Source organism: Marmota flaviventris, chromosome 13 (genome assembly GCF_047511675.1).
Source record: "Marmota flaviventris isolate mMarFla1 chromosome 13, mMarFla1.hap1, whole genome shotgun sequence".
NCBI lineage: Eukaryota > Metazoa > Chordata > Mammalia > Rodentia > Sciuridae > Marmota > Marmota flaviventris.
In genome coordinates this window covers 67276739-67416608 of record NC_092510.1, presented here as the reverse complement: position 1 = coordinate 67416608, position 139870 = coordinate 67276739, and the positions used below count along the sequence as shown (strand labels likewise).

Sequence of the window (139870 nt, the reverse complement as noted above, 5' to 3'; positions counted from 1 at the left end):
TTTGTAGAAAAGTAGTAATGTACTTTTGTGTTTTGCAATAAAACCTTCACACAGATTAGGCTCTCATTAACTTAAAAATACATTTAAATTGTATCTCAGTGTAAAAGGTAACATAGAACTTTACATAACTTATGGATAACAAGTCCAGTTATAGAACACAAATGATATAAATAAATCAACATGTTTTTCTTTTTAAATCTAAAATTACCATACAATTTTAGAACACCAGCTTGATATAATGCTCTTTCTAAAGCTTCTACCTTACAGACTTGTATACCTGGAAGATATGGACACATTAACACCACAATTACATTGATGTTTTTATATTAATCAAGTTTAGCTTTTTAAAGAAATAACATGGCACAATTCTCTAAAAACAGTACTTGTTTAACCAGCTGTTTAATTTCTTTAAGATTACTTGCTCAAAAACTTACACTTATAAGCAACTTACACAGACCTTTTTTATATCATTTACTTAAACCCTCTTAATTACTTAATCATATAGACTCTTATCCAGAAACACATTTTCCCTCTATTAAATCCATACCTAGAACCTTCTAATTTTTCTTTTTCATCTGTTAACCTCCTTCTGTTCACATTTTGAAACAATATTTGTAAATTTTATAGACATATTTTTTCATCTATTTACCAAATTTAAATTGAGCCATTTGAATCACGTGAATCAAAGATATTTGGATCCATTTTTTAAAAATTTTCCATGAGCGCTCCTCATCTGTCAATTGTCATATCCCTGCATGATATATGGACATACACACAGACATACCGACATACAACACGTAACACAAGTGTAACACAACACAATAGTAAAGGCCTTGTAGCTTTTTCAGGTGAAATCTCATTGCAATGTTTAAAAAAAAAAAAAAAAACTCCAGTTGATCAAAAATAGAACTTATCAGAAAAACATTAACTTGTCTGTAGGATCAAAATCATGAACTCAAAAAAAATACAGAATCTAAGAAAAAGCAAAAGTCCTAGAAAAAATTGACCGGCCAGTAATTAGTAAATGCCATACAATTTACTCTTTGGTTTAATCTAGTTTGAGTTCCCATAAAAAGACAGTTTACTCTTTTTTTTTCTTGGGCCTCAGATCTGTCTCATACTGAGTGCTCTAGGCTTCTTCTATTTGCATATCAACTTAAGTCCTGGCTGAGGTCTGGAAGGAACTGGGAAAACTGGAATTCTGAGCAGAAACCTCATGCCTAAGGCATTTTAACCATAAGTCACAATTTTCAGGTTTGGATGTTGAAAATTATGATACAAGTTTAAGATATAATTTACAAAATTTCATACCTTTACATTTTCCTACACTAGAAAAACTTGCTCACACAAAACTGAAAATAGGATCTTTCTTGATAATATAAAAGCCACCATCAGAAGAAATTCCTTCAGGATCATTAAGCTACTTCCTTTGTTCTGAAGTTCCTAAAGTAGTATTAAGTTACATTAAATCACCTGAAAAAAAAATCTTAAAAGAGAACCACACTACCATGTATATCCAAAATTAAGCTTTAAAAATTTAAGACTGTTGCTATTCAATGTTATTTCAATAAGCCAGACCAACATTTTTTTCCTAAATCTTACACACTGAGGGGAAAGATACCATATCATAATTTACTATCCTTGCCCAAGTTAATGCACTGGTACACCTAGTGAAATCTTCTCAGGCTACCCAGTTCAAAATAAAACTAAATGATTGGGAGTTACTTGCCAACTTGGAAGTAGAATTCTTTTAATTTTCTATCCTAAGTATTTAAGTTCTCCAGCATGAATTATCTGAAATCACAAACTAAACAATTACCTAACCCCAACTTTTAACTGCAAGATTATGCAATGCTTCAAACTCATTTAGATACCAGATTGTTACAATAAAAAAATCTTTTAGATACACATTCAGCCAAGATCATCCCCAAGAAACAATCTATAATAACCTTTAAAATAGAGAGACCAGATAAGAGAAAAATCTCTCCAGGTTTTTAACTTCCATTTAATTATGACTCCTATCAGTGGCACCATAGATTTCCCCATGAGTGGACCAGATGTTTTCACAGAGGGGCAACTATAGGTGTAAAATCAAGGGTCTCAGTGTGACTGACTTTACTGCATTCAGTGTCCCTTCTTTTTAAGTGGACAGAGATGGAGCAATCCTTACAGTGCAGGGAAGAATGAGGAAATTCCCCAAAGCGAAAATGGCTCTGGCAGCTGCTGGGAATCCTCAGTTTCCCTTTTACTTACAGGATTAGCTCCTTTGGATAGATCCAATCCCAGGCAATCTGGCATATCTCTTAACTTTCCAGTAGAGTCAGTTTTTATCTGCCTTAGGTCTTGAAGGGGGAAGGGGGTATGTACTTTGATCGGCCCAAATTTTTCTCTTGATTCTTTTTCCTCAGTGAGTCCCCAAGATTTTTTCTCTTCATGGCAGATATCATAGCTAAGTCTACTTTACACTGTTGGCATAATTTAGGATTTTCCCTTAGAGCAAAGAAAATCTGAACATACAGCACCTCACACATTTCCTTTTTTGTAAATTTTATCAAACTGTAAAATTGTATTAAATTGATATTTCCCTCTGGTGGCCAGGTTTCTCCATCAGAGAGTTTGTATTGAGGCCAGGCCAAGAAAATGAGGCACTTTTTCTTGAGCGTCTGAGGTTCAAATTTATCCCAATTTTTCAATACGCAGGCTAGTGGTGCACCTGGTGTATTGGAGAGAGAGAAGCTCCCGTCTGAGTGAGAAGAAAACAGGACTCAGGCGCCTGCGCCACGCCAGAGAAAACTGTTCTCATTGGGGACGTCTCCCTAAGCTTGAGCTTCCTAAACGGTCCAGAAAACCCGTCTCTCACCTTGCTTTGCCAAGGGGTTTCTGGTCCCCTTTAGCAAAGTGCTAGGGTCTCAGTTTGCCCTGTGCCAGAGACCCTGGGAGGATTCAGACTTAAGGGCATTACTGCTTATCCTCCCGGCCACTAAAAACCCATTGCAAAAGAGAATCGTGTGCTCTTTCATTGCCTTTGCTCTGTAGACTAAAGGAACCGCCTGAGTGTTAAGGGATATCTACTGGTTGTAAGGTAGCAGATTACCAGAGGAGTTGATTCTAAAAATGCCTCTCTAGCAGCTTAGGGAACACAACACATTTTAAACATTGGGGCAGTAAAACAGACTAGTGAAAGTTACCTATGCATCTTAGGGAACCTGGGCAGATTTTGCTAATTATCCCATGCCTTTCTCTCAGTCCTACAACCTGAATTGCTAACATTTCTGACCTGCGAAGGAAGGGGAGCATCCAGGAGGGAATGGATGCGGGGTTGGGAGTGTTGCATGGCCCATACGGAGGCAAATGTGATTGGGGCTTTCCCTCAGTGCCATTCATCTACCGATCACCCTAGATACCCCTGAGGGCTGTCGGGAGGGGGCTCAAGAGAAAGGAACCTTAGGAATCATCTGAGTGTAGCCCAGAACGGAATTCCGCAGTTGTTCCAAACTCCTTCCTCCACCTCCACGCATCCAAGGCAGATCGGGATTCAGGACACTGTGTACTCACACCAATTGCTCTCCAGGCCCAGACAGAAAAGTTGGAAGCGGCTTTGGCAGAACCCAACATGCCTGCTCTGTATTGAACAGGTGATTGAGAGCTGCCTAGGCCGGGAAACCTCTCACCCGAGTCTTGAAGAGTGGCGGCTGCACTAATTGCGTTTAAGTAGCCGTCCGGTGCCCACCTTACCCTCCAGAAAGAAAGAAAAAGATGCACCTCAAACAGACATGGGGTGCATGCACTTACCTCGGTGTAGAATCTCGGTATGGGACCTCCAATATGTTACCTCTGTTGACCGGTGACGAGTTCTTGCTTCCCCAATGTTGAAGAATAACACCAAAGAAGCACGCCGAGGCAAGGTCAGAGTAGAAATTAGAAGTTTATTAAAGGACAGCAGAAAAGACTTCTCCCGGAGGAAGAAGGGGACCCAAGAGGTGGAATCCCCATCTAATGCTTTTAAAAGAAAAATTTCCTTTATGATTAGTGCTTTTCATGTTTTTTAAGGATTTTTTCCTATCCTCAAAAATATTCTAATGAAAATATTCTACGTGATAGTCTAAAAACTATGATTTATTGTGACCAGCCTAATACAACATGATCAATCTTAGTCAGTTTTCTATTGCTATAGACTGAATAATTTATAAAGAAAATAGGCATATTTAGCTCACAGTCCTGGAAGTCCAAGAGTATGACACTGGCATCTGCTTGGCATGTGCTCCTGCCAATTCAATGACACAGTAGAGGTCAATATATGGTAAGACAGCACAGGCCAACCAGAGGGGGTTCACTTTTATAACAAAACCACTCAGATGATAACTCATCAATTCATGAATTAATTAAACCAGGAAGAGCCCTCATGACTCTATTGCCTCTTCATTGTCCCACCTGGTCCCACCCCTTAGCACCTCACAATGAAAACTGAATTCAACATGAGATTTGATGGAGAAATTGAAACCCTAGTAGATCTCCCCCGAAACTTGGTTTAAATGTCAAGACTGATGACACAGCACACACAATTAGAGGCTATGAAATGTTTTTTTTACTTAAATAACTAGGCCTCCAGAGATAGCAGAGTGTGCCTCCCAAGCTGATCCAAAACAGCTTGAGCAAGCCAGAAAAGGAGACTGGCTCTGTTTTTCTTGTCAATTTGGTGTTGGGGTCAGTGTAATGAATTCTCATGCCTGGGTGAGGGCTTGTATGGTTTGAATCCCCCACCAATGCCAAAAGAGAGAACACCTTGGCTTTCTTATCAGATGGCTTGCCCAGATGTGGAGCACAAGCAAAAGAGAAAAATGAGGGGCTAGGGATGTGGCTCAAGCTTGCCTGGCATGAGCGGGGCACTGGGTTCGATCCTCAGCACCACATAAAAATAAAAAATAAAGATGTTGTGTCCACCGAAAACTAAAAAATAAATATTAAAAAAATTCTCTCTCTCTCTCTCTCTCTCTCTCTCTCTCTCTCTCTCTCTCTCTCTCTTCTCTCCCCCTCCTCTCTTTAAAAAAGAGAGAGAGAGAAATGAGGCTTTAAAAGCTGTCAATAGCCAAACATCAAAAAACGAGTCAGGCTTTTTATTACATGATTTCACTTTTGTTGTATAAATACACTGCCCATCTCTGGATATCCAGATGACCTAACTGCATTACCTTTGAAGTAAGGTTGAGACACACTCTTGATATTCAATATATATTATGGGGTTTCTAATCAGTGTAACAAATCATGAAAAAGAAGGAAGGATTAAGGATTGTCTATTCTCCCACCAGTATCATGTTGTCAATTTACTGTCACCTCACAGTAAGTTTCAAATCTGTTAGATTGCTAAGAGCCACAGCCAAGTAATATGATGCATGGCATTTTTGGTTGAAAGGTGATGCCAGCAAGCCATTGAGATGATATGATTATGTTAAGATTTGCATTCATATGGATATTGGATTCCTGCTGTTCACCTTGGCCTGCTATGGGACTCCTGGAGAGTTCCCATTGGTTGGGGAAGTGCGGTAGGAGGGAATTCCGGAGGAGGAGGAGGAGGAGGAGGGAATTACGGAGGAGGAACTTCCTCTTGGGATCCGGGAGTACTCCTCGTGGGTCGGTCGGTATGGGGCATTGGCGGCAGTTTCAAAAATAAAGTTTGTTCCTGCTTAAGTGGCTCGTGATTTTGCGTGCCCAGCCAGACTGCGGCTGTGGTGAGCCGCTTCTGCCATTTCTGCAGACTATGGTCTCCATTACGAGATGGCGCTGGCTCCCCTGTGGTATGTGACAAACAACTCCTTATCTGAGAGAGTTGGCACATGATCTTTCACCACCCTGTATACCACCCTGTGAGAAAGCTCCACGCGGCAGCTTTGCATTGGGGCTTGGGATGCTTTATTAAGGCTGGGAGGGGCATCCGGAAAGGAGAAGAGAAGAAGAAGAAAGAATAAGAAATATCAAGGGACCTGAATAAACTGCTGAGAGAAGATTCCCGAGTGTTGCGTCTTCCTTGCGGGCAAGGGGTCGCGACAAGTGGTGCCGAGACCCGGGAACCAGAACTCTCAGTAGTCAGGGGTGGTGCACCGGTTAGTCCCAGGTAAGTGGGATCCGCGATCAAAGCGGGGTTAGTCCCTAGTAAGTGGGATCCGCGACTAAAGCGGGGCAGTTCCTCTGTAATGAAAGAGGAAGCCTTGCATTTTATTGCAGCTGCACCGTGTACTTTCGCTTTCGTTTTCTGTGTTTCTTTCGCTGTGTCAGTGTGCTTCTGCTGTCTGTATTTTTTTTGTCGTTGTGTCATGGGTGCCGCATCTTCAAGTCCGCTTCTTCTGGCCCTAGATGGCCTGTTACGTTCCAAGGGACTGGAAGTGAAACATAGTACTTTACAGAGATTTTTACAGAAGGTAGATATCGCTGCACCGTGGTTTGCATTTTCGGGCAGCCTTACTGTACCTAGTTGGGATAAATTAGGCAAAGATCTTGACTTTGCATCTGAGCAGGGCATGTTAGAGGGTGGGGTGATACCCCTTTGGAAAATGGTCCGTGGTTGCCTTACGGATGGCAGATGTCAGGAAGCACTTGCTAAAGGACAGGAGGTTTTAGAGCGATTACATGAGGAAAAGTCGGAGACGGCAGAAAGCGAAGTGACTCGGGAGGATGGGAGTGTGCGGAGCATGAAACGGGGGAGGAGACGGTTGTATCCAGATCTCAGTACGCTGCGTACACCCCCATGCGAAAGTGGGTCAGAGGAGGAGGAGGATGAGGAGGAAGAGCTCGGGAGGCTGTCTTGTCAGCTAGGGAGTTTAGCTATAGGAGAAGGGAACAAAAAGAAACAAGGGCTTAGTAAGAACGATCCCCCGGATCCACCGCCGTATGGTGGGGGCACTACGGGGAGAGCTTTCCATGCCCAAACATGGAGGGCTGTTCACACTGAGATGGGTCTTGCTTATCCAGTTTTTCAGGATGACAACAGGGGAAGAGTCCATGAACCCTTAGATTTTAAAATTGTAAAGACCCTGGCGGAGTCTGTACGCACTTATGGGGTGGATGCCGCCTTCACACTGACTCAGGTGGAGAATCTATCTAGATACTGTATGACTCCCTCTGATTGGGCTAGCCTTGTTCGGGCTTGCGTTTCCCCGGGTAAATATTTGGACTGGAGAGCATTCGTGCTAGAGGGCGCAATAGAGCAGGCCGCCCAAAACCATGCAGCGGGACATCCCCATTGGGACAAAGATATGCTCTTGGGGCAGGGTAGATTTGCAAATCAACAGACAGGATTTCCTCTTGAGGCATATGATCAAATTAACAACATTTGCATTCGGGCATGGAAGTCGCTTCCAAATAGAGGAGAGGTGTCTGGTAATTTGACCAAGATTCTACAAGGCCCTACAGAACCCTTTTCAGATTTTGTAGCAAGGATGGTGGATGCCGCTGGAAAGATTTTTGGGGATCCTGATAGAGCCATGCCCCTTATCAAGCAATTGGTCTTTGAGCAGTGCACCAAGGAATGTAAAGCAGCAATCACTCCTTATAAAAATAAGGGCATAGAAGCATGGATGAATGCCGGAGTCCGGCTGCAGCAGAATAATCAGGGGGGTGACGAACAACTTGTGTAGATTGATACAGCAGGAGTGGGAGCCGTTTATTGCAGGACAGGAGCAGTATTTATACATTCCACACAGCTTATCTAATTAGCATAAACTAGATACATCAGTCAACCAATAAGGAATCTCCACACTTAATGGCTCGCTTTTGTTACTTCTCAAACCACTCCCTCTGGCATTTTGCCAGGCACCATCCAGACTTGTTTACGAACTCCAACATTCCCCTGGCTAAATGCCAGGTGTTATTTTGACTTGTTTACAGACTCTAACAGATGAAAGTGTGTAGAGAGATTGGAGGACCTTTAACTAATGCAGGTCTTGCAGCTGCTGTCCTTCGGATGGCAAAAGGGGGCAGTCCTGGTGCCGGAACATGCTTCCATTGTGGTCAACCCGGTCATTTCAGACGTGAATGTCCTAAAAAAGATAATTTTACTGGACCCCCTCACAGTGGCCCTTCCAATGGCCTTCGTCAACCGGGGCTGTGTCCAAAATGTAAAAAGGGGAAGCATTGGGCAAAAGAGTGTAGATCAGTGAGGGACATCTATGGACAGCCTGTTTCAGCTGGGCCAAAAAACGGCCGAAGGGGCCCCCAACCCCAGGGCCCACAAATATATGGGGCAATGGAGAATGTCACACCCAAACCCGAGACATGGCCATCTCTACGCCATCCCATGAGACGCGGAGAGCCACTACAGGTGCCGCGGGATTGGACCTCTGTTCCACCTCCAGACTCGTATTAACACCTAAGATGGGAGTCCAGTTGGTGGATACTAAATTCAAAGGGCCTTTACCACCTGGCACTGTAGGTTTGCTAATTGGACGTGCATCCTCTATATTACAAGGTCTTCATGTCTTTCCTGGAGTCATTAGCCCTGATACTGTAGGATCAGTAAAGGTTATGGTGGAAGCTCCAAGGGGTATTGTGTCTATTTCCCCAGGAGACCGGATTGCCCAATTGCTAATTCTACCCAGTCTGCATACCCGCTTTCCTGCTGATTCCTTTTCAAGGACAAGTGATGAGATTGGAGTCACTGGAGGGAATTCTGTTTATTTGTCCTTAGATATGAATGACCGTCCTACTTTAAACTTAACCATAGAAGGCAAATCAATTTTGGGGTTGCTAGATACTGGAGCAGATCGTAGTATAATAGCACAAAAGGACTGGTCAAAGGGGTGGCCGGTGCAGCTCTCAGATCAATCACTAAGAGGTTTGGGATATGCTCAAGCCCCTCAAATCAGCTGTAGACATCTATCTTGGAAGGACCCAGAAGGACACAATGGCACCTTTCAGCCTTATGTACTTGATTTACCTATCTCTTTATGGGGTCGTGATCTGATGAAAGACATGGGGTTCACTCTTAGTAATGACTATTCTCCGGTGTCTCAACAGATTATGCAAAATATGGGGTATAGGCCAGGTCTAGGATTAGGAAAACACCTACAGGGGTGTAGGCATCCTGTGCAAGGTCATCAAAAGCTTAACAGATTTGGTCTGGGTTTTTCCTAGGGGCCACTGGGGCTCAAATACCCATAACATGGCTCACCGAGGAGCCTGTTTGGGTGCCTCAGTGGCCTCTTCCCTCGGTTAAATTGGCAGCGGCCCATAATTTAATCAAAGAACAACTAAACTTGGGTCACATCCAACCTTCTACTTCTCCATGGAATACTCCCATATTTGTTATTAGGAAAAAACCAGGAAAGTGGCGCCTACTACATGATTTACGAGCAGTTAATGCTCAAATGCAACTTATGGGGCCCATTCAAAGAGGGCTACCTCTGCTCTCCTCTATTCCTCAGGGCTGGCATATTATTGCTATTGACATTAAAGACTGTTTCTTTTCTATTCCTTTGCATCCTAAAGACTCACAACGTTTTGCTTTCACCCTTCCCTCGTGTAACCACGAGGAGCCAGATCTTAGGTTTGAGTGGGTAGTGTTGCCGCAGGGAATGGCTAATAGTCCCACGATGTGCCAGATGTATGTGGGGAAGGCACTCGCACCTCTCAGACATAAGTATTCCTCCATCAAGATTATTCATTATATGGATGATGTGTTATTGGCCGCTAAGTTAGAGCAGATAGTTAATGAGGCCTATAAAGACTTAGTAAAGCTGTTAGCTCAATATGGGCTACATATTGCACCTGAAAAGGTTCAAACGGGGAATTCTATTGAGTATTTGGGAGCAATAATTGGGTATGATAAACTGAAACCACAAAAAATCACCATAAGAACTCAGGATCTCCAAACTCTGAATGATTTTCAAAAACTGCTGGGAGATATTAATTGGATAAGGGGATATTTACATATTCCTAATGGTGTGCTCCAGCCTTTGTATGCTACCCTTAAGGGTGATCCAGATCTTGCTTCTCCTCGTAGCCTCACCAAAGAGGCTAGAGCGGCCCTTATAACAGTAGAAGAAGCTATACAACATGCTACTCTATGCAGGCTCCAAAGTGATAAATCTTTCCAGTTATGTGTGCTTGCCACTACGCGGCAGCCTACTGGAGTACTGTGGCAAGATGGGCCTTTACTATGGATCCACCCACATATATCCCCAGGAAAATCTTTAGAATACTATCCTGATGCTGTTGCAGCGTTAGCACTTAAAGGGATTCACCAAAGCATTCAATTTTTCGGACAATCACCTTCTTCTCTTATTATACCCTATACTAAGGCTCAACTTAATGTTTTGTGTGCTACTCTAGACAACTGGGCTATTCTATGTTGCTCGTTTCAAGGGAATATTGATAATCATTACCCTTCCCATCCATTACTCCATTTTGTTAAAGAACATCCCATCATTTTCCCTAAGGTAACTTCACCCAATCCAATTCCGGGGGCTGTTAATATTTTCACTGATGGTTCCAAGTCTGGAATGGGAGCTTATGTAATTAATGATTCTCCCCCTGTTCAGCATCAATTTGCTCCTGGTAATCCACAATGGGTTGAACTACAAATTGTTATTGAGGTTTTTAAACAGTGTTCTTTTCCTTTTAATCTTATCTCGGACTCCATTTATGTGGTACAAGCACTCAAAGTCCTGGAGGCCGTGGGAGCTATTAGTAATGCCCATAATGTATCTGCTTACTTTAATCAGCTTCAACAACTTATCTGTAGCCGCACTGCTCCCTTTTATCCAATGCACATACGGGCTCACACTTCTCTTCCTGGTCCGTTATCACAGGGTAATGCCTGTGCGGACTCAGCCACTAGAGGCCAGTTGATATGCTTGGCTTCCTCCTTAGAGGGGGCTAAATTATTTCACCAAAATTTCCATGTTAATGCTTTAACGCTGCGCAGGCGTTTTTCCATTTCAAGAGCGGATGCTCGTCAGATAGTATTACAATGTCCCCATTGTGTCACATTTCTTCATCCCCCTACTTATGGAGTGAACCCACGGGGATTAAAACCATTGGTTGTCTGGCAAATGGATGTGATGCACATACCTGACTTTGGTAACCTCAAGTATGTACATGTTTCTGTTGATACGTGCTCTGGAGTTATTCATGCCTCTGCTTTATCGGGAGAGAAGGCACGTAATGTTATCACTCATTGCCTAGAAGCATGGGCAGCATGGGGTGCTCCTGCATCCCTTAAGACTGATAATGGACCTGCTTATACTGGCAGACAATTTACATCCTTTTGTTCTACCATGGGAGTGCAACTTACTCATGGTCTGCCTTACAATCCTCAAGGACAAGGCATTGTTGAGCGTGCTCATCGCACCTTAAAAGAAACTTTACAAAAACAAAAAGGGGGAATAGGAGCTGAACACACTCCTAAAGAACGCCTGTCCTTAGCTCTCTTTACCATTAATTTTTTAAATTTGGATATTCATGGTCGCTCTGTGGCTGATAGACATGTGTCCCCTCAGCCCTCTGTGATTGGTTATGTTAAGTGGAAGGATGTTCTTACAGGCCAATGGAACGGCCCCGACCCCGTGCTGACATGGGCACGAGGATCTGTATGTGTTTTTCCCCAGGATCGCACGGAGCCGTTGTGGGTCCCTGAACGCCTGACAAGAAGAGTCTTGACATCAACCGACCAGCAACAAGAGATACCACAGCAACCCTGTGATGAGGATCTTCACTCTGCTACGTGCTCTGGTTCTGGTGCTGGTGCCGATGGCACAGACGACACCAATGCAGTGGTGGGCAATGGCACGGGCTTGGCCAATGCCGATGCCGGTTCATGGTAGTTCTAGTGTCCTCCCCACTCTTTTCTCTACCTCATGTGAGATGTCTGCTCCCTGTGCCTCTCCTAGAGGAGACGTGGAGAGCATTTTTAATCAATCTCAGGTTAATCTCACAGGAGTTTTTTGTTTCAGCCTTGGAAACACTAATTGCATTAGCCTTAAGACCAAAAATTTGACTAACTGGGAGGACCCATTGCGGTCCAATCAGGTCTCAGGGAGTATTATTAATGCTGTACTGAGCCAAGTAGTTTCGGGGAAGCAATCAGGTTCAGGGACCCCTGTAAATAGCTCTGCTTTAAACATAACTACCTTGGCTATGATCTCCAAGGTACTAATCCCAGTGCCTCCTTCTTCTAATAGTACTTACAATGCCACTCATTTCAAGGCCTCTCCTTACTGTACCCCTAATCTTGGTTTCCCCCCAACATTTACGCCTTGTCAGGATCATTCTTGGGAGAAACTTCAAGTTGCTAAGGGCTTCTCCTTTTCCCCCTCTCTTAAGAGGTATGTTTATAATTTTAACCATAGTGCCAACTCCTCTACAGGAGTAGGTTGGTCCTGGTTTCAATGGCTGATTTCCAATGAGAAGGGGGCTTCAGCTGATATTTCTGCATTGGCTCAATTGCTGGGAGCCAAAAGCTGGCTGGCTAATGTTTCTGGCACTGTTAGGGAAAGTGAACGAGGTAATAGGCTCACATCTGTTTCGCTCAACTCTTTGCTATATAATGCCACATTGCCTCCTGCAATGGTCTGCGTCCAATCCCCGTTCTTGCTCCTTTTGGCTAATAATACCTCGTCGGGGATGCTGGATTGTTCTAGTGTTACCTGTCTCTTATCTGAGTGTTGGAATGGTTCTTGGACTGTAGCAGTGGTTATGAAAATTCCAACCTTTGTCCCAATCCCAGTCACTGCGGACCCAGATAAATTCCCCATTGTTGAGCTACTTAGAGTCCGCAGAGATTTTGGAATTACGGCAGCTATAGTGACAGCTGTGGCAGTGTCTGCTGCTGCAGCAGTTACAGCTGGAGTAGCCATGGCCAGTCAAGTACAAACTGCTGCCACCATTAATCAAGTTGTTCAACAAACTTCCACCATACTTGAATCCCAAAATTCAATTAATCAACATATTTTGTCAGGGATTTTAGCTGCCAACCAAAGGATAGATTTACTCCAAGCTCAGGTAGAAGAATTGGCTGACTTAGTGCTTTTGGGTTGTGTTGACCAACGTGCACATTTATGCATAACCTCTGTCAGATTTAATGATTCCAGGAATGCCTCCCGCATCATTGGCGAATATTTGGCTGGAAATTGGTCCATGGCAGCGGAAGACATGATCCAGTCTCAACTAACTCAGATTGCTGTTTTGAATAGTACCCGTGTTGAACCAGTGACTTTGGGTCAATTCACCGATTGGATATCTTCTGCTTTTTCCTTCTTCAAAGAGTGGGTGGGAGTAGGCATTTTTGGTGCAATGTGTTGCTTCAGTGTTATACTTTGTTTGTGGCTTCTCTGTCGCCTTAAAACTCGCCATGCACAAGAAAAGGCTATGATCATACAAGCTCTTGCAGCTTTAGAAAATGGCAACTCACCTCAAGTCTGGCTTGTGCATCTTAAACAGTAAACCTTTGTCATGGTCGTTGCACCCCAAGTTATTATAACATTGCACTGGGATCGACATGACTTTCCTTGTTATTCTCTTAGTGTTGGAAAGCCCTTGCACTCTGCCGGTCTTACTGCCATTGCACGCAGATGGGTTTCCACACTAGTGCTTTACTATCGCTTTAAAGTCCGTGCCTTTCTTTCAGGGTGCTGTCAACTTGTTTGTCGTTATAACAGCCACAGTTCAGCCTCAGCTATCCCCCTTCGTCCACCATCGTCACGATACAGGATGCGAGGCAAGGCACTGCACTTGAGTGATCCTTGACGTGGACCTCAAGGAGAGCATGTCCTATTGCATGCGGGTTAGACGCGTCCACGCCCCGCCCCACGAAAAAAGGCGTCGGCTGATATGGCCTCGGATCTGGGGAAGGGCCCTCCTTAGGACTGAGCCATACTATGCAGCCACTTCTGCACAGTGGGATAGGACCTCTACTCTCGCCTGTATTGTTTTAATAAAACAGAAAGGGGGAACTGTGGTGAGCCGCTTCTGCCATTTCTGCAGACTATGGTCGCCATTACGAGATGGCGCTGGCTCCCCTGTGGTATGTGACAAACAACTCCTTATCTGAGAGAGTTGGCACATGATTTTTCACCACCCTGTATACCACCCTGTGAGAAAGCTCCACGCGGCAGCTTTGCATTGGGGCTTGGGATGCTTTATTAAGGCTGGGAGGGGCATCCGGAAAGGAGAAGAGAAGAAGAAGAAAGAATAAGAAATATCAAGGGACCTGAATAAACTGCTGAGAGAAGATTCCCGAGTGTTGCGTCTTCCTTGCGGGCAAGGGGTCGCGACATGCGGCATTAGATGATATCCTTTCTTCTTCAAGATTGTCTTAGTTATTCTTGGTTCTTTACATCTCCATTCACATTTTGAAATCTAATTGCTAATGTTCATCAAAATATGAATAAATAAAAGAATAACAGTGAGATTGAGATTTCATTGAGATAACAGATCAAAGCAGACCCCAGTAGCACAGGCCCTAATTCCAGCAATTTGAGAGTCTGAAGCAGGAGGATTGAAAGTTCAAGGCCAGCCTCAGGAACTTAGACTCTGTCTCAAAATTTTAAAATGTTTAAAAAGGGATGGGAGCCGGGCTTGATGGCTCACACCTGTAATCCCAGCAGTTCAGGAGGCTGAGGCAAGAGGATCACCACGTTCAACGCTAGCCTCAGCAATTTAACAAGACCCTAAGCAACTTAGCAAGATCATGTATCAAAATAAAAAATAAAAAGGGCAGAGGATGTGGCTCAATGCTTAAGCATCCCTGGGTTCAATCCTGGGTACCAAAAATAATTTAAAATAGAAAAGGATGGAGATGTAGTCAGTGTAAAGTGCCTCTGGGTACAAAATAAAGGAAGGAAGGGAAAGAAATGATGATTAATTTGGGAAAGAAACTTCCAATACATGAACATTGTACATTCTTTAATTTCATTGAGTACTTTGCAAGTTATGCACAGAGCTCTTGTACAATTTTGGTTAGATTATTCTTGGTTGTTGATGATTTTTTGATGATTTGTAAGTCTTATCTTTTTAAGTTTATTCTCTGACAGTATGTTGCAAATATGTAGAAATTCAATTGACTTTTATATACTCATCTTCCATCTGGTAATCTTGCAAAATTCACTTATTTATTCTAATAGTTTTTATCTGTAGATTCTTTTGGATTTTCAATATATAACTCAAGCCACCTGTGAATTATGGCAGCTTTATTTCCTCCTTTTCTATCCTTAACCCTTCTTTCTTTTTCATGATTTATTACATTGGCTTGACTCCCAGTTTAATATATATTGAATATTAAAAAATGTTAGCAAGCATAATTGTCTCATCCTTATCTCAGATGTAAAAACTTTTAACATTTCTCCTTTAAATATAGTCATTCCTTGGTATCTATGAGGGGGTTGGTTCCAAGACCCAGTGCAGATACCAAAATCTGATGATGCTCAAGTCCCTTATATAAAATGGCATGGTATTTATGTATAACCTATGCACAATCCTGTATACTTTTAAACATCTCTAAATTACTTATAATACCTGATATAATACAAATTCTATCTAAATAGTTGTTGTATTATATTTTTTTAGAGAATAATGACAAGAAAACCCACCTGTATATATTCAGTACAGACACATTCTTTTTTCAAATATTTTCACACAGTGCTTGGCTGAATTTGAGGATGCAGAAGCCACAGATAGAGACAACTACACATGGTTTACTTAGTTCATATGCCTTATCAGATTCTTTCTATTCCTTATTTGAGAAAAGTTTTTGTAATGAATAGGTCTTGAATTTTCCAAGTTTTTGTACATTCATTTATATGATCATTTTTCTTCCTAATTATTTTCATGTGAATTGCATTGATTGCTTTTTCAATCTTAAACCTGCCTTATGCTCTTGAAATAAAACCAATCCAGTCTTAATGTGTTGTTTTTATATATCATTGGATTTGACTTAGAAATATTTTGTTTAGGTTTATAATGTCTGTATTCACAAATAAAATCAGCCTTTCTCATACTGTGGTTGTCAGGCTTTGGTACCTTATGACTGTCCCTAAGCTAGAGGCTACCATAGTTCAGTCAGAGTGGATTCCCTCTCTCCGAGGGCTTGTCCATTTCCAGTTCATACTTATTGCCATGGCAGAGCCCCTTAGGATTAAACCAAAAACCACTTTGGTGCTTTCCAGAGCCGCTTCTCCTTGTCAGACCCCGATTTCCAATTTTTGTTCCCTTTATCCTATGAACATGTCAAATTTTCTGCTTTTTAGCCTGTTAATTCTTGTCATCAACAATAGTATTATGGGGAAGGACAGCCCCAAATGTCAAGGTCACCTAAGTAAGCTTCCCTTCTCACCCAAGTCTTGGCCCCATAACTGTTCATCACTTTGGTGGTTATGCAATACTTTCAAACAGATTTTTTTAAAAAAAAAAAAAATATGTTTTGTCAATCTTCTAGTTGTTCTGAGAAGGTGTGGTCTAAATCAACTTCTTTTATCATTGTGTTGAAAGTTCCCCAAGGTTTACTTTTGAAATACTGTCTTAAACTATAGATGTACAATGGCATATTCAGAAAAAATATACACAACTTTTTTCCCCACTAATAAACACTGCCATCAGTCTGGGGTATTTCTTCCTGGTCTTTTCTCATGGGTACATTTTTATATGGTTGCATCCATGGTTCTCAAATAAGTTCACATGCTGGGGTTTTTTGAGGGGGTAGGGGGTGTTTTGTTTTTTTAACCCATAACTTTATTCCAATCAGTATTTTTCACCTACTTACTTCATATTGTAAAAATCACTCCCTCACACCCCCTCCCCCAAAAAACCTTTAAATTCTCTCCCAACCTCTCTCTTTTCTCTTTCTCTCTCTCTATCTCTCTCTCTTTCCCTCCCTCATTTTTTTTCAGTTTTCCCAAGAGAAAAAACTACAGCTACTTCTCGTACTCTAGTGAAACAGTAGCCTGTAAAATGAAGCTGATTGATGGGTGGAAAATGGAGTAGCCCTCTCTGCTGGTCCTCTTGATCATGACTCACAGTCTTGGCTAGCCAAGCTGTGCATCCAAGAAACCAGGTATGGGGGAGCAGGAAGGGGAGGTCTGACCAGAATTAACAATACCCCAGCTGTAAGTTCCCCATACTTAACCTGTTTCAACTCCTTCCTGACCTTTCCACTGCTCTCAATCAGAATGGATAATATGTGAGCTGGTTGCTCTTTGTTCTAATCCCTCTTCTGCTTCTGTGTGCACAGTATCCCCACCATGCTCCATTAGCATCCCTGCCAGCAATAGTACAAGTCTCTGCCCAAGCCTGCTAGTTATGAGATGATGTTCTCTCCTCCCTTGTGCTAATGCATTTCTGTCAAGTTGTAACCCCTGGCTTCCTTTCAACATCTGTCTGGCTGGTGGAGCAGATGATTAATGAGTATGTTGTGAACTTGGATCAAAATAAACCTTGTCAAGACATGACAGATGATAGCCCCTCCTCCATCTACCGGGAATGTGCCTGTGCCAAAGATGACCTGATTTTGGCAAGATCTGTTCTTTAGAGAAGCAGCTCTCAACGTTTTTTCTGCCCTGATACATTTGATAAATGATATTCAAAAGCTCAGTGTACTTCAGTGCACAATTTCCAGCTTACATGTTGTAATTTGAACTCTTTCATAGAGCAAATCATGTGTGGAACGCAAGTGAGTAAAAGTGGCATATTATAAATTTAAGTTGTCTTTATTTTTCATCAGATAAAACATTTAAAGATTTTGGCATGATGTTATTTAGTAGCAAATCACCAAAGCTGAACAGCTTCCCGAATTTCTGATTTGGTGTTTGTCATTAATTTTGAAGAACGCTTGGCCACTATCTTTTCTAATATTTCTTTTGTCCCATTGTCTCTCTCCTCTGCTTCTAGGAGGCCAATGGCTTATATGTTATGTCACAGCTCTTGGATGCTCTATTCTGGTTTTGTTATGGTTTTTTTTTTTTCACTTTTATCTTTGGATGATTTTTATCAAACTATCTTCAGGTTCACTGACTCATTCCTTCCCTGTGTCAAGAGTACTGATGAACCTGACAAAAGTAAACAAAAGTTACTATGTTTTCTACTTCCAGAATTTCCATTTGATTCTTTCTTCCAGTTCCCATTTTCTGTTGAGATTGCCCATCTGATCAGGAAGGTTGCTTCATAATACTATATTGTTGAAAGAAGAAAATCTATTATAAGACTGCAGAGACTGAGCTAGGTTGTTTGCATGCCTGGAAATGGTTACCCTTTTTTTTCTGCTGGGCCGTTAGTGTGGGAGACCGATCCAGCCTCGTCAGGAACTGAGCCGTGTTTGGGTTTTGTTCTTATTCTATTACTGTCGGTGCACTATAGACTCCAGCTCTCTCTAACATTGCCTTGTATTTACATTTGAGGCTAGTTTGCCAGAGGTTTTCTCAGTGTCTGTTCTACTCTTGGTTTACATGTTCTCCTTGGCCTGTTGAAATGTCTTTATGTTCTTCATGACCATTCAGCAGTAGATTGCTGTTTTTATTTATTGCTTATTAGCCTGGCTGGTAGTGGTGATGGTTGTGGTAAAGGGGGTGTTCTCTGCTTTTCTGATTCATTATTAGTTTTAGACCAACACTGTGACCTTGGGTCTCAGGAGTAGAGCCTTTCCATGATCCTACCCCACCGTCAGATGGAAGACTTCTAATTGTCTGGGGCTTACAAGGATAGAAGTGTTTTGTTGTTGTTATTGGGTTTTTTTCCCTTTCTCTGACTGCAATGGGTCTTCACCAATTCATAATTTAATGTCTCATGTTAGGATTTACTGACCTTTAACTCAGCAACTTAAGGATTTGTTCCCACAGGGAAGATAGGGAGAGGATCAGAGAAGGGCTTGGTGTTTTTCTCCAAGCCTATTCCACAAGGGAGACAGACTTCTCAAGATTCACCCACTGCTCACAGTACTTCTTATGAACATACAGTAGAGCATTAAAGTCTGTGGAAAAGAGCCTGGAAGTGAGTCTGAATTCCCCGTGGAGTATTGGGTCCCAATTTTCTGTACTCTCATGCTGGCCTATACTTGGTCTTTAGCAATTCATTAAAACTGTTACCTATTTTATCAATAAGTAGAAGACAGGAATGCAGAGTCTCCAAAGACAAAATAATGATAAGGAGATGCAAACATTAAGTACTTGATTTGATCAGCACATGTGCACATGTCTTGAAATAGTCAACTGGACCCCATAAATATGTAATTAAATTTCTTTTAATTTTTTAGTTATAGATGGACACAATATCTTTATTTTACCTATTTTTTGTCTGTTTGTTTGGAGTACCAGGGATTTAAATCCAGGGCCCTCAACCACTGAATCACATCCCCAGCCCCATTTTCTATTTTATTTAGAGACAGGGTTTCACTGAGTTGTTCAGCACCTCGCCATTGCTGAGGCTGGCTTTGAACTTGCAATCTTCCTGCCTCAGCCTCCTGAGCTGCTGGGATTAAAGGCATGCACCACTGCGCCTGGCTTATTTGTTTATTTTTATTTGGTGCTGAAGATCAAACCCAGTACCTCACACATGTTAGGCAAGCACTCTACCACTGAGCCACAATTGCAGCCCCAATAAAAAATTTTAAAATACTTTAGCTGAATTCTTACCAGCTTGATGGTGGTAGGAAGAGAGTCATCCCCAAATAAGCAAATGCACCTGTACCATGTTTTCCTTGGAAGAATCTGTCTTGGATTAAGTTTAACTTAAGAAAAATTGTAAATTTGCAGTATGTCCTGTGTTTTTTTGTGTTGTTGTTAGAAGAGTGAAAACAATGCTATTTCCAGACTTCTTTTGTCCTAAGGGAAATCCAGAAGCTTCTGAGAAACTCTGTTTGGTAGATAAATTTCTGTCTCATTTTTTAAAAAAAAATATCTTTATTTTATTTGTTTATTTATTTAAATATTTTTTATGTGGTGCTGAGGATCGAACCCAGGGCCTTGCACGTACTGGGCGAGTGCTCTACCGCTGAGCCCCAGCCCCAGCCCCTGTTCCATGTTTTTGAACACAATTTTTTTTTTAGTATTTATTTTTTAGTTTTAGGTGGACACAATATCTTTATTTTACATTTATGTGGTGCTGAGAATTGAACCCAGTGCCTCACGCATGCTAGGCGAGCACACCACCACTTGAGCCACATCCCCAGCCCCTTGAACACAATTCTTAACCAATACATCTAACAACTTCACTCATGACTCAAAAATAAAGTTTAAATGGGCAAAGGTATAAACATTTAAAAATTAAACTATGAGTATATAAAGAATTAGAACTTTTTTTATAACTTCAGAGAAGGAAAAAAAATCTTTCTAAGTGTGACTTGAAACACAGAAAACTAACAAATTAAACTACATAAAATGCAAAATTTTCTGCATTACAAAAACTCATCATAAAGGTTGGGAATATGGCTCAGTTGGTAAAGTGCTTGTCTCACATGCACAAGGCCCTGGGTTCAATCCCCAGCACCACCAAAACAAAAGCAAAACAAAAAAAAACAAAAATAAGAACTCATCATATACATCAAAAGACAAACTGAGGACAAAAAATGTAATACATAAAGAGCTAGTTTTCTTAATATTGAAAAGCATTTATAAATCAATGTGATTTTTTCCCAATAATAAATCTTTTGTCTAATACCTGTGGGCAAAGGATAGGAACAGATATTTCACAGAAAAGAAAATAAATACACTAAAAGGTGATGTGCCTACCTCAAAACAAATTTATAAATGTATAAAATACAATTTTTTACTTCTAAATTGACAAAGATAAAAAATTTTGGTAATATTTAGTGGACAAGTATGGTACAAGAGCCATCTCTATACAATTTTTGGTGAGAGTGAAAATTTGTACAACTGGTGGACAATAGGCAATATCAACATTGAAAATACACACACCCTTTGATCTGTCAGTTCAACCCTTAGGAATTTCTCTTACATTTGTACTCATTGCTGTGACAAGACTTCTTCTACACATGAGGTCAGCATTATTTTGTTGAACAAAAGATTTCAAGTAATGAAATATCCAAGAACACAAAATTGAAGATAAATTGTGTTTTGTTCCACCAAAGAACACTATGTAGGCAGTAAAGAAAATTTAAAAAGAAAATGTGTTCATGTTGCTAAACAAAAAAAGGGAAAAACAATGTCTATGGTATGTTTCCAGGTATGAAGAAAAATATATCAATTTACTCATGCTTCCTAGGCTAAATTAATTCTGGAATTTTTACTGTGTATGTGTATGCCTACTTTAAAAAAATTGATCTTAGTGACTGCATAAAATAAATGTCTAGGCCCTCCTTCAAAAGGCCTCATTCCTGCTCTTTCAGTCTTTCCTCACATTTGTTCTCCCATGTACATAGCTGCACCTCTTCTAGAGACAGACTGCATTTATTACCTCCAAATGAACTCTATGGATCATTCCTTAGTTTCTACATTTGTTGGTAAGTTTCTCTCCCACCATAAACAGTCATTTACTCCACAATTTGCACTTTTAAACCCAACTCCAACTACCCAATAGCTCTCTCTAAAGACCATGATCATTATTATGATTTTCCAGTGACCCAACAGCCTATTGCAATGGATGGTGATTATTGTTAGGATTTCTGTCTTCCAAAATATGATGTTTGTGACTAGAGCCCCACAAATGAGTTTAAATCTACTTATCCTAAAATAATTGTTGACTCTTGCTTTATATGAATTAATCATATTTTTGAAAATGTATGTGTGAGTCTCTTGAGACCAGGCAGGGAGAACACAACTACACAACTACACAACTCAAATGTCTTTGTACCCTTGACACTGCCCAACGTAGGGTTGAACATTACTGAAAGCTCACCATGTGTGCTGGGTGAGCTGGATGCTGTGGGGAAAGACAAAAAAAAAAAAAAAATTAGCTTCTCCAAAGATTTTGAGCCTAAGGATTTCCTGGCTTGGATCACTGTCATTAAGGCAAACCTCTCAATAAAATTCAGAAGTGCTGGGTTATTAGAGGCATATTACACTATCCACAGAGGCCAAAAAGTTAAATACAAATGTCTAAATAAATAGGGCATAGGAGTGATAGGACCTGGGTCTGAATGGAAGACACTTGTCCTCCCTTAAAGATTCCAAAATCAGTTATGGACTCCAGGCAAACAATACATTCAACCATGATCAGCAAGCAGGTTGTGACACATAGATGGAAGTGACCATTAACCCATCCATCTCTGCAGGCTTTCATCTCCCTGAGCAGGGAGGATGCTATAACCTGGGCAAAAACAGCTCTAGAACACCCAGCCATGGACAGAGTTCCAGAAGCAAGCCACATTAATGTGTCTGCATGGAAGGCGATGTTTACAATCCCCCCACCCTACACACACAAACACACACACACACACACACACACACACACACCCAAGGGCCTCCCTTCCTTCCTCCCACAATGTCATTTAAAGATACAGCCAACCCTGCCTTTCATCAGCCATGGTCTCCTCTCCTTGCATTTCTGATTTCTTGTCACCCATTGCCAGAAATATCAAAGCTCTCCATTTGCAAGCCATAACCACTCGCTCACCTCCCTAAACTACTGTGCACTTCTCAGTTATATTTCCAGGCAAGTGGGGAGTTGGTGAAGTTCCTCCATCCCAGCCACTCTTCCTCCACTCTTCCTTCCCTCCCCTGTGTCACAAAAGCACTCAGTTTTCTGAGGACAGGTGACCAAACAGTTGTTGTAAAAGGAGTGAGCCGAGCCAGCAGCCTGGTGTGGGAAATGGAGAATGAAGAGAAAGTGGGAAATAGACATGTGCGTGTGGCACCTCTAGATGCAGGCTCTGCAACCTTCACAGAGGAGCAGACACCTTCTCCTACAGACTGAACCACCACATGAGCCTCCCTTGTGAAACAGGAGGGCTTTGTGATGCAGTCTGCAGCTTGTTCTGTCCTCTGTGAGGTGGATATGACAAGGGTGAAGCACTGGGAGTCATTTGGCACTAAGCCCCTGAATGCCTAGTTGTGGAGATGGTTGGTCTCCTTATGCTAATGAAGTTTAGGCCATGTTGAGCCTTATATCTGTTCTGTGGGACACTGGATATCCCTTATATACCTATGGTTCTCTTTTCATCCTTATCCTAATTATCTGGCAAATTAGACAAAGTTACTATGGATTGAAGAGCAAACCTACAAGGAGCTGCTGCCGGGTAGGGAAACACTGTCACCACAATTGAGCTAGTTTAAGCCTCAGATAAGCTTTCAAGTTTTCAGTGTTTCTCCATATTAAATCTCCCCCCACCCCATTTTTATACCATACTTTCAGTTACCTTTGTATATTGCTTTTGTTTGGAGAACCTATTTAATTCCTCACCAGCTCTCCCTCCAATGCAATGAAAAGCCTCAAGACCCTCCCTATTTGGCTTGAGCTGAGAAATAGATGCTATAAAGTCTACCCCACTATATCTCAAGACTTCCCAATATGGGGGATTTTTCTGATTGATGAGTTTTGTAAAGCAGAAGTCCTTGGGTCATTAGAAATGCTCACCCTTTAATCTATTCCACTTTTCTTCTTGTGTCATCCCAAACTCTCTGTAGAACTTGTCATGAGGACAGGAGGATGAAGAATGCAGAATCTTGAAGTGAATCAGAAGGGTGAAGCAGAAAAGGGAAATGTTGGGGTGGAAAAAGGTGGAATATGGTAAAGGAAATGTAGGAGAGTGTATAAAATGCGATAGCTATGGAGAAAGAGAATGGGAAATATGAGTTTTTGTCTCATTTTGGACATGAAAAAGAAAATGGCATCCTAGTCTCACATTCTCATGTTTTTTTGTCTTCAAGCATCATTGAAAAGTCAGGCAAAGGAAAAAAGATGCAGCGTCAAGAGGTAAAGTCCCAAACTCTCATTTGACTCCCACTGTGGGCTAGCTTCCTATATAGTATCTGTCGCTCTACCCCTGGTACCAGGATCCAGGTGTTCTAATCTCTGAAGGCTCCAATTTCCCCCAAATTGATGACTTTCACAGAGGACTTCCATGGGTGGGAAATCTGAACATGGGAATGTTCCAAAATTCACTACCTTATGACCCTGAGAAAAATCATTGAAGAAGTAAGGCAGATGTCCTTAACTGTCATTTATTAGTTTTATGACCTTATAGGAACCGTTTCATCTCTCAGTCTTATCCATTAAATAGGCTGATGATCCCCTCTCACTCACATTGTGATTGTGAATATCATATGACATTAGGTAAGGGATATCATGTTGTAAATGGTGATTCTGTACATAAACATATCTTGGAGCACTGACCTTGAGTTTTTAGTTTCCTCTTGCTGAGTCAAAGGTCTTAAAATTGAGCTTCCTATAGGAGGCCCCTGAAACAATCCTATACCATATAACACTGTGTCCTGGTTCCTCAGTTAGGAGACCTTCCCAAGAGGAAGCTGAGGAGCTTCAGGAGCTGCTCTCTTTCATGAAAAGGTGATCTCTTGCTCTTTGCAGTCTTTCAACTCCCCATCTGCCCTATGAGTTCTTAGCTAGGCCTGGGGCAGGGATGAGGAGAGGGATAATGGCTGGTTAGGAGACATGCATGGTTGGGACTAGTTTATTGGTTGAGAAAGTTGCTATGGCAGTAAGGAGTCCAGGTATCTCAGGAGGGAAGAGGCAGTCACCTAATTCTTCTCTGTGCTAGGTTCACAGCATGTCTTACTCTCTTACATTTATACCCTTTCAAGGGCGACTCCTGGGTCTTGCTGGACTCTGCTGACATTACCTCCTCTGGTCTGTCTTCAGGGAAGACAGTTCCTGGGATCCCTCATACAGGAGCCTATCATCTTATTTTCTCCTTAAAATTTCAAGAGAATAATATCCAAAGATGCTGGGTATAGCAGCAGGGTATAGCATCCCATAGTTCTCAGAATGACGAGTTCCCATAAGGACCTCATTTTCCACAGTATAGGCCCAGCTCTTGTAGGACTCAGGGATGGGGTAGCAATCCCCAGCCACACTCTTGCAAAGAGGCAGATGTCACTCCATCCTTAACGGTTGCCATGTTTTCCTTCCCAGCCAGGGATGGCTTCCTCAGAAGGAAAGTGTGCGGCAGCTTCTATGTGCAGATCCCTACTGCCAAACCTGCAATGGTGTGGCTCTGGAGATTGACCAATTGCTGGAGGGTGAGAATAACCAGATCCCCTCTACTTTACTGGGATCATCATGGGGCTCTTCTTGCCTAGAGACGTTGTCCATGTCAAGTATGTCTTTTGAGCAGAATCTGGAGCTCCATTCCCAGCACTCCAGAGATTCTTCAGTGGCATCTGTAACTCCAACACTAAGCCAACTAATAGAACACAAATGCTTAACCCAGACAGTTTCCCAGAAAAATGATGGAATCAGAATCCAAGAATACTGGGCCGATCACCTCAAGTTAGAGCAGGAATTTCAACTGGCAGATAGGCCAGTGGGCCCAGAGACTATGGCTTCTTCAAGGCTTGAGGAATCTATAGTTACAGTGAATGAGCAGGAGATTATGCAGAACAACACTTACCTTGACCAGGAGGACCAAGTTCATCACCACTTGAAGCCCAAGGTTTCTTTAGTATCACCAAATTCAGGGATCACTAACCTGGCCCATCCTATGGTCTTAGAAATGGAGTCAGTTCTCCCCGCTCACCTGCCTTTACTCAATCCTAAAACTCTGAGGTTTCTTGAGGTACATGTAAAAAAAATGGATGCATTTCCAGAGGTGGGGGCTCCCCAGGCGTGTCGAAGACTCCCTCAGGCAGCTTATGCCAGACCCAACATTGTTTTACCGATCTGAAAAAAACCCACAGGTTTCTTCCATGACTTCTCAGGTTATTATTGACAAAATTAAAACCATTTCCCACCAGACATGGGGTTCATTTGTGGCAGGACAGCCCATTCAGTCTATCTGGGTTTCGGAATGGTCTGATGTAAATCCAGAACAAAGACGCCACTGTCAGCAAATTCAAAACTATAACGTACTAACCCTACCCTCTCCTGCCCTTAATGTACTAAATGACTTCTATTCACTGCATGGGGAACAGGATAATGACTCACAGTGCAATTTGCAGCAGAAATACAACCAGCTCTTCTGTGGCCTCCCTACTCTGCACAGTGAGTCCCTGATTGCTACTTTCTTGGACTCTAAAAGTCTCTCCAGGAACAAGAATGTGCCCAAGTCTCCCTTGAATGGTCCTCTTCTCTTCAGTGAGCTCCATCCCCTGCTGTCCAATACTCCACCTGAGTCAGCCCCAGCCTCACCCCTAGCCTCACTACCAGCCTCACCCCCAGCCTCACCCCCAACCTCCCCAAATTGGATGTCTCCCTCTGAGAATCAGGTCAGTGTCCCATTTCTGACTACAGCTGAGTGTGAAGCCTTGGAATGGCACTTGCTGCAGAGGCAACTCCAGCTTCAGTGGGGCCTGCCAGCAGTCTTCCAGAGATCTCAGCATGCTCCAGGTCCCAAGCAGTATGAAACATGTGACAAAATCCAACCTCCTGAGACCATGAAGACCTCCTGTCCAGGAAAGTCCTTCTCAGTCCTCACCAGGGAACTGCTCTTCTTCCCAGAGCATGCCCGCAGGCTGCTGGAATTCCATCTCCAGAAGCAGTTGATTCACCATCGCTGGGGCCTGCCCCCAAAGATTCAGCAGTCCATCCAGTTGCTCCTTTCCTCCACTGACCAGCAGACCCTGACCTGGAGCAGTACAGCCCTACCCAGGGTGAGCATGCCCCCGCTTGCAACCCTAGATGACAGTGAAGCTGGTGTCCTATTCTCACCCATGGTAGCCCAAATGCCCACCCCCATGCCACACTTGTTTGCCCAAGCCAAGGAAATATTGCAGAGCCACATCGGCTCCAAATGTGGACAGATCCACCAGGGCCAGGTCCCTGCCTGTGTATTCAGCTCCTGGGAATGCAGAATTCCTGGAGGTCTGGCAGTGGCTCCCTTCCCTTGCATTCCACAAAGCCAGCACCCGGAACTGCAGGCAGCAAGTGAACCTGACCCACAGCCCAAAGTTATGCCCTGGATGCCAGTGGCCCTTGATCAGCAGCAGCAGCAGGCCTTACCAAGTGCTGACACTGAACACCCTAAGCTGCCCCGAGTCCTGTCTGATACAGCCATTGAGAAACTGGAAACCATGCTGCGGCACAAGTATCTGGTCTTCCTGTCAGGCCTGCCTGCTCTGTACTGTGTGGACCTCTCTAGGGCCATGGTTCCAGCAAAATCTAGCCAACCTGTAATCACAGAGATGGTGTCTGGGCCTGTGGAAATCCCAGAGGAGCCTCCGACTCCTCCACTGACTCAGATGATCTCATCTGAAGACCCCTGCAGGAGGCTTGAACCATGCTTTCAAGATGACGATGAGACTTAGGCAGACAACACAAAGGAGTTCCAGCCTGAAGTTCAGGTGGAAGAAATGACAGAGATGGTAACTCCAAGGAGCCAGACTCTTCCTACTATCCCCTTCTCATCCAAGACACACATCTTCCCCAAACTAAATTTCCACCTTAGGAAAAAGGTCATAGAGATGCAATTGGGAATTCCCATAAGGGCAAGAGAGTCCAGGGAACCAACTGCAGGAGTTGCAGACAACAAATCCACACAGGAGTCTCTTGGGAGTCTAAGCACCCCAGAAAGCACAGTAGTCCAGGAACTGTCCATCACACCAGAGTCTCCTCCTGCCCCAGACTCAGAATGGATCCCCCTTAAAAAAACAGCTGGCCACTGAGTTGAAGGCAGTACAGCACAACCTAAAGTCACTTAGTTCCAAACCAGTGCCCCATGGATCACCCGACTGGGCTTCCAAGATCTCACAACTCAGTGCGAACATGACCCAGGCCCAGATACTTTGCGTTCAGGTAGAGGCCAGTGTGAACAACCCCATCCTGGAGGAACCCTGGAGCCCTGAGCTCCAAAGTCCTGACAAGATCAAGGACTCAGCCCAAGTCCTGGCACTGGCAGAAAACAAAGAGGACCCAGGAAAACCCAAGGCAGCAGGGGACCTTGGAGAAGGGGATGCAGGGCTTGGGATCTCCTCAGTCAGTGAAGAAAGACACCCTGCTGAAGATCAGAGGCCAGAAAGGATGAACAGGACATCCCAAGGCTCCTGGCCATGGAACCAGAGCTTTCTTCTTGAGGATCCCTGTCCACCTAGCCACCAGCATCACCCTCAGCTGCAGTCCCCAGAGCCACCCCCAGTAGTCCCTGGAGGGAAAGAATCTGAGCCTGACAGGCAAGACAGTCCAAGCAAGCCACATGTCATCCCTGAGCCCACAAGGAACCCTAAGAATGCCCAGCCCGTGGTGCCTCGCATTTCCCAGGACAAGTCTTTCCTCCCCCAGAAAATTCAGGGTAAACCTCTGCAGGGCCAAACTCTGCACAGTCAGGTCTTGCAGGGGAAGGCAATGCCAGCCCATTCTCACAAGAAGCCCATCGTTCCAGACACTGGCTTGAGAAATAAAATACAATCCTTTCTGCACTGCATTTCCCCTGAGAAGAAAGGCAAAGGGCACGTAGAGTCCATGTTCTCCAAAGCTGGGAAAGTGTCCAAAACCAGAAAAGAAAATGTTGAAAAGAGCCTCATTCCAGCCAAAAGCCCCATGGGGAGAACTAAGACAGAGAAGCCAAGTGGGCACCCCAAGGCCCGTTCAGCCTCCCCTAAGAAGCCAATGGGCCTGACCTTCTTAGATTCCAAGGCCCGTTCAGCCTCCCCTGAGAAGCCAGCAGGCCTGACCTTCTTAGATGCCAAGGCCCGTTCAACCTCCCCTAAGAAGCCAGCAGGCCTGACCTTCTTAGATACCAAGGCCTGTTCAGCCTCCCCTGAGAAGCCAGTAGGCCCAGCTGCCTTAAATGGTCCCCATTCCCCAGACAGTAAGCTCCGGCTACGCTCCCGACAGCATGGCTCTGCCTCAACCCTGGGCCATCCCCGCCACTGCCCTCGGCACTGTCCTCGAGTGGCTTGTGCCTCCCATCCAGGGAGCCTCCCCTAGCTCCCAGCCCTCAGCTCTGAAACATCGTCCTGCTCCAGAGAACTCCCAAAGCAATGAGGAAGTGTTTCGAGGCTCCCCAACCTGGGCATTCCTTGAAGAGCGCTATTTTCATTTCCATTGATGAACAAGTGTAGCAGAGCACCACCTGAAATACACTCTATATCTCTAAGCGGAGTTGTCTGTCTCTTTGTCTCCATTATACTTTGTTAAAAGGTGGCATGAAGAGGGCTAGAAAGTCCTTCCTATGTAGGAAAGGAGTTTTCAGCCACATTTCAGAAGGGACACTATTGCACTGCTCCCTATCAGGGACTTGAGTAAGGCATATTGAAGGTAAACGTTGGGCTATTCCAATAATTTACCATCCACATTTACCTCACTATTTTAGATCAAGGATAGTGGAAAGAATAATTCTGAATTGTCCTAAATTTAATTACAAAGTCCAGAGGGTGGTATGAAGAAGATAGGAGATTAATCAGTTACTAGCTGCAGATGGAATCAACAAAAGGACCATTAGTGTTGACTTAAAATCCCATCGCCACCATGTTCTGTTTACATATAAACTTTCTGAACTTCATCCCCAACCTATCCAGACAATACTTCTTATACATTTTCCTCCTATCCCAAAACATTGCCTAATTCCCATTATTGTGCCCTTATTATCCATAGCAAATGTAGGTTACGGTGCTTTCTTTTCCCACAGTTTATTAAAAATACATTTGGTTTGAGGCTGGGAATGTGGCTCAAGCGGTAGTGCGCTCGCCTGGCAAGCGCAGGGCGCTGGGTTCAATCCTCAGCACCATAAAAAAATAAAATAAAGATGTTGTGTCCACCGAAAACTAAAAAATAAATATTAAAAAATTTTCTCTCTCTCTCTCTCTCTCTCTCTCTCTCTCTCTCTCTCTCTTTAAAAAAAAAAAATATATATATATATATATATATATATATATATATATATATATATATATATATATTTGGCTCCAGTTTAGTGGACATTTTCCAACCTAGTTCTGCTGCTGGAATTTGTGAAAACTTGTCCCAGGAACTCATTCTTTATTTTTCTGGCTAGTATCTGTAATGGCTTGATAAGCCCTTTTATTTCAGAGATCTCTTGGTCTCTCTAGTGTTTTGGTTTAACTGTGTCTAGTGCATAATGATACTTATATTAGTTTCATCCAAGATCTAGACAAAGCACTACATCATGTGATGAATTCTATGAATTATAAAGCCCTGACGCAGGAGGAAGTACTCAGTTGATGAGAAGGAACTGTCACAATAAAATGACCTTAAGAAGTATCTTGTATTCAAAAATTAAATATTTAAGTACTTATTACATGTCAGGTACTACTACAAACACAACGTTGGAAAAGACACAGCCCTGCCATGTGGAGCTCCTGATCTCATATCATGTGATAGACACATGACCAAATTGTTTACTCAGTATATACACTTGGAAACCAAATATTCATCTCAAACTATACAAAAATGAATTCCTGAAATCTGCTCCACACCCACCCACTCACACACATCAAACCCCTCTGATCATATTTCCCACATCAGTTAATGGCAGTTCCATATTTCCAGTTGTCCAGATCATGTACAGTGGAATGTAACATCCATAACTTTTCCCCTTAACAGTCCACATCCAACCCATCAATAAATCCTTGTTGTCCCTACCTTCAAAAATGTATCCAGACTATGACTTACCACATCCTCTAGTGTATCAAAACTGAAGCAGCAGCATCCTGAGACCATACCCTAAACAGTCTATCCTCAACACAGAAACATGATGTCCCCAAAGAGAATCCTGTATTCATGAGAGAAAGAGATATAACCATAATACGAGGTTAGATCACCAAGGCAGTGAATGTAAATGAAGGAGAGATCTAAGGACTGGGTCGTGGGATACTTTTATTTTAAGTTGGAAAACATAGGAAGAACCAGTAAGAAGAAACTGAAAAGCAATAGCCCTTGAGGTAGCAGAAAAACCAAGAGTGTGGTACACTGGAAGCCAAAAGATGACATCTTTCAAAGACAAAGTGATTGACTGCACGGAAAGCCAAAGAAGACGGGGACCATCAGATCTAGCCACAAAGAGATTATGACTTTTGAAGAATAGCCTCATGTACACGATGCAGATGAAGACATGGCTGGAGGGGACTCAAGACAGAATGGAATGAGAGCAACTGGTGACAGCAAACTTAATTCTTTCAAGAGGTTTGGTCAAAATAAGATGCATAAATATGAGGCAATAGCACCAAAAAGATATGCTCCAAAAGTTTGCACAAATTAATAATGAATGTTTATGGAAAAGATGCAATTAAGGGGGATAAATTAATGATGTAGGAGAACAAGGGAAGAGCTGCTGAAACCATGAATGAGTGGGAGAAATGAAGGAATGGGAGCAAGTCCCCAGGGTGAGGGGCCAGCTTTGGCTAAAGTACAGACACTTTGCTTATGTAAACACAAAGAACATAGTATTAATGAGAGAGCAGTTAGTGGATCAGAAGAATAAAGATTTCTTCCACAATTAATTAGAGCATAGACAAAGACCTAGAGGGGTGAATAAGAATCTAGGAAAGGACCACAAGGGTGAGAGCTATACAGAGAGTCAAAGGCAAGAAAATGGAGGTAGAGAGGGATTCTGGAAGTTACCACAGAAAACTTCAATTGGGGTTTAAGTTATTGGTCCCAGTATGAGAGCCCAAGCGGACACCAAAAAGTGGTTGAAGTTTCAGATTATGTGTGTGAAGCAGGTGCTCTTGCAACACTGGAGGAACAGGAAAGACCCCAGAGAAAACACCAAATGCATCAAACCTGCACAACAGCAAGGGGCTAATAAAAAATGAAAAGGGGCATGTGGCATCCTAGTGCTCAGCAAGGGACCAGAGAGGATTGGGTGTGAGAGGAGAAAGCTGGGAAGCAGGAAGACAATAAGCTGCCCTGAGTAGATAAGATAGACCTGTATTAGCCACTTAATGTCCCTCAGAAGGTGGCACCTCTGCATTCTCCTTCCACCTACCACAGAGATGTCAAGAGCTTGAGAAAGAAAAGAAAATGCTGGACTTTCTTATCATGTGGTTTGAGGGATAGGGGATGCCCCTCATTCCTAAGGAAATCCAGAATCATTCAGCATCCTGTCAAACCAGGAGGAAGTTGTGGCAGGACTTGCTTCCTTTAATAGACCACACAGATTAGCACAATGTGTCCACTGTGACAGGATGCAGCACCCCAGATGGGAAGAAGCATGAATGAGTCCCTCCTCTGAATGGTGACTCTGTGCCTAAAAGGATGGAGGCCCAGACCCTAACTGGCCCCCAGGGAAGGAGGCACAAGGCCCAGGCCTGCTGAGCCAATACTCTGCAGGTGTTTTCCTGAAGCATCCCCAGAGATCAAAGAAGGCCTTGGGACAGGCACATCCTCCCTGCCTGGTGGGAGTACAGAGGGACACAGAGATAGGACACTAAGGGAGGCCCAGAATGAATGGAATTCACTCAGAAGGGTCACAGTGGCATCAGGTGGGAAGCTGGGTTAGTGTGCACACATCCTGGCTTAGGGTGGAGAAGGCCCTTCCCAGGGCCCCCCACAGGCTCCTACCTGCCTTATGCCCATGTTGCTGAACAAAGCCCCATAACAAAGAGCTGAAGGAAGAATTGAGCTTCAACTGAGATCCCTGGATCCTGAGTTCTCAACAAAGCCAAGATCTGAGAGAATAGGAGCAGTCTGAGATCCACACAGTATGCTGATGGAGGATGAAGCCTGCTATCCCATAACCCTAGCACAACACCACCCTTTACCTCTCCCTCAACTCAAGAGAGGAGAAATCAGAAGACACATACATTCAAGAATTTGCTACTCCAGAACTAGGGGTAGATGCTAGGAATGCACTAGTGCTTGGGAACTTTGGGGTTCACCTCTACCACATTGTGATATGGTGAATGGCCTGACCTTCTAGAACCCTTTCCTTAGGCTCTCCAGAAGTCATTTCAGAACTGTCTAGAAGGAATCTCGGGCAAGGGGCCACCAACAGAGGGAGGACAGTGGCCTCTCCACAATATCATTTCTGTTCAAGGCTGGGTCAAAAACAACAGGGAGTGTTAAAAAGGCTGCTTGGCTTTTTTGCCAGTCACTGAAGCCCAGGCAGGAAGGGCAAGAACACAGGATGAGCACAAGAATAAACCCCCTGGAGATGCTGCTTCCTGCACCATGGGGAGTTGTTTGGACCTCTGCTTCTCTATCAGCCAACCAAAACTTAATACTTTGCCTGGACTCTGGAACCCATGGCTTAGGCCAGTCCTGTTATAGAAGGAAGGACAAGAATGGTTCCTGTGTCCACTGCAAGAAGAGGAGAGAAGGGGGGACAACCTTGAGTTCAATGAGGACATGAGAAATAAGCATAACACAGGCACGTAGGGTGCTGGGGACACAAAGTGCCAGATCCTCACCAGGTCTAACTGGGTTTGCAGAGGACTGTGCATTCCCAAACCCACAGACAAAGAGGCCAGGACCCTGAATACTTGGTTGGGATAAAAGCATGGGGAGAAGGACTGGCCAGAGAAAGATGCTGTTTTCAGAAGGATGGGTGGGTGCTGCCAACAGGCCCCCTTCCCTTCCACGTGCCCCTCCTTCACTGTAACTTCTCTGGATCCAGGACCAGGCAAGGAGCACATTGGGGGATTTCCAGAGTGTATCACTTCCAAGGTCAGGCCCCCTACAGAGGCCACAGGGGCAGGGCCCCGGGCAGGCAGCCTGACCATGGGAATCCAGACAGCGGGAAGGGAAGCCATTGCTTGCGGTAAATAGTGCTGGCAGCTGGGGTGTGTCAGGCAAAGGGGGGGCTGGAGAGGGGCAGACAGAGAAGTGAGAAGACAGAGGAGATCATACACACACAGAGACGGAGAGACAAAGACAGACACTCAGCCACACAGGTACATACGAGAAAAGACGCAAGGTCACCCTGGCCACTCAGAAAAATTTTCAGAGCACACACAAACACGTGTAGGAAACATACCTACATTAACCCATGAACACCCTGAGTCAGACATGCCCCAGTAGACATACGCCCCAAAACTCACACAGACTCAAAAACACATTTGTACACATAACTGACACAGTCCCTCGCACAAACCCACAGACAAGTGCAATCCAAACCCATTCTTCAGACTCCTCCCTAAGCTTCTAGGCCACTGCTGAGCAGGCCTGTCTCTCCCTCCTCTGACCTCTGGTTTCTATTTCTGTCCTATTTCTTGTCCTTTGATTCACATGCATACCACTGGGCTCAATAGCTGGGCTGTGTGCTCTTAAAGAACTGTCTCCCTCAGGAAGTGTGTCCCCTGCCTTTTTCAGCAGCCCATCCTTCACCTACAGAGGGTTCCCAATGTAATGCTGGATCCATGCCTGCAGGGTCCTGCCCAGATTTGACATGGCAGGCACGAGGGAAAACAAACCAGATAGACACATTCAGTCTAGTTACCCTCAGGGAACTCTCAAGAACCAGGTCCTGGGTACCCAGGAAGACACTCCTGACACAGGGCATGACCAACTGTATATCTCTCCCCCACACTTTAATTAATGTGAGCCACAATCCCACCCTATGCCCCTACCTCTAAATCAACTCCAACTCCATTCCCAGAGACAACTTCAAGAGAGACCATTAATACAACCGACATTAGAAAGGTAATACTACTGGGTGTTAAGTGAACATGTTTACATGGCCAAATGAGTTTGATGTAGAAAACTGTAGTGTTCCCTTTCCCCAGGATCAGGGCACTTATCTGCCCTAGCTGGATAACTGTGGGGACACTGGTTCGCCTAAGTCCCTTTCCAGACTCTCTTAGAAGCTTAAGACTGCTCTCCATCACAAAACTGAACTCCTGGCCAATCTTAATCCCAATCCTAAATGCAAGCAGTGCCCTACTCCAACCCTAACACAATCTTAATCCAAGGCACACTAGCTCTTACCAACCAGAATCACAAACCCAATCCTGAATCCCACTTCCACATCACCAGGCTCCCAGCTCTGTGCTCACCACTATCCAACTCCAGTCTGCAACCACAACATCAGTGCTGTTCTAAGCACAAGCCTAACTCTAGCCCTAACCCTGGGTGGTGACACATTGGGTAATGTATGTCTACACTCTGGGCACATCAATGTCACACCCATAGTAAGGGTTGTGTCATTTGTAACCTCAGGGTCTTGGTGGTTCTTTCAGGACCAACAACCCAGTCCATGGGGCATCTTGTTCCTGGAGGGCTCAGTGCTCTGCTGGGAACCCAAGAGCACCAAAGCACCCAGGCCCTTTGACCCTTGTTGGATACACAGGCTCATGGGGCCCTGCCCACCCCAAATCATGTTCCAAGATTCGCCAAGTCTCTTAGCTGAAATTCCGGCCATAGGCCTCCTTGCTTGCCAAGCTGGGAGCATCTGCTGCCCTGGAAGCCCCCAGCAGGCGGGAGCAGGCTGGCCTGGGGCTGAGGGGAATGTGGCCCTCCCCAATGTGGGAATTTCCAGACTCTTTCAACATTCACACCTAAGCTGTCTACCACAGAAGTGGCCCAGGTGCCTGTCCTAAACAGGTAGAGGGCCTGCTGATACTGAGGCTGAGGGAGGCTCATATAAACACAGTTCCTCTCCCTACTTCCAGGGTCTCAATCTGGTAATAAGGCATATCAGTCCACACTCACTATCAGGGTAGAGCTGACATCATCCCCACGTGCCTCCCCTTTCCTCCACCCCCAGGATTTGGGGTTGGATCTGGAATATCTCCGCAAGACTCATGTATTGAAGTCTTAGTCCCCAATGCAGCAATGTTCAGAGATGACACTTTGGGAAGTGATTGGATCATGAGCTCTAGCCTCACCAGTGGATTAATAATTTGACAGCATGATTGAGAGGTGGTAGAAACTGTAGGAGATAGGATCTAGTTGAAGGCGTGGGTCCTGTGGGTGTGCCCTTGGGAACTACACTTTGTCCCTGTCAACCCTCAATATCTCTCTCTCCATCCCTGCTTTGCTCTCCCTCTTTCTCTCTTGCTTCCTAGCTGCCATTAGGAGAGCAGTTTTCCTCTATCACAGCCTTCCACCTTGATATTTTTTCTCACCTCATGCTAAAGCAATGAAGCCTGCCGATCATAGACTGAAACCTCTGAAACCATGAGCCAAAATACATCTTTCCTCCCCTTAAGTCGTTTTGCTCAGGTTATTTTGCCCCAGCAGTGAAAAGGTGACTAACACCACCAGGGACCAGTCATCAAATAGTATCTGGGTTTGCTTAGGAGCTCATCAAGCCAAAACCTTCACCCTCAGGACTGGAACTCTTGGTGGACATTCACATTTCCCATGTGCAGCCATCCAAGTCTTTGTGTACCTTCCCCTATACCTACATACAGCCCGGCCTGAAGAGAAAAAGAGGCCTGGGTTCTGGGCTATAGACTCCAAACTGCCACACCCAGGATAAGGTTCATGTGGTACTGTAGGGTGGGACAAGCCAGGCCAGCAGCTGCGGGCAGAGGAATGACTGGGTGAGTAGCCAAGGATCCTAGAGAGCACTTTGGGTCCCCCAAAGCCTTGGGGTCCCAAAGAAGGCTCACAACTCCTCTTATCACCTCAGTCCTCCTCCTGGGCACTGTATCTATACCTGGACTCACTCCCCGCCTCTCATGCCCCCAGGTCTTCCACAGACCAGGGAGGGACAGAGACTTACCATCTCCTTGCTCTCAAGGCAGCTATTTTCTGCCCTGGCTTTCTGTCCAGCCAGGTTTCCACCTCCAGCAAAGTCCCTGCTGTTTGCCTCCTTTCTCTTAGGGATCTTAATTTAGGTTCTAAGCCTCAGGAGCAAGAAGGGAGGACCCAATATCTCCAGAATCAATGTCTCTCTGAGGCTGCTCTACCTCTGCAGGCTCAGGTTCAGAGGTGGAGGCTTTGGGTCTATCCTAGGAAGATCTTCCTCTGAATTTAGGAAAGATGGGTGAGTAATGGGACCTGATGGAGCTGTGGATACATCTGACACAAATATGAAGCCCCCCATAATGGCATAAATAAAGACAAGAGGACAACGAGTTTCTTGGGTAAGAGAGACAGACAGAGATCCTGGGGTTTCAGGAAAGGATACAGCACAATTCCCTTCTTTCTTTCCTTCACTCCACTTTTTCTACATACTCAGCCAGGTTAGAAAGTCTCCTTCCTCAAGAGAGGTAGGGGAGACATCTCTCTAGCTTCCTTTTCCCCAAACCAACTCTGTTCCCTCCTACCAGCTCTGTGCCCATCTGGAGTGTGGGCTGGGAGCAGAATTGGCCCAGGTAGCTTTCTCAGCCCCACCCTCACCAAATGCTTGGACAACTTACAGATTCTTTGGCTCCGTTTTTAGATTCTATTTAAGATGGTCTAGGGTACTGACTCTGATTCTGTATTTTTAACTAGCTCCCCAGGTGATTGTGAACTGCAGCCAAATTAGGAAGCACCAATATGATTCTGTTATCATCTATTTGTCTCCCACCCTCATCTAGGCCCATGCTATCCTGACTTTTTAGAAAACTTCACACATAGGCCACTCACTACTACCTAAATTATTTCCACAAAGGCAGTTGGGGGTGGGTGGGAATGAGGAGATGGGAATTTAAAACTTGATGGTGTCAGGATCTGCCTTCAGACCAGGTAAAAGATCCAGGAAACCTTATCTCCTTGTTAACGCCCAGTCATGTTCCAGGAATGCCAGCCTCTTTCCAGCAAGGGCACTTCTGTTACAAAACCTAAGATTCATGGGCTCAATTATTTATCATTTAAGTCATTCAAATCTCATCCCCTCTCGCCTGTGAACCTAAGGTAAACCATGCCCCCTTCACATCCATTCCAAAAGTATCCCCATCTCCAACCTCTCCACATCCCATCCTCCCCCAAAGCAACACCCCTACTGTGGGTCCAATATTTTTGTCACTACTATGTCCCTGACCAACCTCTGTCCTAACTGCATCTGTCCTAGTCCTCATCCCCTCTCCAACACCATATGGTTTCCCTGCCCCTTCATAAGCCATCCTTTCATAAAACTGTTTTTGATAAGACTGGGAATGAAGAAAAAAAAAAAAAAAAGACTGGTGATGAGGAACCTGCTGATAGGTTTAGTGCTCTGGACACCAGATGGGCTTTCCAGTTCTGACTTGGGGGTCACAACTCTGAGGTCTTGATTCATTTTTAAACATAGATTCTAAATTATGACCCAATATTTCTCACATAGTGTACACCCAGATAAATTCCAAGTGGATAAAAGATTTTAAATGTTGAAAACTAAACTACAGGAGCTCGGCATGGTGGCCGAGGCTTGTGAGGCTAAGGCAGGAGGATCAAGAGTTCATAGCCAGCCTCAGCAAAAGCAAGGCACTAAGTAACTCAGTGAGACCCTGTCTCTAAATAAAATACAAAAAAAATTAGGTCTTGGGATGTGGCTCAGTGTCAGAGTGCCAAAAAATAACACTAAACTACAGGAGTGACATGATATAAAACAGCAGAGTAAGAAGCTCCAAGAATTTGTCCCTCCAGGAAAGCAACTTCGGAAGTGGAAAGAGTGATTGACATCAACCATCTCAGAATTCTGGAACCTGATTGGGCATTTGTAATAGCAGCAGGGGTACTTGATAAAGGAAGAAGCTGGTGGTCTTTAATAAGAGAGAATAATGCATGAACTTCCTCCCAGACGACACTGTGGGGATAGCATCCCACACTCCTAGAATGGCTGGCTAGAGGCAGAGAGGGCAATGGGAACCTCATCCCTACCCCAATTTGAGGCAATATATTTTAGTCAATATGGTAGTTCCCAAAGAGACAGTTCTGCCTTGTTTTCAGCCTTTTGAGGTGTAGTAATTTCCCCAACAACATATATCAGAAGATTTAAAACTACAGAAATGTTTTTATATGTGTTGCAAGGGGATGGTGAGAAACCCTTCTTAGGTCACTAACTGATCAGAAATTCAAAACAGAAACTTCAGTGACCCCTCACACCAAATAATGCACATTTTGGCCAGGCACAGTGGCACATGCCTGTAATCCCAGTGGCTTGGGAAGCTGAGACTGGAAGATCGCGAGTTCAAAGCCAGCCTCAGCAAAAGCAAGGTGCTAAGCAACTCAGTGAGACCCAGTCACTAAATAAAATACAAAATAGGACTGGGGATGTGGCTCAGTGGTGGAGTGCCCCTGAGTTCAGTCCCCAGTATTCCATGCCCCCCAAAAAAAGAATGCACATTTTGCAAAATAAGTCATGAAAAGTCACAAATGGATGGCATAGTTCTCAACTGGCAAATATCAGCAACATCTAAGGAATGGTAAAATTATATTTCCAAAGATTGTCCTACATTATAATATTCATATTGTCCAGTTCTCACCAAAACATTACAAAGAAACAAGGAAGTATGGCCCATTCACAGGTAAAAATAATTTGCCAGAAACCATCCCCAAGGAAGCTCAAACACTGGGAATAGTAAATGAAAACTTTAACTGTCTTAAATAAACTCAAATAGCTGAAGGAAACCTTAAGCAAATAACTAAAGGAAATATGGAAAACAGGATGTGAAAAAAAACTTAGACTAATCAATAAATAGATTAAAATTATGAAAAAGAACCCAAATAGAAATTTTAGAGTTGAAAATACAGCTCCAAATTATGAAAAAGAACCCAAATAGAAATTTTGGAGTTGAAAATAAATTTCACTGAAGTGAAAAAGATCACTAGGAGCATTCAACAACAGGTTTGAGCAGGCAAAAGAAAGGATCAGCATACCTGAAGATAAGACAACCGAAATGATCAAGCCTGAGAAATGGAATTTAAAAAGATGAAAAAATATATATATATATCTCATCATCATCATCATAGGAGGCCTAGATGAAAAAAGGAAAAACAGGATGGGAAAAGTTTTTGAAGAAATAATGTCTGAAAACATCCCAAATCTAATGAAAAAAAACAACAACAAATATACATTTCCATGAAGCTCACAAACTCTAAACAGGATAAGCAGGATCTCAATGAGATCCACACAAAGACATACTAGAGTCAAAACTCAAAGCCAAAAAAAAGAATTTCAAAAGCAAGAGAGAAGTGACTCATTATGTACAAGGGATTGTCAATAATTTTGTTTTCAGTGCTGGGGATTGAACCCAGGGATTTCCCACTGGCTAAGCAAGTGCTCTTCCACTGAGTTAAGTCCCCAGCTCATTTTTCAGTAGGATTAACAGCAGATTTTCAGAAATCATGGAGGCCAGAAGACAATAGAATGGTATACAAAGTCCTAAAAGAAAAAAAAATAATTGTTAAATAAGCATTCTATTTCCATCAAAACTATCTTTCAAAAATTAAGGAAAGGGGCTTGGGTTATAGCTCAGTGGTAGAGCATTTGCCTAGCATGTGTGAAGTACTGGGTTTGATCCTCAGCACCACATAAAAATAAATAAAACAAAGGTATTGTGTCCGTCCACAACTAAAAAAAATTAAAATAAAGAATTAAAAAAAAATAAGCAAAATGAGGGAGTTTGTTGCAAGTAGACTTGACTATAAGAAATGCTAAAGGGAGCCAGGCACGGTGGTGCACACCTGTAATCCCAGCAGCTCGGGAGCCTGAGGCAGGAGGATCTAGAGTTCAAAGCCAGCCTCAGCAAAAGCAAGGCGCTAAGCAACTCAGTGAGACCCTGTCTCTAAATAAAATATAAAATAGGGCTGGGATGTGACACAGTGGTTGAGTGCCCCTGAGTTCAATGCCTGGTGTTCCCCCCCGCCTCGCCAAAAAAAAAGCAAAAGAAATGCTAAAGGGAATCCTTCATGGTGAAACAAAAGGGATACTAAAATAGTAATTCACAGGCTTACAAAAAAAAAAAGATCCCTGGTAAAAGCAACTACATAAGGAAATATAAAGTTAGTGTTATTGCAATTTTGGTTTGTGATTCTTTTTTTCCTACATAATTTTAAAAGGAAAATGCATAAAACAATAATTATAAATCTATGTTAGTGGGCAAACAATATATAAAAATGTAATCTATCACAATAACAATATAAAGGAGAATGGACGAAGATGAATAAGAGTAGAGTGCTTATATACAATTGAAACTAAGTTGGTATTATTCAAACTAATCTAGATTTTTTTAGGTTTAAGATGTTAATTGTAATAACCAAGGCAACCACTAAGAAAATAACTACAAAACATACAGAAAAGGAATGCAGAAGATAATCACAATGGTATGCTACAAAAAGATGAACTAAATACCAAAAAAGGCAGTAATAGAGGAATTAAGGAACAAAAAGCATATCAGATGTGCAGAAAACAATATCTAAATGACAGAAATAAAGTCTTCCTTATAAGTAATTAAATCCTCCAATTAAAAGGCATATATTGGCAAAATGTGATTCAGCTGTATGCTACTTACGAGAGACTCACTTTAGATATAAAGACACAAAGACACCTTGAGCAATGACACACACCTGTAATCCCGGCGACTCAGGAGGTTGAGGAAGGAGGACCATAAGTTCAAATCCGCCTCAGCAATTTAGTGAAGTCCTATCTCAAAAATAAAAGAGGCTAGGGATTAGCTCAGTGGTAAAATGTGTCTGGGTTCAATCCCCAGAACAAAGAGAGAGAGAGAGAAAGAGACACAACGTGAAAATAAAAGGATGCAAATAGTGTCCAAAAGAGAGCTGAGGTGGCTATATAATTGACAGACAAAATAGATTTTTAGTTCAAAAATTTTACAAGAGACAAAGATAGACACCATATATTTTTTAAAAAGTCTGATACAGCAAGAAGATACAACAGTTATAAATGCCTAATCACAGAGCTCCACAACACTGCAAGCAAAAGTTGACAGAACTGAAAGGAGAAATTGGCAGTTCTTCAATAATAGCTGTAGAACCCATTTTTAATACTGGATAAAACAACCTGATAAAAGATTAATAAGAGGCCATGCACGGTGGCACACACCTGTAATCCTAGCAGCTTGGGAGACTGGGGCAGGGGGGGTCGAAAATTCAAGGCCAGCCTTAGCAATTTAGTGATGGCCTAAGCAACTTATTGAAACCCTGTCTCAAAAACAAATTTTTAAAAGTGGGGGGGGGGGGTGGCTAGGGATGTGGCTCAGTGATTAAGCACCCTGGGTTCAATCCCCAATACCAAAAAAAAAAAAAAATCAATAAGCAAACAGAAAATTTGAACAACAATATAAACTAATTAGACCTAACAGGCATAATGAGAAGATTCTGCCCAACAACAGAGGAGTACACTTTCTTCTCAAGTGAACATGAAACATTCTACAGAACAGAACACATGTTACGCCAAAAACCAAGTCTTAATGAAGTTTAAGACTGAAATCATACAAAGTTATCTTTTCCAATCACAATGGAAAGAAACTGGAAGTCCTTACAGATGTAAAACTAGAAAGCTCAGATATTCTGAAATTAAACAACATGCTTTTAGACAACCAAAGAATCAATGAAGAAAGCACAAGGGAAATTAGAAAGTAACTTGAGGCAAATAAAAACATAATATACCAAGCCATATATGATGCAGGGAAAGCAATACTAAGAGAGAAACTTATGGTTGTAAGTGCCTGCATTAAAGCAGAAGGATTTCTAGAGGATGTAGCTCAGCAGGCCCTAGGCTCAATACCCAGTATAAAAAAGATTCAAATTACTAAAATCAAAAATAAAAGTAAGACATTACTATCAATTTGTCATAACAAAAAGGATTATAAGAGAATAGTATGAACAACTGTATTCCAACAATTTGGAGACCCTAGATGAAATGAATAAATACCCAAAACACACAAAACTCAAGAAAACATCTGAACAGATCTATAACCAGTAAGAAGATTAAATCGGTAATAAAAAGAATCCTGATAAAGAAAAAACTCAGGAACAATGCTTTCACTCATGAAATCTACCAAAAATGTCAAGAATTAATTAATCAATCAATCAATCAATTTAATTAATTAAATAATTAACTAGTCTTTCTCAAACTCTTCTAAAAAAGTTGAAAAAGAGCTAACATTTCCTAACCCATTCTATGAGGTCAACATTATCTAGACAAAGATATACAAAGACACCACAAGTAAAACTACAGACCAATATTCCTTGCAAATATAAACACAAAAACCCCAATAGAATATTAGAAAAGCAAATTCAGTAACATATTAAAACAATTATATACCATGAGCAGGGGACATCTATTCCCAAAATACAAGTGTAGTTTAACATACAAGAATCAGCCAATTTAATATATCACATTAATAGATCAAAGGATCTATTAATGTGATATTTGATCCTCTCATTTAATGCAGAAAATACATTTGACAAAATCCAATACCCTTTCATGATTTAAAAAATATATATTCAATATACTAGAAATAGAGGGGAACGTTTTCAACATGATGAAGGCAATAATTGAAAAACCCATAGCTAATGTCATACTCAGTGGGGAAATCCAGGTACAGTGAAGCACAGTAATCCCAGCAACTCAGGAGGCTGAGGCAGGAGGATCACAAGTTCAAAGCCAGCCTCAGCAACTTAGTGAAACCCTAAGCAACTTAGTGAGACCCTGTCTCAAAATAAAAAATAAAAGGGCTGGGGATGTGTGGTAAAGCACCTCTAGGTTCAATCCCCAGTACTAAAGAGAAAAAGAAAAAGAATATATATATATATAGATATAGATATAGGTATAGATATAGATATAGATATATACACACACACACACACATATATATATATATGTATATGTACTTATATATATGTACTTACATATATACAAATGTGTATGTGTGTGTGTGTGTATACACATTTCCTTGAAATTCCATATAAATTTTAGGATGGATTTTACTTTTTGATAGAGAATGCATTGAATATGTGAATCACTCTGGAGAGTATTATCATTTTAGTAATATTAAATCTTCTAAGCCATGAATAGGGGTATCTTTTCATTTATTTAGAAAGCCAAATCTTTAAAAAGAACAATGTTTTTGAATTAACATTTCCTGGTTTCAAAACTTCCTACAAAGCTACAATAATTAAAATAGTAATGGCAGTAACATAAGGATAGATATATAGACAGATGCAATGAATAAACCCTCACACATATGGTCAGTTATTTTCAACAAGGGTACCAAAACCACTTAATTGGGAAAGGACAGTCTTTTTCAACAAAAGGTGCTGGAAAAATGGATATCCACATGTTAAAGAAGTTGAATCCTAAGCCAGGAGTGAGGGTACACACCTCTAATCCCATATAATAGGGAGGTTAAAATAGGAGGATTGCAAGTTTGAGGCCAGCATCAGCAACTTAGGAACTAGGAGAGACCCTGTCTCAAAATAAAATTTTAAAAGGGGGACTGGGGCTGTAGCTCCGTGGTAGAGTGCTTGCCTCACAGGTGTGAGGCCGTGGGTTTGATCCTCAGCACAAGAAAGAAAGAAAGAAAGAAAGAAATATTTTAAAATATTTTAAAACAATTTTCAAAAGGGGAGGAGATGCTGGGGATGTAGCTCAGTGGTAATGTTTGCCTAGCCCTGGATTCAATCCCTAGTACACACAAACACATGCATATACCCATGCACAATGAAATTTGATTCTTACCTTATACTATACACAAAAAAAATTCATTCAGTATGGATAAAAGATCTAAATGTAAGAACTGAAACTCTAAAATCTTTAGAATAAAACAGGGAAAATCACCGTGAGCCTTGATTTGGTGATGATTTTTTTTAAACACAACACCAAAAGCACAGGTAATGGCTGGGGTGGATTGGGGGTGGGTGGGGGTACATTAAACTTCATTGAAATTTTTAATTTTCCTGATTCAAAGGACACTAACAACAAAATGAAAGGACAACCCATAGAATGGGAGATTATGTTTGCAAGTCATGTGTCTGATAAAGGCCTATTATCAGATTTGCTTGAAGGAGAGAGAGTGTGGAGTCTAGAGCACAGGAGAGAGCTGTGAGGAAGCCACCAAAGTGCCCAGGGGAGCGGTGGCAAGGCTTGCACCAAGCAGTGTCTGAAAATAAGAGGAGGCCCTCATGGATTCGACCGATATTATGAAGGTCGAGTCAGGCAGCTTGGGAACTGTTTGGCTGTGTGGTTTTAATCCAGGCATACTAGTGAGGCTGAGCGCCAGGAGAGGGCTCAGCCAGCTTTCAGGAAGGAAAAGGAGGGGTGATGAGGGAAGTGAAAGTGTCAGACTGCATAAATAGGCAGAAGGCCAGTCCCAGCCCTCACAGAGACCCCCCAACTTTCAGCTGCCCATCTTGCCTACAGCTCTCGCCTCATATTCATACTCAGCCATAGCCATGGCTCAGACACTGGCTCTGAGCCTCCTTATCCTGGTCCTGGCCCTCTGCGTCCCCTGGACCCAAGGTACCAAGGAGGGAGGAGTCTTAGCTGGGGGAAAGGGGCTGGAGACATGTAGGTAATAGCTTTTAAGCAGCCACTGTGTCCCTGTGAACCCCATTCTGCAGGCAGTGATGGAGGGGCTCAGGACTGCTGCCTAAAGTACAGCCAAAGGAAGATTCCCTACAAGGTTGTTCGCGGCTACCGGAAGCAGGAAGCAAGCTTAGGCTGCCCCATCCCAGCTATCCTGTGAGTGGCACAAGGGGGTGGCTACAGGCTGATGGTTGAGCCGGGCGGTATGGTGGGCAAAGCTAAGAAGGCTTACTAACCTCCAACCCCAAGGTTCTTGCCCCAGAAGCGCTCCCAGCCAGAGCTCTGTGGAGACCCCAAGGAGGCCTGGGTGCAGCAGCTGATGAAGCGTCTAGACAAGCCACCAGCCCCCCGGAAAGAAGGCCAGGGCTGTAGGAAGGACAGGGAGACCCAGAAGCCTGGAAAGAAGAGAAAGGGTTCCAAAGGCTGCAAGAGGTGAGAAAGCAGAAGGGACGAGGGGGGAGGTGAAGGGGAGCCTCGGTCAGCCCCTCACAAGCTTCTTCTGCCCCCCAGGACTGAAGAGCCACAGACCCCCAAAGGGCCTTAGCTCAGTGACCAGCCTGGAGCCCAGGAGGCCCCCACCAGCCTCATCAGGGCTTGAAGCCCCAACCCAAGGGGCAAGAAGGGGACTATAAGAGAGGAAGGACTCAGGAGCCCCAGAGCAGCCACCCCATGCAGCCCTTGTCACACCCCCTTCTGCTGCTTCAGCCAACCCATCTGTATTCCCATCCCTACCTTGCATGGCTGAGTTGCCCATGCTGGGCCAGGCCCAGAGAGACAGAGGAAGGAGACAGCAGGACTGTCCCCTCTGGGAGGTCACCCAGGATCCAAGACCTGACCCTGCTCCCCATTACATCCCACCTGTTCCTTTTAAATGTGATTTATGCTTAACCAAATAAAAAGCTGTTGCAGCCGCCCACCCAAATCCCTGTTCCTGTGTGTATGCGTCACTACAGGGTGGGGTCATCTACTCAATTCTATGTTCCCACTCACCCCAGGTGCCCACACCTCTGGGCAGTTGAAGGGAGGCTAATGGGCCCTGTTTCTGCCAATGAATATTCTGCCAGTGTTCCTGGAACATATGTGCACATGTACACACACACACACACACACACACACACACACAATCAAGGCTCTGCAGGTCTCTGGGACTCTGCAGGGATTTCCTTTCCTGAGTCTGTTCAGCACTCTGTTACTCCAGCAGTGACTTACGGATCTTTTCCCAGATCTACCAAGGACTGCTTCCCCTTTCCTTAGGGCCTACTGAATGAGAACCTCCAAGTACCCAAGAGGTCCTCAAGAGCAACACTGTGGCCTGGGCCCATTGATAACAAAGGTAAATACAAGTTCTACTGAAACCTACCCTATTTATAATTCCAGCCATAGAAGGAACCCCAAGGACACAAGAGGACTCCTTTCTGCCCTGTTCAGTGAAGTTTCCCCACCCTCTCTGGCGTGTCTCTGTGGAATGGAACTTCTGTGATCTCTTTCTACGTCTATCTGAGCTCTTGGTCTTCCTCAGCTTTTTCCCAGTTGGGAGAGCCTCCTTCCCTCTGTTTTTCCTCTTCCTCTTTTGGTTAGGACTCAGGATACCAAAGCTCCTTTAACTTCTTGAAACTAAGGCTGGGCATTTTGGAAGCTCAGGATCAGAGTAAATCTGTCAGAGTCTTTAAGAAGACTCCACCTGGGCCCCCTACCTCTTGGTCCTCAGAGCAGACACCCTCCTATTCCCCACTCATTTCCAGTCAGAGAGAGGAAGGATGGTTGATTGGGGCCTAGAAATGTAAGAATGAAAGGGGACAGATCCTGGGGAAAAGACAAGAAAGGCCGGGACCTAAGAAGCTAGGGGTGGCTGCCCAGCCCCCTTTCTTTCCATGGAGCCTGAGTATGCCACAGCATTCACCATTTACCCCAAAGCCATTACAGTATCTGCCCTCACTCTTCTTGGGGCTGGTAAAGATGGGGCTCCTCTTTACCCATCCTTGTGTATCAGGTGTGATCTTAGCCTTCAAACTCAGATATGGAAGAAATAATATTGTATTTTTATTTTTGTTTTATTTATTTTTATTTTTGTAGTGCTGGGAATTGAACCTAGGGCCTTGCACATGCAAGGCAGGCACTTCTTGACCAACTGAGCTATAATCCCAGCCCTGTATTTTTTAAATATTCTTTAAGTGAACTTAATTGCTACTCCAAGCTCTTGCACTGAAGTGCTGGTGAAAAAAAAATTTGACATTAGGCACACTTAGGGAATCCCATCTGCAAAAGGCTATAGCAAGTTCATAAAAACACCAAGTTCCAGGGGAGACCACCCACCGACTTCGCCTCCAGCCCCATCCCATCACTGGACATCAGCAGTGAATGCTCTGACCCCTGTGGTCTCAGCAATTATGTTTCTTCAGCTCTGTGCCAACTTTGAATGTGGAGATTCAGATTTGAGAGCCTCTGGGCTTGAACCCGGCCTGCCCTCCAAACCCTCCAAAGTCTTCTATTCAGAGTCCCATCACTTGCTCTATCACAGCCAGGGACTAGAGCCCAGTGTTTACACTAGCTGGAACCACAAACCAATCCTCTCCCCAGCTGTAAAGAATTCTCTCTCCCTCTCCCCATTCCTTCTAGGGCACAACCTCTTCTTTGGTTTACTTTAGACTTTTACAAAAGGCAGAAGGGCCTTTGACATAGGATGCCTCTACCCTCAGCCCAGCCAAAATCCTCATCTGCTCTGGAGTGAGGGGAAAAACTTAAGCAGAACAAACAAAACCTTATAGTTCACTGAATTATCCCACCTCGATGACCTGTCTGGACTCGTTCTCGAGCCCTGCGTGCAATATGTTATTGATTTCATCAGAGAACAAATTGTCACTCTCCTTGTCTGCCTTCATCGTTGTCCTTTCTCCTTTCTGTAAAACACATAACTCAAAAAAACATACTTATGGTTTTAAAAACAAATCAAAAAGTACCAGAATCTTATTCTGAACACCACCACTTCCTACAACTTTTAACTCTTGAGCTATTCTTCTAGGACTTACTGCCGTTATCAACAAATACTTTGCTTATACTTTTTGGGAGGTGGGGTGGGGGGTTAGTGGGTATTGAACCCAGGACCTCACACATGAGCACTCTACCACTGAGCTACATTACCAGACTTTTTAATTTTATTTTGAGACAGAGTCTCACTATGTTGCTGAAGCTGTCCTAGAACTTGCCATCTTACTGCCTCAGCCTCCCCAGTAGCTGGAATTATAGGCATGTGCTACCATATCTAGTGCTTATCCCTATTTTTGTGTGTGTGTGTGTGTGTGTGTGTGCGCGCGCACCAGGGATTGAACTCAGGGGCACTTACCCATGAGCCACATCCCCAGCCCTTTTTATATTTTATTTAGAGATAGGGTTCTTCTAAGTCACTCAGGGCCTTGCTAAATTTCTGAGGCTGGCTTTGAACTTGCCATCCTCCTGCCTCAGCCTCCTGAGCTGCTTGGATTACAGGAGTGCACCACTGTGCCCAATAATGATCCCTGTTTCTTGATTTATCTGTTTTAAATATTACCACTTGAATTCCTACTGTAAAAAGTGAATATTTGGCTCTTTTACCAACTCTTCTGTCCTGTCACTCCATCCTCTAAATACAACTATCATGATTAGTACATTTAGATCATGATAGTTTACATTATTGTGACTATTGTAAATATTGTTCAGAGCAGTACACTATGCTTACTTCTTTTCCACTCAGCTTTTTTGCTTTTCTTAAATGTTTTAATTGCTCTTCCCTTTTTAAAAATATCTCCCTTGTTGACATTATCAGAGCTTTTCAAATGGTTCATCACACGAAGTGGATTAAAGACCTAATGTTGGGCTGGGGATGTGGCTCAAGCAGTAGCGCTCTTGCCTGTCATGCACGGGGTGCTGGGTTCGATCCTCAGCACCACATAAAAATAAAATAAAGATGAAGTGTCCACCGAAAACTAAAAAATAAATATTAAAAAATTCTCTCTCTCTCTCTCTAAAAAAAAAAAAAAAAAAAAAAAATCTTTAAAAAAAATAAGACCTAATGTTTAAATATGTGTAACAGGGCTGGGAATGTAGCTCAGTGGTAAAGCATCCCTGAGTTCAATCCCTAATACCAAAAAAAGAAAAAAAAATTGCAAGGGAAAAAGTCGATACAACTTAATTCAAAGACATTGGGAGTTTAGGGACAAGATGACAAATTAAATACATGCCTTTATATTTATTTCTTCCTGAGCCCCTACTAAAACTACAACACAGCAAATATTTTTGATGTGTGTTTGTATGTAAAGGCATAAACACACAAGGACTCGAGTGGAAGGCAACTCTCCAAGAGACTACCGGTTACACAAGTAAATATTTCAGTAAAGATGGGACAAAGTACAAAACAAAATTATAATTTGAAGGATTTCCAATGTCTTGTTCTTGTATACACTAAAAATATATATTTTACTAAATATTAGTATGACCATGGTGAACAGGAAAACAATGATTTCTACTAGAAGTATAAAATGAAAACATAAATTATATCCAAAATTTACAAAATCATCATCCCCTACACATGAAAACACTTTGTCAATTCTTTAAGGGCCTCTTTGATTTGAGCTTATAGAAAGATCTTCACAACCTCAGTCATATAAATCTGAAACCAAATTTCAGGTAAGAAGCCAGGCTTCCTTTTTTCTTTCTTTCTTTCTTTTTAAATTTTGAGACAGGGACTTGCGAAATTGCTGAGGGCCTCGCTAAATTGCTGAGGCTGACTCTGAACTTATGGTCCTCCTACCTCAGCCTCCTGAGCTGCTGGGATTATAGGCATGTACCACCATGCCCAGCCTCCATTTTTTTTTATTTCTTAAAATTTGTTTTAATTAGTTATACATGACAGTAGTTGGTTCATTATAATTATACATAATAGTGGAAATCATTGTTGCATATTCATATAAGAACACAACGTAATTTGGTCAATTTTATTCTTCCGCATCTCCCCTTTGCCTTCCCTCCTTTCTCCCCCTGGACCCCTTCCTCTACTCTATGAGACTCCCTTCTAGTTTCACAAGATTTCCACCATTATCACCCTCTTTTATATATATATTAGTTGTAAATGGACCTTTATTTTATTTATATGTGGTGCTGAGACTCAAACCCAGGGCCTCATACATACTAGGCAAGTGCTCTACCACTGAGCCACAACCCCAGCCCATATCACCCCCTTTTTAAAATCCTTTTTCCTCTCTAACTTGCATATATGAGAGAAAACATATGACCCTTGATTTTTTTAGTTTGGCTTATTTTGCTTAACACAATGCTCTCAAGTTCCATTTTTATTCTTCTATTTTTATGTTCTCTCTCTTTCTTTCTCTCTCTCTAATATATATATATGCACACACACGCACACATGCACACACTCACACACAACTCCATTGTGTATACTACCACATTACCTCTATCCATTCATCTGTTGATGGACACCTAGGTAGTTTCCATAGTTTTGCAAGTCAGGTTTCCTAACAACCCCCTCTGCCCATGATACCTGGACCACACCATGACTAGCCACAATTTCATTCTTTGGTCATTAATCCAATCCTTTAGAGGAATACGATCACCAGCAGTTAGGTGTGTGTGTGTGGGGGGGGTGTTTTTTCTATAAGTGTGTGTGTGTGTTACTGGAGATTGAACTCAGAGCCTCATAAATGCCAGCACTCCACTACTAAGATACATTCCCAGTCTGTTTTTTTTTTTATTAACACCTTAAATTTTTTTAATGAGGCAGCATGAGGCCATCAGAACAACACATGTAATATACCTGGAATTTTCCACCTTGCTGTATGGCCTAGTGAATTTCAGAAGGATGGGGCTTGTCACTTGAAAAGCTCAAAATAACTTGAAAATTTTCACAATAAATGAAATCTCCATGAAACTATATATGAAAGCCTAAAATAACTTGTTTCCCAGCTTTAATCATATATCTGGAAACAACTCTCCAGCGTCAGATGGCCTCTTTCTTTCCCACATCCTGTTGTTGTTTCTTCTTGTATTGGGGGATAAAATGATGCTGCTTTGTTAAAAAATCATCAATGCTTCTATCCTTTGCCATCAGTCTTGACTGATTAATTGCCATTTTTATGAATGCTGAACTTGCCAAGTCTTTTTTTTTCTAACAGCAATATTTGCAATAATTCTAATTGTGTGATGTCTGCTCTACCATTCCCATATTATACAGATTGCTAGCTAAAAACTTTTAGTTGTCCTTAAGATATGTTTCTCTTTGGTGGCAAACTAAAACTCTAATGACATGTTGTTGTAGACTTTTGCTTTAGAGCAATGAATTGTGATAACAATGCAGTCCAATCCAGTATTAAGAGAGTAACAACAGGACACTGCTTTTGAATACCTGAGCGTCTGGCACCTGTTTTGTGTTCTCAATACCCGCTGCACCAGATGCATCACCGCTGGAAACAAACTGACTTTGCCCCTCGTGGCCACCAGAGGGCAGCAATTGATGCTGCCCCCTGGATTTGCCTTTTCCTTCATCTTCCTGGGACTTTTTCAAAATTTGTGTTTTTTTTAATTATTATTTTTTTAAGCCTCCAATGTGTCTCACGCTAGGCCAGAGGTCTTGTGTTTTTCTTCGTCCATTTATGAGCAAGACGAAATCCTTTTCTGCTCGTCGGGTTTAAGCCCTTCGCGCGGCACCGAGCGGGCAGTTAAGCGCTCAGTAAATCTCTGGGGAATAAAGAAATCTTTGCTTGGAGTTGAACCGTAATTAACTGGTTCAGGAATCAGCCGGGTGCGGTTTATTTATGCTGCGAAGGAAGTGCCGGAGGTGATGTGAGCTTCCTTCAGCCTTTAAGCCAAACATTAATTATTTCATGTCTTGGACATTTGACTCCTCGGACTCAGGGTAAATTGGGGACATTCGGGTGGCGACGGAGGAGATGAACGCCTCCTATTCGCGGACAGACGTGGGGCTTCGCCCGCCCACAGGTCTCGGCAGGTTCTTAGAGTACCCACCTAGCTCAGGGACCTGAAAGACGGGGGATGTGGCAAAGGGGCGTGTCCTAGACCCGGGTGGCCGCCAGGGAAGGCAGCACCAGGTGGCACATGTCCCTGGAGGTGCGGGGACCATCTACGGCCACATGCCCCCCGCTCCACATGCCCGGCGCGTGCGCCAGGACACCGGGGCGACCCTTCGCCGGGAGGCTAAAGCCGACAGGGCGCTGGGAGAGCGAGAGGCTTTTTGAGGCTCAAGGGCTTTGGACGCCAAGTTTCCTCCTAGACTAGCTGAGGAATCCGCGGGGCCAGAGCCGCACCCTTGCGTCTCTTTGCCAGAGCCGCGCCCCGCTCCAGAGCTCCCTTCCCAAGCTTGGGGCTCCCTCTGCAGGCCTATGAGCAGAGACACATTAGGCATACAGACAAATGTCACACACACACACACACACACACACACCAGTCGCCCACAATCCCACAGACATAGCTCAGGATGCTCACATTCAATCCATTCAACAAACACTAAGCATCTAGTCTGGATCCTCTATCTACAACCATTCACTCCCCTGCACCCCTGCATCCACAGGACTTGATTGACTTCCCAGGCCCTGGGCCCTCTTCCCTACCCCAAAGGCTAAGGCTTCCTCCATTCCTGTTCTCTGACGCCTGGGGCAGGGATTTGTTCCGAATAGGGTACCTAAAGACTTTGAGAAGCATGAGGCTAGCTAAATTGTGCAGGGATGAATTGCCCTGAGGAAGGGCAAGACTTTCCCAGGGTTCACTCTGAACCAGGGCCCCACAAAGGCAACGTGGCTGGGGAGAGGGCGAACTAGGTGAAGCTTGTAGGCTCTGTGTAGAAACTGTATCAAACCTACTTTCCTGACCACTTAGCCCTAACCCCAGTGGACTGTCTAAACAGATGGCTGGTATCTTAAATGGAACCTCTTAATGGAGCCTCTCCCTTTTTATAGTAAGTACCTTCAGAACGCCCTGATTGCCCTCTCTTTACCTGATTTCTCTTCACCTCCCTGATATGTAAATGTTGGGCAAGGCTTGGAACTTGGAACTTGAGCCTTTTCTATCTACACTCATTCTCTTGGAGACCTCATTGTCTTGCAGCTTTAAATACCATTCATATGCTCCCAAATTTGTATCTTCTGCCAGAAACCCCAAACTCCTGACACAAGCTGTCCAATATACAGCTACAACTTAACAAGTCAAAACCACGCTCCTGATCTCTCCACAAACCCATTCCTCCGCAATCATCCACATTGGTAATTATAATTCCATCTATTGAGTTGTTCAAGCCAAAAAACTTACAATATTCTTGCCTCTTCTTTCTCTTATACACCTATGCAAAGCTCCATTCCCCTCAGCAAAGTCCATTTACTCTACCTTGTTTCCAGAACCAAACACCTCTCAGTAACTCCAAGCACCATCCATCATCTGCCCCTTGGATTATTGCAATAACGTCCAGCCCCACCTCCCTGTTTCCATTTGTGTACCACTTTGGTCTATCCTATACTCAACAGCTAGAGGGAGCCTTTTAAAACATAAATCAGAGCATGTCACACCTCTATTCAAACTCTCCAGTGGCTCCCATCTCTGTAAAATATAAACCCTACAAAGGCTGACAAAGCCCTGAACTGTGTGGCCCTGTTATTATCTGACTGTTTGTCTTACCATTCTCCCCTTTTGGCCTCCTGGTTATTCCTCAAACACACTCTTGCCTCAAGACCTTTGTACCTGTGGCTTTCTCTACATCTTCCTCAGGTCTCTGTATGGCTTTCTGCCCGCCTTCTCCAGATGGGCTTTCTGCTCACATGTTATCAGTCAAGGCTTCCCTGATTGCCTTATTTCAGAAAACACCCTCCCCTTACTCCCTACCCTTCTTACCTTCTTCATTTTCCCCCACAGCACTTATTACAATCTGACATACCATGGAGTTTTCTTGTTTGCTTATTAATTGTCTGTCTCCATTACAATAAAAATCCTGCAAGAGCAGATATGTGTATCTGTTTTGTTGACTGCTATATCCCACTGTCTGACCCTCAATGCATATTTTTGGGGTGAATGTGATTCAAATGTGTTATTTATTATTATTTCATTATTTCACCCTTTTCTTCTGATTATCAGAATCTTTCTCAACAGGCACTCCAAATAGATGGTGTTGAAATTGAATTGAAACTTCTCTGCCAGATTTACATGATACCACTGTGCCATTTAGGGACTTGATAGGAAACATGCATACTCAAAAAGGTTTATTGTAAAAGAATTTAGTGAAGGAATCATTTGCAGAGGGAAAGGCAGGGTAGTTGTTATAGACAAATACCACAAACGAGTTAGTATAGCTCCAGACCTCAAGCCATCTCTTCTTCTAGACAAAGTGTATACTAAATATACTGCCTGAAATTCTGCCCACTGAGAGAACTTTGCTTATTCACCCTGGATAGAGCTCTAAGCAGCTGCCTATTTGTCATGATGCCAGCATACCTTGACCCACCTGGAAATCAAGACCATGAATTTTTCTCCCTCTGTTAACTGTTTGTAGAGAAATCTCCATGAAACGGTAAGTGTGATAAGAGGAAGAGGCAGAAAATAACATGTGTAGGCATCAGCACCATCTTCCTATGCTTTTATCATGTCTTCTGAAACTTCCAAGGTCTGGTTTCTTATATAAAATGTCCATTTAATAGTGAATACTACTGTGCACATTGATAGGGGACAGATAGATCAAGTAGTGGGAACACAAGATTAAGGGAATAATTCTTTAAAATGGGCCCACTGTGCTGACTCCCCACATTCTTTCTTTTTCAACAAGAAATTCACCTGCAGCTCTGCCTCACTGAAGTGGCCAGGACATGTCACATGTCTCAGCAAACTACCATTATCTGCAGGAGACATGCAGGTCCAAAATCATATTGATAAGAGAGGAACACAAGTTACCCTGAAAGATTTGGTGGCCCTTTTCACAGACCAGATCCCAGAACTCAGGGAGATAAGGCTAATTGCTCCTAATCATAAAATCTACAAGAATTTTATAGAACCGGTCAATATAGATCAAAATAATCTAAAAAGGTCATGGCAACCCTGATGGGGAGAATCACAGTCTTTGGGACAAGAGTCCCCTGTGTCCCCTTTGCTAGCAAAGCAATAAAACTTTTTTCTTTCCTTTTTTCAAAAGAAAGAAAGAAAGAGGAAGGTCATGGCAGTGGTGACCTGAAAGTCTGATGTAATCCTGATGTCAGTTAAAAATCAAAATGTGGTGTGGGGCTGGGATTGTGGCTCAGCGGTAGAGCACTCCCCTAGCACGGGCGGGACCTGGGTTCGATCCTCAGCACCACATAAAAATAAAAGGCATTGTGTTGTGTCCATCTACACCTAAAAAATAAATAAATATTTTTTAAAAAATCAAAAGGTGGACTTGGATGGAACTCTCTGGACACTTCTCTGAGATTCCCAATAAAACTGAAGTGCAAGAGAGGCACTGCATGGCAGTCCTCTCCTCTCTGAGAAGACCCATTTTCTCCCTTGAAAATGTCCCCTTTTCCCCTTTTCCATCTCTTCTAGTAAACACTTGCAATTTGCAAGAATCAGGGTTTGAAGGTGGAAAGGTCTTCACACTGCCTCAATTTCCCAGAAGAACCCAACATTGTAACAATTGGTGGCATTGATCATCAACCATAGGTCTGAGGTTCAGAGTGAAGATCAGAGTTACAGGGGGCCTAAGTTTATCCCCAGTCCTCACTGGTGCCTCTCTTTTCTGGTGAGGCCAGTGGTGAAAGCTCCTTGTTGCCCTCAGAACAACAGTGAGAGCCTGGGATGGCACAGTGCCTGTTTAGCCACCATCTGGGAACCAGTCCCTCCCTTGAGACAAGAGGCGTTGAAAGGGACATTTCCTTAGGAGGAGGCCCAGGAACCCCATCCCACATCTCAGGCCTCTGGGATTCCACCTTCTGGCCCCATAAGCACTGCCCCTTCCTCTTTTCACCATTTCCCTAAATCTAACACCTAGGTCAAAAGGACCGCTAGAGGGAGCCTGGCTTGGAACAGCCCCTTCATTTTCCCCTCTCTCAATCCTGGGAACCAAGAGGGGATTTCTAAGGAGAGGGACTGGCCAGCTCATTATCAGACAAATCCCCAAATTTCAAGGAATCAACGGGGGAGAGAATAAGATTTCTCATCCTTATGAGAAAGACCAGAAGAAAAGACTTCGAAAGAGGAATTAATATGTGAGATACTTGCTAAACCATCCCCACTCAAGCTCTAGACTCTTGTATGAAGAGAGAGGAATGTTTCCTTCACAAGTTATTGACATATCTTACTTTTCATCCATTATTATCATTAGTAGTAGTAGTAGCAGCAGCAGCAGCAGCAGCAGTAGCATATTGCAGCACATGGGATTGAACCCAGGGCCTCATGCATGCTCTACACTGATCTGCATCCTCAACTCTCCATCCATTGATTATAATAACAGTATTTCTGATCACTTACTATGTGCTAAGCTCTGTATCAAGCAAGTATTTTACCACTATTTACTTAACTTTCCCAACAACACTATGAATTAGTATTTATTATCTTTATATTATTGTTCCTGTTTTACATATAAGGCTCACACAGCTAGTAAGTGGTGGAGCTGAAACAGATTGAATTTGGGGTCTCCCTCTGAAATTAAGAACCACTGCCTCATGGTGAGAATAGAAGCTGAAGGTCTGTCTCCCCAACACTCCCTTGGTCTAACATCAAGAAAACTGAGAGTGGAAATTGCCCTCTCCCCAGGCCTGTCTAGCTTGAGGCAGGATAGATTAGCAACCCTTGTCCCAGGCCCCACCCCTCCCATATGTCCCATGACAGAGCACTGGCTAATTAAATCTGCATATGTCTGTTTCCTGCCTTTTGCTTCTTCTCCTTTAAAGTTCTGCTAATTTTCAGGAATTTCAGAAATGGAAAATTGAAACAATAAGTTTTTTCCATCTTCCTTCAAAGCTGGCTTTGAATAAAGCCTATTTTCCTCTAATTTGAGTCTGAATATTTCTGGAGTAGTGAGTGATGGAGTCTAGCCTCTTCCTCCCTGAGTGGGATCCTGTGCTGCCCAGTAATATAAGCACTCACTAAATATTAACCACTGTGAGAAACATGCTCACCTGCCCAAACCCAAAGATTGTACTGAAAGAAAAAAAAAAGTATAGAGAAAGCAAGGTTTTTAATGACACTCTTTCAAGATTAGGTGTCTGGGTGAGCAGGTACACCTAGAGTAGTTACAGTCCTCATTTTATTCCCTAGTGTACAAAGGTCCCTCAGCCAGTTTCTCATTGGCTGAATACTGTGGGGTGTACAGTCTTCCCCAACATCGTCTAAGTTTTCCTGTCCCCTATTGAGTTATTTAAAGACATGTACCTTAAATTTCCCCCACCTCCCTTTGCTCTCTTTTGGCAGGAAGGCCTTTTGAGGGGGAATGAGTGCCTCTTGGTGCCTACACAGCTTATCTGGGTTAGACAGGCTAAGGCAGGGGGCTTCCCTCTTACCTCCTATTTGTCAAGGGGCTGTGCACTCTTGTGTTAACTGCTTGTAACTTTTCATTCTGTTTTTTCCTCCTGTGCTTTTCTTATATCCTATTTTATATTTAAGGCTAAATACTGTATTCTGAAAATGGACCACTGGACTTCTTTTACCTTTTTTTTTTTTTTTTTTTGTACTGGGTGTTGAATTCAGGGGCACTTAACCACTGAGCCACATCCCCATCCCTATTTTGGATTTTATTTAGAGACAGGGTCTCACTGAGTTTCTTAGCACCTCACCATTGCTGAAGCTGGCTTTGAACTTGCAATCCTCCCGTCTCAGTCTTTCGAGCCACTGGGATTACAGGCATGCGCCGCCACGCCCAGCTGGACCACCGGACTTTCTATTCGTACAACCATAATTATTATTTCATCCTTTCACTCAGATATCTGTCCATTAACTCATCTATCCATTCATCTTTCCATTGATATATCCATTCTTCTGCCTACAGTGTTTCTGTTTATTCTGGTTACTCCAACCCTAATCATTCTCTATTTTTCTCTGACCTGCTGTGTTCCCTGGAAGGCTGACCTTGACAGATTGCATTATCCAGGATCCCTCACCCTCTGGTTTCTGTTTGGGTTTGGCCAATGGGAAGGAGTAGCAGATCAGTGGATGGAAGGAGAAAGAACTTGGAATATTAATTCCCCACATCCTTCATCTTGTATGTGTCTTGGCAGTGAATAATTTCGTTCATGGCAATTGTTCTCAAAGAAACATTGGGTCCTTGTTCCCCAGTGTTGAAGATCAAACACCCAAGAAAAGCCGAGGCAAGAAAACAAGTTTTATTCAAGGGGTAGAACACACAGAGAGAAATAGAGATATAGAGACAGACAGACAGACAGACTCCTCCGGAGAGAAGGGGGTCTAGAGCCAGCCTGGGGAGGCTGGGGGTGTCTTATAGATTTCAGGTTTCCTTTTTCTTATGTCTACGAGACCAAAGGACAAGAAAAGAGCCTTCCAGAGGATGATTGCTTGTGTTGGAAAGTGCTGTTAGCACTTCCCCTCCCCCTGAGGCTGTTAGCAACACATTCATGAGAAGTGCTATCTGTCCATTTCCTTTTCTTTGGTAATCAACTACCTGTCCTTTGTCCTGGTCTCAGTAGTTTTAGGACAGCAGCATCAATATCACCTAGAATCTTGTTTGAAATGGAAACTCTCAGATCCTACCGAGAGACTTAACTAAATCAGAGACTCCAGAGGAGGGTCCAACAAACTATGATGGACACAGACACACCTTCCAGGTGACTTTAATGCATGCTAAAGTTTGAGACTTACTGATCTAGTGTTACAGATCCTTTCATACCGTCTCCCATTCATGGATCTATCTCAAACAAAAACTTTTGGAATAGTATTCCTTCCCTTTGCCCCTTTAGGTTTTGATATGGTAATGACTTCCTGCCTTGCTAGATCACAGTTCCTCGCCATCCCACAATGTTTCCTTAATCATGACCTTGCTTCTTAAACTGCCATTTTTTTTTCAAAATCCCCAGTTTGATTCAGATGCTTTTTTTTTAAATTTATTTTTTAGTTGTAGTTGGACACAATACTTCGTTTTATTTATTTATTTTTATGTGGTGCTGAGGATGGAACCCAGGGCCTCGCTCGTGTGAGGCAAGCGCTCTACTGCTGAGCCACAACCTCAGCCCTATTAAACTGCCCTTTTATAAAATCTTTCTGGTTAAAACTTTTTTGAAAATGTGTGGTATTGTGCAGTATATATTTGATCTTCCTGCTCCTTTCCTGTCAAATAACTTCTAAAATTCTTGAAATTCCCAGAGTGATAAGAGTGTCTTTTGTATGCTAATGAGATGTCTGGTAGTCTAGCATGCCTAGATAGCCTTAGGGTGGATTTGGTTATCTGGGTGTTGGTTAATCTTGTGGTAAAAAGATTGGAACTTTCAGCCCTACTCCCCACACTGCCTGGGAGGGGTGAGGCTCCCCTCCAAGGTTGAATTAATAAATCAATAGCTAATGATGAAACCAATTATGCTTATATACTAAAGTTTTCATAAAACCCCAGAGAGGATTGAGTTCTGGAGTCTTCTGAAAAGCTGAACAAGTGAAGATTCCTCCAGGGGGCCAAAAAAGGAGTGGAAGCTATTTTCTTTCTCCCATATCTGATGCTATGCTTCTCTTTCATCTACCTGTTCATCAGTATCCTTTATAATATCTTTTATAACAAACCGTAAATGTGCCAGGCGCAGTGACACACGCCTGTAATCCCAGCCATTCAGAGACCGAGGCAGGAAGATCATGAATTCAAAGCCAGCCTCAGCAAAAATGAGGCACTAAGCAACTCAGTGAGACCCTGTCTCTAAATAAAATACAAAAAGAGCTGGGGGTGTGGATCAGTGGTTGAGTACCCCTGAGTTCTATCCCAGATACCCTCCTCCTGCCCCCCGCAAAAAAATTAAAAAAAAAAAAGTAAGTGTGTTTCCCTGAGTTCTGTGAGCTACTTTAGCACGTTAAACCCAAAGAGGGAGTCCTGGGAACCTGTATACATAACTGGTTGGTCAGAAGCACAAGCTGCAACCTGTTCTTGTGACTGGCAACTGAAGTAGGTGCCAGTCTTGTGGGACTGAACCCTCAACCTGTGAGATCTGATGCACTCTCCAGATAGATAGTGTCAGAACTGAATTGAATTAGAGGACACCCAGCTGATGTCTGCTGGAGAGTCATCTGCCAAAGAATTGCTGGGTAGGGGAGAATCCCAAGTATTGAGTAATCAGTAAGACAAGTGTTTGATTTTTCCCATACCCTTACATATGCCATTTATTTCCTGCCAGGATCCTGACTGATAGAGAAAATGGTTGCAGAAGTGATCCCAGGAAACATTGCCAAAATGGAATCCTAGAATTGGGTTGCTCAAGTATTTGATGAGTACAAGGATAATCTCCTTGCATGGGAAAAGAGGACAAAGCAATCTGGGCAATGCAGAAGCCTCAAAATCACTTAGAATATCACCAGTGAGGCATAGGATGGAATACTAAAAGGCAAGAGTTAGAAGTATCGGAGTCACTTAATTGCTATGGCCACAAATGATGACTGCAAATGGTGATTACATATATTTTGGAGGGTTTGCTGTTTCTAATTGTGCTAGCAAAATTACATTTTAAAAAAAAAGATAAGTTCAAGATCATGAACTTCTAACTCAAGGCAGGAATAAAGAGCCAGATAACTTCTATAAAAGTCTATTAAAGTCTTAAGAAATTTATTTTATAAAATAAATTTATGATTTTATTTTAAGCCAGGGTGGTGGCACAAGCCTGTGATAACAAGTAGAAGGATCACAAGTTCAAAGCCAGCCTCAGCAATCGAGGTGCTAAGCAACTCGGTGAGACCCTGTCACTAAATAAAATACAAAATAGGGCTGGGGATGTGGCTCAGTGATTGAGTGCCCCTGAGTTCAATCCCTGGTACTCAAAAAATAAGAAGAAGAAGAAGAAAAATAAATATTTATTTTATGTGATCATGTGGCAGACATGACTGAAAATCAAATCCAAGATTCGATTGTATGAATTATAGAGTTGCAACATCAGACAAACATACAAGCCTACCACATCCCTTATGCTGAAATAGAGGCACTGTGGTGAAGGAGAAGGACTCTGAGACTTAGGATTGGAGATATAAGGGCAGAGATGAACGAAGCTGAGAATTTTGGACCTCCAACCTCCCCATCTCTAAAACTTCCTTGATGGCAGAATATCATTCCCAGTTCCTCTGAAAACTATGAAGAATCCAGTATTCCTACTAGAAAATGTTTTGAAAACTCCTTGGAAGTGGGTGTGCCTTTTTTCTTCAGGACCCACCAGACCACCCCTCATAGTTTCCAGGCCCATATGAAGGTTTGATCCTAACGGTACTATAGATGTGCTCCAAGTACAAGAGCATATATACTGAAGGAGTTGTAGGAACCTGCCAACTTGTGTTGGAAGAATCCTGGGGACAAGTGAGGACAAATTTATCGATGTGTGTTCATCCAGGATTTCTGTAATACATTGGTAAGTAAGGTTCTAGCTTTTCAATCTGATGTTGATCATAGACCACTGTTAGGCTTTCAGTAACCAATCTAACAAAATATTGAGCACATTCCCAGGTGGTCCGCTAATATAATAATATTCAAATCTTGAATGGGCCCCCATGTGTTGAAAGCTTGGTCCCCAATGCAGCAATATTCAGAGATGGGAAATGATTTGTGATACCAGTCTTGGAGATCAGGACTGGATCCTTATTTTCCTGGTGTCAAAGATTAAACACCCAGGAAACACTGGGGCAAGCATGGAAAACAAGTTTTATTTAAGAAAGGGACAGAAGTAGCAGACTTCTCCGAAGAGAAGGGGGCCCAGAGATGGGTGTCCATGGGTGTCCATGGAAGTAGATGTGTCTTGCTCTTTTATAGACCCCAGCACCCCTCACCTTCTCTTTCTTCTCTGTGTACATGCCTAAGGGCAAGGAGGAACAGCACAAAGGGTAATTGTTAGTAACTCCTTGTGCAAGGAATTGTGATCAGAGAGGTTGGCTGTTAGCAAACCTTTGTCTTTTCTTTGATACCCAGCCCTTATGTTCTCAACTCCCATCATTCATTGCCTTCACTGACAGCCAGACCCTTCCCCTCTGCTTCAGTTTGCTGAGGAATGTGACATTCCTGTTCCCTCAGGCCAGGTAGGGATGCAGGCAGATTGCTTTTTGGCAAATAAAGCACCCACAGAAAGTCAGTGCAATAGACTCATTTTATAGACTTATTCTCTTATCTTCATGTTCCCATTATCCTCATATATTTGTCCCCTTACAATTGGATCATGAGGGTTCTAACCTCATCAGTGGATTAATCCATTTGATGGATTAATAATTCAAATGGATTGTTAGGAAAGTGTAGGAGGTAGGTTCTAGTTGAAAGAAGTAGGTCACTGGAGGCATGCCCTGAAGGAGTGTATTTTGTCCCTGGATACTTCCTTTCTCTCTGCTTCCTGGCTACCATGAGCTGAGATTTCCTGTGCCACAACTTTCCGCCATGATGTTCTGCCTCACTTCAGGCCCAAAGGAACCAGCCAACCATGGACTGAAAGTTCTGAAACCATGAACCCAAACAAATCTTTTCTTCTTTTGTGTCAGGTATTTTGGTCACAGGGATGAAAAGTTGATTAACACAGGTGAATGAAATTACTATATAAACTATAGGAATGACTGGTAATCAATGTTTGCCCATGGGATATGTGGTGATAGCAAATTGGTCATGGTCTCCTGAGTAATGAAATAGATGAACAGCTTACTGATATGCTAATTGACACAAAATTTCTAGACCTTATGGGTAGAAAATTTATTCAGGTAATATTGGAATTGACATTTTTTTACGTCTTTTCTAATTTTTTTCTTTTTTCTTTATTTATATATGACAGCAGAAAGCATTACGATTCTTATTACACATATAGAGCACAATTTTTCATATCTCTGGTTGTATACAAAGTATATTCACACCAATTCGTGTCTTCATACATATACTTTGGATAATAATGTCCATCACATTCCACCATCATTTCTAACCCCATACCCCCTCCCTTCCCCTCCTACCCTTCTGCCCTATCTAGAGTTCGTCTATTCCTCCCATGTTCCCCCTCCCTAACCCACTATGAATCAGCCTCCTTATTTTTTTTTTTTTGAGAGAGAGAGAGAGAGAGAATTTTTTTAATATTTATTTTTTAGTTTTTGGTGGACACAACATCTTTATTTTATTTTTATGTGGTGCTGAGGATTGAACCCAGAGCCCCGCACATGCCAGACGAGCGCGCTACCGCTTGAGCCTCATCCCCAGCCTAAATCAGCCTCCTTATATCAGAGAAAACATTCAGCCTTTGGTTTGGGGGGATTGACTAACTTCACTTATAATTTATCTGTTCCTCAAATTAAGTCAGCTCCCCAGACCTGAACCCCCTTGATTGTGTGGAAGGTGGGAGGTCCTGGATCTCTCTCACAGGTGAATTGTATTCTATTCTTCCTCCTAGTCAATGTTTCTCAAAGTGTGGTGAAATTTCTAAGCTTCTAGGGATAGAGGTAAGCTGAAAAATAGTGACCTGGAACATTTTTACACATGAAGAAAGAGGCACAATGTTAAAAGGCAGTTTGGATTTTAGAAGCAACATATACCATAATTAGATGTACTACTTCAAAATATTTACTTGATATTTTGCATAAAGCCAAGAGTTCTGAATGAAGTTCAGGGCAAGAAAGGCCTCTACAGGCTTCAGGGAAAGTTGCTTTGCTGCTTGGGTCTAACAACATGTAAGTCCAATGAACTTTAAGTTGTTTGTGGCACAGAAAGATCCTGTAGGAACCCTAAATAGGAGAATTATAGCAAAAACATAGACAGTGAAAGTTAAGGCCAAAGTTCTCCTGCTAACAATTGTTTTCTTTTTGAAAAGCAATTCCTGATTTGCCACTGGGTCCTGGTTTAAAACTCAGACTATAGTTCACCCAGTGACAATACCACCTAAGTGGGCCTTCTGGGAAACTGAGGCAGCATGAAAATCCCTCTCCTTCAAACTCCAATTCTTGCAAGTCAGAAAGATTTCAGACATGTCGCTCAGAGTGACGGGGATAGGAAAGAGGAAAGAGGACACTCTCAAGAGAGAGAGTAGGTCCTTTCAGAGAAGAGAGGGACTGCTTGCCTCTCCTGCACTCCAGTTTTTATTGGAGGTCCCAGAGAAGTGTCCAGAGAATCCCACCCAAATCCACCTCTTGACTTTCGACTGGCAGCAGGATGACATCAGATTTTGAAGTCGCCACTTCGATAACTCTACATCACTTTGGCCCACACTGATTGGTTCTGATTGGATTCCTAATCATAAATTCTTACAGATTTTATGATTAGAAGCAATTATCCTTATCTCCCTGAGTTCTGGGATCTGATCTGTGAAAAGGGCCACAAAAATCTCCACTTTCAGGGTAAATTGTGTTCTTCTTATCAACATGATTTTGGACTTGCATGTCTCCTGCAGATAACAGGTAGTTTGCCAAGACATGTAACATATCCTGGCCACTTCAGTGAGGCAGAGCTGCAGGTGAATTGCTTGTTGAAAAAGAAAGAATGTGGGGAGTCAGCACAGTGGGCCCATTTTATAGAATAATCCCCTTAATCTTGATCTGTCTGCCCCTACAACAAAGAGATCAGAATGCAAACACTGTCCCTGGAGCTGAAAATAAATAGCTCCCCCTTTTCTTGGCCAGACTGTAGGCTGCTTAGGTTCTCAGAGCTGAAGCCAAACTAAGCAGAAGAGAGAGGAAACCACTAAGGGGGAAGGAGGGAGGGCAGGGCCCTGTTTTGCCAGAAAGAGGGGGGTAAAGGAGAATCCCCAGAACGGGACATAGAGGGGAATTTTGGACAGAGAAAGCGAAAGCTCTGGGCCATAAATAAGAAGCAGCCACAGCCTCACACAGGCTCTCACACACACACTTCTAGATCCCCTCACACCCCAAGGACGCCTGTGCACTGCCACCACTCTCCTGCAAGCCTACCGGAGCCTCAGCTTCACAGACTAATACACACACCCAGAGACTCACTCAGACTTCCACAGTTGCTGCTGCCTGACTCAGTTCACTCTCCATGGCACCCCGTGTGGCCCCACTACTGGCTCTCAGTCTACTAGTTCTCTGGAACTCCCCAGGTAAGGCTGAGGGGATGACTAGGGTGGTGGTAGCAGTGAGTTGGGGGTCAAAATCTGGGTCTCAAATTGCTTGTTGATGGTCATGAGGGATACTCCAAATTCAGGGGAATTCTTGGGTCTGCATGTTTCAATGAACCTAGGGGTTCCCTGTGCCCTGTGTGTATGCCTGTGAGTGTGGGCGCCTCCGTACCCTTAAATTCCAATATGGATCAGCTTTTGGCATATTCTGGGGCCTATGGCTTCCTTCCTTTGCAGTGTCTATTTCTGTGCCTCTGTTTCCCAGGTAGAAAAAAGGAATATATATATTTGTTAAAGGTAGGGAGAAATGGAGACACTGAGGCAAGGCTGACAGTCAAAATATTCAGTGATACATTCTCTTTTTCTCCTCCTCCTCCTTCTCCTCTTCCTCCTCCTTCTTCTTTTTTATTGTTTTTGTTTTTGCTTTTGTTTTGTTTTGTTCTGAGACAGGATCTCACTATGTTGCACAGGCTGGCCTAAAAATGTGGGACAATAGGTCTGTGTCAACATAGCTTAACTATTTACCAATTCATAAGCCTTAACACCAGCTTCTCTGCCCCAGCACTGTGACTAGCATTAACTGTTTTGTTTCCAGAAACACAGACAAGGGTTTACTTAGGAAAATAGAGACATGTTCAAGGGAGAGTATGGGCCATCTCCAGTCAAAGAGACAGCTAGCATTAATTTTTTATTTGTGGAACATGGAGAAGTTGAGAAGACCTGAGAGAAAGAGATATTACGGTGATCAGAGTAGCAGGAAGGCATTTGTGGGGCTCAGGGTAGTGGTTCTTTACCAAACAGTTCAGAAGTATTACAATAGAGTTTGCAACCATATTGGTGCACACTGGCTGAATATCAGCACACAGCTGACCTTAATCCCACTTCAGACTGTGGCCTCCCTTCCTCACCATCCCTATGTCCTAACACCTTCTTCCCCTATCCCAGCCCCAGCTCTGGGTGGTGCCAATGATGCAGAAGACTGCTGCCTGTCTGTGACCCAGCGCCCCATCCCTGGGAACATCGTGAAAGCCTTTCGCTACCTCCTCCTCAAGGATGGCTGCAGGGTGCCTGCTGTTGTGTAAGTTGATGGGAAGGTGTCTAGTCCTATCCTCCCATTGGCTTCTAGTGATACCCCTACCTTTTTATCCCTCTTTTTCTGATCAAGCTAAACTCCTTCAAGGTAGCCCTTGAAAGTTTCCCAGACATGGTCCCCAGCCTCTGCCCCTCACACTACAGCCTTCCAGGAATCTGGGTTCCAGGGATCCCCCCTTTCTCTCTGACCTCTGACTCCAGGTTCACCACACTGAGAGGCCACGAGCTCTGTGCACCCCCAGACCAGCCCTGGGTAGACCGTATCATCCGCAGATTGAAAAAGTCCTCTGCCAAGGCAAGTCTGTCCTCCCAGCCCTACCTCCAACCTCCAAGCCCCTGTTCAAGATTCTGTCCATCCCATGACTCTGCCTATCCTTCCTCCCACAGAGCAAGCGCCACAGCAATTAGACCATAACAGTACCAGAGGGAGCCCTGTGTCTGACTGAAGGGATGGGACTCTCCCTGGCCTGGGGAACCAAAGACCAGAAGGGAAGACCAGGCTTCCAGCTGCTCTGCACCCCACCTGTCCCAACCAAGGCAGGGCCTTCAGTGTCTTTGTGTGAGTGGGTGAGTGAAAGGGTAAATGTAGCAAGAGCACAGCCTCTTCATGCCCAGACTGCAACGCTTTCAATAAAGCCACTTAGCACCCATTGATCTGTTTGTTTGCTTTCTGTTTGCTCTTCATCTAAAAGGACAGGAATAAGAAAGAAAGACATGGAATGTCAGGATCTATTTTCTACCTTAAGTTCCGAGCAATCTCTTCATAAACCTTTACCTAACACCCTGATGATCTCAGGATCAGCCCCCACAATTAGGGCCCCATCTCATGTCTCCTGTCTGTCACACTCATGTTTAGCCACTCTCAACTTGTGCCAGTTCCTGGACAAGCCAAGTGTCTTGGGCCTGCCCATGTTTTCTCTCCAAGGTATGGATCCAAACCCAGGTGTCTCAGGGATCAGGCATTAGTGAAGGAAAGGAGTAGGGCAGAGGGCTTAGCTCTAATGCCTGAGGAAGTGTCTGTCTGCCCATACCATTCCCTCTTGCACGTTCTTCTCTCTCCTCTGTCCTCCGGCTTCCCATCTGGATCCTTATGTTTCTTTCTCCAAGAAGCCTTTCCTGTCCCCAAGCAGGGTTTTATAACTTCACTCCCTCACAACCTCTCTCCCATAGCATTCATCACACTGACCAATATTTTCCATATTTGTCCATCTTCCTGAGCAAGGATCAAGTCTAGTTTGGTTTCCAAAGTGCCACCTGGCACAAGGTAGTTACTCAATAAATATTTGTTTAGAGAATAATAAATACATGATGAAAGACTCAGAAGCTGTGTGTGAAGGCTCCATCTGTACATACAGAATCTGACCTCTAGACCAGCCCTCCTCTCTAACTCAGTCAGTCTAAGCAAGATCTTGTCCATTCTGAGCAATCCAGGGGGCCATACCTCTCAGGGGCACTGACAAACAGACCTGGGAGCCATAGGTCAGAGATGGGAGAAAAACCCTCATGAGGAAAGAAGGAGCAGCCAAAGAAGCTCAGGATAACCAGCAGGCGGCTCCACCCTTACCCTGCAGTACACATGGGTTCTAGGGTTCAGAGGCAACACTGAGACTAGGGGAGTCTCAGGGAAAGAGTCTTAGGTCTGAAGAATAAAAGCCCTGAGGCTCTTAGAGCATCCCATAGAGATGTCTGTGAGGAGTAAACTCCTTGTGCTTCCCTAGTCCCTCAGAGAAGCTTGTTGATTTCCAGAGTTTAGCCTTTAAAGGCCTGTAACAGTCAAGAATGACAAGTCTGCCTGGCATGGGTGGTGCACTATAATCCCAGTGACTCAGGAGGCTGAGGCAGGCAAACCGCAAGTTCAAAGCCAGCCTCAGCAAAAGTGAGGTGCTAAGCAATTCAGCAAGATCTTGTCTCTACATAAAATACAAAATAGGGCTGGGGATGTGGCTCAGTGGTGGAGTTCAATCCCCAGGACCAAAAAAAAAAAAAAAAAATGACAAGTCTGTATGCTGGGTTCCAATGGCAGCTAGGAGGCCAAATTGAATACTCTTACCTGGAAAGACAAGTCATCATTATACAAGATTCAACTCAGCCAGAAACAAAGCCAGGTCTAGGCAGGCTTTGGAAGGAGAACAAAGGGATTGTGCCAGCCCCTATTCACTGGGATGAAAGTATGACAGCATCTTCATCTTCTCTGCTCCCATGGCAGGTGTTATAAACTTCAGGTACCGAAATCTCAGAGTCACAAGGGGTGGGAGGGATGGGAATAGCTTTCAAAAATAGTTGTTATGACTGGAAAGTTTGGCTCTGATGCTGAGGAAAAATTATTCATCCATTCATGCATCCATGCATCCAGTTGTCTCTGCGTCCATTAGATCTCCATCTACACACCTACCCAACTATCCTCTTCCATCAAGCCAGCCAGCCATGGAGCACCCTGCATCCCACAGGCAGAGAATAAACACATATATAAGGGGGGCACATTGCCTCAAATCCTTCTCAGGTACCACTGAAACAAAGAGGAAGTCATCCTACCTCAAAAGCAGACACAAACCCTCCTTCTGGATCCTCACACGAATACAGAGAGGGAAGGTAAGGTAAGAGTTCTGAGGAAGTTGCTACCAGGACCGAGTCCCTAGACACTACCTCCATGGCACTGCTACTAGGAGGTTCAATGTCTAGGCCCATGTCTCATATCTCTGCCCCTGTCACTATGTGACACTAGGCAAGTTTCTTCAACCCTCCATGGGCTTCAGTTCTCCCATCTGTCAGATGACAAAGAGGGGGTTGATTTTTCTTTTCTTTTTTTTTTTTCCAGTACTGAGAATTGAACTGAGTTATATTCTACTATTCTACCACTGAGTTATATTCTACCCTTTTTTAGTTTATTTTGAGACAGGGTCTCACTAAGTTGCCCAGGCTGACCTCAAACTTGTAAACCTCCTATCTTGGGTTCCCAAGTCACTAGGATTACAGGCATGTACCACCATGGCCAGGAAGGAGCTTGATTTTTGAAAGTTGTTCCAAACAAACACTTGTCTCCTGAATCTTTGGATCTCATACTAAGCCCCGAGCATTTACATAGTCTCCCACAAAGTCAGGCATATCCAGAAACTTCCCCACTTCTTGGGTTACCAGGGGCCACCTTCTGGGAACAAAAGGGAAGCTGAGTGTGCTACTCAGGTTTTCATTGCTATGAACAAAATACCTGACAAGAACAACTTAGAGGAGCAAAAGTTTATTTTGGGCTCATGGTTTCAGAGATCTCAGTCCATTGCTCTGGGCCTAAGATGAGGCAGAACATCGTGGCAGAAGGATGTGATGGAGTAAAGCTGTTGGGAAGCAGAGAGAGCAACGGAGGACTCAGGGACTAGATATAGTCCAAGGGCACACCCCCAGTGACCTGCTTACTCCAATCATGCCCCTACAGTTACTACCCAGTGGTCCATTCAAATTATTATTTCATCAAATGGATTAATTCTCTGATGATGTTACAGACTCCATGACCTAATCATTGCCTAAAAGTCTCCTCTGGACTTGCTATGTTAAGGATCATGCTTTCAAAACATGAGCTTTTCAGAGAACATTAAAGGTCCAAACCATAACCCTGAGGCTCAGGAAGAGAGAAAATAATCTAAAGCCAGTGAAATGCCTTAAATTGAACAGTCTCTGCTTGATCCTGGAACCTTTGAAAATAAGGAATTTGGAGGAAATCTGGGAGGGTGGGCACCTCACAATGAACAGGCACATAACTCTTCCCACCCCTTCTCCAATCATTTCAGTCCATCCTAGCCTTCTCCCCGGCTCTATTTCCTACCTTCCAAACATACCAACCCCTCTTGGGTCTTATCCACTTTTCTCCCTGTCAGGTGCACTAATCCAGCAATCTTGACCCATCCTCCTTAAACACTCTCAGTACTGTGATGCCATCTAATCATCATCTGCTTCCTGTTTCACTACCATTTACTGATAGAAGTTATCTTCATTATCACAAGTTTTACATGCTTATCTCTGATAGTGATTAGGATGCTAGCTCTCTGGCAGGCAATGTGGTCTCCTAGCTCTCCAAGCAGACTATAGAGGCCTTGTTGCCTGCCTCTAAATATATCCCTTCCACTCTAGGGCACATGGCACTCACTATAGTTCAAGGCCTGTAGCTGAATGATATCTCCTACCCCAAAGGCCTGTGGTCCCTGCAGCTAATATCTGCCTGAGAATACCTGACATCCCTACTTGGGGAGCTTCCTTTTGGACAAAAACCCACTGTCCTAAATGTTGAGATAGCTACCAGAGAAGAGATTGAATCTTGTTCATCTTCAGTGCTAATATTACTCTGCACAGTGGTTGTCACAAAATAAGCCCCAATACACATTTGATTAGTAAGAAAAAGAATTGAACATGGCCCCTTCCTACTATGCCCACACAGGCCTGGAGCACATCCAGTTCTCAAGACTCTTGGGGCTGTCTGTTGCATGGCTGAGTATTTGGTCAGAGCCAACTCCATACGGTTTTGATCATGTTTTTGATCATCTCATGTTCAACTTCTCGGCAAGCTCCCACCCTGCGTCGCTCGCTTCTTCTAGCCTCCGGGAAATTCAGGAACAGCCAGAAAATCTTGGAAATAACAGTCTCAGAAAGGACCAGATCTTCAAAGTGGGGAGTTTCCTCCAAGAGCCCCTCCAAAGGAATAAGCAGGCATCTCTCTGGTCAGAGAACTTCCTAGATGGCCCCTGAGACTTTGTCCACATGGAAGGACATATCTCTGTAGTACTAGCCAATTCACTAGCACTTCCTAAGTTCTAGGCACTGCTGTAAGTACTACTGCCATTCTTATGTTGCAGATGAGAAAATGGAAGTAGAGAAGTGAAGGAATTGCCAGACTAGAGGGCTAGGAAAATGTCAGAACTGAGGTTCTTTCAGAATACTATTCTTTCAGAATACTATTACTACTCAGGCCACCCCTCTGGGCTGACCCATCTCCTAAATAAAAATGGAGACAGTACAGCACAGCCAGGGCTGAAAAAGACCCTTGGGGAATAGAGAAAACCACTACTTTGGGTTAACTATGTGCCAGTCTTTGAGCTGAGTTCTTCATTTGCACTGTATCATTTCATTCTCAAATGACCTTATGAGTTGGGGACCATTAGTATCATTTTATGTACAAAGCAATTAAAGCAGAGAGGTAGAATGAGCTCCAGATTCACACAACTAGTAAGTGGCAAAGCTGGAGTTGCAGCCTAAGCCTACCTGACTAGTAGTACCTAAAGTGAGAACTGGGGGGCTGGAGTGTCTAGCTGTTTTGCTAGGAAGACTTGGCTTGCTAGAAAGGGCTGGAGAAATTAAAAAAACAAAAAAACAAGAGGGGGAAGCTGGTAGCCCCAAATGGGACTACAGCACTTGAACTGAGACCCAGAGATGTCTCCTGGAGGGCATCCAGCCTTCTGGCCCTCTCCAGTAGAAGGCAAGTGAACTTCTTCAGAGCCTCAAAGAGGAAGTCTGGGGGTTGGCGTTGTGGCTCAGCAGTAGAGCGCTTGCCTAGCATGTGCGAGGCCCTGGGTTTGATCCTCAGCACCACATAAAAATAGATAGATAAAATAAAGATATTGTCTCCATTTACAACTAAGAAATAAATATTTAAAATAAAAATATTTAGATGAGGGGCTGGGGGTGTAGCTCAGTAGTAGAGTGTGTGCTTAGTTTGCACCAAAGAAGCACTAAATAAATAAATAAATAATATTTAGATGGCAGGCTTCCATTTGTACTGTTGCTCCAAGCTCCACAAATGTTAGGTGGTAAGCCTGGCAGATGCCACCTCTGGAATCACAGCTGTAGCTGCCCTTGTAAAATGGACATCATTTCTGCCACTATTCTACTACCACCAAAATGGGTCCTCTGACATCCCAGCCCCTTTACATCATTGCTAGCTTCTGATTCACAGCTTTTGAAAGGAACTTATGATTAGCAAAGCCTAGGTCATGTGTCTGAGTCCTAGCTGCAAAGAGGGCTAGGGAGACTAGTATGTGACCTTTGGGGATTCTATGATGCAAACAAGCTCAAACAGTAATCAAGACTAATATAACAGGAAATTTCTCAAACACAGAAAGGGGTTAAGTTAGAGGGAAGCGAAGGAAAAAAAGAAAGATAAATATTTCTACAGTTTACCCTATAACTGTCCAACATCAATATACACCCTTCTTCTCAAACCCTAGACTTAAAAAATTAAGAGTATCACCTAACATACTCATCTTTGCTTATAAAACCAAAAAACCTCACTTCTCCCCAAAGAGCCTTAGTAATTACCACCCACATCTCTTAATCAGCTCAGGCCACCATAACAAAATACTGGGTGGAAAGACTGGGTGGATCAAACAATAGAAATTTATTTTATCATAGTTCTAGAGACAGGAAGTCCAAGATCAAGGTGCCAGCATGGTCAGTTTCTGGTCAGAGTTCTCTTCCTGGCTTGCAGCCAGCCAGCCACTTTCTCACTATGCAACTGAAAGAGATCTTCCTTTTCTTATAGGATCACACTCCTATTGGATAACAGCCCCAGCCTTATGACCTCCTTTAATCACAATTACCTCTATCTCTAGATGTAGTCACATTGAGGCTTTAATGTATAAATTTGGGGTAGACACAATTTAGTCCAACTCTAATTCCAAGATCACAGAGTGACATTCACACCTCTTTTAGTTTCGTTGTAATTTTCTATCTCTATTCTGCAACACATGATGACCACCAACCACATACCTGATTGGTCAAGATAGGCTAGGTTATGCTGTGATAACAAGTGACACCCAAATGTGAGTAGCTTAACACAACAAAATTATATTCCCTAAGCCTTCTGTGGATCCAGGCAGTCTCTAACACAGCTGTATTCCATGTGGTGGCTCATAATTCCAAGCTGCTTTGATCTTTTGGCACGTTCCTTTTCTTCAACACATACTTCCGTGATTATCCCAGTCAGGGAGGATAGCAAGGGGAACACTTGCTTAAATGTTTTTGTCCATAAGTGACAAATGCCATTTCTGCTCACATTTCTTTAGCTGAAGTTAATCAGCCATGCCCAACTTCATGGGGGTAAACTCCCAGGAGAAGTAAATTAGTATCCCAATGGGGGTAGTAATACCTCCACACAACCTATGTTTGAGAATGGATCAAACGTGAGTGAAAGAAAAGAGAAGTCAGTTAAAGCACACACACATAAAAAAAAAAAAAAACACATTTCACAACAAGGAAGAAAATATGGATAAAATTTTACAGTGCTTAGCACTGAAATGTGTCCTGAGACTTAACTGGCATTTGCTAACTAAACAAATGGGTTGATTTTCTATTGCTGCCTAATAAACCACAAATTTAGTGGCTTAAAATAATTCAAATTTGTTCTCCCTCCTTCTCTGTGGGTCAGGAGTCTGGGTGTAGGCTTCCTGGTTCCTCTGATCAGGGTCTCGCCAGGCTCAATTCAAGATGTCAGCAGGGCTGCAATCTCATTTGAGGCTCAGCTTTCTTTCAAACCCATTGGTTGTTGACATCTGTGGTTGTAGGACTTGAGGTCCTTGATTCCTAGAACTGCCTTCTGGTCCCGTTCACGCAGCCCTCTCCACACATGGCAGTTTGCTTCTTCAAGACCAATGCAAGAGCATCTGCTACCGCTTCCTCTTGCTTCTTTTTTAAAAAGGGATGGGGATGTAGCTCAGTGGTGAAGCACCCTGGGTTCAATCCCCCATACGATTAAAAAAAAATCACCCTGAATGGAGTATTAATGCTATGGTGACCCACTCTAAACTAGTTCCAGATAATTGTGCAAAACCATATATATACTAGAAGGACACACCCAATTAGCTGCTTGTTACTTGATGACTTTGTTCTGTCCTTGTGTTTTTCTATATCCTGTAATGAATGTTAACTTTTAAGAAATAAAAGTTATTTTAAAAACCTGAAAATATGCCAGGCAAGGTGGCTGGCTAGGAAGGCCGAAATAGGAGGATCGCAAGTTCAAAGCCAGCCTCAGCAACTTTGTGAGGCCCTGTCTCTAAATAAAACACAAAATAGGGCTGGGAATGTGGCTCAGTGGTTGAGTGCCCCTGAGTTCAATCCACAGTACCCCCTCAAAAAAAAAAAAAAAAAAAAACCCTGAAAATATACATATAAACTTGGTTCAAAAATTGACTTGTGGCTCAGTGGTAGAGTGCTAGCCTAGCATGCTTGAGGCACTGGGTTCGATCCTCAGTACCACATAAAAATAAAATATTGTATCTTCCTAAAACTAATAAATAAATATTTTTTTACAAATTTACTTGAATTGGTAGTCATAGGGAACTCTCCCTGAGACCACCTATGGTCTGAGGGAAACATGACTATGACCCAGGAACAGTTATGCTGGAAATAGGAGCAACCTGCTCACAGGCTCCAATAGCATAGCAATTGGCCCCAGACTTTTCAAACACTGCTGAGTCAAAGAGCCAAGATGGTGGGGCTGCTGTCACCATCAAAACAGATTTTCCATGGTCCCTGCTCCTTTGCATTGCCAGCTCCAATTCACAGTCCTGAGAAGATAACATCCAGATTGGCTGGACCTCCCTAAATAAAATGAAGTCTGAGAAAATGAGTAACTGTTCTATTTGGCTTCTGTGTGGGAAAGGGGTACAAATGCTGGTCAGTCAGAAATAATAATATTGGGCTACAACATAGAAATAAGATAGTTTCAGGGCGGGCCTGGGGCTCAGTGGTAGAGCCCTTTCCTAGCACATATTTGGTACTGGGTTCGATCCTCAGTATCACATAAATAAATAAAAATAAAAGGTATTGTGCCCATATACAACTAAAAAATAAATTAAAAATAAATAAGACAATTTCAAATTGTGTGTATGCAAAATACAATAAAAAGGGTTGGGCTGGGGCTGGGGCTCAGCGGTGGAATGCTTGCCTAGCATGTGCGGGGCCCTGGGTTCGATCCTCAGCACCACATAAAAATAAATAAATAAAGGTATTATGTCCAACTACAACTAAAAAATAAATATAAAAAAAATAAAAAGGGTTAAGAAAGATATAAGCAGAGGAAATGGCACTGACACCCATACAACAGAATGCTTAGGAAATGTCTCTTTGAGGAGATGGTACATAAGCTAATGCCTAAAGGAGATGACATCAGGCATTCAAGAAGAAAAGGCCAGTGTGATTAGAGCACAGTAGTGGACAAGGAGGGGGAGGTAAAGGTGAGATAGGACAGGCAGGCCTGAGTCACATGATTCAAGTTTTTGCAGCCACAGGAAGGAGTGAAGATTTTATTCTAAGTGCTATGAAAACTTTCAGTCAAGGAGCATTTACAGTTAAAAAGACCCCCTGGGCAGTCTGGAAAATGGATTGTAGAGAAAAGGGAAGGGAAGTCAGGGTCACTCTTCCAATGTCTAGAGGGAGAGAGTTGACACCAGCCAAGCCCAGGTGGTGGCAGTTGGAAGAGAAAGGAGTAAGGATTCTAGATATACTTATAAAATAGAACAACTAACTGAGCTGATAGATTATATTTGAGTCATAAGGGAAAAACCAAGGATGGCACCAGGCTTCAGACCTGAGCAACTGGAGAAATGGTGGTGACATTCTTAAAGATAGGCAGCCAGGGAAGGAGACAAGTTGGGAGGGAGGTGTTGGAAATCAAGAGTGTGAATTTGGAATTAGGTGTCTGAGAGATCCAAGAGGAAATCCCAAATAGGCATTTGGCTCTGCAGCATGGAACCCAGAAGTAGATCTGTACATCATCTCTGGCTCCTCCATCTGCTTCTCCAACTGCTCCCCTCACTCCAGTTGGCTACCAACTCATGGGCTTCCTCCTATTTAATGTCTCTGGTGTCAATGTGGCTTCCTCAGTGCCACTGTTACAGCCCAGCCCTGACTTCAACCTCTCTCCTCAGAGCAATTGCAGCACTGAACCCCCTTCTTACATAAAAACCCAATAGGCTAGGGACTTACCTTCTTAGCCTCCCCGTATCTAGGGGTTCAGTTAATGTGTATATGCCTTCTCAGGACTGAGAACTGGAGTTGGACTGACCATCCCCAAGGCCCTGTTCTCAGGAATCTTTTTAAAAGTAGAGCTGATCTCAAATAACCACCTCCCATTTATTCCACACACACACACATATAGCCTCTCTCACTACTTGCCCTTCTCCCACTCACCCATATTGGGATTAACCACAAACCCCTACATCCCTCTTCTGAGCCTTTGTGCCTGCTGTTCGTTCCCCCTAGAATGTCTACCCATCCTCAAGGTTCTGCAGAGCTCCCTCCATCATGGAACTCCCTGCCTCCCTCTGCTCCAGACCCACCACCAGAATTCTCTATCTCCAGCCACATAGATTACCTTCTGCTTTTTGTTCAGGGGTCCTAGATTCCTGAGCTTCTCCAAGCAAGCTCAGCCCAGGCCTAAGCAACCTGGAGCTCCTAATAGCCCAAATTACAGGGGATTAAGGAGAAAAGTAGTCATCTGGGAGGGCTGAGGCACATCTGTAATGCCAGTGATTTGGGAGGTTGAGTCAGGAGGATTGCAAGTTCAAGGCCAACCTCAGCAACTTAGTGAGGCCTTGTTTCAAATAAAAAAAAGGGGGGGGGGGGCTGGGGAGATAGCTCAATGGTAAGGTACTACTGGGTTAAATCCTCAGTGTGGGGGGTGCGGAGGCGAGGGAGAGAAGTATTCAAGAAATCCTGGCAGTGGCATTGGCTCAAGCTCCAGAGGATAGGAGGTAGGGAAGGGAGGGTGTGCTATTGTTCAAGACTCCCTCCCCCCATCCTAATGTCCCATCATCTCACCTCCGGAAGTTCTGTGCAATGTTCCACCCACACTTAGATTGCAGGGCAAGCTCTGCCCCTCTGGCTAGGCTGAGACCCCCTGAACATGGACAGAAGATTTGGAGAAGGATGGAAAGCGAAACAGACCCCTTCCTAAGATCAGGGACTTTCAAAAGCTGAGTCATTTTGTTTCTTGCTCACTTCCAGCTCCTTTCTGGAACAAGATATCTCAGCCTGTTCCAGAGCCCAGGGCCCCCCTTCCACAGACTAGTAGCTACATACCCATGTGGGCCATACCTAGACTCCCTCTGCAGGCCCCACAAGTCTGAGGTCCCATGCCTGGAGTACCATATCCTATTTTCCCCAGGCAGAGGATGCCCCCTGCAGGTCCTGGTGTAGTTGAGCTCCACAAAGGAATGAACTGAAAACAGCCGGAAAACAAACAGTTACCCAAATTATACAAGTGCCAACGCCCTCAGCCACATGTCCCACACACATACACAGGCACACAATCAATTACAGTCAATTCACTCCCCTACATCAAGAACACACCACAAACATTTAAGCAGATAATCACAATACAGATCTGAGGCACAGACACATATATGATTACACACACAGTCATGAGCACAAGGACAAACCTCTTCTCCTCAAGAGGTGTCTTTGGAAGAAATAGGTTGAGAAGCCACTTGGGAATCAAGGTATACACTGAGTGGTAAACTTGATAAAATGGGGTGGCTAAATTGCTTCTAGGTCTAATGAGGCCCACTGACTGGAGAACCCTTTATTTTGTTAGGCAGTGGAGTGGTTTTAAGTTTAGAATAGTGCAGGTAAGAGTTGGGGTAGGGCTATTTTTAAAGTTTCCAGGAGCTTAATCTATATAACTTATATGAAATCTTATTCTTAGAAATTGGATTCTTGAATTTAACAAGTCTGACTGAGCTCTGTCCTCACTGCTTCCAAAAACCTTAAAAAGAGGTCTCCTGCCGGGCACAGTGGCACACATCTATGATCCCAGTGGCTCAAGAGGCTGAGACAAGAGGACTGTGGGTTCAAAGTCAGCCTCAGCAATGGCGAGGTGCTAAGCAACTCAGTGAAACCCTGTCTCTAAATAAAATACAAAACAGGGTTGGGGATGTGGCTCAGTGGTTGAATGGCCCTGAGTTTAATCCCTGGTACAAAAAAAAAAAAAAGAGGTCTCCTCCTACTGGTAATACATGGAAGGTGGTGAGTAAAGAGAAGAAATGCCCCTACCCTTTCCTGAGTGCCTATTGTGCATCAGGTATATGTACTACCTCACAAGGTACATTTTACAGATGAGGAAACTGACACTTGTTTTTCTTATGTGTCCAAAGCCACAGAGCCAGATTCAATCACAAGAGTTGAGTATAAAAATCCTGTCTTTTCTATTACATTAGTAATGACAAATGCAAGGTTTTTATGTGTTTTCATTCCCTACTCATATTCCCAATTAAAAAAACAAACAAACATATGTCCCTCCCATTGATCCAGACCAGGAACTGGCAAACTATAGCCATGGGCCAAATCCAGCCTTCTACCTCTTTTTGTAAATAGTTTCCCTGGAACACATTCATGCCTATTCATTCACACATTACTTATGGCTGCTTTTGAGCTACAATAGTAAACCTATGCAATTACCACAGAGACCATATTGCCCATAAAACCTTAAACATTAATTTCTGGATCTTTACAGAAAAAGTTTGTCAATCCCTGATCAAGACCCAGTTTCAGATTAGGAGCTGGAGAGTGAGAAAAGAATTCTTTTTTTTTTTTTTTTTTTTTAGGGAACATGAGAGGAAATTTTTATTTTTTTATTTTCTAATTTTTTAATTTTTTTTTTTTATTTTTTATTGTTGGTTGTTCAAAACATTACAAATTTCTTGACATATCATATTCCACACTTTGATTCAAGTGGGTTATGAACTCCCACCTTCACCCCATACACAGATTGCAGAATCACATCAGTTACACATCCATTGATTTACATATTGCCATACTAGTGTCTGTTGTGCTCCACTGCCTTTCCCATCCTCCACCATCCCCCCTCCCCACCTCTCCCCTCCCCTCCTCTCTCTCTACCCCTCCACTGTATAACCCTGAGGGTCTCCTTCCATTTCCAAGCAATTTCCCTTCTCTCTCCCTTTCCCTCCCACCTCTCATCCCTGTTAAATGTTAATCTTCTTCTCATGCTCTTCGTCCCTTCTCTGTTCTTAGTTACTCTCCTTATATCAAAGAAGACATTTGGCATTTGTTTTTTAGGGATTGGCTAGCTTCACTTAGCATAATCTGCTCTAATGCCATCCATTTCCCTGCAAATTCTATGATTTTGTCATTTTTTAATGCAGAGTAATACTCCATTGTGTATAAATGCCACATTTTTTTTATCCATTCGTCTATTGAAGGGCATCTAGGTTGGTTCCACAGTCTTGCTATTGTGAATTGTGCTGCTATGAACATCGATGTAGCAGTGTCCCTGTAGCATGCTCTTTTTAGGTCTTTAGGGAATAGACCAAGAAGGGGAATAGCTGGGTCAAATGGTGGCTCCATTCCCAGCTTTCCAAGAAATCTCCATACTGCTTTCCAAATTGGCTGCACCAATTTGCAGTCCCACCAGCAATGTACAAGTGTACCCTTTTCCCCACATCCTCGCCAGCACTTGTTGTTGTTTGACTTCCTAATGGCTGCCAATCTTACTGGAGTGAGATGGTATCTTAGGGTGGTTTTGATTTGCATTTCTCTGACAGTTAGAGATGGTGAGCATTTTTTCATGTACTTGTTGATTGACTGTATATCCTCCTCTGAGAAGTGTCTGTTCAGGTCCTTGGCCCATTTGTTGATTGGGTTGTTTGTTCTCTTATTGTCTAATTTTTTGAGTTCTTTGTATACTCTGGATATTAGGGCTCTATCTGAAGTGTGAGGAGTAAAGATTTGTTCCCAGGGTATAGGCTCCCTATTTACCTCTCTTATTGTTTCTTTTGCTGAGAAAAAACTTTTTAGTTTGAGTAAGTCCCATTTGTTGATTCTAGTTATTAACTTTTGTGCTATGGGTGTCCTATTGAGGAATTTGGAGCCCGACCCCACCGAATGTAGATCATAGCCAACTTTTTCTTCTATCAGACGGCGTGTCTCTGATTTGATATCAAGCTCCTTGATCCATTTTGAATTCACTTTTGTGCATGGCGAGAGAAAGGGATTCAGTTTCATTTTGTTGCATATGGATTTCCAGTTTTCCCAGCACCATTTGTTGAAGATGCTATCCTTCCTCCATTGCATGCTTTTAGCCCCTTTATCAAATATAAGATAGTTGTAGTTTTGTGGATTGGTTTCTGTGTCCTCTATTCTGTACCAAGAAAAGAATTCTTGACTTCAGTGTCTTAGCACTGAAAGATGGTCAGGTCCATAAATACATGGGATGGATGGATGAAACGAGGGATATATGGATAGATGGATATAGGTAATATAGCACAGAACTACTCCAAAATACTAATGCAATACTCTGCCACTTGTAAACCTTGGGAAATTAAATCTTTCTGGGCCTCTGGTTCCTCATTTGTAAAAAATAATAATAATAATAATAATTTAATAAATAGTATTGAGGGCTCTTTCAATTGCAAAAGTTTAGGCAAAAAGTTAAGCTTATCATGTCACATAACCAGAACTGTTAAAGATATTAAATCTCCAGCTCTGGTTGGATCCAGGGGTTCAAATGTTATCTCCATATATTATCTTACCGATTCTCTGTCATAGATGGATCCTTTTCTAATAGCAAGAAATGTAGCTCTTGTCTAAATTTTTATAATGATTTAGATAAAGCAAAGGCCCTCTGTCTTCTACTTTCCAAATTTAAAATCTTATGAAAAGCTCTGGTTAACTGTATACTTAAAATACATAATTAGTTCTTCAGTCTATCACAGTGTCCAGGGAACGGGGTACTCAGACCAGAGCACTGTGGTTGGTAGCCCTATCAAGTCCACATGAAATGGGAGAGGAGTTCCTTAAGGAATACAAGGAGTAGAAAAGTGGTCTGGGATTGGGGGTGTAGCTCCGTAGTAGATTCTCTAAGTGGACTTGGACTGATCTAGTTCTCCCTGTTTTCTCAATTGTAATTCTCAAGGATAACTGTAGAATGTGCTGGGAATGCAATGTCTTGAGATTAGAGGGAGTTGAAACAGTCTGGGCTGTGTTCTGGTGTACTTCAGAAACAGGATGTCCTTCAGCACTATAGGCTAGCTATAAACTCCAAGGTGGGTATAAACTCCAGGGTCAGATGATTTTCAGGTCTCTCAGCTGCAGCAAAAGTGGAGAACATGGGCTGGGGATATAGTTCAGTTGGTAGAGAGCTTGCCTTGCATGCACAAGGCCCTGGGTTCAATCCCCAGCACCACAAAAGAGAAAAAAACAAGGAAAAGTGGAGAATATGCAGCTCTCCTGAGCCTTAGAGGCCTGGCTCACAACAAACCTAGGTTTCATGTAACTTGTCACGTATGAGTGTGTTGTCTCACAGGACTGAGATACATTGGTTAACAACTGATCCACCTGCTTCACAGGTCTCCCTGATCTCTACTTTCCTCTCCTCAAAAATCCCTTTCAGCAGGGTGGGGGCTTAGCTCAGTGGCACAGCACTTGTTTAGTATGTGTGAGACCCTGGGTTCAGTTCTCCCCACTAAAGGAAAAAAAAAAATCTCTTATCAATTCCCAAGGTAGGGAGAGGTGATAGAGTTGTTTGGAGCCAGATTTCCCTCTAGATATTCCTCTCATGGAGCACAGAAAAATGGGTCAATAGGAAAGAGGGACACTGCTGGCTAAGCCAGGAAGGAGGAATTCTAGAGGTCAACAATGTGAGAGAAGAGAGCTAGATTTGCTTCCAAAGAGCCTTCCTTTAGCTTTGTTTCTCCAAGGGTGGAGTGGATCTCAGATGATGAATGTGTAGCCACTGTGATAGGCTTACGCAGAGCTGGAGAATCTGAGTGGGGGTCTTCTCCAGCCTTACCCTGCTCCTATGATTATGGGAGATGGGCTATGTCCTATCTTTCCAACTTCTACCACCTCCTATATCTTGGGACTAAATCTCTACTCCTGACTTCCAGCCTTGAAACATAGTTCAATACCTCCAAGAGGGCAACTTCACAAAACTTCTAAGGACAACAATGAAACCTCACACACACGGTGTCCAAACTGCTGATTGCTGAGATTGTTAGAGCTGAAAGTAGAGTGAGAAATGGGTGCAGGGAGGCTACTGAGAAGAGTTATAAAAAGGAAAAAAGGCTGAGCACAATGCAAATGCCTGTAATCCCAGCTACTCAGAAGGCTGAGATAGGAGGATCACAAATTCAAGGCCAGCCCCTGCAACTTAGTCTCAAAATTAAAAATAAGAAAGGGATGGTATGTAGCTCAGCAAGCAAGGCCTTGGATTCAATTCTTAATACCTGAAAAAAAAAAAAAGAAAAATAAAATCTTCTGCAAAGAAACCATAGGGAAGCATATCCAGCAAGGTGTTTCGCTATTAACTCATGTTGCGTTTGATTCTGACATTAACCATCCACCAGCAGCATGAGACCCCACAGATTTAGGGGGAAGGTCTCTAACAAGACTGTGGGCATGGTGGTGCATACCTGTAATCCCAGCAACTCAGGAGGCTGAGGTATGAGGATCTTGGGAGGCTGAGGCAGGTGGATCACAAGTTTGAGGCCAGCCTCAGCAAATTAGGGAGACCCTAAGCAACTTAGTGAGAACTTGCCTCAAAATAAAACTTAAATAGGGCTGAGGATGTAACTCAATGGTAAAGCACTCCTGGGTTCAATCCCCAGTATCCAAAAAAAAAAAAAAAAAAAAGTAAACTCACTCAGAAAATTCAAGAAAGTGCTATTTACAATTGTTTATAAAGGGTGTAAGTCAGTAATGTCCAAATGAAAAGACACATAGAATAAAGTCTGGGAGAATGCCAAATGCAGGGCTTTCGTGCTTTCACTGGGGACATAAGATATGTATTGCCCTCCTGACACATCAATATGTTTGTCAACCAAGAAGTTCTGTGAGCTTTGGTGTCCAATTTTTATTGAGATACCATTACATAGCCTTGGTTGAATTTTTGGCCACATACCAAAGTCAATCTCCAGCCTCTCTCTCCTTTCCAAGGTCTGGCTGACTTAAAAGTGCCAACCCTCTAACCATGATTGTTCTTTATGGTGACAAGCTCCCATCCTGAGTCATCTCATCTTTTAGCATAAACTTACCTAAGGGGCTCATGAATACCAAAGGCACTCAATTACATATACTCCTAAACTTCCACTGGGATTATGACCCTAAAAACCTATCATAAGTTGAAAATATCCTAAGTCTAAGCATCATAGTTTATCATAGTGTACTCACTGCAGAGCATCAGTTATGTATCTTCATGATCATATGACTGGGAGCTGGGACTCACTGACACTGCCCAGCATCTCAAGGAGTATGGTAACACATATCACTGGGATAGGAAAAAAAATCAATCTTCAAAATTTGAAATATTGAATGCATGCAGCTTTTGCACCATTATAAAGTCAAAAATTCCTAAGTCAAATCATCATGAGTCAGGGACCATTTGTACTTGAGAAATTCCAGAGTTTTAATCTCCTCAAAAACCAGTGATAAATGCCAGTCTTTGCCCCTCACAAAAAAGCTTTCTAGGAAGCTGGGTCCCAGGGCTCCATTCTCTCTGACTTCTGACTCCAGGTTCACCATAATGAGGGTCCATTAGCTTTGAGCACCCCAGATAAGCCTGGGGTGTGCCACATTATCCAGAAACTGAAGAAGTAGTCCTTTGCCAAGACAAAACCCTCAACCCTGCTTCCAACTTCCAAGGCCCTATTGAAGATTCTACCCAACCCAGGACTTTGCCTCTCCTTCCTTCCCAAGAGCAAGCCCCATGTTAAACAATGACAACACCAGAGGAAGCCCTTGCCTAAGTGAAGGGAATCTCCTTGGCCTGGAGAACCAAGGACCAGAAGAAAAGAACAGGCTGCTCTGCACCAGACCTGACTCAACCAGAGCAGAAGTACCAATGTGTGAACAAGAGTGTGAGTGTGGCAAGATCACAGCCTCTTCATGTCTAAACTGCAGTGCTTCCAATAAAGCCACCTGGCATTCACTGTTGAACCTATCTGTTGTTTGTATGTAGTGCAGGCTCGGGAAGATGGATATGAGAGAGAATAAAGGTGTCAAATGGGTGAAAGGGTAGTGTATCCATTCCTTCCATTTCAGGTGAGGAAACTTTCCTCTTGCTCATTTTGGGTCATTCTCTCCTATACAACCAGTCCAGCCATAAGACTCTTTTTTTGCTTCTCCAAGACAAACTGTAGGAGAGTAGTGGGCCTTGGCTGGAATGTCAGAGATCTGAGGCAGCTATTTCCAAACTGCTACAATGGGTTAATGCCCTTCTTGACTCTGGTGCAGCATCCTCTATCTTCCCTAGCCAGCCTGTTCCATTTATTGTAATGATCTAATTGTCTTCTTTTGACTGTCCCAGCTCTACCCCAGATGATGGCTCTTCGAAGGTACAGACTGCCTGTATTCTTTCACACTATATCTCCGTGTTCAGCACAGTGCCTGCATGAAGTAGACACTCAGTACATAGCTGTTGATTGAATGTCTATAAAAAGAAAAAGAAAAGTACAGGAAGATCAGTCTCAGCTCAAGAGAGGAAGGGGTACATCTATCTGGCCATTAAGTGACTTGGCCAAGACCACTCAGATATGTTTCCACAGCCTAGCCTGCTCTAGACTGGGTTCTATAGGGAACCCATTCCTTCTCAGGCTAGGATCACCCAAGGAAGGGGAACAGGGTAGGCAAGAATGGCAACTGGCATGGCAGAAGCCAGGGAGGGGTAGTGGGGACTGGGAAAACTGTTGGACAGATTCCCAAAGCTGTTTCATTACTGCCAAAAGCTAAAGCCTCAGCCTCCCGGACTGTAACTCCAAAATCTGACGACATCCCTGAAAGAGGATTCTATGCCCCGCATTTAAAAACAAAAAACAAACAAAAAAAAAAACCTCAATTCCTCCCTTTAATGATAGACCCTAACTCCACCTCGGAATGTAACATATTGATTCCGCCTTCTCTGAAAAAATTCTGGCTCCGCCCCTTCCGGGTGATAGGCAAGCCCCACCCCTAGTGTGGAAAAGCGTCCCTGTGACGTAATGGTAACGGTCCGTTTCCGGGGTGGAGCTAGGGAGGGCGGGAGTTTAGGCTGCGCCGACCCCTCAGCCCCCCTCCAGGTGACCCTAGCCTTTGGAAACCCTCACCCAAGGCCCCCAAATCTCCCAGCCCCATAATCGCCAAACCCCTTGCCTTAACCCTCTACATGTCCCAGACCCCCGAGATAATCGTCCTCTTAAAGCCTTAACTTCTGGTGTCTCCCAAATCTTTAATCCCACCCTGTCCCGATGTGGCAATTGTCTTCCGGGGCACCTACTTCAGATTACCTGCGATTTAATCAGACTCATCCCAAGAATGACGGAGAAGGGGACCTGGGGCTAGGGAATATTTGATCCAATCATGCCTCTCCCCAGGAGACGTTCGGAACCCAGGACATGTCGGGATTGAGGAGATACGAGGTGGCGCTGGAGGCGGAGGAGGAGTGAGTGGAGGCGGGGTTCTGCGGAGGAGGAATCAGGCGGCTCCGGGTGGGGGGAGGGTGCGCGTTCTCGGGGGAGGGGGGCGGGACCTTAAGGGGCGTAGGCCACAAATGGAACCGCCTTTGTGGGGGCGGAGCCTCCCTCGAGATCGAGGCGTCCGGGGGCGGAGTCTGAGGGGTCAGCCCCGCCCCGCCCGGCCCGGCCCGGTTCTGCCTTCTTTCTACAGGATCTACTGGGGCTGTTTCTACTTTTTCCCCTGGCTGCGAATGTGGCGCAGGGAGCGGAGGTGAGGGGCTGCGATCCCGAGGGCCCTCCAGGGGCATGGACGAGACTCAGTCTCGGAGGATGGATAGGGGGGTGGGAATCTGGGCGCCCCGCCTCACCTCATGCCAGTATCGGGTTGTCCTACAGCTCTGCGCACCCCCGAGAGCAGAAGCTGGAGTCTCTGCGGGGCCTGATGAGCTGTCTGTCGAGCGGCCTGGGCCCTGCTCCCCATCGCTCAGGTCGTGGCCTCCTCTGCCGCACCCCTGCCACCGCTGCCCAGACAGCCGGTGCATTAAAAATTTAAAGCGAAGCCCACCATACTGCCTTCCTGACTCTGCCGCCGCTGCCACCATTCGATGCCATCATTCGAACTGGGAGCCCCTCTCCACACCTATTTACATACCGACAGGATCTTCCTCCCTGGTGGGGTGCTTTTTCATATCAACCCCCCCCCCCCGCCCCCATGCCTAAGGGGCTCCTATCAAGTCAGGCTTCCTGTTACTATCAAAAGTGACTGCTTTCCTGTGCCCCCACCACCAAAAAAGAAAAAGAAAACAAAAACAAAGAAAAAAAACCTCCCTTCACTGTCAGTAGTCTTATATGGAGAGAAGTAAATAATCCTGGCCTGATCTCCCTGTCCACCTCATCCCCATGCTGATATGTTCCCACAGCTCCATCTCTCGGTTACCACCTTCCCCCTAGCCAGAATTTTGCTGGGTATCTGAAGAATCTTCCCTTCCTGGGAATGAATCTAAAACACTTTAAGCCAGGGTTGTAGGGAGTAGGCTGACAGAGGAGGGGTAGATTCCTAAGAAGCTGTCTCTTCACAAAAGCTGCCTCTTCATGTAACCTGCCTCAGGAGACTGATGTGGGTTGGAGGCCTTTCCTACAGTTAGTACCCCAACCTGGCTTCTCCAGTCTGATCCCAATTTTAGATATTCTTAGCATTAACCCACCTAGCTGTTATTGATACTTCCCTAGTAAAGTCCAAGGGCCACTGCTCCCTGCCATCCCATTTTACTGTGTTGCTCAAATCAACCTGGGATCCACTAACTCCCAAAGTGGTGGGACTACTCCCAAAGCGGAGGTCTACTATGTTAGCCTGCTTTTAGTTAGGGACTAACCTCAGCATTAGAAAGGACACCAGGGTATTAAGTTACAGAGATAGCCCAGTTTCTAGCTGGGACCAATGACTTTCAGCCTGGGCTGCCCCTTCGACAGCAGACTTGGCCTGATCTTTGGAAAAGCCAAAGGGGAGAGATGGGTGTACACCTAGAATTTGTTTTCTGCCTTCCAAAGTTCTCTGGAATTGACGAGTCCAGGAAAGATCACAAAAGTGTATGACAGGCAACCAACTGATGAAGAAGGTTTATGACAAGATGATGGGGATCTTGGGGAAGTTCCTCGGAAGTTCTTCAGTGGCTACACCCAAGCTTTGGGGCACAAGTCCAGACTGGGAGTGAGAGAGGGATCCTAAGGTCTCTGGTACCAAAGATTCAAGATGAGTCACCTCTAGGTTATCTCTTTGAAGAAAGCAACAAAGCTCTTAAGCTATTTCTTAACAATGTCCACATCACAGACCCCTTCAAATGTGGAATGCTCTGTCAAGTCCTGGGCCTACACCTCGCCAAGATACTGTCAGAAGACCTGAAGAGCCCTGAGACAAACTCCAGGGAAGGGCCTTCACACCTCAGCCTGGACAGAAGGAGAGGGTCAGGTTTTCAGTCTGAAGGGGGACTAGTCCCTACTCTGGGAGCTGACATCTTTCCTGTTGAAGCAGTCCTATAACAGAAACAGTGCTCGGAGAAGGTGTGACTCTATCCCAAAAACCTACCCCTTAGAGGATGACTGTCCCCAAATCAGAAGACTAGAAAACACCCTGAAACATCCAGATAAGGACTGGGTTAATGGGTTCTGACTCAGTTTATGTCTCAAATACAGTGCAAGACTTGAGGGTGGAAATCCCAAGATCAGGAGTGAGTGGGACATTTTGCAAGGACCTGGGCCACTAACCCAACAGCCTGTCCCCATCCCTGCCCTACCCTAGGTAGTTGCCAACATTCTGGAAAGCACTAGATGAGGAAGGGTAGGAGTGTTGCTTTGGGGGAGGGAGAAGAGGAGGAAGGCCTAGGTGTGGGATTGGGAAAGAAGGATAGGAAGGAAATACAGTAGGGGCTTCAGTGACAGGATGGGAGGCAGAAGGTGTAGGGGTTGGAAAAGTGTGTATTTACTGAGCCAGGCAGCAAGCGGGTAATGTTTCTCTAGGCCCACAGTGGAAAGAGGCTGGAATTCCAATAGAACAAAAGAGATGTAATTTTGTTTTTGAGTCTGATGTCTCCCAGTAAGCCAGGGGCTGAGTCTGGAAGTCCAGACCCCTACTGACAAGCTGACATTCCTGCAACAGAACTAGGCAAAACCAGGAAGGTAAGATTTCTTGGGCCTTTCACTGTTTTGACATCGGCACCAAAGAGTTTTTATCTCCCCTCCTCATCACCTTACTTTTCCTCCTTGTCTCATCTTCCTGGGGAAAGCATCCCCTATTCAGCATCCCCAGAGCACTCTCAAAACTATCAAAAGGGCCTTCTCCCAGCTTCTCTGAATGTGTCTGGTCCCAGCCAAGATCCCTCCCTCAGCCCGAAGGGCCTTCTTTAGGGACCCATGCCCATCAACTTCTGATAAGACAGACATGCCAGAACAGGAAGTGGGGAGGCAGAGATGAAGGCAAGTTAGTGCTAGCCTGCTTTCTGCTCCCACCCCACCCACAACACCCCCATCGGAATGTGTGTGTGCTAGTATGATTGTGAGTGTGATTGGATGATTATGGAAACACAACTATATGGGAGTGGGAATTTGAGTTTAATTGGGGCTGTATGATTTTGTCTATGACTGTCCAATCATGAGTGTGACTTTGTGAGCTTATTTGAGTGACCAAGGTGTGACTGTGAATGAGGCCATAGATATATGAGTATGAATGTCTCACATTACATGCTACTGTGGACCCTTAGCTGTTGTTAGTCACTGTATGTCAGTCCCCACATCATGCATTATCCCTCTGCCCTACTTCTCTGACCAGGGCTTAGGAGCCCATGGGAAATGGCAGTACTAGAAGACGAAGGGGTCTATGTCTCCAGGCCAAAATTTAAGGCTCTGGAGTGTCACAAGATAAGCACTGCCTCTTCACCTGTCTCTGACTCACCTGGTGCCCCAGGTAAAATACACTCAGATAAAAGGTAGGACAGGAGGAGGAGAGAGAGGAAAGTGTCTAGGCTAGGCTAAACAGCATGAAGTGGCTCTCGCCCACCAGCAGCCTCCTGCTGCTATTGTTGCTCCTAAGCCCAGACCCTGGAGCAGGTAAGTACCTGGGGATAGAAGTCTGGGAATCTAGGTGAAGGGACTGAAGGGAAGGGGCCCAGGAAGTCCATCCTTCAGCTATCTAATGAAGCAGTTCTGGGTCTGGATCCTTCTAAACACACGGACCCATTGTCCCATAGCTTTGCTACTGCCACCCAGCACTACCTGCTGTACTCAGCTCTACAGACAGCCACTCTCCAGCAAGATACTGAGGAAGGTCATTCGGGTGGAACTGCAGGAGGCTGATGGGGACTGTCATCTCCAGGCTTTCGTGTGAGTTCTGACCCCACCCTTGGATACCCCTGATTCTAACCTCAATCCCAACTTTAGCCCCAACTGCTAAATCTGATACCAACTTGGGTTTTCACATCTTACTCTTATCCCTAAGCCCTGGACCCTAACCTCATCCCCAAGCTGTGGACATAGCTTTGGATCTTTTCCTTCCCAGGCTTCACCTGGCTCGACGCAGTGTCTGCATCCATCCCCAGAACCGCAGCCTGGCTCGGTGGTTTGAGCGCCAAGGGAAAAGGTTCCCAGGGAAAAGGCTTCCTGCCTGAATCTGATGCTACAAGGGAAAATGGGCTGGAGTCCCCAACAGCCAAAATAATAAAGCAAGATTAGACAATGATCTGAGTGTGATATAGAACAACCTCCTCGTTCTCTTTATTTTGCATCTTCATAGCCCCTGCAAGGGGCAAGGCCAAGAGTCAAGGACCCACACACGTTCTTCAGGCACATACATACATATATACATACATACATGCAGAGAACACATTCTCCCTACTTCACATACACATGGTCACACACGGACACAGACAGGCACATTCCTCAGGTGGACCTCCAGTTCTGGGATGAAGTCAGAGGTTCTGACACCTTTCAGCTGGCACATTTGGAATAAACTATTTCAAAGAAATGGGATCCAGACAGAACTTCCAGCTGATAGCACTGTCCAAAGGGATCTACAGTCCTGCTTGGTTCTATCTGTCCCTTCATCCAAACCAGCAAGACAGACTTATAGGTGAATCAGCTGAAGTTCTTCTGGGTCCTCTACAGGTTTGGAGCACCTAAAAGAGCAGGAGGCAAATCAGGAGAGCTAGCAGAACTGGGTCTTAGTCTATAGACATCTGAGAATGAGCGGAGCGCAGTTCTGAGCTCAGCACTCAGAAGGAATATGGGAGCCCAATTCAGAGAGCCCCAACACCCAAAAATGAGAAAATAGCTTTAGGCCCAGGCACATAAAAAATGAGTGAGGGTTGGGCTGGGGATGTGGTTCAAGTGGTAACGCGCTCGCCTGGCATGTGCGGGGCGCTGGGTTGGATCCTCACCACCACATAAAAATAAAGATGTTGTGTCCACCGAAAACTAAAAAATAAATATTAAAATATTCTCTCTATCTTTAAAAAAAAAAAAAAAGAATGAGTGAGGAGACCAAGCACTGATCTAAGACATCCCAAGAAAAAGGATGGCTACCCAGTTTTGATCATTAGACTCAGGTATTAACCCTGAAAATGAGAAGGGGAGAACATCTAGAATCCTCTGTACCCTGAGAGGGAGCAGACCCACTTCTGAGCCAACAGACTTGAATGAAAAGGCCAACCCCAGCCTAGAAGAATGAGGAGATCCAACTCAGATTTATGGCACCCTTAAAATTACCAGCTCATCTGGCTCTTAAACCAAACACTCTCAAAATGTGAGCATACATCATCAAGTCCAAACCATTTGGAGGTCCTACTCACCTGGAAGCTTGTCCACTGGAATCATTGGGGCCAAGAACTCAGGCTTTTGGGGTCCATCCTTCCCACCCCGTCTCAGCCTCAACCTGGGCACAAAAAGGCAGCTGTCTCCCTGACATGGTGGGGCATCTCAGTCTCCTCCAAAAGGGTTTGTTAGTAAAGGGTCAGTAGAGGAATCAGTGGGAATCATAAAGTGGGGTGTGGGAGGTCAAAGTGGGGAGAGGTAGCTCCAAAAACAGATTAAGTGGTAAGGCATGAAGGTTAGGGATGAATATGGTCTCTGGGGATCAGATCATCTGTGGAGATTTAGACTGAGGAATCAATGACAGTCACTTACCACAGCCCCAGTGCCAGGGCCCCAGCTGCCAGTCCCAGGAAAGAAAAGATTCCTAAAGACACTAGCACAGCCACCTGCTCCAGGGGGTCCCTGTGATCTGAGGGGAGGACCATATACCACTATGAGAGTGAACCCAACCAAGCTCAGGTGGGGTATGTCCTTTTCTCAGGACTTTTTGTCCTCTACAACCTTTGTCCATCTATCCAAACTCACCAAGCGGCCGCGGGTCTGGCTGTAGAGAGGGCCTTGGAAGAGCAGGGCTGTCCACATGAGCTACTGTCTCCACCTGCACTTGTGGCTGGCTCTCATCAGGTACTTCTTTTGGCAGGGGCCCTTGAGGGAAAGTGAGACCTGAGAAATGTCCACAAATGTGCACAGACAGTGGAGGCAGGAGCCAGGCCTTGGGTTGCACTTAGGGGTACCACTTGGGTCACACTTAGGAGACAGATCCTGAAAGGGCATGGCCAGCTTTGGGGGACTTGGTTGGTAAAAGTAGAGCCTGCAACTACAGAGATGGAGACCAGGGGCAAGGTTTAAACTAAGGCAGAGCTGCAGGCCACAGGGCCTGAGAAATGGGATAAAAATCTCAATCAGAGCCTACATGGGTGAGGAGTATGTCACTGGGCTGCCTTCAGTGAACCAATACAGCTGACAAATGCTTGGGGTGGGTCCTCTGCCCTTTTCTTTGACTTTGTCCCTCACCAGTACTGGGAGTCCCCCAGACCTCAGGGCTCCAAGCACTCCAGGTACCAGCATCCAAAAAATCCCGGGCACTGACTCGGACCGCATGAGGCAGCCCAGCCACAGCATCAGTGATCACCTCTTCCAAGCCAGCTGGCTCCACCTGGGGAGAAAATGATTTCTCAGTGCATTATCCAGGTCATAAGCACAGAGCTTACCTAGTCACAGTCTGAAAAGAGCTCCCTTTCCTCCCAGTCCTGCCCTATCAGCCTCGTAGGGGGGGTCCAGGCCTCATGTAGGGTAGCTGATGAGGTAGAGTCTACCCCTGGTGTTTGGAACACAGTAGTGTGTCGTGATTACCTAGATAGGCTGTGGCATCATTCTGTCTGGGTTCAAATCTTTGCTAAACCTCTTACTGGGTGAATTTTGGGCCTCTCTGCCTCAGTTTCTTCATTTGTGAAATGAGGATGAATATACCTAAGTGTGATGATGTATGTAAAACATGTTGCACAGTGATCAGTTGGCAGACAGCATTAAAAATGGGTTATGATCCTCCACTGACTTCACAGACTGAAGCAGGAAAATTTTGAATTCAAAGGCAGCCTCAGCAACCCTGTCTCTAAGTAAAATAACAAAAGAGGGCTAGAGGTTTGGCTCAGTGGCTAAGTACCACTGAGTTCTAACCCTAGCACCAATAAATAACAAACAAATAAATAAATAAATTTACAATACATAAAGATTATTAACAAAAAGATGAAAATACTTATTACAATAATCTGATTACTACTACTTATATAGATGTACTGAATTACATAATGTACCCCATAAAATAAATATATAAAATATATATTAAAGAGTTTTCAGTAACTTCATAAACAGTTGTGTAAAAGTTTTCTAAAATAAATAGAATTTCATCTGTCATGATTCTAAAGATGTCAACATATAATTTGTATACTTTCAGAAAATTTAAAAGCATCTTAGTGGATTGGGTTCAAATATTTTTCTTTTTCTTTTCTTTTCGTTTCTTTCTTTCTTCCTTTTTTTACCCACAAATTACACCCAGTGGTGATTAATCATTGAGCCATACTCCCAACCATTTATTTATTTGTTTGTTTGTTTGTTTATTGAAACAGGGTCTCAGTAAGTTGCTTAGGCTCTTGATAGTTGTTAGAGAATGGGCTCAAACTTTTGATTCTCCTGCCTCAATCTCCCAAGTAGCTGAAATTACAGGTGTGTTCCACATTGCAATTTATTCAAAGAAGGAGGAGGTGTTCTTGCTATTGATTCAATTAAGCATCAGTCTATGCTGCTCACTGTTTCAAGGGTATGTTGCCTTATGTAGCAACAGTTTCTTCATTTTCTGGTTGATATGTTTCATAAGAGATCAAAATGTAAAATTCAAATGGTAGAGAAATATATGAAAAATGTCTGGCCTTAATAATTCACGCCATAAAAATTATGGATTTTTAGTATTATTTTAATAAGAAAAAGAAAAAATATTAAAGTTGCATTTCTAAATAGATGTCTGTATTTTATGTCACTGAATATATCAAAAGATGTACTGTGGGAAATGTTGAAATATTATATATATCTTATATTCTACTGCTTCATAATATTGTTCCTTTTGTGTGGTAATTTTGGATTTAAAATTATGACCTAATAAACAACTGAAAATTGAAAAAAAAATGGGTTATGATCCAATCCTGCTGCTCCCTAGACCTGACATCAATCTCTGATATCTTCAGAGGTGGGAATTCACTACTATTCTCAGATTTGTATGAGTGTTTGAATGAGGATATGCCTCTGGGTACAAGGTATTTCTCTTCCAAGAAAAGTTCTTTTTAAAAAACCACTGCTATCTTCCCATAGATAGGTTTACATCATAATTATAGCCCTGCGGGGCAGAGGCTCCTACAGGGAGGCATCAGGTCTTCAGGGACCTTCTAGCACCTGGAAGGTATGCAGAACGCACAGTATCACAAAACCAGAGACAGATTCAAGCCTCACCGTGGACCAGGCTGGATGCTGTGCTGGACGGTACTGCAACCGGAACTTAAGCAAGAAGTGGGGCTGGCGGGGCCAGGAGGTGGGGTATATCCAGCTGGCACGCAGACGTCGCGGGTAACCAGGTACTGACTCCACCCGCAACCCCTGGGGTGGGTCAGGGCGCACTGAGGGTGATAATACACAAAGTCAGGTTAGGCAATAGGTACCCATCCCTCTCATACCACTTCCTGAGATGTGTGATTAACAGCACCCTAGCCAGGTGCTTTCAAGAGGGGAGGATGGAATCTTAAACTTGATTATCCATGAGGCTCAGGCAGGCCCTGTCTATCATCCTTATTTAAAAAAAAAATAAGCTGAGATCAGGAGGTAGGGTTTTGAAATGTTTGTTGAGTGAATAAAAAAGAAATTCTTCTTTCTATCCAAGGAAGATGAATTGGCTGAAATTCTTATCAGAGTTTTAGTGCCCACCTTCCACAGACAGATCAAAAGGAGAGGCCAGCAGGGGCTTTCCTTGGGCAAGAAAGACATTAGATTCAGCTGTTTCAGCATAAGGCCTAGATACAGGTGGTCAGCTCTGAGGCTAGGCAGGAAAGACCTATGAGTAATAAATAGCAGCAGCCTTTAGAGTGTGTGCAGAAGTAATCAAGCCTTCTGGGCTCTGATCCTTTTGACTTCTTGGTCTCTAAGGGGCCATCTGTATGTGGAATGGAATCTATATGGGAATTGTTTGGGAGCTGAGGGTGGAGGAACTGAGTCTGTTTGGGGTCTCCCTGGTGGGGATCTGAGGAGAAGTGTAGAGGCAGGTACTCACAGATATTCTGCAAGCTCACATCCAGCAAGCGTGTGCTGGCACCCAGTGGGTTCACCTCAGTCACATTAATCCGGTACTGGCTCCAAAACTCTGCCCCATGGACCACACATCGAGCAGCTCCTAAGGGGTCCTGTGGGCATGGCCAGGGCCCTGTAGATGGACTCACCCTAGTAGGGAGAATATAATCTTGAGCTTTGGAAATGCCCATTGTGGGATGCAAGCTGGAGCCCCAAGCCTCTCCCTCTTGTCCTACCTCTGGCCATCAGTTCCTGGCACTGTCTTCTTCCTGGTAGGGAGGGGACCTGAGGTCAGGAAGGAAAAGAGGGTCCTCTGCCCTCTCTGAGGCTTTCCTCAAACCTCCCTCTCTGCTTTCCATCCCCACACTGTGCTGGCACACCCAAGTGCATATACACATACGACTGATCATGCACACACCTGTAGGAGGTGAGGTAGCGGGTGGGTAAACCGCTGACCTGGCTGGGACTCCAAGTGCAGGAGAAATTTTCATAGTCAGCTGCTTGGCAGGAGACCACAGGACGGGCTGGGGGGTCTAGAGACAGAAGGTACATCTGGAGACTAAGCAGTCCCCTACTCCTCCCTATCCTAGAGGGCTTGCTCAGGTCCTGATTCCCTTAGAAACCCCACATCTTAGCACTTCCACCCTCCCTAACTCACAGCCCAGCTTCAGGATCACTGTGCCTGCAAGTGCACCATCCAGGGTCTGGCAGATATAGGTGCCCTCATCAGTGCTGTCTGCCCGCGCCAGGACCAGTTGGTGCCCCAGCCCAGAATCGGGTCCTTGGAGCAGCTTGGAGTCTCCGTCCCGAAACCAGGACACTGGGGTCCTAAAGGTGAAATGAGGTGATGACAAAGATTTAAAGTGTAAGTTAGACCATGCCACTGACATACCAAGCCCCTTGTAACAAAGCCCTTGCCTTCTTTTCCTTTGCCAGCTTTTACCTCCCTCCCCTCCACTCACTGCACTCCAGCCACATTGCTCTTCTTTATGTTCCTCAGAAGTATTGAGCTCATACCCATCTCACATCCTTTGCACCAGCTGTTCCCTCTGCCAGGAATGCTTCTACCCTAAATTGTGCAAGGCTGCCTCCTTCCTAGAGGCAGAAATCAGTTTCAATGTCACCTTCTCTGAGAGACCTTCCCTGATTACCAATAAAAAATAAACACTCAGTTATCCTCTTCTAAATGATGCTCTTTGGATTTTCTGTCCTGCAAGTGTTGCTACCTAGGAAGACTCCTGTTTGATTATTGTCTGTCTTCCCCACTAGGATGTAAACTCTATGAGGCCAAGCTCCTTGCCTGGCTCATACATTGCTGTGTCACAGAGCCTAAAATAGACCAGACACTTAGTAGGTTTGCTCAATATACGATGGTTGCATTTCCTTTTGAATAACAGAAGGTGAGGACAGAGAGGTAAGGATTACAGTCTAGGGGGCAAGGATGGGAGGGAACAGGAGGACTGAGCAGGGTCAAGAAAGGGTCATAAACCAGGTGTGGTGCTGCATGCCTACCATCCCAGCCACTCTGGAGACTGAGACAGGAGGATCGAAAGTTCAAGGTCAGCCTCAGCAACTTAGATTTTTGTCTCAAAATAAAATTTGTAAATGGAATGAAAGTGTAGCTAAGTGGTAAAGTGCTTGCCTACTATGCACAGGACCTTGGTTCAATCCCCAGTACCACCAAAAAAAAAAAAAAAAAATGTGTCAGATCAACAGGCGGGGTGGGGCAGAAGTGGGGAGGACACTTACCCAGCACTCACTCCAGGGCAACACAGCATCACGGATCTGCCAGGCTGCCCATACTGGACCCCTGTGGAGGGCATTTCTGAGGTGAGACTTTTCCTCACTTTGTGAGAATGAGAGGGTAAGGAGCTTTGGGTCAAAGCATTTGTAATGATCTGACAGAGATCAGAGGTCAAAGTAGAGACATGACCCTGACTGTTACAAGTTAGGCATGGGAAGGGGCCACAGTGAGAGTAGCAAGTCCCAAGTCAGAGCTGGGGGTCACAGAACAGCATTCTTCTCACCTGGGGGTCCCCAGGCCTGGGGGCAGAGGGAGGAAGCAGACACCAGGGCTGTAGCCACAGCCACCAGGACCTTGCTCAGCCCTGAGCAGCTGCTGCTCATCTGCGGAGAGAGAGGCAGGGTCAGGAGTACCCCATCCCTAAGATAGGAAGCTAAAACCTCATTCTTCCTCTGCACTTCAAAACTGGGGCTTCCTAGGAGGAAAACTGAACACGAAGTAGAGTAAGCTTATCAGAAATTATTGGAAGGTCTGACCTGCGCTCCCCTTTCTCACCATATAGCTGTATGCACACACACACACACACACCCTCCATCTCAGTACTGGGCTTAGGGCCCAGAACAAAAGCCGGAGGCAACAGACAGTGCCAGCATCCACCCCCCAACACTGCCCTTGGCGCCCACCCCTGGCAACAAGGGCTGGCCCTGGCTCAGCCACTCCCATTAGCCCCTCCAATCCAGCTGTTGGAAATTCTGGCATTCACTTCCACCTGTCCATAGCTAATCACTGCCTGTAACTAACCTGGGGCACACTTATCACCCTGGGGTGGGGGGCTAAGATGGTGGGTTTAACACCTTGTAAGCCTGGGCCTGGCTTCTTGCTCTGGCTACTTGGGCCACTCAGCTGGGCCTGGCTTGAAATCATGTTGGTCTTGAGCCTGTGAAGCCGGATGGGCCTAGGGTGCAGGCTAGGGCTGCAGTTAAGCAGATCCAGATGCCCTGGCTGCTGCCAGAGGCTGGGGGCGGGCGAGGAGCCAGCAGATGGAGATGGAGACAGGGTGGCGGAGAGGGGAGGGAGTTGGGAGCCTGCAGGGACAGGGCCCGGCAGCAGGGTAGTGGGGTACAATACCAAGAGATCACTGAGTGATGAGGACCGGCCATGATGCGGGCTCAATAAGGAATACTAGGAAATCAAGAAGTCTAAGAAGGAGTGTACAGAGAGAGTAGCCAGTGCTAGAAGACAGGGTTCTAGGTTGGCAGATGAACAGGAGGAGAAAACCATGAGGAAAAGGTAGATAGGGAGAAAGCCCTGGGCAAGAGTGCCAGAGAGGAATAACAAGGAACCCTTCAGAATAGAATGGGCTCACTCCTGCCCCACCCCCAGCCACATTTACCCTGCTTAGCTCTGCCCTACCTTGCTGATCCCAGTAACTGACTGTCCATGGCCTCCAGGGCGTCCTTCTACCAGCTACAGCACAAGCTTCTGCTCCACTCAGTTCTGGGACCCCAGAACCATCCCCCTCCCTCTTTCCCTGCCCCGCCCCCCTTTGGGCCCAAGCTTAACCGCCCCTAGCCAGGCCCCCTCCTTCCTCCTCCTTCCTCCCTCCTCTTCCCTCCTCCCCTCCCAACCGAGGCCCTGGGAAGGGAAGAGGCCTCCCCCCAGACTGGAAAGGAAGCCACAGATGCAGCCAGGACCAGCAAGGAGAGGAGAATTGCTTATGCTTATGTCCCTGTCAGTGAGAAAATCCCTGTGTTTTCACCCAGTCACACATAGCTACATTCATGCATGGAATCACTGGGTATAGTTAACAAAAAGACACTCCTTTGAACACACATGGACACAATCAAACAAAAAAACAGACACAAGCTCATGCTCTCACTCTTTTTCATTCCACAGCAAATGTTTCCTTAGGGAATAGATGGCTGTGTTTCCAGAGAAGAAAGGCCCCAGACTGAGGGATATAAGGGAAAGGCCAAAGAGTTCAGTTCCCCCTCCCCTGGAGGTCCCAGCCATTTCTCACCTTTCCCTTCAACTTTTGGGCCTCAGCATCAGGAAATGCCTTTGGTCCCTTGGTGCCAGATATACAAGACCCACACTTAACCTCAAACTCACAAATAGTTATTCAGTCACACTGATATACTCAGATATCCTCACTCAGACTCAGACATATTTACACATATCTATACACCCACATACACATACATATACTGTGCCCCTGTGCAACTCTTCATAGTTCAAGCCATCTCTCCCTGGAGCTTTTACCAATGTTATCAGCATCTCATCACTATTACAGCCCCCAGGTAATCGAAAGGACAGGATGAACAGATGAGTCAGGCATAGAAACACTAAGAAACAGCACATAACAACAGAAATAGAACAGCAGATTCAAGACACCTGAGGAACAAAACTGCAGAGATAATTATTTCCAGAAAGATAGCCACAGGGTGAGAAAAAGAAATACAAGGAAACAGAAAATAAGGTGCAATAGACCAGTGATGAAAACTCTTTTCTTTTGGTTGAGAGGCAAGCAGTTGGGGATTGAACCCAGGGCTTCACATATGCTAGACCACATGTTCTACCACTAAGTTACACCCCCAGACCCCCAGATAATTGAGCAAAGAAAGCAGAGGAACCCACGTGTGCTGGGAATGGGTCTGTCTAAGCTGCAGGATAAGTTGAACAGTCAATTCTATGGAAATGCAATGTAGCTACACATAGTCACAAGTCTCACTTTTGCTCCTCTAGTCACACATTGGCACACACAAACAACCACCCACTCTCACACTGGCAGTTTTTTTAATTTTTTTTTTTTTTTTTTTTTTTTTTGTAGTTGTAGATGGACAGCTTGCCTTTATTTGTTTATTTTTATGTGGTGCTAAGGATCGAACCCAGTGCCTCACACATGCTAGGCAAGTGCTCTGCCACTGAGCTACAGCCCCAGCCCTGGCAGTTTTAAACCCCACAGGGACCTTCCCAAAATGCATTCCCTGATGTGGTCACAGACCCTCTTACACACAAACACACAGCCCATCTCACCCCAAACTGCACATTGACAGATATACACATAATCCCACCCTTGCACGACCACATGCAGTCTCAGCTATATGCACGCTGATACACGCAGTCACATTAGCTGACAGTTGCACCAAATGTCAATTAGTTGCGAAGTTTCACACACTGACATTGTCATAGACATAGCCTCAGAGTCACACAAACACACTAACAGTCCGTCGATAAGCCCCAGCACTTTAGATTACACACCACCCTGCCCCGCCCCTCCTGGCAAGACTTCATTGTCTACACCCGCCACCCCACCAGGCCTCACCTTCCGCGGCCGCCGCCGCCAGCGCCCTCGCCCTCTGCCCCGGCCTCTACCCCCTCCCGCCTGGGGCCCCTGCAGTGGGGGCGGCTCCACCCAGGCACCAATGGAAGAAGAGAGGTGAAATAAGGGGGGACTCCCGGCCCATTGGAGCCTCCAACTGCCAATCACTTCCACCCCCACCTCGGCCGGACACTTCCTGTCCCGTCCCGGGATGGAGGAGGATCCCGATGACCGAGGCTTAGAAACTGGGTTGCTGGGGTCTCGAGTTAAAGGCCTGTCTGCCCCTGGACAGCAGGTTTGAAAGTGCTCAGGCCCTTCCCATTTCTGGCTGTACACAGAGCAGGCCTCAGGTTCAGGGCTCAGGAGCCACTGGGCAGGTGACTGGAGAAGCTGAAGGTGCCCCTAGTTCCAGATAAGATAGGAAGGAGGGCTGTTTAGAGCAGTGGTTTTCAAATTCTGCTGGTGTTGTGATTTTAACACTGCCACGCCCCACCCCATACAAGAATCCTGGAGGTTGAACCTACATGCCAGTATTGTTAAAATTCCCCCAGAGGATTCCAAAATGTAACCAAAATAGAGGCCTATGTGTGTCTGTCTTTAGGTATGCCTTAAGAAACCAGCCACCCACCTAGGACTCTCATCTACTCCCCAATCCCTGGAGGCTCAAAAGAGTACTATGTCTGTCTGATCTCCTTCCAGACCAGGACAACACTCACAAGTCCCAAGCACTTCCCCTCCAAGATTTCAGAAAAAAAAAGATCCTGGAATGGAAGGCAGGCAGCCAAGGTTCTTCTGGGCCAGGTTCAATCACTGTTCAGCCTTAGCATGATTTCCCTGCCCAGAGACTCAGGATCCCCTGGGAAAAGAGTGAAGACCCAGCAGTCTAACCATCCTGGTTATTCCATTCACCTTAAAATTTGGAGGTTACCAGGTGGCATCAGTCTTCTCCTACTGTTACACAGGGAAAGATCCAGAACAGTGGGGGTAGACCCAGGGTCATTCTGAGAACTGTACCCTCTTTCTGAAGCCAGATTTTAAAGATAGGTAGTCAGTGTAGTTAGGTAAATCGGTTCTAATATCGAGTAAGATGAATAAAATGGAGGACATTATTGAGAATGGAATCCAGGAAACCAGAGCAGCACTTGGGGGAATTGAAATCTTAAAGTCCCCAAGGCCTGGAGCCCATCCAAGGAAATGTTAATGATGCAGCTCCCAGCAAACATGGAGATGCTAATCCAAAAGCCCTTCCTGCCCAGATTACTCCTTCAACCCACCTGTCCCCCACCCTTTGGGCCTTCTCACCTACATTCTGACACTGCAAGATAACAAAGGACAGGAATGCGGGAAACTGAAAGGAGACCTTAGCTATAAAAGGGGGAAGATCTCGCCCTTCCACGGATTCCACCTTTTGGGTCCCCTTCTTTCTCGGGGGAGAAGTCTTTTCTACTGTCCTTTAATAAAGCTTCTATTTTCCATTTTAAACTTGCCTTGGTGTGCTTCTCTGGTGTTATACTTCAGCATTGGGGAAGCAAGGACTCGTCACCAGTAAACAGAGGCAACACTTCTAGGCCTTGGGGCTCTTAACTCTGGCTGCCCATTCTCTGCCAGAGCTGTTTTCTACCCTGTGCAATGATCAGGGCACAGAGGCAACTGAACTGAGCCAGCCCATTCTGTATGTGAGAGTCTAGAGAAGCCAAAACACAAAGCCACCTACATGCTCCCTACCCGTCTCTTTAGCCCCTGTGGGCTGGAGCAGAGCCAAATTATAGTCACTCACAAAGCCAGGGTTCTGGCAAGAAGCCCAAGGTCTGGCCACTGACCACTGAGAGTAGGCTCCTGCTTACCCTCTCCCCACCAAATCCTCAGGCTCAGACTTGGTGAGCTAACACCAGGCTTGGTGGTAAAGGGAGCACTGGCCTTCCCAAAGCCTTAGCCACAACTAAGAACACAAGCTTTTGAAATAGTTTTCTTTTTCTTTCTTTCTTTTCTTTTTCTTCTTCTTTTTTTTTTTTTTTTTTTTTTTTTTTTTTGGTAGTACTAGAGATTGAGATTGAACCCATACAACTAAGAACACAAGCTTTTGAAATAGTTTACTATTTCTTTCTTTGGTAGTACTAGAGATTGAGATTGAACCTAGGACCTTGCACATGCTAGACAAGTGCTAAGTGCTCTACTACTGAGCTATATCCCCAACCCTTTTTATTTTTATTTTAAGGCAAGGTCTCATTAAATTGCCCAGGTTGGCCTCAAACTCAGGATCCTCCTGCCTCAGGTTCCCAAGTAGCTAGGAGTAGAGGTATATGCCACCCCACCCAGCTTTAAACAGTTTTCTAAGATGGAATGCCATTTATACCACAAAGAAATCTACAGGCCAGATGCAATACTGAATATTAATTTTGTTCAGAGACTTGAGGTAGAATTTTTGCATCAAGTTTTTGCACATCTGCAGGCAAGGAAAAGTTGTGGCTGGAACTGTTCCCTTGGCTTTTAATCCGATCCCTGAAGGTTACAGTTCCTCTGGTGTCAGAATACGTGATTAAAGTTTGAGAGCACAGTTTTATTGAGGCTAATCTCCAAATTCCAGGACCCAATTCCCTCAGGGAGAAGGATTCAAGGCTCTGTGGTCAGCATGGTCAGGCAATGGTGGCTGTCTCCCTGTCCTTCTGCCCCAGGCAGTAATGTACCTCAGGAAGTGCCCTTAGTCTCTCTGCAGCCTGGAAGGGAGATAAGGAACAATCAGGGAGGGTGAAGGTCAGCCAGAATGGCAGGATGGAATTCTTAGCACCCAGAAGACACTGGGGATTATGGGACTGGGAGACTGGTGACAAGACTGCTGAAGTCACCAGAGAAGTTAGAGTTGAACAGCTCCTGAGTACCTAGGAATACCTAGGTTTTAATAGGGGTTTTCAGAGTCATGATTGTTAGAGTGCCCTGGGAAAGTGGAAGAGAAAATGTGATCTGGGGATCCAGGATGCGCCAGAGTCCTGACCTGCTCAGGGGTGAGGTCTCTCTGAGCCTGGGCCAGCATTTCATAGCCAACCATGAATTTCCGGACAGTAGCTGAGCGCAGGAGTGGAGGGTAGTAATGAGCGTGCAGCTGCCAGTGGTCCCAGTCAGCACCAGCCTCTGATCCTGTAGGAGCCCCTGATAGGAAGAAGAGGCAGAGATGGTGGTAAGAGCCTTTTCTCAGTTCTTCAGTCTAGCCTCTACCCCCAAACAGGTCAAATACCTGAAAACTACATCTCCTGGCATCTTTCACCAGAGATCTGCACAGTACCTGATAACAGTTCGCCAAGCTTGCTGCTCCACCCTCAGTTAAGTATCCCTGATCTGAACAATCCCCAGTAAGTATTTCAAAACCTGGTAAGGATTTTAGCCCCCTGAACTGGAACCTGGGAGTCCAGAAATGTTGGGCTAGATATACACATAAAAAGCCTCACCATGCCAGCCCATGGAGTAGGGAAAGGATGTCTCAAACAGGTTGTCATACTTGGTCAAGAGCTTCTTCATGATGGAGGCTAGATCTGGAATTAGTACCTGACTCTTAGCCTGGGAACCAGATACTGGCCCTACCAGAGCCAGCCCCATCCAATGCCCAGCCCCAGGATCCTAGCTGAGAGACTCACCATCACGCTCAGTTGGGGTCAGCTCAGGCAGCCGCCTCACATGCCGACGGGGAAGCAATAGTGTCTGGAAGGGCCACACTGCCCAGAAGGGGACCAGCACTAACCAGTGTTCACTAGTTAGGACCAGACGCTCCTGGGCACATAGAATGGAGATGAATTCATCAAAGTGGGTATGCTAAATGAGGTGGGAACTGTAAATAGGTATGGGAAGCAAAAGAAAAGAATCTGACAGGGCTGAGGCTGTAGCTCAGTGGTAAAGCGCTTGCCTTGCATGCGTGAGGCACTGAGTTTGATCCCCAGCACCACATAAAAATAAATAAAGATACTGTGTGTTCACCTACAACTAAAAAAATACATAAAAAATATTTAAAAAAAAAAAAAAAAGAATCTGATGGATTCTCACCACTTCTACCACTATCACCCTAGTCTTAAGCTACTATCATCTTTCCTTTAGATCACAACTAGTGTCTTCTATCAAGTCTCTTGCTACCTTCTATCCTATTCTTCACACACATCTCTTTTGGGGTAAGAAGGCTGAGGACTCTGGGAACACAGGGCCTGGCAATCTCCCACCTTCCTGAGTAGCTCCTGGCGACCATACTCCATCAGAAGGGGCTCGCCATGCTGACTTTGATAGGCCAGCTGACACCGTTCCTCACGCTGGGCAATATCTGGCAGGAAACTGCTGGCCCACACCTGTCAAGAGAAAAGCAGGCAGATACTTTACCTACAAGCCTCCATATCACTAGCATATTTTCTTTGTCCCATCCCTTTATCCAGTTACCCTTCCCACAGTGCTGGCTTGGATCCAGCCACGAAAGCCACTAGAGCACATAATACATTTACCTGACAGTGAGGGTGGGGGTTAGAACATCCCATCATGGCTCCTTTGTTTTCAAAGATCTATTGGGTAGGGGTAGGGAGATTTAATAGCAAAAAAAAAAAAAAAAAAAATCATATCATATCAACTCCCTCCCAACCATACCCTGTGGAAATGCTAATCCCTTGAATTGAACCTGTACTGCCCCCTCCCTGCCCATCCAGGAAACAAACAGACCTGTACCCAAGGGTACTGGGCACCCAGCTCTTCTGTGACTGAGGCCCATGCATCGATGACAGCTCGTATCTCAGGGACTGACATGAGTGGCAGTGTCACATCCGACCAGGGGTGGAAGCACATGACCTTACTAGGCAGTGAGGAGAAAAGGGACAACATAGGACAGAGCTTGGGTACTAGGGGCAGGGTCTAACCACAGGGCTTAGTCTTCAACCCTGGGTTGAAGGCTGTAAGAGGGGAAATCCATAGTTACCAAACTCCTCGAGCAGCTCCTGCTTGGAACAAAGGGTGATCACTGGGTCCTAAAATAAAGGGACATCTGTGCAGCAAAAGTTTTCCAAGAGGTCTATCCTCCCTCCTCCCCAACAGTAATTAAAATCAGGATACCTGGATCAGGAGCATCAGGCTGCAGAGCTGGGAAGTCATTGTCAAACAGGAAAGTGCCATCATAGTGGGGATTCACCTACTGACAAAGATGGGCTAGAAGCATTCACTGCTCCATTACACCACCTGGTGGGCTTCAAGGGCAGCACAGGGTGCAAGGAATGGAAAAGACCCCCTCCAGGGAACCAAAAGACTTGGTGGGATATGACTCAGAGGAGGTCCATTGCACCTGTGGATGAAGGGCTGCTCTAAGGGGGGACTACTCCCTGCTGGCTGACTTTGTGGGTGTGGGCTGTACAGGTTTACCTCTCCATTGGCTCGTGTGGCCCCGGGACACAGAGGGTTTAGGGGGTCATGGCGGGGCACTGTCTTCAGAAGTTGCGGCTCCACTTGCCCTTGCCAAGGCCGCTTCATGCGGTGAGCTGACACCAGCACCCACTCATCCTGCAGCGGGTTGTAGCGAATATGCTGATGCTCTGGGGGCAAACAGTCAAGATCAGTCAGCAAAGCTCTGTAACCCTCTCCCCTGAACCTCACCCACCAGCAGGCCCAAACTCTGGGGCGTCCTCTAGCCCCGTTCAGCTCAGGAAGGTGCTAAAGACCCTGGGCTGAACCTTCCCAACACCAAATGCCCTACAGCTCTTCTCTCTCAGTCCGGGTGGGCCCCACGGACCTTGAGTTACAAGGCAAGGGAGCTTCCTAAGGAAGAGGAGGACTCGGTTCTGCGTCCCAGCGAGACCGGGCAGCCCTACAATTACCGCTAGCCCGGAAGGTTGCTGCGGCGGAGTCCGCCTCTGACGCCTGCCGGCGGTGCTCAGAATCGGTTCCGCCGTGGGACATGAGGCCACCCCCGGGATCCTCAGGAACGCCAGTGGGGCCGCAACTCTCCCTTCCATTTCTATCCGCCCCGCCCTGCGTCCCGATCATTGGCCGGCAGCCAACACGTGACAACCTGAGAGGCCTGCCAGCCACTTGAGGGCGGGGCTCAGGACTGCAGAGAAGCAGGCTGAACTATATGATAGCCCTCCACCCAGGGCTAGATCCAGTACTGGAAAGTCCTCTGTGAAAGGAGCTTACTGCAGAGTCCTTCTGCCCCAGGACGTTTACAAGATTTCTTTGCTGCACTCATTCATTCATCTGGCCATTCATTCAGCAAATTCTTACTGAGCATCAGCCGTGTGCTAAGCATCTAGGCTAGGATTTCCCTGTGCGCACAAGTTACGCATGGCCTCTACTCTCTCAGAACTTTATTCTAGTAAAGCTATGACTCTGGACCTAACAAACACCTGAGTCACCTGCTCAGTAGCTGTGGTGGAAAAGAGGTTAATCCTGCAGGTGCAGGTGGGCCTTGATAGCTGAACGCTAGTCCCTCAGGCATTACCTGGAGGAGTACAGCAGAAACAAGTGGGGGGGGGGGAGTAACAATATTTATCTCTCTCTCTCACACACACACACACACACAGATGAAAAACACAAGAAGTGGGAGAGGTAACAGGGCTATAAGTGATATAAAAAGAGCCAGACATGGTGAATTGCACACTTGTAGTCCCAGTTACTTGAGAGGCTGAAGTGGGAGGATCATTTGAGACCAGTGTCAAGAACAAAGAAAGAAAAAGAGAAGGAAAGGAGAGAGGGAGAGGGAGAGAAAGAAAGAAGCAAGGAAGGGCAGGGGGAGAAAAAGAGAGAGAGAAAGAAAGAAAGATAAGCAGGTGGGTGAAGAAGGGACAGGACTGTCAGTAGCTAAGTAGCTCCAGCTATCTGGGAGGCATCAGAAGTGTTTGTTTCCTTTATATATCCCCTTCTCCAAATTTTTCTTCTATCAGACCGATTAGCTAACACTAGAACAGATTCAAATTAATTCCTCCCCTGGTGAAAGCATATGAAAGAGAATATGAAAAGAAAATGGAGGTAGACCTCAATAGATCAGTAATGCTTTATTAAGCAACAGAGGGTCATATTTTAGAAAGGAGAAAATGGTGGTGGGCTCCAACAAGGGTCTGGGTTTTATAGGGTTTAGCAGGGCCAGGTCAGTTGGTCAGTTATTTTTGGCAGGCTCATTTAGGGCCGGACAGGAGGGCAGGTAGGGGAACAGTTGTAGATCCCTGGGACCTATGGGGTGGGGGGTAAATTTCCATCTCCTTCACCTGGCACTCCTAAAGAGCCATTTAAATATTGTCTAAATCTCCTCCCCATATCATAGTGGGGACCAGAGTCCTCAGGTTACCCAGAGAATGAGTGGCTAAACTGAAATTTGAATGTAGATTTCCAAGAAAATTCCCAGTGCTGTGAGACTTCAATGGGATTCAGGACAGAAACCTAGTGAGCTGAAAGCTGGACTGTGGCAGGGAGGCCCCTTCCCCCAAGCCAGGCCAGGCGGAGCCAGGTATTTCTGTAGCTGAGCTGTAAAAATTGGGTCACTGGCCATTTACCTGATCTCTGCCCTAGAGTCCTCAGATTGGAATCTGAAGAGGCCACTATGTCCAGGACAGAGAGCAGGAACTGAAGGATGAGTTTTACCTGTTCCCACTGGTATAGGAGGGATTGAGACTGGGATCAGAACCTTACTTTTCTACTTCTGCAGGTGTCTTTGTTGAGTGGACACCAGAGACACCAGTGTTTCAATGCCCCTCCCTAGTTCAGGACAACTGATTTTCTGACCTCCTTCAGGAACATTTCTCTTTTTTTGGCAGAGGGTGGGGTGGGGTGGAGGATATCAGAGATTGAACTCAGGGGCACTCAATCACTGAGCCACATCCCCAGCCCTATTTTGTATTTTATTTAGAGACAGGGTCTCACTGAGTTGCTTAACACCTAGACAGGGTCTCACTGAGTTGCTTAACACCTAGTTGTTGCTGAGGCTGGCTTTGAACTCACAATCCTCCTGCCTCAGTCTCCTGAGCCGCTGGGATTACAGGCATGCACCACTGGGCCTGGCCAGGAACATCTCTTTAGGAACATCTCCTTAGTCTCCTCTGTATCTCTCCAGGTCACTTTCTGGAGGGAAAGGAGAATGACTTAGATGAGGCCTACCCAGCACTCTTCCTCCCAGATCCCAGAGGTGTGTTTTCTGCGATAACATCTGGGGATGATGGCTTTGACCCTTAGTGCCTTACTTAGTCTTCCTAACTGGGGTCATTTAAGTTTACAAAACACTTAAAAAACAAAACAAACAAACAAAAACAAAAAATACCAGAGTATGCTAGAGGAGCTTCCTGAAAGACCAGACAGGGGAGTTGCAAGACCAGATGGTCTCAGAAGACTGCCTGAAATGGGGGTGTGGGGGAGGGCAGAAACCAAGTTTTTGGGCTAGCCCCTCCTACCCAGGGGTCCCTGAGTTTTAGGGGTTGTTACCCTAATACAGACAAAAGATAGTTACTATATTCTGGGCAGCAAAGAGTAGAGTCTGAAAAGATGGAGGGTTTTTTTGTTTGTTTATTTGTTTTGTTTTTAAGAAACTTGATGGAGAAAGGAAAGATCAAGGAGGAATTATCTAGAAGGGCCTCAGGGTTCTTGGACAATACTTAACTCGGGAGTGCCATAGGGGCTGGGGATGTGGCTCAAGTGGTAGCACGCTCACCTGGCATGCGTGTGGCCCAGGTTCGATCCTCAGCACCACATACAAACAAAGATGTTGTGTCCGCCAAAAACTAAAAAAATAAATATTAAAAAAAAAAGGAGTGCCATAGAAGCCAAAGGAAATATAAAAACGTATTCCCTCAACCTTGCATTCTCCTCTAGATAATCCCTTCTTTCTTTCTTATTATTAATATTTGATACTTGGAATTGAACCAAGGGGTGTTTTACCACTAAATCACATCCCCAGTCTTTTTTTTTTTTTTTTTGATTCAGGGTCTCTAAGTTGCTGAAGGACCCTGAATTATGCCTTGACCTCCAAAGTAACTGGGATTATAGGCCTGTGCCACTAATCCTAGGTTTATCATTCTTTTCTCTACCCAGTTTCTAAAAAATAGTCTTATTTTCTCATCCTCTACTCTCAGCTGCACAAAAATTATAGGATGTCTTTTGCCCTGTATTAGTCAATAACCTTGTTTGCTATAACCCTCAACTCAGTGGCAAACAACCCACAAGCTCAGTGGCTTGGTATTATAATCCATGGTGTATATTTGGGATGGGGGTAAGTTTTGCTCTATGCAGCATTCAGGGACCTAGGCTCCACAGTCCTAGTGGCTCTACCATTCCTTAAGGCTTCAGAATTCTCTACTATGTCCTCTGTAATTATGGTAACATGAGGATCAAAAGACAACATAGGTGGGTATGGTGGTGCACATCTTTAATTCCAGCTACTTGGAAGGCTGAGGCAGGAGGATCATGAGTTCAAGGCCTGCATAAGCAATTCAGCAAGATCCTGTCTCAAAATAAAAAATACAAAAGGGCTTGGGTGTTGGGGATGTGGCTCATGGGCTAGGGATGTGGGTGAGTAGTAAAGTACCTTGCCTGGCATTCATAAGGTCCTGGGTTTGATTCCCAATGCCACCAAAAAAAAATGTGTGTGTGTGTGTGTGTGTGCGCGCGCACACACACATGTGCCTGTAACTGGGGATGTAGCTCAGTAGTACAGCACTTGTCTAGCATGTGCAAGGCCTTGGGTGTTCAATCCCCAGTACTGTTAGGGAAAAAGGGAGAGAGAAAGAATGTAAAGAATTTCACAAGACATTTTAAGAGCCAGATCTGGAAGTGGCATTTAATTTCTGCCTATATTTCATTGCCTAGAATACAATCACTTGGCTTCATCTAAATACAGAGTAGAATGGAATATAATCTGGTTGCTCAAGAGCAAAAGGAGGGCTGGGGATGTGGCTCAGGCGGTAGCGCGCTCGCCTGGCATGCGTCAGGCCCAGGTTCCATCCTCAGCACCACATCCGAAGATGTTGTGTCTGCCGAAAACTAAAAAATAAATATTAAAAAAAAAAAGAGCAAAAGGAAATGGGTTCATGAATGTAGTCTTGGAGACAACACTCATTTCTCTGCCACATGCCCCTACTGAGAAATCTAATGATTATTTCCCATTGTCTTATTGAACCTCTCAATTATATTTATGCTGGCCCTTCATTCTATCACTCCCATGTGTGAGACTATTCTCTTCTACTTCCTTTATGTTTTATTCATATAACACATATAATGACCACCATGTGCCATACATTAATTGCTTTAAAAATATTTACTCAATCTTTATTACCATAAAGGTATGTGCTTTTATTTGTTCCATTTTACAGATAAGAAAACTGAGTCAGAGAGTTTAAGCAATTTGTCGAAGATCACACTATTAGGTGGTTTTGAGCCAGGCTTTGAACCTGGCTGTCCAGCTTCAGAATTTATATATTAATCACAGCACTATGCTGCCTCTTTTTTCTCTTTTGCTTCTCTTCGTTTTTGTTCTCTTCTTCCTCTGCCTATCCCTCAGGGTTGGTGTTCTCTAGAACACTGTCCTTCACCTTATCTTTTCAATTCTCCCTCCTTTTGAGATTTTATCCATGTTTTAGGGTTTTTTTAATTGGTGCATTGTAGTTGTATATACTGGTGGGATTTGTTGTTACATATTTGTACATGCACACAATAGACAATATAAGTTTTGGCCAATATCATTCCCGAGCACTTTCCCCCTCCTTCCCCATATTTTAGGTTTGTTTTTTTTTTATATTTTATTTTTTAGTTTTCGGCGAACACAACATCTTTGTTTGTATGTGGTGCTGAGGATCGAACCCGGGCGTTTTAATTACCATCTTTTCTGTAGGATTCCCAGTGAGATTTCTAAACTGGAATGAGATCATGCTTGCACTGTTTAGAGCCATATCCCTGAAAGAATGACAACTCCTATCATCTACCTCGACTGGATCTGAACTTCAGAACCGGACACTCAAGTGCCTATTAGCCAACTATAGAGAAGGTGTGGGAATGGGCTGGAGAGAAAAGAGTATTTCAGGAAGAAGAGAGAGGAAGCCTACTAACTCTGGATATTTCCAGAGTTCTGAAGCCCTTTCTTTTTTTCCGTCTCCAATAACAGAGACCTGTTTTCTTACCTGGATCATAGTCATGATTTCCTCAACTCACACCTTGCTCCCTTCCACTGTGTAGCCCTGTGCCACTCTGTGGCAAGATCCAATTCTATCGCTGCCCTCCTGATACCTGGGATGACCCTCCATGGGTTGCAAGGCCACCTCTCACATTTCGTGCTTTGGAACAAAGAATAAATTGTAGGCCCCTGAAGACTCCATGCTGTCTTCTCGGCCTCTGTTCCCGGAGTGGGTCCCGCTGACTGGAATGCCCTCCACGTCTCACTAATGTCACCGCCTCTGGAAAGCCTTCCTTAACGCTCAAGGATTGCACTACCTCCTCCAGGTTTCTGTGCTTTCAAAGGCGGACCCAATCACGAGTCGCAGAAGGCTCTACTTCCGGGCTCGCCAGCTAGAGAGCCCATCTGGGTCTCTCCGACACCCACCCCCATCATCATCTCGCGCGGCGGAGGAAAGACCCTCCCTGAAAACCCTAACGCCCGCAGCCGGAGGTTAGCCCACGCCCTCCCCTCACGTGAGCTATGCCGCCCCACGTCTCTACGCGCTTGGCGAGGAAATGGTTCAACCGAAGGGGCGGTGCTAGGGTGCCCGAACTGTTCCGATTGGCCAAGGCGTGCCATACCACGGTGCTGGCAGGGGAGCGAGCGGTGGGCAGCCGGCGGCAGGCTCGGAGGCAGAGTCGCAGCCCCAGCCCCAGTCCCAGCCCCAGCCTCCCTCCTGCGCTGCCCACCAGGATGCAGTGGGCCGTGGGTCGGCGGTGGGCGTGGGTCGCACTGCTTCTGGCTGCGGTGGCAGTGCTGGCCCAGCTTGTCTGGCTCTGGCTGGGTACGCGGAGCTTCGTCTTCCAGCACGAAGAGATCGCGCAGCTAGCGCGGCAGTACGCTGGTGAGCGGGCTGAGGGCGGGAGCGGGGCGGGAGCGGGGCGGGCGGCCCTGGAGGGGAGCCGAGGTTTCCGAGGGCGCCGTCCGTCCGGGAGGCCGGGCCTGGAGCTTGCCTTGACTCTGCTCTTCCTCCGTTTCCGCCAGGGCTGGACCACGAGCTAGCCTTCTCTCGGTTGATCGTGGAGCTGCGGCGGCTGCACCCAGGCCACGTGCTACCTGACGAGGAGCTGCAGTGGGTGTTCGTGAACGCGGGCGGCTGGATGGGTGCCATGTGCCTTCTGCACGCCTCGCTGTCCGAGTACGTGCTGCTCTTCGGCACAGCCCTGGGCTCCCGCGGCCACTCGGGTCAGTGCTAGCGGCGGGCCAGACTGGGAGGCTGGGGCTATACAAGGGCCCAAGCCCTCCTTTCTGGTATTTGGCTGGGCAATATGATAGTGCGGATACCCTAATTGTTGGTGTCCATCCGATTGTCACTTAGGGCGCTATTGGGCTGAGATCTCAGACACGATCATCTCTGGCATCTTCCACCAGTGGAGAGAGGGTACCACCAAAAGTGAGGTATTCTACCCAGGTGAGTTAGGAGACTCTATCAGAGAGGTGGGTGCCCTCATGAACGGGGGGGCAGGGAGTGGAGGGTGTGAGGGGAGCAGGGGAGGGCATACAGTTGGGGAAGGGAGGGGGCAGGGAGTGGGCCCTCCCCATGGTTTTCTCCCTGTCCCCTTAGGCCACAAGTGGTTGGGGGCTAGATCTGAGGGACCTTATTGCTCTCCTATGTTAAAGGGACACAACATGTAATAACTTCCTATTAAGCATGTCTGATGTTATTTGCCTAGACACTGTTTTACCCAGCCAATATTCTAGCAATTGCTGGGGAAAAAATTGGTTCTCAGCAACACTCTTACACCCAGATATTATAAGACAGTTGTCTCCCTCACCATTTTTTTTTTTTTTTAATAATGAAGCAATTTACATAAAAAAGTAGAGCTTTGGGCTTCCAAGTAAGTTTGAGGTTGAATGTAAACATATAGAAATTGTGATTGAACAGAAAGCCTTGCAAGTCTTGTAACCAACCCTCCATATCTAACCAGCCAAGCCCAAGTTTAGCTAAATTTCCAGTTGATATTTATGAGACTTGGAAATGTAGACTTCCACTCAGTAACCCTTGGCCAAGATGGGTAGCCCTTCATGGCTTCCCCCAAGAGAGAACATGAGCCCCCACAGAAGATTTAGGATTGGTTGTCTGAGTCATTTTCCCTTCAAGATAGGAGATCAGTCCAGTGAGGTAAGAAGACCTTTTCCTTTCCTGAAACTGTCTCTTCAGTTCCCACCCCCAGATAAGGATACTTACCATGGGCCAGGGAAGCACAGCAATGGAAGGGCAGAACAGAGCTGGACTCCTCACATGGGTGCTCCCTTTCCTCCAGGAGAAACAGTGATGCACGGGCCTGGCGAGGCAACAGCTGTGGAGTGGGGGCCAAACACATGGATGGTGGAGTACGGACGGGGTGTCATCCCATCTACCCTGGCATTCGCACTGGCTGACACTGTCTTTAGCACCCAGGACTTCCTCACTCTCTTCTATACCCTTCGCTCCTATGCCCGGGGCCTCCGGCTTGAGCTCACCACCTACCTCTTTGGCCAGGACCCCTGACCATTCAGGCCTGAAGGAAGATCTGTGGATGGACAGGAGCAGGCAGGCCTGCAGACATCCACTTGCTGGAACCCGTGTACAGACAGGGACATACTCAAACCATACAGATACTGAGGTCCTACTGGACAAGGAGGGACATAACATGCTTATACATCCCATACAGAGACCCATAGGAACAAATGGGACATATATATTAGATGCCAAGACCTGTGTGTACTGCGGGATCATGCACTCACTCATCCAGAGAGGGAGTCCCACGTATACCTAGGGGGCCAGTCATGTTTCAACACATATCACAAGCTTCACTCACTAACTCAGGCCTTTCCAGAGATTCCTGTCTGCAATCGGGCTCTGGAGTTAAGGGTGGGGTGAGTATTATTACACTCTGCCTCTGCCTGACTCCTCAACCCAGCAGTAATCTGGGAAGGGGGGGGTAAAGGGGAAGAGGAGCTGCCTATTGGAGGCCCCCTTCACCTACAGCTATGATGTCCTTCCCCTTCACCTCCCTTGTCCTCACCATATGCCTTATCCCCATTCCACTTCCCTGCTATGCAAGTGCCCCTGAAGCTTGTCCCCCACCCTCTCAGCAACCAAGTCAGTTGGGGAACCAGAGGAATGTAGAGAATGCTGAATTAAAGGTCCTCCATCTCCGAAAGACCCCTGTCCTTCCCTTGGGGTATGATGGGAAACTTGGGGTCTCACCACTGAGGAGAGGCCTGAAGAGGTAGGCCTGGGTCCAAGGGGCCTTCTCTGGCCTAGAGAAGGTTTTCTCTGTATGTGCGCACGCACACCACCATCACCATTTCCAGAACACTGCCTGTGCTATATTCTCTGTCCATCTGTCTGTTTGTGTTAATAAAGACCTATTGAACAGTTCCATTTCTTTGTGTGTCTGAGCAGCAGAGAAAGCCATAATTTCTGGGGGACCTCAGGAGGCCTCTCGCTTACAATTCAGTTTATAAAACAATGGCTTTGGACTGTAGTAGGAACTGTGTACTTGATTGTGGCTAGGAATTACTTAGGAGGCTCACTGAGTCCACAGATCACTGAGCTCCATCCTGAGAGGTCAGTCTTTCTGAGGTGAGGCCTTGTAATAAGATCCCTTCCAACACAAATTTGGACCTGAGTGAGGTGTCTTGTCTTTACTGTGCTGGTACAATTCTAGGAACAGTCTTCTGAATCCAGCCCTGGATGGCCATGGGGTGGCAGTGTATACCCACTTTTGAGCTAAAAGGCATCATTCTCAAGTCTGCTTTTTTCTGGGTTCCCAGAATATGGCATCCATCTGCATTTAGGGCAGGAGTACCTCCATTCTGTGGTCTCCTTTCAGTAGGACCCAGCACTTCTGTGGAGGAAGCTGGAGTGGGGAGCAGACACTGTACCTGTGGTATGAGAATTAGATAGGGCTAGGACTAAAGTGCACTCACATCAAAAGACCTATTCTTAACATTTATACTCTAGGCACCAAGCTTTCCTCACCTGTTTTGCCCCTCTTGTGTTGAGTAAGGCCCAGACTAATCCCACCTTTTAGAATTCCGGGTATGTTAAAAATGGAAGAGAGCCAAGCATGGTGGCTCATGCCCCCTAATCCCAGCGGCCTGAGAGGCTGAGGCAGGAGGATTGCAAGTTCGAAGCCAGCCTCAGCAACTTAGGGGGTCCTAAGCAACTCTAAATAAAATATTAGAAAGGGCTGGGGATGTGTCTCAGAGGTTAAACATTCCTGGGTTCAATTCCTAGTATCAATAAATAAATAAAATGCAAGAAACAGTTATAATTTTATATAGACATTTTTAAATTTGATATTCTAATGAACACATACTAAAGACTACATGTATAACTTCATTTGAAAATGACATCAAAAGTTCAAATTTAAAAATCTAAACGGGTGGCTTTAAATTACTATGAAGCCCAGGCAAGTTGGCCTTCTCAGATACTACTATATTGGCTATAACAGGCCCTCCTGGCTGGGGCTTCTCTATTGATCCTGGGTTGCAATATCATACCTCCACGGAGGATTTCTCCCACCTGGTAAAAACAGCTCTGCTTCTAGGCTCAGAGCATATATCTGTCAGATATGTCCCAGTGCCCATTCCCCCCCCCTCCACCAATGACTAGACTTCCAAGATCCTCTGCATTTTTGTTGCTAAGTCCAGTACTCTTTTCATAGTTCTCACCTTTCTTTTGACAAAAGCAATCACTTCTAAAACACTTTCAGGTTCTAGGATACTTTTTTCCTTTATTGCCTCTTTTGTCAACCCTATCTCCTCAACTTCTGACTTCTGAGGACTTGGTCCTTAAACTTTTTATGTACCCTCCCAAGTGATCTCAATTTATTTCATGACTTTAAATACTATCTATATATCTTGACTTCTAAATCTTTGTCTCAGCCTACATCTCTTCCTGGAGTTCCATCTCTACTGAACATTTTGACTTGGCTGTTTAATAGTTATTTCATACTTTAGATGCTAAAGTAAACTGATTTCTCTCCCAATCCTGGCCCATTCCACTCACTATAGTCTTTACTCTCTAATTTAGGACACTCCCATTTATTCAGCTCTTGGAGTTCTCTTAGACATCTCTCATTCTTTTCTATCCCATATATGATCCATCAATGAATCTGTTTTATTTTCAAAACATATCCAAACTCTAGCCACTTCTTGCCAACTTCACTGCAACCACTCAAGACAAAAACACCATTATCACTTGCCTGGACCACTGCAATGACCATGTAAACTGATCACGCTTGCTGTTTCTCACACAGCAGCTAGAGGCAGACTTTCAAGCTCCTGAGACATTTCCAATGGTTTTGCATCTCATTGTCCTTTCACCCCCTCCATTGGCCTACTCCAAGCCCATGTTACCTCTGACCAAGCATCCAACTCACTCCCAACTACTGTAGGACCAGTGGCCTAGCTTCTCTTCCAACACATCAAGTACTCTTCTACCTCAGGATATTTGCATTGTCTATTCTGACTTCAAAGCTCTTTCCTATATATTTTTTTTAAAAAAAATATATATTTACTTGTACATGAAAACACAGTATCTTTATTTATTTTTGCCTGGTGCTGAAGCTTGAACCTAGTGCCTCACACATGCAAGGCAAGCACTTTACTACTGAGCCACAGCCACAGTCCCTCCTATATATCTTTATAGCTCTTGTCCTTCCCTTTTTTAATTCCTGATCAAAGAGTCCTTCACTTAACACTTACATAATAGTGTCCCATTCTATGGTGGTTTTTAAAATACCTCCACAAATTTCTTTTTCTGTGAGTGCTGGGGATGTTACCCAGATCCTTGTGAATGTTAAGCAAGTGCTCTACCACTGAGCTGCACTCCAGCTCACTCTGCAAAAAGTTTTGGTATTCTTCCATTCAAAAGGTAAAGTCTAATTTCCTTCTCTTTGAGTGTGGACTAGACTTACTTATGTACTTTAACAATGTATGTGACAATGTGTGACTTTTAGAACTGGGCCATAAAAAGCATTGCAGCTTCTTTAATCTCTTTTGGATCACTCTGAGAGAAATCACCTGCCTTTTCAAGAGGATACACAAGCAATCCTGTACAGCGGTCCATGTGGGGGACAAACAGGCCTCCTATCAATAGCTTGAAAGTGAATTTTCCAGCCCCAGTCAAGGCTTCAGATGCAGCCCTAGCCAACATTTTGTCTCATAAAAGACAATTAATTAGTCAGAACCACCTAGCTAAGCCACTTGTGAATCCCCAACTCATGGAATTGTGAGAAAATAATGTTTGTTTTAAGCTTCTAAGTTTAGTGGTAATTTGTTACACAGCAATAGATAACCAATACACTTTCCAGTTTCTATTCCCTTCTCCATGGTATCTATCACCATCAGACACAATGTATATTTCCTCCACTAGAATTATGTATTATATCAAGGACTTTGTTTTATTTACACCTGTGTCCAGCAGTTTCTGGCATAAAGTAGGTACTCAATAAATATGTGTTGGATTAATGAAGTATTGGTTTCTTCAGGTCTAGATATTTTGTTTGTCTTTGTCTCTGTAAAGTATAGGGCCAGACTATTGTGTGGGTGTGAGAGGCAGCCTTTCCTTTTCACAGATGAAGAGAGAAAAACCAGGTTCTATTCAGGCTTATTCCTTCCCCTTAACCCTTCCCAGTTGTAGCCCTCCCAGCTCAGACCACAAAGGTGTGTTTATTTTGCTTGATACTTTTTATTTTGAAGGGAAAGGGGTAGCTGCTCAGTTCCATTCCTCTCTCCTCCCACAACCCAAACTCTGCAAAAAGCAATCTCCAAACCCTCAGAACTGAATTTCCCTAAGCAAGTTCCTACCTTTTCAAGAGAAAACTTATCTATCTCTCTAGAAATTGTGAGCAGCCCTGGGAAGCTGGGGAAAAGAGAAGCAAGCTGGACACTGGAGTTCCATGGATTTCTAAGCTCTGCCTTCTAGTCATCTACAAAATGAGGAGGGCATGATTATTGGCCTCTGCATTCACCAGTTCTCCCCTCTGTGGGCCCAGCATAGGGGTGAGTGGGCAGAGAAGGAGATTTGGCTCTACCTCAGGAGAAATCATAGCCAACTCCTATGGGGAAGTGGTGGAATTTTCCATAGAGAGCAAGGACTTAGATCTGGGCTGCAGAGAAGGAGGAAAGCAAGCATCCAACATAGATCCTGGTAAGAAGAACCGATGGTCTGGGCTGGGGCAAGCTGAGGCTGAGATTAGTGGACTGATTTGAAGAGCGGGAGGGAGGAGCAAAGACAAGGTCATTCCTAGATTCCTGCCCTCTAAAGGAATCATGGCCCTGGGCATGTGGGCCTCACTGGATATGAGGTCACCCAGGGACCTCATTGAGAATGGTCCTTGGTACTGCATACCCATACTATGTTTCACCCTTTCAGACACCTACTATTCCCTCACCTTAGGATGGTCATCATGCCTTTGGTAGGTAGAGGTCTCCTTGGGCACCGAATAAAACTGGAAAAGTATAGGGGCGGTGCCCCAGAGGAATAGGGTCCAAGCTGCTCAGAGAAATCATGGCCTGGCACCTAGGAACCCCAATAAAGGAACAGCATCTGGTGGATAGTTGGGGTAGGGTGGGACCAAAGCAATTGACTGAGGGGAAATAGAGATTTGGGTGTCAGGAACACACAAGTGGAGAATGTGTGTGAAAGTGGGCAAAATGCTGATCCCTTGTGAAACAAACAAATGATGAGTGCCTGGGGCTCATTATACTCTTAATTCTTCTCCTGTGCACCTTTGGAAATATATAATAGAATGTCAAGAAAATTTTTAAAAGACAGAACTGTATGTAGTTGTGTAGTTGCATGTGGTGCTTATACCTTGCTGCAGGTGCATAGGCAGCTCAAAGACCTCCGAGTGTGGTAGTACATAGGTGTGGATACATCGCCATATGCACACCTGTGTGTAAACTGCATCATGCATGCAGTTGAGGACAGCATGTGGACAGAGCAGGAGAAGAAGCTTCTGTTCTGGCCAGGCTCAACACTCACCCCAGTATCCCGCAGAATGATTCACCTAGTGATCACAGCCAGCCCAGGTCTCTGACGCTGTAGTGCCATGGAACCCAGTGTGTAAAATTGAGCAGCTGCGTGCCTGAACTTATGACAGGTGTGTTGGTGTGTGAAAGCGGCTGTTTGTGTGTGCATGCCCGGCACTGAGTATGGGTGTCGGGTGTCTTGGTGAGGTGGGGCGGGGTCCTAGTCCAGAGTCCAGCGACCGTGGACTCCTCATGCTCCCGATTTCCCATGGCTCTCCAGCGCCCCTCCCCCGGAGTCTGGCTGTAAGGAAGGTGGGAGACACCTGTTGGGGGGTTGAGAGAAGCAGAGCCCACAGGGGCCTCTCCCCCCTGCATCCCCGCCCGCCTTCCGGGCTCGGGTCCCGCCCCCGCGACCGCAGCTAGCAGATCTGCCGCGAGTGAGCGCGCCACTGCCAGAGAAGCGCAGGACGGCAAGAGCGCACGGCGGCGGGGACCCTGAGCCAGGAACCAAGCGAAAGCAGGGGCCGCCCCCGAGGCGGGCGGAGCAGAGGGACCGCCGTGGAGACACCCGGGGCAGCGGGCCGCGCCAGGCCGGTGAGTGCGGCTGTCGGCTGTCGGGTGCCGGGAGCCAGAGAGCTGGGCGCAGTGACTCCGCTACCTCCTGCCCGTCCGGTCTCGTCCCGCTCCCAATCACTGCCCCCACCGCCCTCTGTTCCTGCACCTGCTTGATTCTTGTCCTTTGCCTGCCCTGTTTCAGTCTGTTTTTGCCTGTCCCAGTCTCTCCGTCTCTGTGTCTCGCCCCATCTCTTTCTATTACCTCTCTTCTGTCTGTCTTCTGCTGCGTCGTCGGTCTTTCCTTATCTCTCTCAACCTGTCTCTATTGGATTCACTCTGTCTCTGTCTCTATCTGGACTGCCTGTCACTTACATCCTTTATTTCTTGTTCCTCTCTCTTACCCAATGTCATTCTACCCAATGTCTATCAATCTCATCTTTTCCCATCTATGTTTCTGTCTAATCTCTGTCTGTCTCCATCTTGGTCTCTCTCAGGTCCACTTCAGTCTCTCCTTGTCCCATCTCCATCTCTATCTGTGTATCTCTGTTATATTCAATCAATCTCCCCACCCCCTCTCTCAAATCTCTCTTCCCCTCTCCTCTATCTCCCTTGGTCCTTGTCACCCTCTATGATTTGCTTAGCCTCTCCCTGTCCTCAGTCATGGCTATTTCTTACTCCCTGGGTCTGGTCTCTGTATCTCCTGTTTTTTCTGTCTCTGTCTCTGTACATCTCTGGGAAAGCTCTGTCTTTTTTTTTTTTTTAAGACCCCCTGCATGTCCCTGAATCCATGACCACCTCCCTTGTGTTGGGGGGTGTAGGGCAGCAAGGCCCAGCACCCATAATTCCCTCCCCCACAGATGGCCCTTTCCTCTGGGCCCCGCCTGGTACCAGGGCCGACCCCAGCAGGGGGACTGCGCCTGGAAGCTGTAATGGAGGTCCTGCAGAGACAGCAGGCTGCTCGTCTGGCCCAAGGGGTGGGGCCCTTGGTTCCTCCACATCCACCGCTGCCATCCCGACCTCCCTTTCCTAGTCCCCAGACCCTGCAGGCTCCAGAGGGGGCCTTAGGGGAAATTGGGGCTGATGAAGAGGAGGATGCTGAAGAGGATGAGGAGGGGGAGGAAGCTGGAGCAGAGCAGGAGGCAACTGATGAGAGTTGTCCAAGGGCCCAGGGCCCCAGCTCACCTTCCAGCCAGCCCCCTGGACCCCATCCCCACGAGTGGACCTATGAGGAACAGTTCAAGCAGGTAGGATTCCCTCACTGTAAGGGTTCCCCTCTTCCTTCCCTCTGGGCAAAAGCAGAGCCAGGTGATCAGTAGTCCCTCCATCCCCAACGCCCTCTAAAGGAAGGAAAGGCAGAGAGAGAGAGAGAGAGAGAGAGAGAGACAAGACTGGGGGATAGACAGGGTGGGAAAGACACTCAGATATGTGGAAAGTGCACTAAAACAATTCTAAGAGATGCAAAGACACCCCAAAACACGGAGACTGACAAATTGGAAGCCATTAGTGAGTCCATAAGAAAGGTGGGAGGTGTAGAGGGCTTTAAGGGAGAGGGTTCTGGGCTTGGGAATTCCTATACCAGCACCATTCTACCTACTCTTTCACACATCAAGTCACCAGGGCCAGTAGGAGTGTCCCATACCATTTCCCTCTGTCTTTGGAGGCAGAATAGATATTGCCACTCCCTTGGCAGGCTGGTACACCCCTCCTCTTTCCTATCACACCACTCTCCCATCCAAATGTTCTACCTGGCCTAAACTTCATGGATGATAGTTCCCAGTCTGTGTTGGCCACTACAGCTACAGTGTGACTAAAAGGCCGCTATGCAGCTGAGAATAGCAAGACTTACTCACATGACCTTAATTCAAGGTTCTTTCTCCCTGAGAAACCCTCTGGGTTTTATTCTAAGGATACTAGTCCAGGCTGTCACTATGAAGGTGTTACTCAGGTCTGTGACTCCAGGTGTGCTATTCTGGCAGCATTACTTGCAGGGTGTTTGTTGGTCTTCAATGTTTTCTAGATGTCTTCATCTGTGGCTAGAACTCTGTGGCATTAGTGTAAGAATGTGTTATTCGGGGTCCTGTTACTCCAGAGATATGGCCCTCGTGACTGTTACTCTGGGACTTATTACTTGGAGAGTGTGAATATTATTTATAGCTATTCATCTAAGACCAGGGCTCTGTGTTGTGGGCATGAGACTCTCCAGGTTTTGTTACTCATGGGTGATCTTTTCTCTGAAAGTTCTTATTGAGGGATGGAGTGTTACCTATAGGTGTTACTCAGGGACTGTTATTCTGGGTCAATGACTATTACTTTGGGAATTGCTCTTCTTAGATTTGAGAGGTGATGCTTGGGACGGGGTCTAGGTGACTAGGAATTAGAAGGATGACTGGTAGGTCCCTCATCCCTTAACCCCTCGGGTCCTGTGGCACTTGGCCAATGCCTCTGTGGCAGCTTCCTCAGTAGGCAGGGTAACTGCCTCTGGAAGCTCAGGCCAGAAGGTCAATCCAGGAGTCCCTGAGCATCTTTCCTGCCTTTTACACAACACAAACCCAGGAACACAAGGATGTGAACAGCATGAGGGCCTTGCACATGAATGAGAATGAATGATCCTCAGACACACAGCAGTTTCCTCAGAGTGGAACACAAACCTAGCCTGGCTTCTTTCCTAGGGAATGTCCTCTCCGAGGACAGGATAAGCAGCCCGAGCTTCTTCCTGCTTCCCCTCTTCCCTATAATTTCCCTATGAGTGTTTTGAGATGCCCAGAGCACCATTAGCCAGGATGGGTCTGTGTATTTTAGAAAAAGGCACCCCTACCTACCCCTGGGATGGGCCTAATACCAGGGGGTCCATATTCAGGCCCAACTTACCCCTTCAGCTAGGGACTCTTGTTCAGGGTACAACCTGAATTGGGGTCCCAGGGGAGGGGGTTCTGTGGAGCTAAAGAGTGACCCTGGTCCTTTCCCAGTTGTATGAACTTGATGCAGACCCCAAGAGGAAGGAATTTCTGGATGACCTGTTTAGCTTCATGCAGAAGAGGGGTGAGTGAGGTGATGCAGGGAAGGACTTAGAATTGCCCCCATTTACCAGGTTTGAGGAAGGGAGACACCAGGATGTAGTCCCCAGGTGGGGTCCTCCCAGCAGGGGCCTAGGGTTGGCAGTACCTGTCCTTTAGGCCTTCAATAGTGTCTTTAACCTCTGACCCTGCCCCCCTTCTCCACCCCAGGATTAATTAGTCACCAGCCCACTGGCAGCTTAATGAGTGTGGAATCAATTGGGAGGGTGGGAGGAGGAACTGATGGGTGACTGGCTTGGGGTGGGGTGGGGTCCCAGTACTAGAGGGTTGGTAATGCCTTAATTCTCTATAGTAGGGGGCCAGTTCCTCCAACCTTGTCTTTCTCAGTTTTCCCCTGCTTCAGTCAGGGAATTCCCCATGTGCTCTGTAGCAGGAAGGACTAGGATTAGACTGAAGGAAGGACTTCCCAAGGGGTGGGCTGGGGGACCATGTAAGTATGGGAAGTTGGCAGAGAAGGAATTCCTTTCCAGAGCTGGAAGAAATAATGCAAGAAGGGTCCAGGAGGGGATCAGGGTGGGCCGCAGTTCATCACTTCAGCTTCTCCCCAGATTCATGGGACTGAACACTGACTCATTATCTCTCTCTACAAAGCTAATTAACTCACTCAGAGCGCAGCCTGATAAGCCGCTAATTAACTGGCTGCACTGCAGCCCCCCCTTCCCTTAGTGCAGCTGCTGGTCCAAGTCTCCCTGGACCACCACCCAGGCCCAGCGTCCCTTTCTGTCCTTCCCAGGGACACTTGGTGGGGTCCAAGGACCTCTTGCTCCCCAGGGAACACTGGTTATTCTGGTCCCAGTGTCCCCTCTCTACCTCTTCCTTGGGGCCTTCTCTACGCTGAGAATGGGGTGGGATAGTCTGAGCTGATCCCAGCACTACCCACACCCCCAGCTCTGCCTCCTTTTAAGTCCCTGCTTCCCTCTTCTGGGCTGCCCGGTTGGGGGGTGGGGAGTGGGGGAGGGCGGTCCCGCAGGGCCGATAATTTCCCCCCATTAATCAGGCCGCAGCTAATTGTTCGGGTCCAAAGGCGGCGGTGGAAGGGGGACGGGATCGGTAAGGAATTAACTGGGGCCCATCGCTCAGCGGAGACAGGCCCTTTTGTCAGGACTGGCTGGCGGGGGTGGCGCTGGCTGCAGAGTTGGCGCTGGCTGCAGAGTTGGCGGGGCCCAGGCAGGAACTGATTCTTTTCCACCTGCCATGGTTCTCCGCCCCCGCTCCCCTCCACCTCCGCCTTGGGTAGCCATTGGGGGCTGCTGTTTAGGGGAATTCAGCTCTTCCTTAGTCCTTCCTACAGTCTACCCCGGGGATTGACGGGCAAACTAAAGCTTTCAGGCCAAATCCAGTTGCCTTCGAGATATAATGGTTTTCTTTCTTTCTTTTTTTAAACCTATTTGGAAAATAGAATTAAAAAAGGAATAACATTTGTAGCTTGTGGAACTCAAATTTCAGAGCCTGCAAATAAAGTTTTATTGGAACACATTTGCACCCATTCTCTAGTAGGTATTCTCCAAGGCTGCTTTCAGACTACAATTGTAGAGTTGACTAGTTGTGACAGAGATCTATTGGCCTGCAAAGCCTGAAATATTTACTATCTGGCCCTGTACAGAATAAGTTTGCTGACCCCTGGTCTAGACTCCCGTCCTTCCTGCTACGATAGAGGCCCTGGAGGATCTGGGGGCTCTGCCTGTAATCCTACCTCCCTATCCCTCTGCCTTCCCTCTCTAAGCCTAGTGCAGGCACTCAACTCCCTCAGTCCCCAGGGATGCCCTCAGACAGGGCCTACTTGGTGTTCTGACTCTCTGCCTACTCCCCATCAGGGACACCAGTGAATCGTGTGCCCATCATGGCGAAGCAGGTGCTGGATCTGTATGCGCTGTTTCGCCTGGTGACCGCTAAGGGCGGCCTGGTGGAAGTCATCAACCGAAAAGTGTGGCGGGAGGTCACGCGGGGCCTCAGTTTGCCCACCACCATCACCTCAGCCGCCTTCACTCTCCGCACCCAGTGAGGCCTGGGGTGCTGGCGAAAGGGAAGGGCACGCAGGGTGGGGGGTGAGGATGTGGAGGGCGGCGCGGTGTGGGACTTGACCGGCTGGGCCCAGCCTCCCTTCCCTGCCCCGATCCGCCTCTAGGTACATGAAGTACCTGTACCCGTACGAGTGCGAGACGCGGGCGCTCAGCTCCCCGGGGGAACTCCAGGCCGCCATAGACAGCAATCGGCGCGAGGGCCGTCGCCAAGCTTACACCGCAGCTCCGCTCTTCACCTTAGCAGGGCCACCCGCTAGGGGCGCTCCCGGCCCCGCCTCTGGCCCTGGCCCAGCCCCGCCCGCGCCTCTCTCCGGCCCTGGTTCCGGACCCGCCCAGGGTTCCGCCTCTGGCCTACCAGCGCTTGCTTGCGCCCAGCTGAGTCCCAGCCCTATTAAGAAAGGTGAGAGGAACCCAGGAGGCTTTGGGGGCGGGGTGGTTTTGAGGTCTATGCGTGCTCTGAGATGTAGGAAACATTAATGAAAGGATTTTGCGGGACACGGGTTGCAAGTTCAAAGGCAGCAAGACCATTTAGCAACATAAATGGTCAACATAAAAAATAAAAATGGCTGGGGATGTAGCTTAGTGGAAAAGCACGCCTCAGTCCACAATAGAATAGGTAAATAAATAAATCAATAGTGGGGGCTGGGGTTGTGGTTCAGTGGTAGAGCACTTGCCTTGCATGTGTGAGGCACTGGGTTCCATCCTCAGCACCACATAAAATAAATAAATAAAATAAAGGTATTGTGTCCATCAACAACTAAAAATATTTTAAGAAAGAAAAAAAGAAATAGTAGGGATCCTGAGGTCTGGGAGGCATTGCAATTTGGGAGCAACAAGACTTGACTGGGCTCTGAGGTTTGAGTATTGCTAAGGTATAGAAGTCCTGAGGTTTGGAGTCAATAAAGCCTTGACTCCAAGCTTAACCCGGTGTACCAGGTACCAAGCTCAGGAAAAGGTCCATAGCAGCTTTATCCATAGCAGCTTCATTCCACCCCTATGCACCCAGGACTCCTGTTTGCATGTGGTCTGCCTCCTTATGTCTTGGATTATTTGACAACCAAGAACAAGAAAGTCTCCCAAATTCTCTTAAACCAACCCAAAACTATATATTGGCCCTTTGGGCTTGACACCATACCCCAGCCTCTAGCCTGAAGTTCTGGATGGGAAGAGAGATTGAAGTTGGTGCTTTGAGCTTGGATGACCTCTCTTGGTCCCAGACTTGGGGAAGAACCACATTGCTTGGGCCTGAGGAGGTAATGACTTGTTCTTCCAGAGGAGAGTGGAATTCCAACCCCTCATCTGCAACTACCTGTGGGCCTTGCCTTGGGACCAGCACGGGAGAAGTTGGCAACAGAGGAGCCTCCAGAGAAGAGGGCTGTGCTAATGAGCCCTATGGACCCACCTCGACCCAATGCACCCCCCAGTTTCCTGCCCCGCAGCAAAGCTCCCTTGAGGGGTGAGGAAGGGCTTATTGATGAGGGGTCTTCAGTCCTATGCACTGAGGGAAGATAGACCCATGACCTGATAGGTATTGAAGGTGGGCAGCCAATTCCCTCTATAGACAAGTGTGATTACAGGTATGGGGGCTAAAGTGAAATGTGGGCCATCTATAGAAATGGGGGACTTCTAAGTCTGAAATCTGATTCCCTGAAATGTGACTACTCCCCCTCCTGGACAGAAGAGCGGCTGGATGGGCCCCTCAATCTGGCAGGCAGTGGCATCAGCAGTATCAACATGGCGCTAGAGATCAACGGGGTGGTCTACACTGGTATGGGTACTGTAGGTTGTCTACACTGGCATGGAGTCAGGGGTATTTAGACTAGCATGGGGGTTTTAAATTTTTCTCTACTAGCATGAGGTTCAGGGATAGCTGAACTTGCATGGTAACATGGGGTTCAGGGGATTGCTACACTGGCATGGTTTCAAGGGTGTGTTTATGGCATGGGGTCCAAGGCATGGCCTCTGTGGCGTGGTGATCATGGGATATCTGCCTTGTCATGGGCCTATGTATTAGTGTCAATATTTCTTTTTTACCTGTTTGAGGGTATCTGCATTGGCATAGGAGTTTCTCACTGACCAGAGGGACTTGTCCTCATTGGTTTGTGACAAGGGTATGTGTGTGGTGCTCTAGCAATCAAGACACTTACTTTTGTTCCTTTCTGTTTCTGTGTCCCACCCTCTCCTGCTTGTGTTTGCTTTTTGCCATTTCCTCACCCCTTTGCCAGGTGTTCTCTTTGCTCGCCGCCAGCCTGTGCCAGCTTCCCAGGGCCCAACCAACCCTGCACCCCCACCTTCTACTGGGCACCCTTCCAGCACCTTGCCCTGAGAGCTCCTATTCAGAACTAAGAGTCCCAGCTCCATTGCTGAGGGGGGAGGAGGCACCCTTCTGCCTTGATTCTTTCAGGATGCTCACTCTGGGACCCAGCCCTGGGAGATGACCACACCCCACCTCCATGCCAAAAGGTTTTCTTTTGACGTTCCATCTACCTCATTGTAAAAGGAGGGCACCACCTCCCTAGTCAATTCCAGCAGCATCTACCAAAGGATTCTTCCAGAAGCAACCCCCATAATCTTGTCATATGCCCTTTGTGTCAATATCATCTTTGGCACACAGCCTTTCAGGAGCCAGGTGAAGGGTTGGATTGGGTGTTGTTGAAGATGTCCCTCAGGTTACATTTCCTAATAAAGTTGTGCTCCCTCCCACTCCAGTACCTCCTCTTCTTGTTTGGTCTGAATGGGGGTGGGGGGGAGGAAGGATGTGGTACACAGGCAGCATTAGATGGGGGAGGGGGGCTCTGAGGAGAAGGCAGAATAGCAAAACTCCGTGAGAACAGAAGAGCATTGAATCAGACTGCTCGAGTTCAAATCCCGATTCTTTTACAATAGTGCTGTCCGGCCTTGGGCAAGTCACTTAGTCTCTTGAATATTAAAAGTTTCATGGACTTTTAAAAGTCCATGAGCCCTCCTACTGAGTTGTCTATGGGAATGGACCTATCGCGGAACAGTGGGTATATTTATATGTACAACCTTAGGGAAAGGGGTGGGGGAAAAGTCTTTGGTATGAAATTAGAAGAAGAAAGGAAAAGTCTTGATAACCAGGCGCTGGAAGCCAGGGAAGGGACCGGTGAGATAGCGTCACCAAGGTAACTAGACAGCTTTTGACATCTTTTACCTGCCCGTCTGGTCACTTCTGGCATTGAATGTCTGGATCAAGGCGTCACTTCCTGCACACAGGGCCATCCGTGCACTCGGATTGGCCAGCCTTCCTCCTTGGGCGGACGTCCCACCCTCTGAGTCTTCCGCTGCTGAGGTGGGGCGGTAGTGGCGATGGCGGCTCTGACGGACGTGCAGCGGCTACAGGCCCGAGTAGAGGAGCTGGAGCGCTGGGTGTACGGGCCGAGCGGGGCGCGCGGCACGCGGAAGGTGAGAGCTCCGGTCCGGTGGTCCGTTTCTGCGGCAGGGCAAGAGCAGTCCACTGGTCCGGCACTCTGGATGGATGCAACGACTCCAGTCCTGTGGTCCACAGTCCAGCCTTTGAAAGAACAAAGGTCCGGGACATTCTGAAGCCTCTCGTACCCTCAGGGTTCATTCCCATGGTGGGCTCTGAGGATAATTACGTCTTTTTGAGATGGGCTCAGTGACAAGTGTAACTAAGACTCCGCCACTGTCCTTGCAGGCTAGTTGGGGAGACCTGACACCTTCGAGAAGCTAATGAGAGTTTCAATAGGAGTTGAAGTCCACAATAGAAGTGCCATCCCGGAGCCCTCCGTAGTTAGATGCTAAATGAATTGTGCAGGTAGAGGTCCATGGGACGCCAAAGGAGGCCCAGCAGAGGTGGATAAGGGGTGAGAGGTGGCGGTCTGAGAAGGGCAAGAATAGAAGTGTCAGGGTTTGGGTACTGGGTGTTCAGATGCTGGTCGGCACTCCACACCAGTGATTAAATTTTGACAAGTGTGAGAGCCAGTTGCCCTCTAATCCTTTTTTCTACAATTGGAAACCCAATTACTGAATAACTTCTGGTTCACTGCCAGGATATTCTGGAACTAAGTGCATCATAAATAGTGCTGTTTGTACGGCTTGTGGAATTGGTCATCACCAGCAGATTGTTTTCCCATTTGAAAATTAACTTCCCAAAACATTCTCTGTCTTTGGCGTCTATGACTCTAGCCTGCCTGATATTTCTTCTATCTCTTTGGCTGTTGTTTTCAGTCTTATTTGCCTACCCACATATTTGACCCTAGAATATTAGCATTCTGTACTCAAACCCTAAAACCTGGGTGAGCTCATTCACTTCCATAGTTGCCTCCTCTATTTAACCAGTGAATAGTGAAACTTCTCACCTTCTACCCTTAAATCCTAGGTGGGCCAATTCACTCCTATAGTTTCATTTACTCCTTACTTGCCATTATGTCTCAAATGTGTATCTCTGGTTAAAATTTCTGTTCTGAGAACCTGATTTAACATCCATTTGTCTTCCACACTTTTCCATTTGAATAATCAACAGACATCTCAAACTCAGTCCATATGCTCTTAACTGTACTCTACCTCTCCCCAACCTGATTCTTTTATATATGCCCTAATACAGGGATTGAAGCATCTTTGGGATCCTAGATGTCTTCTATGATCTTCCATTCTCCACACTAGAGTTGATGTGGAGAGGATGGGGCTAGAGATAGGCCAGTCACTCCAGCAGCTCGTACAGTCATCCAGGCATGAGATAATGACAGCCTGGAGAAGATTTTGCATCTCTCATGCCCAAGGATTTAGGAACCAGGGAATATGTAATATATGCTGGTTCTGTATAAACTCTAAAGTAGTTAATTGTCTACTGAAACAGACTTGAAACTCCCCAAGAAATTTATGATTCTTTTCCTTTCCCATTAAGGATTCCCTGAAGCTGGGCTTCATCTTCAAAAGAAGGGGACCAAACTAGATTACTGGGACTCAGAGGTTTTGGAGTCTGGGAGAATGAGGGTTCTTTACTTCTTCCAAGCCTTGAGCCAGGTGGTATATTTTTCAATTAACTTCCATTCCCCTTACAGGTGGCTGATGGTCTGGTCAAGGTGCAGGTGGCTTTGGGGAACATTGCCAGTAAAAGGGAGAGGGTGAAGATTCTGTACAAAAAGAGTAAGTGCTTCCACAGGGTCCCTGCTTGCTCTACTTTCCATCCCTGTGCTTCCTGGAACCTGACCCTGGTCCTTCAGCCAGCAGGTCACTAGAGTAATTCTTTGAAGACAGAAAAAATGTGAAGATGTTTCCCTGCCAAATTGGTGAATTGCGGTGTGCTTTTCTTCCTTATGAATAAATCTCAAGCCCATGCCAGGGTCTTAAGTTTTGTGATGAGACCTCTTACTGAAAGCTTCCCTTGGTAAAGGAGGGAAAGAGTATATGAATTTTCTTTAGATGAGGATAAGAGAAGGAAAGAAATGAGGCACTGAGAATCCCAGCCTTGGTTCAACCAAGCCTTTTATGTTCTGTTACAGCTAGTAACCTGCTCAGTAACTAGAAATCAAAACAAACCCTGGCTTGTCTAGGCATTAAGGAAGAAAGGAACCTTCCACCCTTGCTAAGGATCAGTGGCAGTGCTAGGGAGGGACCCGTGAATGGTGGCAGCAGTTGTGTTTTCAGCTCTAGACTCTGAGGTCAGCCAGCAGGTAGGAAGAGTGGAGAAACAGGGAAGAGGAATAGGGGACTTGGTAGATGCTCCTGATGCAGCACTATAGGTGTCAGCTCATCTTTCAAAGCTCTCTCCAAGGATGACCACACCCAAAATTACTTTATAAGACAGAGTTCTATTTCCCCACCATGTCTATTTTTCATCTTCCTACTTTTCTAGTTGAAGACCTGATCAAATACCTGGATCCTGAGTACATTGACCGCATTGCCATACCTGATGCCACTAAGTTGCAATTCATCTTAGCAGGTAATGCTGGACTATGTGTGTACATGCATCTGAGGATGTGGGTTGTGGGGGATATGGGGCATAGAGAGAGTCTCCCTCACCCATCTTGACATGGTACAGTTCAGAGACTGCTCTCTGGGATTTGGGCCTGGTTCTGAACTAAAGCCTGAGGTGATCTGTGGATCCAGTAGTAGGCACTGAATGCAGTGTACCTCTGGGCCAGCTGCAGGCCATGGTGCCAGCCACAGCGGGAGTTACTCAGTGTTCTATCAATGGCCTATCCCTAGAATTTTCCTTCCGAATCCTCATTCTGCTCACTGGATAGAGGATCTCCTAAGGAAAAAATGGGGGCAGGACCATTGTTATTCAGGAAAAGGGAGAATACTGGTATGAGTTTCAACATTTTTCTTTCATGTGAAAAATCTCCAGTATTTCAGAATTCTAGGCAGAAATATCAGTCATCCACTACACAGCTAGGATTTTCTGAGCACCTGTGTTTGTTCATTCATCTAGAACATATTCAGCTGGGCATGGTAGCAAGCACCTGTAGTCCTAGCTACTCAAGAGGCTAAGGCTGGAGGATTGTGAGTTCAAGGTCAGCCTAGGCAACATAGTGAAACTCTGTTCCCCCCACCCCATCCCACTGCCCACCACCGAGAGAGAGAGAGAGAGAGAGAGAGAGAGAGAGAGAGAAAGAAAAGACATTCAATGATTATCTGCTGTGGATCCAGGCATTATCCTGGATGAGAGACAAACAATGGTGAACCAGGGCACAATAAGAGCAAGAGGAGGCAATCCCTGTTCTAGGGACCTGAGTTTGTAACCTAGGTGGGTAATGTAACACTGAGGTCTAGGTAAGGAAGGACACCTGTGATGAAAGGGCTGTTAGAATTCCCAAAGGGCTCCTGAGCAATTTCCATGGTTCAGGAGATCTTCCCTTGCACTGACTCTTACCCTAGCCTCTCTCCCTCTCTTCCTATGACACTGCCTCAGGGGGTGTAAATCTAGTCACATTCGAGAAGTTACACAATCTCCCAAATCATCTTCTTGCTTTAGTCCAGTCTCATCTTCATAACACATTTCCAGCAAGTCAGTTGCCTGCTTCAAATTCAGTGTCTCCTCTCCTTGCTAGCATAAAATCCTAATCTTTTAGCCTGCCATTCAAGGTCTTCTAGTCTATAGGGCCTGTCCTGTCATCCAGCTCTGTTTTTTGTGCTCTGCCTTTTTCAGTTCAGCTAACTGAATTCTTTTTTTTTTTTCTTTTTTAATTGTAGTTGGACACAATACCTTTATTTATTTATTTTTTATGTGGTGCTGAGGATTGAACCCAGTACCTTGCACGTGTTAGGCGAGTGCTCTACCACTGAGCCACGACCCCAGCCCTAATTGAATTCTTTTTCCCTTAATGTCAAGCACTCCTGCCTCTAGTCATTTGCATGTAACAGTGCTCACTTTCCTTTCTTTCTTTTTTTTTTTGGTGATATTAGAGATTTAACCCAGGGCAGTTTGCCACTGAGTATACCCCCCAAGCCCCCAAGCCCTTTTATGTTTTTTTTTTGGGGGGGGGGGTACCAGGGATTGAACCCAGGGATGCTTAACCACTGAGCCACATTGTCCCAGCCCTTTTATTTAGAGACAGGGTGTTGTTAATATTTTAGTTAGAGACTGGGTGTCCTTGAGTTGCTTTGGTCCTCACTAAATTGCTGAGGCTGACCTTGAACTCATGATCCCCTGCCTTAGCCTCTCTAGAGCCACTGGGATACAGGCATGAGCCACCACACCTGTCCTATATCTTTATTTTGAGACAGGATCTTACTAAATTGCCCAGGCTGACCTCAAACTTGCAATACTTTTGCCTCAGCCTCCAGAGCACTGGGATTACAGTTGTACACCACTGCCCAGCTACAGTCCTCACTCTTGAATGCCTTCCTACTCCGTGGATTTCAGTCCATTGAACCCCTCTGTGTATACAGAGCCCAGCTCAGGTCCTATTTTCTCACTAGCCTCTTCCATTGCTGTCCCTGCTGTCTTGCCATTTGTATTATCTCTGTCTCTGAGAAACTGAGCAGATCTTGCCTGGTATAGTCTGTCACGTGTCTGTTCTTCTATACTTTCCTGGGGGCCTTTGGCATGGTGACCCAAGTCTGAAGTACTTTATCTTCTATGACCTAGGAGGCACTGAGTTGTTAGGAGGCTAGAAGAAGAGGCCTGGGAACCTGTAATCCCAGTGATTTAGGAGGCTGAGGCAGGAGAATTTCAAGTTCAAGGCCAGCCTTGACAACTTGGTAAGACCTGTCTCAAAAAATAGAAAAGGGCTACCAGGCATGATGGTTCATGCCTATAATCCCAGTGGCTTGGGAGGCCAAGGCAGGAGGATCATGAGTTCAAAGCCAGACTCAGCAAAAGCGAGGTGCTAAGCAACTCAGTGATACCTTGTCTCTAAATAAAATACAAAATAGGGCTGGGGATGAGGCTCAATGATTAAGTGCCCCTGACTTCAATCCCCGGTACCCAAAAATAAAATAAATAAAATAATAAAATAATAGAAAAGGGCTAGGATATAGCTCAGTTATAGTGTAGCCCATGGCTTATTCCCCCATTTAATTCCTAGTACCTCAAAAAAAAAAAAGGCTTTGGAGTTAAAACTTAAAGAAAGGAGGGATTTGGAGAGGTCAAAAGTCTCCTTGGGCTCAAGATAGGTCAGACAAGACATCCAGGAAAGGTGGGGGCAATATGCACCTAGAGAAGGGGAGCATTGGGTAGGATTGGGCAGCAACTCTGACTCCTGTCAGATGCTTGGCCTCTTGCATTGAAGTAGCAGTGCTGGGGTTGCTTCAATTCCACTGTCTTGTCTTTATACTTTAGAGGAGCAGTTTATACTCTCCCAAGTTGCACTCCTGGAGCAGGTGGACAACCTGGTACCCATGTTGGACAGTGCTCCCATCAAAGGTACTTCTTCGGGATTTCAGTTCCACTGTTTTGCTTGGGGAGGTGGGTGGATGAGCAAGACTTGCCTATGCCTTAGACTCCTTGGGCTCAGTCTGGGTCCACTCCTTATCCAAGTACCCCACCCTAGGGGTACTTGCCACCTCTACTAGGATTAAAATTCTTAGAGAGCCTCGTTTCATGACCTCAGGCAGTTTGGGCAGATACTTTAGCAGCCTCCAACTTTGCTTATTACCCCACTCCTTGGTATCTCTCTTCAGTTTGCTGTAGAGCCCTGATTTAACTGTCAGAGCCCCTGCTAGTTATATGAATTCTTCCTGCTGCACTGCTGAGAGAGTCCCTGGTCCTGGCATTTGACAAGCAGACAGTGGCTTTAATTGAATCCAGATATCCATCTTGTCTGTCTCAGGAGGTATTTTTTCCAGCTCCCCCTCCCGCTCCTGATCAGCTACCTACTAAGTATCTTGACAGCCTTAAGCTGCTGTCCCAACATAGTGGTCAAGGCTCTGGGTGTTAGATTCCAGTTGGCCAGTTTAGGGAATTGGCATTCCTCCTTAGCTCACCTGCTGGATCCTTATTCCCAAAAAACAGACCTGGGCTTCTGGGCTGAGAGCAAAGGGACAGGTCCTATGATAGACAAAGCTCTCTTTGCCAGGCATGGTGGCACTTAGGAGGCTGAAGCACGAGGATTGCAGGTTTGAGGTGAGCCTCAGCAACTTTAGCGAGACTATTAGCAACTTAGTGAGACCCTGTCTTAAATCAAAATAAAAAGGACTGTGAATGTATTGGTAGTAAAGCACTCTTGGGTTCAATCCCCAACACCAAAAACAAACAAAAAGGATATCTTTACCAGGTCATATTCACAGCATTTAAGTGGTAGGGGGAAACATTGGGGACCCCAAAATTTTGTGTTCTCCTTGGCACCTGTTTTTCCCCTTCCCTATGGGTCCTGTAATAAGACTGGGTCAGGCAGGGAGCGCCCCCCCCCCACCTCCAGCTACAGTAGTCGATGAAGTCTGGCGTTTGTTTAGCTTCTCCACTCAATACTCTAATCCTGCCGAAGACCTAATAGACTATTGAGCAGTCCCGGGGGAGGGCACAAGCATCATTGGATAGTGTGCAATGTGTTTTACAGCCGTTCCTGAGCATGCTGCCCGCCTACAGCACTTGGCCCAGATCCACATCCAGCAGCAGGTATGAGAGGAGAGAGGACTGAAAGGGAAAGTAGAGATGGTAAGGCCTGTCATCCACACTCCTCTCATCTGGGGAAGCAAGCCTCAGGCCCTCCTCTTGATACTTTGGAGGTTTATCCTTTATTTCCCATATGCCTTAGAGTGGGGGAGGGACTTGCCTAGGGCTACATCCAGGCCTCCTGCCTCCCAGTGTAGGACTATTTTGAAACAAGGTTGAAATTGGGAGGTACCCAAGAATTCCTGAGAATGGTATGTCCTTGATTATAGGTGGAGGATGCTCTCCCTCTCTTTTTCTCTCTCCTCTTCTCCTCTCTCTCTTCTTTCTATCCCCAGTTCTTAGTTTCAAGTTCAAAGAGGGTTCAGAAGGAGAAGACATATACTAGACAGAATGTTTTCCTAAGTGTGTGGCCCACTTCCCCTTACATAAATCTCTGGACTTCTGTTAAGGCACCCATCCTGGGGCCTGAAAGTGCCCCTTTAGCCTTTTGCTCCTTTGGTTCTGGGTGTAAGCATTCACCTTCATTAGGCTTTGTGGGGAGTAAGTTTAGTGAGAGATGGGACTTTGCCCATATCCTTTCTCTGCCACTTTGGCCCTATAGGACAAATGTGTGGAGATCACTGAGGAGTCCAAGGCTCTCCTGGAGGAATACAACAAGATTGTATCCTTTCTGCTCAGCTAGACCCCGGGGTACTCTCCCCAAGCTCTATTCTTGTGTCCCACCTCTAGCTCTCTCCTCCCATCCCAATTAGCCTGTCTGTTCCCTGCTTCCCCATCCCAACGTCTTTTGGCAGATGCAAAATCACTCCCTCAATAAGACTCCTGTTATCTCCTTGACCTGTGACCAGACAATGCTTCTTTCTAAGCAGTTCGTGCAGTGGGATGAGCTGCTTTGCCAACTAGAAGCTGCCAAGCAAGTGAAGCCAGCAGAAGAATGACAGCTGCTCCCCATCACAGGGCTAGCCAGGGCAGCCAGGCTTCAGGGCCCTGTGCCAAACTGTCTTTATAACAAGGCAGAGGCAGCTTTGTATTTGAGAAATTTAAGGACCACCTGTCTGCACCCAGGTGGGGTTCTGAGGACAGAGATTAGGTTATCTGGCAGTTATGGTTTGCACACCCCCCCCATCAATGTATTTATTCCAGTGATAATAAATAAATTGTAGAGATTACTGGAGGAGTGTGCCAGCTTCTGGTCTAGGATGGGCTTGGTGGTGAGGGTGGGGGTGGCGGAAGGTAGAGCTGTCAACCTCCCTGGTGGTTGAAAATTGGAAACTGTTCTATCTTAATCTGGCTTTCTGGGAGGTGTAGAGCTCTGAAGATGAAGGCTCTCATTTGATCGATGTGAATGGGACATTCCTTTGTGCATCCATTTATCCTTTATTTACCAAGTACCCTTTAAAAGTTATATGCCATCAGGTAGAGAGGATACAGGTAGAGCACAGGCTATTGGGGAGATAGTCAAGCAAATGGGCAATGCTACCAGGTGGGCATAGGGTCCTTTTCTGCACAAAGAATAAGCTATGAAACAGGCAGCCCTGGTGGGTGTCAATGCAGGGACTTTCCAAGCCAAGGGAGCAATATGTGCAAATGCAGAGAGAAACCTTGAAATTTCTCTCTTGGGAGTTTGTGCGGTGCCATTAACCGCTTGGGAGAGCCCAGGAGATTTGTATGCAGGAAGTTTTAGGTTGGGGAGGGGCAGTTGGGAAGGTGGGGTAAGGGAGCATGTTGTGAAAGAGCTAGGAGAAACTGAAATGGGCACCACACTCCGCTAAGTGCTGCCTCCTTGTGGTCTCAGGGTGTGATTTGGCTCCAGATTGCTTACCAACTGTCTGTTGACCACCCCCTACCAATGTGGTCTCCCTGCTCCTGATACTCAGAGTGTTCAAACTGTTCTGAAACCTGGCATCATTCTAGACTACTTCTCCATTCAAACAGTCACCAACTCTTCACCATAACTACCCACCAGTATCTCCCAACTTAAACTTTTCTCCATCCCCACTGCAATTTCTGTGGTTCATTAGTTCAAAAAATCATCGAATAAATATTTGAACGCCTACTAGGCGCCGGGCATTGACTAGGCTCTGTGGACACGCCTCTGGGTCCCCGTGGCCAGGAGCCCTGTGAGGCTGGTATGGGCTGTATGCGGTACAGCCCCTTCCTAGGGTCACGCCGACTGCATTCCCACCTCACACACTACCCTCGGCTGCCGCAAGTGAGCTCTACACAATCTGTGGTTCGACTAACCCCTGACAAAACCCATAATTCGCCAGTGCTCACAGGATGAGTCGAAGCTCAGCACTCGGTAACTGAGGTTGTCTCCCGCGCAACTGCATAAGTGGCCAACTGAAACTCGTTCGCCTGCGTCACCTCGGCTTCCTCGGGGTCCAACAGGTAATGCCCTCCCTCCCATCTTGTCTCCTGAATCCCTTGCCTTCAAACGCAGGATTCCTCAGATGGCTCCTCCCCTCCTGTTCAGGGACCTCATGGCCCCATTGGAGTGCCCCTGCCCGGGATTTAACTGCGGAGACCGTGCGCCTCTGTTCCCTGTCATCAAGTCCTAGCTCCGCTCCCTCAGCGGGTCCAAGCTCCTCCCCGGTTTCCCTCAGGCTCCGCCCGCGTTCGGCGTGCGCGGCCCGCGGTCTCAGCGCGCACCCGGCCCGCACGCCATCTTGGCGGCGCTGCGAGGATCAGGCGGGATCCCTCTGAGTCTGCTGAGGTGAGATCCAGGTACCAGCAGGGTGGCGACGCTTGGAGGTAGCCCGAGAGGACGCCTGCTCCCTAGCTGCAGTGGCCCGCGGGACCTAGAAGCGGCCCGTGGCAACGGAGACGGCCAAAGCTGGCCCGGAGTGGCCCGCGCAGCCCTCCTCTCGAGCCTCTGCCCCAGAGTTTCTGACTACACTGGGTTGATGTAGATCGACCCTGATAATTTGGGGGCAAAGGCTGCTTAGCCCTATCCTAGGGATCCCAGAGAAAATGTTGACTCTGTTTTGGGAAGCATTGGGTAAGAGCTTTTGCTGTGTCCCGGGAAACCTGGGGCAAAGGGGCTTGGCCCTGTTCTCAAGGAGAACAAAATGAAGGGACTGCCTCTCCCTGTACTTGAAGAACCCTGATAGGAGCTCTCGGTCTTGTTTTTAGAGAGCCACGGTAAGAGTTCTGGGCCCTGCCTTAAGAAACCCAGTATGGGGTTGGGGCTCCCTACTAGTCCTAATGGCTTGGAATAATGGGCTCTAGTCCTGGCCCAAAGAACCCAATGCTTGGAAATTTGGTCCTGTCTCCGGGGACTCCAGATTTGCTGAGGGAGAGGGGTGTATTGTGATGCTGTCTAGAGGAGGGGGAGGGCGTGTAAGGGGTAAGTCTCTTCCCAAGATGAAGTAGACATGGTTCCTGGTCTTAAAAGCTTGGGAGTGAGAGGATGTGACACTGTTCCTGGGAAGTCTGGGATGAGAAAAAGGGCCATATCCTGAAGAGGGGTGGAGAGAGTGATGGAGAATGGCTGGGGAGCACATTGCCTACCACTCATCTGATACTTCTCTGCAGTGGGCAGTGAGAGTCACAGACAACACAGCAAGCAGGATGGAGCACTACCGGAAAGCTGGCTCTGTAGAGCTTCCAGCACCTTCCCCAATGCCCCAGCTACCTCCTGACACCCTGGAGATGCGGGTCCGAGATGGCAGCAAAATTCGAAACCTGCTGGGACTTGCACTGGGTCGATTGGAGGGGGGCAGTGCACGACATGTGGTGTTCTCAGGTTCTGGCCGTGCTGCAGGGAAAGCTGTCAGCTGCGCTGAGATTGTCAAGCGTCGAGTTCCAGGTCTGCACCAGCTCACCAAACTGCGTTTCCTGCAGACTGAAGACAGCTGGGTCCCAACTTCACCTGATACAGGTTTAGACCCCCTCACAGTACGTCGCAATGTGCCTGCAGTGTGGGTACTGCTCAGCCGGGACCCTCTGGACCCTAGTGAGTGTGGCTACCAGCCCCCAGGAGCACCCCCTGGCCTGGGCTCCATTCCCAGCTCCAGTTGTGGCCCCCGACCCCGAAGAAGGCCTCGAGACAACCGGCCCTGAAGACCTGCTGAACCAGGCTGTTCTCTAGGTCTGAACATCTGAGATGGCTGTGCCTTTTCTGAGACCCCCTTGTGACTGCTCAACATTCCCAACACAGCTTGGGTCCACAGAAGTCCTACTGCCCCTTCCCTCTGGCCTATTGGAAGGGACTGCTATGAAGAACACCATGTATGGGGGTCTCTGCTGATTTCTGGATTGTTTGAAAAGGGCTTTGCCTTCAGCCTACAGTATATTTGACCTGCCTTCTAATGGAGGTCTAGAGTTAGGAAATAAAGGTTCTGCCCATTTGTCAGATGAACTTTGGCCTGCTGTGTGGAAGTGGGAGTAAAGGAATAGGAGTCCCTATCTTTTGCCCCCTGAGAGCTAATAGGCTGGATACAGAGAAAGAATAGGCTCAGGATAGTGTTGGATCTAGTGAATAAGAATCTTCAAGCAGTGACCTGAATCTGTGTAGGCCCATGGTTGGCTGTTTGCCACTTGCTTTGGGCTCATTCAGGAATTCTGCAAGCTCAGAGGTTTCTCCCCTTCTGCAGCATATGTTACAGTGGGATCATGGACCCAGGCACCAGCCTGTCTGGATTTGAATCCTGGTTCTACCATTTGAAATTTACTGCC

At 45.5% G+C, this 139870-nt stretch overlaps 11 protein-coding genes across 19 annotated transcripts; 9 read left to right on the top strand and 2 right to left on the bottom strand.

Annotated features, from left to right (window-relative positions):
* Positions 1-23020: 23020 nt before the first annotated feature.
* Positions 23021-28965, top strand: Spata31f1 (SPATA31 subfamily F member 1). The gene is given in 7 exon segments (XM_071600399.1): positions 23021-23164; positions 23796-23841; positions 24372-24432; positions 25018-25669; positions 25671-27671; positions 27673-28617; positions 28780-28965. Coding segments are annotated over 7 exon segments (4035 nt in total).
* Positions 28966-45198: 16233 nt separating this feature from the next.
* Ccl21 (C-C motif chemokine ligand 21) lies at positions 45199-46306 on the top strand. Its single transcript, XM_027931114.2, has 4 exons — positions 45199-45331; positions 45433-45553; positions 45647-45829; positions 45908-46306. Exons 1-4 carry the CDS (start codon positions 45265-45267, stop codon positions 45939-45941), a joined length of 405 nt encoding a protein of 134 aa, XP_027786915.1. The 5' UTR covers positions 45199-45264; the 3' UTR covers positions 45942-46306.
* Positions 46307-65284: 18978 nt separating this feature from the next.
* Ccl19 (C-C motif chemokine ligand 19) lies at positions 65285-67331 on the top strand. Its single transcript, XM_027930813.2, has 4 exons — positions 65285-65604; positions 66568-66700; positions 66916-67009; positions 67102-67331. The coding sequence occupies exons 1-4, from the start codon at positions 65544-65546 to the stop codon at positions 67120-67122; spliced, it is 309 nt and encodes a 102-aa protein (XP_027786614.1). The 5' UTR covers positions 65285-65543; the 3' UTR covers positions 67123-67331.
* An 18381-nt stretch (positions 67332-85712) lies between these two features.
* LOC114089292 (uncharacterized) lies at positions 85713-88701 on the top strand. Of its 2 annotated transcripts, XR_011704130.1 has the most exons (5): positions 85713-85763; positions 86058-86125; positions 86350-86409; positions 86535-88196; positions 88653-88701. XR_011704130.1 is itself a non-coding variant. In XM_027931100.3 (4 exons), the coding sequence occupies exons 2-4, from the start codon at positions 86079-86081 to the stop codon at positions 86689-86691; spliced, it is 264 nt and encodes an 87-aa protein (XP_027786901.3). In that variant the 5' UTR covers positions 85713-85763; positions 86058-86078; the 3' UTR covers positions 86692-88701. The 2 variants fall into 2 exon arrangements, 1 of the variants encoding a protein (XP_027786901.3); XM_027931100.3 differs by having other exon boundaries at positions 86535-88701.
* A 116-nt stretch (positions 88702-88817) lies between these two features.
* Ccl27 (C-C motif chemokine ligand 27) lies at positions 88818-90366 on the top strand. The gene is given in 4 exon segments (XM_027931102.2): positions 88818-89738; positions 89879-90011; positions 90187-90277; positions 90280-90366. Coding segments are annotated over 4 exon segments (360 nt in total). The 5' UTR covers positions 88818-89668; the 3' UTR covers positions 90346-90366.
* A 2-nt stretch (positions 90367-90368) lies between these two features.
* On the bottom strand, positions 90369-100455 carry Il11ra (interleukin 11 receptor subunit alpha). Its single transcript, XM_027931099.2, has 13 exons — positions 100394-100455; positions 97352-97451; positions 97074-97134; positions 95983-96152; positions 95743-95857; positions 95561-95593; positions 95308-95474; positions 94497-94660; positions 92511-92652; positions 92022-92141; positions 91809-91905; positions 91475-91557; positions 90369-90802 (listed from the first exon to the last, which is right to left on the bottom strand). The coding sequence occupies exons 2-13, from the start codon at positions 97449-97451 to the stop codon at positions 90786-90788; spliced, it is 1269 nt and encodes a 422-aa protein (XP_027786900.2). The 5' UTR covers positions 100394-100455; the 3' UTR covers positions 90369-90785.
* A 2471-nt stretch (positions 100456-102926) lies between these two features.
* Galt (galactose-1-phosphate uridylyltransferase) lies at positions 102927-106366 on the bottom strand. 4 transcript variants are annotated; one of them, XM_027930903.3, is made up of 11 exons: positions 106216-106366; positions 105764-105933; positions 105461-105536; positions 105327-105375; positions 105074-105203; positions 104863-104919; positions 104590-104712; positions 104017-104149; positions 103831-103914; positions 103380-103534; positions 102927-103104 (listed from the first exon to the last, which is right to left on the bottom strand). In XM_027930903.3, exons 1-11 carry the CDS (start codon positions 106295-106297, stop codon positions 103024-103026), a joined length of 1140 nt encoding a protein of 379 aa, XP_027786704.3. In that variant the 5' UTR covers positions 106298-106366; the 3' UTR covers positions 102927-103023. The 4 variants fall into 4 exon arrangements, with proteins under 4 accessions (XP_027786704.3, XP_027786706.2, XP_027786705.2 ...); XM_027930905.2 differs by lacking the exon at positions 106216-106366 and adding an exon at positions 106131-106211; XM_027930904.2 differs by lacking the exon at positions 103831-103914.
* A 5722-nt stretch (positions 106367-112088) lies between these two features.
* On the top strand, positions 112089-114898 carry Sigmar1 (sigma non-opioid intracellular receptor 1). 2 transcript variants are annotated; one of them, XM_027931055.2, is made up of 4 exons: positions 112089-112374; positions 112515-112715; positions 112849-112941; positions 113925-114898. In XM_027931055.2, the coding sequence occupies exons 1-4, from the start codon at positions 112224-112226 to the stop codon at positions 114287-114289; spliced, it is 810 nt and encodes a 269-aa protein (XP_027786856.2). In that variant the 5' UTR covers positions 112089-112223; the 3' UTR covers positions 114290-114898. The 2 variants fall into 2 exon arrangements, with proteins under 2 accessions (XP_027786856.2, XP_027786854.1); XM_027931053.2 differs by having other exon boundaries at positions 113795-114113.
* A 5958-nt stretch (positions 114899-120856) lies between these two features.
* Arid3c (AT-rich interaction domain 3C) lies at positions 120857-127859 on the top strand. Of its 2 annotated transcripts, XM_027931026.2 has the most exons (7): positions 120857-121300; positions 123023-123095; positions 124945-125128; positions 125256-125551; positions 126425-126607; positions 126830-126919; positions 127377-127859. In XM_027931026.2, exons 1-7 carry the CDS (start codon positions 120914-120916, stop codon positions 127475-127477), a joined length of 1314 nt encoding a protein of 437 aa, XP_027786827.1. In that variant the 5' UTR covers positions 120857-120913; the 3' UTR covers positions 127478-127859. The 2 variants fall into 2 exon arrangements, with proteins under 2 accessions (XP_027786827.1, XP_027786826.1); XM_027931025.2 differs by lacking the exon at positions 126830-126919.
* A 590-nt stretch (positions 127860-128449) lies between these two features.
* Dctn3 (dynactin subunit 3) lies at positions 128450-136359 on the top strand. 2 transcript variants are annotated; one of them, XM_027930898.3, is made up of 7 exons: positions 128450-128574; positions 130194-130278; positions 130988-131074; positions 133919-134002; positions 135135-135193; positions 135792-135851; positions 136039-136359. In XM_027930898.3, exons 1-7 carry the CDS (start codon positions 128479-128481, stop codon positions 136126-136128), a joined length of 561 nt encoding a protein of 186 aa, XP_027786699.1. In that variant the 5' UTR covers positions 128450-128478; the 3' UTR covers positions 136129-136359. The 2 variants fall into 2 exon arrangements, with proteins under 2 accessions (XP_027786699.1, XP_027786701.1); XM_027930900.2 differs by lacking the exon at positions 133919-134002.
* Positions 136360-137800: 1441 nt separating this feature from the next.
* Positions 137801-139553, top strand: Rpp25l (ribonuclease P/MRP subunit p25 like). 2 transcript variants are annotated; one of them, XM_027930901.3, is made up of 2 exons: positions 137801-137906; positions 138728-139553. In XM_027930901.3, the coding sequence occupies exon 2, from the start codon at positions 138764-138766 to the stop codon at positions 139253-139255; it is 492 nt and encodes a 163-aa protein (XP_027786702.1). In that variant the 5' UTR covers positions 137801-137906; positions 138728-138763; the 3' UTR covers positions 139256-139553. The 2 variants fall into 2 exon arrangements, with proteins under 2 accessions (XP_027786702.1, XP_027786703.1); XM_027930902.3 differs by having other exon boundaries at positions 137825-137917.
* Positions 139554-139870: the final 317 nt, after the last annotated feature.

Coding starts and splice junctions, on each gene's coding strand:
- Galt (XM_027930903.3), bottom strand. CDS start 106,297: ATGTCCCACGGCGGAACCGATTCTGAGCACCGCCGGCAGGCGTCAGAG. Junction 105,376..105,460: donor GCCTGATGCTCCTGATCCAG/GTATCCTGATTT, acceptor CCTTTATTTTAG/GACCCAGTGATCACCCTTTG. Junction 104,713..104,862: donor ACCCCCACCCTCACTGTCAG/GTAAATGTATTA, acceptor TTCTCTTGACAG/GTGTGGGCCAGCAGTTTCCT.
- Arid3c (XM_027931026.2), top strand. CDS start 120,914: ATGGCCCTTTCCTCTGGGCCCCGCCTGGTACCAGGGCCGACCCCAGCA. Junction 121,301..123,022: donor ATGAGGAACAGTTCAAGCAG/GTAGGATTCCCT, acceptor GTCCTTTCCCAG/TTGTATGAACTTGATGCAGA. Junction 125,129..125,255: donor GCCTTCACTCTCCGCACCCA/GTGAGGCCTGGG, acceptor ATCCGCCTCTAG/GTACATGAAGTACCTGTACC.
- Dctn3 (XM_027930898.3), top strand. CDS start 128,479: ATGGCGGCTCTGACGGACGTGCAGCGGCTACAGGCCCGAGTAGAGGAG. Junction 130,279..130,987: donor GAAGATTCTGTACAAAAAGA/GTAAGTGCTTCC, acceptor CTACTTTTCTAG/TTGAAGACCTGATCAAATAC. Junction 131,075..133,918: donor GTTGCAATTCATCTTAGCAG/GTAATGCTGGAC, acceptor TTTATACTTTAG/AGGAGCAGTTTATACTCTCC.
- Sigmar1 (XM_027931055.2), top strand. CDS start 112,224: ATGCAGTGGGCCGTGGGTCGGCGGTGGGCGTGGGTCGCACTGCTTCTG. Junction 112,716..112,848: donor GGGCTCCCGCGGCCACTCGG/GTCAGTGCTAGC, acceptor ATTGTCACTTAG/GGCGCTATTGGGCTGAGATC. Junction 112,942..113,924: donor AAGTGAGGTATTCTACCCAG/GTGAGTTAGGAG, acceptor CACTGTCTTTAG/CACCCAGGACTTCCTCACTC.
- Il11ra (XM_027931099.2), bottom strand. CDS start 97,451: ATGAGCAGCAGCTGCTCAGGGCTGAGCAAGGTCCTGGTGGCTGTGGCT. Junction 95,475..95,560: donor CCAGGAACTGATGGCCAGAG/GTAGGACAAGAG, acceptor TCTCCCTACTAG/GGTGAGTCCATCTACAGGGC. Junction 91,558..91,808: donor GCCCTGGCACTGGGGCTGTG/GTAAGTGACTGT, acceptor TTTTGTGCCCAG/GTTGAGGCTGAGACGGGGTG.
- Ccl19 (XM_027930813.2), top strand. CDS start 65,544: ATGGCACCCCGTGTGGCCCCACTACTGGCTCTCAGTCTACTAGTTCTC. Junction 65,605..66,567: donor AGTTCTCTGGAACTCCCCAG/GTAAGGCTGAGG, acceptor CCCCTATCCCAG/CCCCAGCTCTGGGTGGTGCC. Junction 66,701..66,915: donor TGCAGGGTGCCTGCTGTTGT/GTAAGTTGATGG, acceptor CTCTGACTCCAG/GTTCACCACACTGAGAGGCC.
- Rpp25l (XM_027930901.3), top strand. CDS start 138,764: ATGGAGCACTACCGGAAAGCTGGCTCTGTAGAGCTTCCAGCACCTTCC.
- LOC114089292 (XM_027931100.3), top strand. CDS start 86,079: ATGTCGGGATTGAGGAGATACGAGGTGGCGCTGGAGGCGGAGGAGGA. Junction 86,126..86,349: donor GCGCTGGAGGCGGAGGAGGA/GTGAGTGGAGGC, acceptor TTCTTTCTACAG/GATCTACTGGGGCTGTTTCT. Junction 86,410..86,534: donor ATGTGGCGCAGGGAGCGGAG/GTGAGGGGCTGC, acceptor GTTGTCCTACAG/CTCTGCGCACCCCCGAGAGC.
- Ccl21 (XM_027931114.2), top strand. CDS start 45,265: ATGGCTCAGACACTGGCTCTGAGCCTCCTTATCCTGGTCCTGGCCCTC. Junction 45,332..45,432: donor CTGCGTCCCCTGGACCCAAG/GTACCAAGGAGG, acceptor CCCATTCTGCAG/GCAGTGATGGAGGGGCTCAG. Junction 45,830..45,907: donor GGTTCCAAAGGCTGCAAGAG/GTGAGAAAGCAG, acceptor TCTGCCCCCCAG/GACTGAAGAGCCACAGACCC.